Source organism: Atractosteus spatula, chromosome 18 (genome assembly GCF_055471065.1).
Source record: "Atractosteus spatula isolate fAtrSpa1 chromosome 18, fAtrSpa1.hap1, whole genome shotgun sequence".
Lineage (NCBI taxonomy): Eukaryota > Metazoa > Chordata > Actinopteri > Semionotiformes > Lepisosteidae > Atractosteus > Atractosteus spatula.
Window position 1 is genome coordinate 18175240 of NC_142723.1, and position 117160 is coordinate 18292399.

The window sequence follows — 117160 nt, forward strand, 5'->3', positions numbered from 1 at the left end:
GCATGGCCAGAAATCACTATGCAATGATAAGACCAGGAGTGGACAGATGGAATCAAGCAATTATCAATTAAAAAATAATCTATGCGTGAGTATGCATGATGGAGCTCAGACCATCACGGGTGTCAAAGTCTGAGTGAAATGTCTGAATATCAGAAGCAGTTTAGGAAGGCAAAGCCAGCCTCTAAGAGCAGCAATCCATTCCTTTGTGTAAACAATGATTGAACTCACCTGCATAATGAGATGATCTGTATTTATGTTTGGGAGGGAAGAGAAAAATGTATTTAAAAAGTACTATCTCCCCATTAGGTGCATATACATTAGCTAGCATTACAGGAGAATGGTGCAGTTTGCCTGAGACAACAACAAAACAACCATCCTTATCTGAAATAACATCGGAGGGCATAAATGGCATAACATTTACTGTAGCAAGCCAAACTGCCATTCAGAGATACTTAAATTCACTCTCCACCACTGATCATTTGATATGATTTATAATCTTAGGCCACATGACATACTGACTTTCTATTCATGTTAGGAGCTCTCTAAAGATAAAAAGCACAAACACTACAGTTTATAAAAATATATTTTAGGGAATACATTATGCTATCATAGACTTTCAAATTTCAAAAAGAAGAAAAATAACTACATAAATCCTGGAAGAGATAAATGCTCTGAAAACATTGCTATGTTGAGGTTCAGTTCAGTTTAAATAAAACTGGTGATTCACCCCTTAAAAGGTCAGTAGCTGTGACCTGTGTTGCACAGCAATACTTGAGAGCAGGAGATGAAAAGACACATGAATGCTCTCAATCCATCGCTCCTTCTGAGTTTGTGTAGGATGATAAAGACTTCTATATGAGCCTGATAGAGGACACATAGAGGTGTCTGAGAAGTCAAATGTGAAAGATTGTAGAAAGACGCTATTAGAACTATATTATAATTTTAAAAATATCACATGTAAGGTTATGAAAACAAAAGGATCATCTAAATGGTAGCAGTAGTCTAGTGGATAGTCAGCATGATTTCTGAAAAAGCATGTGCTGGAAGTAGGCTTTCAAAGCAATAAATAACACCACACAGACAGGACAATAATGCTCAGAATGAGATGATGTCATTAGTTATTAGAGTAATTGTTAGGACCACTGCTATGTCTAATTTATATTAAAAACTGGGATTCTAATACAGTTAGTAAGGTACTCAGGTTTGGAGACAATATCAAAATAGGAATGTTAGCAAGTACCGTAGTAAATTTAAAAGGATTTGCACAAAAAATCAAGACAGATCAAAAGCTTGGACGAAGTACTAAATATACTAGAAGAAGTTAATATGCACAATGCAACATGGAGGCTGAAAAAAAAACAAACCAATGTAAGATGAGAATAACTGAACCAGAAGAAGTTACTCATGAGGTAGGTTTGGAGGCATATGATCATCTTCATTTACATATTTTATACAATTTAGCAAATGTAAATTCAACTGCAAAAAGTGCTATTACAAAGGCTAACATGTCGAGATGGCTAAGATGTCAAGACGTCTCAAAAATGTTTTACATTGGAGGTACAGTAACAAATTAGATGCTGAGAGAACCAGTTTCTCAACATCTGGATGGAACAGGATAGGTTGCTAAAGGCATCCAATTTTTCAGTTTGGCCCCAGAGGCACCACTTCTGTCTTGTCACTACTGAGCCGCAAGAAATATTGTCACATTCAGGTTTTAATACTTGATGAGCAGCTAGCAATGGCAGTGACAACTAGATCTGTGTCTTGTGATTGCATGAGTAAAAGTGTTGAAGGCAGAAATGCGATTGAGCAGAACTAGCAGGGCCAATGTACCCGAGTCTGAGGGCACGAGGAGGTCATTAGCCACCTTCACCAGAAATGTACTGTACCGGTGGTGTGAAACTGCCAGAAGCCTGAATGAAAAGGTCTGGAGACCTTGTTTCTCATTAAATGATCTTGCAGTTGGGAAATTACCACTTGCTGTAGGACATTGGCTAGGAAGAGAAGATTTAAATGGCAGATAAGATTCAAGGGTCTCTTTAGTACAGGTGTAAGTCCAACATGTTTAAGTGAAGATGGCAAAATACCCAGATACAATTTGTTGATCATCACTGTGATAATGGGGCCAAAGGCTAAAAACCTAGTACACAGTGAGCTAAGAAAGGGATCAAGATAACAGAATTTATGTAGACAGAATTAGACAGAATTTTATGCACCATGCCAATCACAATGGAGAAGAATCCTGTTGAAAATTTACCACAAAATTACTCTAAGTCAGTGAGGAAGGTAATTTGTGATTGCTGTTGATTTTAATTGGCAATATACTTGATTTTTATATTGTTTACTGTTATACTTTATCACTCCCCCATTATGTCATAATCTATTTTTACTTTTACAATACTGTATGTATACTGAGAAATAATTGCATAATTTTTTGCCTCTCTTATAATAATCTTTTCCATCTCCCTCTTTGGCAATTTTACTCCACCTTTACCAGTTGTTCTTTTTTTCTACCTTAGAAAATGGTCATGATTTCCCAATAGTTCTATCACTTTTTCTTTAATTGTATCCTGGTCCTTTGAAAATTAAAGTCAATACAAGTCCCCTAGATAGTGCTTTTAAAAAACATGTTAAGAAGAAATCAATAACAATTTCAACCATATTAACATAATATAACATTATGTTCACTGCAGATCTTGCTGATCTCATCATACTTGCACTGATGTGTGCATTAGGAGGTTTGCTTTATACATCTAGTGTTGTCCTTGGACAATGACTGGAAAAATAAGATATTTTTGAAGGTTTAGTTGAAGTTAGTGGTGTTGCAGCTCTCTATACCAAAATACCCACTGGTAACTACACAAGGCATAAAATAACACTGCACTGCCGCACTGTTATACAGTGTAATCCATGCCATGGAGATGGCACTTAAAACAACTGTATCAGATGACCCTGATTAGGTTTGCTTGAGTGCTAGTGCAGTGAACATGCACCCAATTCTAGTGATAATTGTATGCACCATAACCCTTTTGTGGCACATTCTGTAGATTTAAGGCACTTGGAAGATGACCAGCGAAAAGCTGTCAAACAAGTGTTATATGAAGAGCCTACAGTTTTTGCACATGAAAAGGATGACATAGGTTGTATTCCGAGCTTACAGATGGGAATTACTTTAAAAGATGACTGTGACAGGCAGTCAGCACGAATCACCGCCTAAGAGGAACCAGCTGTCAGCCACTGTACTTCTTATACCTCCCTGTTTAAGCTCCTTGCCTCTGGATGGAGCAGCTGTGTGAGGTAGAAGGGGAGAGGGCTCCATGCACCAGAGCTCTGCGGGAGAGACGTAGTGAGAAAGAGACCGAGGATCTGATTGCCAGACAGACTGTCGGTCCAAGACGATCAAACCTCCGAAATAATCTACTAATTCTAAATCTAATAATTTCTTTTTCGCTTTGGAGTAAAAGAAACCTGAAGCTCCTATTTATTTTGAAACCTGAACTTGTGCCATTGCTTTTATCTACCCTGAGACAATGACATCCCTGTTCAGAGAACCCATGTATAAGTGCCAAAACTACACTACCGAGTGCTGAGACAATACATTCAAGACCTGTTGGCCAGAAGATGGATAGTAAAGTCAAAACCCTTTTACTCATCCCCAGTAGAGTGTGTCCATAAGAAGGATTGGACTTTATGGCTATATGTCAATTACAGGCTACGTAAATACCCGACAGCCAAACCAACACCCACTGCCACAGATCCAAGACCTGACAGATATTTTGGATGGTTCTTACGTGTTGATCAGCGCAAGGCTTACCACCAAGGATTCCAGGAAAGGGATCTTGACATCTGACAGCATTTAATACGCCTTGGGGATTATAGGAGTGGGTGCAAATCCCTCTGGGGCTAAACAATGCACCTGCAGCCATGCAGCGAGCGTAATTCTACCACACCAATATACAAGACCACTCAAGGATCGCCAAGCCAGTCTAGGAATTATTCCAGGATGACTAGCACAACAGGAACATCCTCAAAAGCTTTTCCAAAAGGAAGTACGGTATGCCCTGCTGTCATCCAGGACTCATTAAATGGACTGAAGGGCACAAGAGTATACTTCTGGGACTAATATATCTGTTCACTGGTCCCCCTGTGCCAGCCTATCCCAGCTTCAACTTACTATTCATACGGCACACCAATGTATTTAAAAGGACTAGGGGCAGTCCTTTATCACTGTGACAGGGTGCCTGTTTTTTTTTTCAAATGAATGTTAAATACTCCAAGACCTTTCCTGTATGTTCGTAATTGTGTATGTGATATGTACGAAGTGTGAATGGTACTTACCCCCCCCCTTTCCCTCAGATCACTGCAGTGTTCTCCATTGTGTTGTGTTGTGTTGTGTTGGGCCACCCTTCACCTGTTTGTGGTTGGTTCCTAGACTGCCACACCACCAGTACTAAAAAAAAAAATTGATGATCTTAAAGGGAAAGGTTACTGGTAAGTCATCCATAATCAACTGATGTGTGTCTCTTTTCCTTGCTTAAACAAATTAAAAGCCTCACGTGACTTGGTTAAAGTTTGTAAGTTATCTTTGGAACTATATTAAATTATTTTATTTGTTTACAAATGGTCCACCACTATGAGAAATATGAGTAAGTCCCTTTAAGGGGGGGAGGCCCATGGAAGGAGGAGCTATAAAGGGACTGGGAGAGCTCAGCAGGTGTATGGTCTCTTGGAGGGAAGGTGGGCTGAGAGGAGTTTCTGTGAGTTTTGGATTCTACTTGATCCTTGTTTTAAGGAAATTAATCCAGGTTTGCCTGCATTTGAGGACTGCTGTTTGTTAATGAAATCAAACCCAGTTGCTTGCTTAGTGACTATCAGGCACAGAATGGGGAAAATGAGGCCCACTGGGTCTTGAACACTAACACTGGCTGAAAGGAGCTCCGTGCAGAAAAGCTTGAATTTCTGTTAACAGTCTAATGCCATTCTGTACTCTACACATGGCTGGTCTTCTTTCACTTGTTTTGTTTAAAGCATTAACAGACAACCAGAATTATCTGACTCCTATACCATCTGTGTACTGCCTGTTTTCATTAAGTATGCTTAAAGTAAAGCTTTCTAGCTTGTGGGCTTTTTTCCCCATTATTAAAACAGTTGTGCCTACTTTTTCAGCTTGTAGCAGATTTCACAGTGGTGAAGTCCTGCCATGTCAAAACACATGAATTCTGAAAAAATACACAAACAAGGCAAATGGGAAAACTGCTCATGACCTTCTCTTTGTATTGGTTCCAATATTTCTTTTTTGCTAATGGTGAGATTTATATTTTAACTCAAAGTGAAAGGCCCTGAATGTGAAAATGCTTGCAGTGCTGTGGGTTTTCACTAGGGGCCTCAGTAATGTGCACCTGTTTGGCATGTTTCATGTGGATATCCCAATTGAGCTGTCTGGTCCTCTGGTTAATCTGTGCCTTCATGGACAACCTTTATATTAAAGTAATTCTATTAAGGATTGGGTGTTTAAATTCTATAGTTATATTCAACTATTGCTGATGTCTTAAAAATGAATAAGAAATTGTTCCACCTTGTGCCTTCCTAAGGTTTGCTGCATTTAATCTGGTCAGCATAAATATTTAAACAAGATGGTCTTTTTTTTTGTAGATGTAAAACAGCTAAAGCTATTTCCATCACAAGTACTAAAAGCTGTTGCAGATTTGTGCCTTACTACAGAGGAAACAAATTTAGCAAAACAAGATTTGCATTAAAGCAGTTTCATCCATTATATGATTGGTTTTGTAAATATGATCCCAAGAAACAAGCTGTTGATGTGATTTAAACTACTCATGGTACACAAAACCTATGTACCCAGCAGCTCTTGACGAAATTATAGCCTGTTGCTCACAAAACCTTAAATGGATCACACTGGTAAGTCATGAGTCTTTTTCATTCATGTAAAAATCGGGCATGAGTTCTGAAATGATTCCAAAACCTATTTTCCCAATCTAGCGGTCGAGTTTGTATCGTCTCCCGAATTGCCCATATTTTTTTAAAAGAGAACACAGAAATAGATTAATGTAATAACACTTACACGTTTTTTTTTTGAGGCTATGGTATTTAGTCGCGCTTTGTCATTAAAAACCGTTTTTTTCTTTAAATCGAAGAGAATGTTTTCGGCTCACATTGCATAGTTGTAAAAATACTATTACACTTTATAGCGGGATTGTCGCAAGATGTGCTGATAAATATTTATAATAAGTGGTGCAACATTTATATAGAACGTAAACCACCTCTAGGATGTTTTAAGTTGAGAAAGTCGCAATATTTAATTATAATAAAGTAACAGGTTGATTAAACAGTTTCTGTTCTGCGCTTGTGCGCTATTTCCCACATGTGATAGTGACTTGCACCGGAGCAGAAGTCTTCAGTTTTTTTCAGCTCCCCTGACCGTGTGCATATTTCAAGATTTCCGTAGGATTTTTTGCATATATTTGGCCGAACGTAAGCAGAAGGTAAGATGCGGTTTTTGTACCTTTAAATTCTCACGAACCCTTAATCGAGCCTGGCTGTAGCATCCTTCGTGGCCCGCTGCACTGGGAGTTGGTGGAAGCCCCGAGCTCTCGTAGTTCACTCGCCGAGCGAAGTGGAGGGGTCGGCTGGATCGAACTGGTTTCGGTAGCGCTGTTAACTGCGAGCCGTCCAAACAGAAACGCTAGAAAGGTAATTCCATATTTCCTTAAAATGAGATATGGACACTGATTTTTTCCAAATAAAATGCATTTTGGAACATTTTAAGAAACCCCAGTGTAAGTACTGGGTATAAAATACCGTCAAAAACGCTTCGTTTCGGGGTTTTTTCCAGTTTGGGGCAAAAGGATCAAATGATTTTAATTGAAGGTCGACCTTAAAGGATATTTATCGAAAGTGTAAATATAAAAACCTAAGACTGTGCAAGGTACTTTAAGGTACAAATCACAATCTGTCTTTAAAAATATAAACTATAATTTAAATTTTAGTCTCCTTACCGTCGTCTAGCTAGAGTTTGAAATTTAAGTATCGTCTTTTTCCGCAGAAATTAGGTGAACAGCAGTAGTAAACCCTTCAATATGTATGGACTTAAAACTCATTTGAGTTAACAAGACAAACGGGATACCAAAAGTTAACTTGAGTGTTTAGTCCTGTAACTTATGGATAATGTGAATATAGTCTTTAAAATGTTCAGTTAAAACAATTTTTAACTGATCTGATTCTTCGAGAACTGCTGAAGAGCATTAAGTTGTTTCTGTCAAAACCTTCTAAATATTGTATCATTTAAAGGGGAACTGCAAGGCCATTTTATGCATTTTGGGGTTGGAAAGAATCGGCAAGGATGAGTGCATTTCAAACCTGAACGAAAGTAAGAGGTACACACACAGTAACTTGTAAAACCACCAATTTACACCACAAAATTGACGAAATGTCCAGGGGTGCGCAGCACCATATTCTGCGAGTCAATAAACCTTCGGGTGACGTGATGCAGCCTTGTTGCATCTTATTGCATCTCTTTAATCCAATGGACATACTGCTCTCGACTTCGGGATGGTTTTGCCGACAAATGGAACTCACTTGTTTACTCTGCAAGCAGATCAGGTTGGGAACGTGCGCGGTGAGAGAGCTGCGGCACAACCTGCACTGACATCAGTCAGGACGGTGACGAGCGAGCGGACAGGGCCGTACCGCGTCACGGCTCTCGCAAACTCTCGCTCTCGCCCATGGCGAGACCAGTGGTTTGCCACACCATGGGGACTCAGTGGTTTCACAAAGCTCACGATTGTGCTTAATTTGGGTTTTGTAATTTTTTACACTGTTAATTTGTTACCAACATTTAATAACCAGTTTGAGAAATTGGGACTGCAGTTCCTCTTTAATTCCTTTGTTCTCACCATTTGTTTTTTTAAATCTTGAGTATACACTTCTCTATAAAAGAGATGCTCAGATAGACTTGAACTGCTGTATGAAATAGTGGAATGTGTCATTGAGCATGAAGTTATCATGGTCCATTGTATTTAATTTTTCAGACCTATCTAAAAGGTGACTATGGCAGCTGAACCTATCATCAGATCCAAGCAGAGAGAACAGATGGTCAACGGCATCTCCACTCAGGTTGTGTGCACAGAGTTCAGCAACTACATATTTGTAGTCCTCACACAATATGGGAAGATGGGGACATTAATTTCCCTTACGCCGGATACCACATGTGGTGATATTAACAAGCCCATGTACACCACAAAGATCCTCCTAGGAAAAGATGAGGTAAACCTTTTTCTGTCTCAACATACTACTGCAATACTATCTTATTAAATCCTTTATATTAAGATTCAAAATGCAAACAAATTGGATGTTTTTGGTGCTTTTACAGGCTCTGACACATGTCTTTGCAAAAAATCTTGTGACGTTTGTTTCACAAGAGGCTGGAAACAAACCTGTTCTGCTTGGACTGGCCCTTAAAGATGGTACCATTGAAGGGATAAAAGTCATGAAGGAGATGATCAAAAGCTGCCAGGTCTGGTAAAACCGTTCATCACACAGGAAGCAGCACTGTGGACTGAGCCCAGGAACTGATCAAAGGAGAAACAAGAGTGAGCCTCCTGGTTGTTGACAAGGCAGAGTTCAAGCATCATTGGAGAAATTCAGAAGTAACTGTTCAGACTTTAAGGGGGGGGGGGGGGACTGAACTGCTACCTTTTTTGCATTTTGTGTACATGAAAGAAGGTGAGAAGTAAAACTTTTTGTACCGCTTTCCTCTTCTCTGTCAATCATTCTCTCCTTCTATAAATCCTTGCCAAGCTGGGAATCTCTGGTACCACTCACAACTGGTTCTCGTCTTAAGTGTCGATGGCAGTTAACTTGTCTCCTGGAGCTCCTTGTCCCCCAGCTATCTGAGCCCCATTTCTTGCCTTCCTCATCTGTCAGTTTCTCTTTCTATCCTCCAAGTAACAGGTACAAGGCAGGACCCTCAGTGGGATGCCTGCCCAGTGCATGGCTCACACAGCTAGGAAGACAGTTGCACCAGCAGAAACTAACCTACCAGCGTGGCTTGGGGCTGGGGGAGGAAACGGGAGGAAATCCACGGGGGGGGAGAACATGCACGCTCCAGACAGACAGCACTCCATGTTCCCAGGGCCCCAGTGCTGTGAGGCAGCCATACTAACCACTGTGGCATGGAGCTTCCCCACTATATAAATGCATGTGCATATTATCGTAACCTGTTCCATGAATTATTTAATTGTAAAGAGGTATTCTCTCCTTCCAAACTGGGGAGTTTTTTTGTACGTGTCAGGATGTTTGAAATAAGATGAATGACAAAGCACACAGAGCTTGATGTGCACACGAAAAGTGTTGAACGCTGCTGGTACTTCCAAAGGAGGAGCCAACATTAATTTGCACTCATTAAGGCATTTGGTCATTCTTATACATTGCACTAAATGTCTGTAATTAACAATCAGTTTCTCCTAACTCATTTTGGAGTACTTCTTTGAAATCATACTTGGTAAAGAAATGAAGTCTTATGAAACCATCACTAAGTCATAACTGATATCTTGATTCTTATGTGTAAAATTTTATATTTAATTTACATTATTTTTATTTGAATCAGTGGTTGGCTCAATTGGTATAGAATTGCAGGTCATTAGCTGAAAAGGAATCTACAGAACCAGGTGGCCTATGGCCGCCATCCAGGTACCAGGTGTGACTATACCTTTGTAAATTAAAATCACGTGTCACTGTGAAGCAGGATTCTACAAGCGCAGTTTACAGGACACCTGTAGCTGAGGCGTTGTCCTCTTATCTGAACTGTAAAGTCTAGAAAACGCGACGGGATCCTGTGTCAGCGCTGTGGAAGGTGTGTTCTTCCTGTGCAAACTGCGAGCGACACGTGATGGTGTGCTGAGGTGGGCCACGTGACCTGTTCTGTCATATGGGAAGGGTGCGATACTGGAGCACCTGTTGTCGAGCCAGGTGTCATTTTGTCCAGCCGCTCAACAGGTAAATCAGGCAGAACTTGGCGAGTGAGTGAGCCAATCTTAAAGCTAAACGTTTTTTTTTAAGGATGCATATATTTTTTTTAATAAAGGTGCCGAAATCGTTGCTTTAGTGACAACCACGTAATGCTTTGTGGACTTTGACCTTCTGAAGTAGTTGACTGTCAAATAAGGAAGTATTAAACTTTTTTTTTTTTAGTTACAGGAGAGCTGACAGCTCTACCTGGCCAGGAAGCCATTTAAAACTTACGATGTTTCGCACTCGGTGATTCCGGAAATCGAGTGTTTAAAGTCTGTTTTTTATCTTTGGAGATGTAGCCCTTGGAAAATAACGCAGTTTAGCTGACGTCGGAGTTGAACAGATTTATTAACCTCGTTAAGTAAAACGCCGGTATAGCTCCTGAAAGCTTGCAGTGCCTGTTTTGCAAAGGTAGAAAAGACGCAGTGACAGCAATTACTTTTCGCCGGGACTCAGTTACTTGGTAACAACAGACACTAATACACAACGCTGAGATTGAATTTGGTGCTGGCGGAGCTCTGTCTAAGGTAAGTAACGTAAGGGAGAAGGAACAACAAAGTATTCAGTTGTTGGTTTTTTTTTAATAAAGTAATATATCATGCTTAATAAGGAGCCGCTCACTTTAATTTACACTCTCTTCAGTGAAACGATATTGCTAATAGAGAAATATAAATGGTTCTTCTAGTTTAAGAAATACAGCCCTTTAAAACGGAGTGTAGCCAGTAACTGCACCCATCAGTGGTCAGCAGACGAGGTAACACGTGATTGTGCAGCCAAGTTCCACAATTTAAATGCTGCCACCTGCAAAAACGAGCAGTAAACGTTGTTATTCAAGACTTCACCTCACTTAAAAAAAAAGACGTAATTTGGTATGAAAATGTGATAATGAAGGGAGGGTCACATCTTCTGTTAGCCTTTTGCAATACCCATAAAATTTGAAAAGGCCTTGGAATACTTACATTCCTTAATTAACACTATCCCTGGAGCAGTGCTGTCATGGTCAATTAACTGCATGGTCTATTTCAATTTTGCATTTAAGGATTAATGGTTTTAATTTCATTGTCCCTATTAAATGGCTTGGCGTGAGAAATAAGTTAAAGAAAAATATGATTCTAGCAATTCAGCTTTCAATAGTTTTGCCATTTTTTCATATTGTATTTCTGTTCTTCCTCGCTTACTCCTTTATTACAGTAGTGTGGCCATGTAATATTTTTGAAGATTTAGTGATCTGTCACTCTGTCCAGAGCAACAAACTTGCCCACAGCGAAAGAGGTTGCGGTGATGGCCTTAGACTGTACAGTACAGCAGCCACAGAGAGCTCAATTGCTTCATGCCTTCATGCCTTTGAATTCAGCTCAGCCCCTCTCACTCCAAAGTTCTGTTTGATCAGTCATTTCTGTGTAATTATCCATATTTTATTGTAGTTTCAGACTGTACATTTCTCATGAATCAATTGATCTACGTTGACATCTGCTTCATTTGTGAACGGGTTAAAGCCTGTGAAATGCTGTAGAGCCATGGCTACAAATTATTATTTTCCTTAATTCCTTATTTTCTCTGCAGATGAACAGCTCCGGAGAGGAAATGCCAGCTGGCTTCTTGACGGCAAATTTGTCATATGCAAAGGATTCGAGATCTCAGCCGCTGTCTTCTGTGTTGTCAGACAACACAGACCGTCGAAATGGAACAGTTTTGATTTCCAAAAACTCAACCATCAGCGAAGATCAGCTGTTCCTGAACACAGCAGCGGCACAAGTGCTGTCCGGGATCTTTGTCTGGTCTGCTCTCTTACTGACCTGCCACCAGGTAAGTGGAAATTCACCCAGTGTTATGTTTATATTGCTTGAAAATAAGCCGGCCTATTTCCTGCTTATGTTTCTAGGGTAATATCAGTATCAGTGATCTCAGTATTTGGTGGTGGTGTTTTTTTCCTCCACTTTTTTAATGTTCATTCTGTATTTGGCAGGGCAGCTTTTATTTTGTTTCTTATCTCTCTGCCTCACTACCTGGTGATGTAAACTTTTGACGTCTCACTCTTGGCGATAAAGGATGACGTCGGTAAGGCTCAACAGGCCTTTGAGGAATGAGATTTGAGAAGCACAATTCTGCATGAGCATATTGCCCAGCAGTGGGGGACATGTTGCTGCACAGGGAGGTGCAAGAGCATTCTGACCACAGGAATGGTGATCCTGCTAGGTGCCCTTTTCCAGCCAAGGGAAGCCTATGTTTGGGGCATTTTCTTTCCAAAGTATTGCCCCAAGTGTATCTAAGAGGACTGTGCACCCAGAACAGGAAGCAGATACCAAAGAATTTGCAATGGCGCACACACACACACCGCCTGTGTCCGGAGTCTTCGTTATGGTCCTCCAGGTATCACAGTCGCAAGGTGACAAACCTGTGAGAGAATGTTCCCTGTCCTAAACACAGAAATATTAGGTCTAATCTTTGTTTTTGCTGTGCTCCGCATTTGTTGATAGTTTAAGAATTGAATTACAATTTAAGAAATGAACTGTGCCATCCAGTAAAAAAATAAAACATCACCCAGGCAAGAGAAACATGGGATTTTCTTGTAAATTAAAGTGTCATGACTTTTTCTAATCACTTTTGAACACTTTTTAGCGTTGCTGCTCAAAGGATGAGAGTTCCTGATACTTGCACTTTACCATTAGACCTGCTGGAGTGCATGTGAAGACAGTCATTGTATAAATGTGGGGAAAAACAGAAGGAATTTTAGAAAACAGCCGAGTATCCCTCAAGTATAAAAATTCAAGTCTGTCTGCATGAGTATGTCAGTAATCATGTGGGTAACAAAGTTAGTTTGTTGATGACATTGTCACTCATAAACAGTTGCTTTTGTCCCTGGAGAGATGGGATAAATAACGAATACCAAGCTCTTTTACACAAGTGTGTGTATTTAAGGAAGATAAAAAATAGCAGTGTTCTTGACTTTTTCTAACCAAGCTGCTTTCTTTCTTATTGGCTTTTTATTTCACTACATTTGTTGTTTTGGTTACAGGAACAGATGTTCTTTTCTTAATGTTGTTCTGAAAGAGTAATGCAGCAGTCAGGATTAACCCCAACCCTTTCATGCATGACAGTGCTGGCAATGTGTATGAAAAAGAGACACTCTGTTACCATTTATTATCCTCCCTTGAAATGTATTTTTCTCTTTGTCACTGTAGAATGATAAGTAAAAACATTACCTGCTGGGTGTATCATGGCCACCGGCTGGCAATTTTAAATACTGTAAGCACATTGAATTTTCAACTCAATTGTAACCCAGGCAAAAACAGCAGCTATTTCAAGTTTCCATCTGCCATGATTTACAGAGGCCTCTGAGATTAGATCTGTGGGAGCACAGAGATGACAGCAGTCAGAAAACAGATCTACAAGGTAGTGGGGTAAGGCTTTCCTGCCTTTTGCGAAACCTGAATACTGATTTTCGAATATGATAGCAAACATCTTGCACTTTTTATCTTGTGTGTATGTTTTAACAAACATATCAGCATGTTTTTTTTTCCCAACATCACATCTTGCATTGAGAGAGAGAGAGAGTTGTGCGGTGTTTTTAGTAGTCGTGTGTGACGGTTTTCTTCCTCAATCTCTGTGGGGAGAACGCTGGTATTGGAAATGGGCAGATGGACAGATGTTCTGTCCTTGGCCAGAGTTTACAGTGCTGTAAAGATAAGAGCACACAATAAAAGACCAAATATTGACTTACAGGAGCTTGAGCCTTCATATAAGGAAACCGATTGTTTTAAAGTTAGATAGCTCTTATTTTGTGTCCGTATTAGACATGTTCTATTACCTTTGGTAATTTCTCATTTATTTGGTAATGTATGTGGTATGGCAATTTCAGTAGTCATTCTTATCAGAATGACTGTCATACCATGTTTATAACTTTAGCACCCCCAGAAATGTTTCAGTCATTGTATATCTCCTCCGATTCTCGGTGTTGCCTTCAGTCAGTTTTAAAGCTGTGGTAGGATTGACCAGCAAATGAGGAAGATTTTACATCTACAGGAACAAGACCAGATTCCAGGAGCTCATTGGTGAGTTTAGGAACAAATGGAGATTGAGCATAGAAGCTTTATTTGTGTAGTGGCACAGAAATAGGATCCAAAACCCAAGTTATAGGGTCATAGTTAATTGTGAGTTGATTCTTCAAAATCAATAGTGAAACATTAGTTTCACAATCGCTATTCACAATCAATAGTGAAACCATGGGAAACAAGAGAACACAAAGAAATTTCTTTCACGAGGAGGAGCTACTTGTAACAAAATACCAAGATGTTAGTGGTAACAGGTGAGTTGTCATGAGAGCTGGTGTTAAGGTGTGTTGGCAGTCCTCCGGCCCTCAAGGAGTAAGTGTTGTTCTCCACAGAAGTAGTTCAATTTGCCAAACGCAGTCTGTGAAAGGGAATAATAATAATCCAGAGCAGCTCAGCAGGAGTGTGCCATCCATTCCTAAAATAATCTGTTCTTTTTCATTTTCATTTAAATTTAAGTGAATTAATTCAACCTACTTAATGCAATTTATAATCCTGAGTGTCTCCTTGTGCTTGGGAATGCCTTTATAATATAAGAGAAGCATAGTGGCGAAGGGGTTAGTATTGCTTCCTTGTAGCACTGAGGTCCTGGGTGCAGTTCCTGGGGTGCTGTCTGTGCGGAGCTTGCATGTTTTCCTTGTCTGTGTGGGTTTCCTCCAGGTATTCTGGTTTCTTCTCAGAGTCCAAAGACATACGGGCAGGTTAATTGGATTAAGGGAGAATTGGCCCTGGTCTGAGTGTGTGCATGTTTGTGTCTGTCTGTGCGTGTCCTGTGATGGACTGGCGTCCTGTCCAGGGTGTATCCTGTCTTGCGCCCGTTGCTTGCTGGGATAGAGTCTGGCTCCTCCGCAGCACTGAATTGGATAAAGTGGTTAAAAAATGGGTGAATGATCTTGTACAGTATTTTAAAACACTTGTATAGGCTAGACAAAGCAGAGGTAGCTCCCAAAGCACGATTAAAGATTTACAGAGAGGGTCATGTTTGACAGTAATATGGATAGGTATAAACCTCTGTTTTGCAATACATTTTCACAAGAAGAATTTACAGAAAATGTATTTTAGATTTCTATATAAAGGGGTCCTTTTTAATATCCCTTTGACAAAGAATAGCTGTTCAGCCCATACCTGAACATTGTAGATCATTCAGAAGCGTTTCATTATGGTTCAGCCAGCAATGGAAAAATCTGTAATTGTAATTCTGGGCTTTTATCTCAGCCTTCCTGTAGAGACACTTGGTGTGAGTCTCAAGAGTTATTACAGCTCTTAGTCCCCGTTGCAACCAGTTGTTTATCATGATTGTTGAGCTTTCCACATTTCTTTCATTCTGCTGACAGACAGGGCAAGGTAAATCATGCAGTTCTGAGGTGCTGCACTCCATTTACTGGATTTCTGCGAAGCAGCTGTTAGACGAGATCCACTGAAGTTACAGGCTGACAGAACGGGGCCTTGTTAGACATTGTGTAGCACTCTCAAACAGGTGTAAAAAAACAGCATACTGTATATTCAATGCCGTGTGCATTGCTTATCCAAAATACTCTGATAAATCTTTTTTTAGCTGTATGATGTGTGTAATTTAAGATCCAGTATGTGGAGGAAGGATTTTGCTTGAAAGTGTAACCTAAAAGTATTTTTCTGATGTGCAGTGTAAATTACTACTATAAAATAAGTCAACATTTTTATCAGTCTGTGCATGATTTCACTTTAAGCCATGTTTCATCAGTATTGTTCATTCCTAAGTTCCAGGAGACCCTCAGGATTATAAATTGCAGTAAGTATAATGCATGAAGTCCACTTAATTTTAAATGAAAATTAAAAATAAAAGATTTAAGAATGAAGGGCAGATTTACTTTTTATATCTAAATTAATCATTACTTTGGTAATCCTCGTGTGTTAATGCAAGTTCAACATTGCATTGCTGGTCATTGGGACACATGCTTTGTGACAGATGGTGGAATTTAGTGCCCACAAGTGCTAAAGCACTAGTACTAGTTAATGATATACCACATCTCATTTCTGGCTGAAGTTAAATGAAAATAAAATATTAAACTGATCCGTTTTAGTGAAAGACTTTAGTTTTCCTCATGTAGGCTGGGAATATGCAATAGGATTGTCGGCTCTAGAAAACATTACTGTGATCATGCTTTGTAGTAAATATTGAGACTGTAAATGGAGAGTTGAAATTAAAGGTTTACCATTTCAGGAAAACGACTATAACGGAAGAGAAATAGAATGGAATATGATGGGTAAAAAAAGAAGAGAATGGAGGGGGACAATTTAGATCTTTTGTTTGAAGCACAAAAGATAGTATTCATTGACAGTAAAATCGGTAATGTAGTGCTAATTTAAAGAATTTAAGATCTAAAGAGAGGTTTTTGGCTGTCTCGATAATCCGTTTATAATTTTATTCATTCGTTGCCTTTAGGAAAGTGCTTCTAAAAAGGGTATTTTATTTAGTCACCTAAAGCATCTGATGTGTCCTGTTTAAATGCAGTATATATTACCAGGTGAGATCTGAGAAGTGTAAAGAGGTGAATTTCATCCCTGCTGAATTGCCTTCATTTCTACACTCTGCAAAATAGCCTTCAGAATCTATTTGGAAATCTCTAAAGCCGTTCCTTCCCAGAGAAAAGCGAGCGTGAGCACATACAGTACTTGGAACTCTGGGAAGCAGGTGGATGAAATTGGGTTAGTTAATAGTGCCTGGAGATGAGTGGCCCAAAATAATGACCCTCTTCTTCCTGTCATATTCTCTTCTAGCCATTAAAAGGAGTTGGTGTCTATCTACTAGTTGCTATCTATGATCTAGGAATATAATGATTTTATAAGTATGCTAAGTAGCAGGGTAGCCCCAACAATCATGGTGCACGAAAGGAAATGATTGAAGATGCAAAACGGAAGCAATACCGATTCTCCGTTCTGTTGATAAAGATAATGCATGTCATCTTTATTTAATCATGCCATTATACCAGAGGGTCTTACCCTGAGCTGCAGGCAAGATGCCCTTTCTTGGAATGCAAGACATGAAAGATTTTTTTTTCCAGAAGGAAAATGCAAATTATTTATAGGCACATAAGTAGAACAGCTTTGTTTCATCAGACCTTGCTATTTTAAGGTAAACTTGACAAAATGCGTAGTTTTTCATATATTCTTAATTAAAATAAATAATTCTATAGTTATGATGCATCCTAGGCTCAAAGAACTGACCTGCTCCAACCATACTGGTGTGAGAACACACCCTGAGACCCAGAGGATTGCGGGCTCCAGGAAGGGGCCATGGATTGAGCATACATGGAGAGGCAGATGGAGCAAGGTGGCTCAGAATGTGATGGTTCGCTGTCCTCTTCTGTAATTAGATGCTGATTGTTTTTTGCTACGAACTCTGCTGCCGCACACGGGAGAATGAGGGAGGAGCAGATTCCTCCCACCCATCCACTTTTGAGCCACTTATTTAGTAAGATGTTACCAGCTGTGTGGATCTGTGCAGGAGGGTCAGATTGGAGATTGGAAGGGAGGTGTGTCCCTTACCTACAGCATTGCTGTGGCATGTGCAAGTAACCAGGGAACCACTTGGGTCACTTGAATGAGTCCCAGTCACATTCAGCTAGTAACATGACCCAGGCTTGAACATGTAGCACCTACACCAGAGTGCTTAACATGCCTGCCACAGCACCTTTACCAGTTGACCCTCTCAGAAGCCATCTCATTCCTTTTTCTTAAATGCACTATAGAAACAGAAGAGCTCCTTTCGGAAGTCGGCATACACAGCTGAAATGGGTCGAAGGCTGACCTGCACCTCCTGAAACTTTCATCTGTTTCCCTGCGCATTGGAGGGGTGTCTTAGTGCCCTGCTGATGCCTTTCAGCCTGAACAGTGGGCTTTGTTGCAGTGGAGTGGCATGCATTTCATATACGACATGGGGAAAAAGGAGTCTTGCGCCGTCATGGAGTTGAGAGTCAAATCCCAGGTGGAATGGATGAAGCTAATCGGGCTTATTAGAGTTAAATAAGCAAAACGGCAGTAGCTGTTATTAGCCATGCCTGGGTGAGTGTGCAGCTTGTGTGATATTGAGTAACGGGAGAGTCCTCCTCCAGGGCAAGAGCTCTGCTTCTTGGGAAGGTTAGTGTGATGAAGCTTCACGTACGGAGGCCTTGTCTGCTCTCAGGGTAAATAAAGGATGAGAGCCTCCCTGCTTCGGTTTCCAGAGTGCCAAATTCATCACGCTTCTCCCCGGTAAGCGTCTGCACTCTAATGGGCGTTTAATCACATGGCGTTCCATGTGTGAAAGGTAAGGTACTGAGGAGAAAATGAGTGCAAGGATATGTCATCTTCACTCTAAATTGACAGATGGAAAATACATATAAATTGCCGGATTACGACATTACTGCTATTGGATGAGCAGGTATAAAAATGAGCTGTCTCATTCAATTTACATTTTCATTCTCTAGTGAATTCCCAGACTCCTTAAAAGTCGGCCTTCATAAACTTTCATAACTGGGCTTAAGTGATTAAAGGTGTGCTGAACTTTTTTTCACCTCTTAATGGAAATCACAAAGTCAGAAGAATCTTTGGTATAAATGAGTATGGTACTGTATATGCACTACATGCATATACATGCACTACACTAAATTGTATTTATTGTAAGGAACCAGCAGCAGCTTTGGTCAGATACAGTGCTTGTTTTCTCAACTTGGTTTCCCCTGGTTGTCATTTTTTTTCTACTTGTTACATTTATATCGATGAACTCAAAAGCCTGATATAGCATCTTATTCATTTTGCTGTCATTTATAATCTTCTAATCCATGATGTTTTGCTTTTTAAAACTGTGCTTTAATATTACTCTTAGTGAAGCCTTTTTTAAAATATTGATTCTCTAAAACTACAGATCACCTTCTTGAAGACTACATTCATGTATTGTTTTTTGTTTCATTTTATATTAAAAATAATCTTACTTATTTTTCAGATCTATATGCACCTGCGGTCTTACACTGTACCAAATGAGCAACGCTACATCATCCGTATCCTCTTTATCGTTCCGATCTATGCCTTCGACTCTTGGCTCAGCCTGCTGTTCATCAGCAATGGCCAATACTATGTTTACTTTGACTCCGTGCGGGACTGCTATGAAGGTAAATGTGACACACCCTGCTCACTTCTCTGGTTTTATTTTTTTAGTGGATCAAGAGATAGACTGGCATTTACAAATTCACTTCTCTTTAGAACGTTCACCTTTCCTGTCCTGCTCACCAGACCAGGATATAAGTAACAAGCACGGGACTAGGGTGAACGTCTGAAAAAGAAATATTGGAACTAAGTGTTTGGAATGTAGGCAATGAAGAGAGACTGCATTTAATTACCAGTGAAACTGGTTTCATTGACAGAGGTGTGATATGAGCAAATAGTGTCCTAGTTACTGTATGTTTATCATTACCAGAGGAACATTTAGCACACATCTTTCTGCCAGTCTGTAATTGAAAGAGGGTTTTTAACCTTTATTAATGACTTGATTCTCCTAGTATTGGTAGTCTTTCTGGGCTTATAATTACAGTCTGATCAAATTCAAAGTATACCACTGAAAAGCTAGGCTGAATTTTCATTTTTACAAGGTATATTGACATGAAATAAAGTGCAATGTGCTGTAATGGCACTCTCTTAAAATAATTCTTATTCTAATTTCAAGTAGCAAAGTGACCAATTTTTTCAGCTGTTGAGGAGATAGTGGTTGTACTGTATTCTTGTGGCATTTTTAACCCTACCACAAGAAATGTCTTCTCATTATATTAATTAGAACTGTACTTCATTCCAGCTGGATATATAAAATGGTACATGTAAATATTCTTGCCTTTTCATGTGATCCTCAAAAACAGAATGAAAGGGGACGTACTGAATTTCCATGGATTGTTTATATGAAACAAGCATACAGACATTTTTAATTTGATAGTTAAATCTAGAATGTAATTTCATTCAGTTTTTCCTTTAGGTTTTAAATGTAATGACGTTGTATTGCATCACAATTACTGCTCTTGCCTGATCTTCAGTTTGTTTTCTACAATTGCAAAATTAGACCTATAATCCGCAAGAGGTGTGCACTCCCTTTATAATTAAAAAGGTGGCTCAAAAGCAGCAAGGATTAGCTGTAATTTGAAAAGAAGCCTTATGAAATTGATAATGCAATACACACTATTTGCTTTTTTGCATAAGGATTAAATCAGGAGACTAGAAACATGTGAAATGTAATTATGTATGTAATAACTTTAAAATATTGCCAAATTTCTAATTACACATGAAACATCTGCCCAAACAAATGAGAATAACACATGTGGCAGTATCAATTTCTCTGAGATACCTTCTCAGACTGTATTAATCTCAGCATTAGGTTTCTTAAGACCACTTGAAATAGCAACAAGAGATTAGAGAGGATTTTTAGGACAGACAAACCTAACACCTTTGGCCTGTATACTCTGTCTAATGAAATGAGTAAGGAGAAACCTTGATTTGTTCTTCCTGTTCCATATAGTTAGCAGTGTACAATATCTGCTTTTGGTAATATTTGGATTATTACAGTTTCCAACCATGTTTTAATTACAGTAAGTCATGAAACTTACAGATTGTTGACGTGGTACCTCAAAGACATGCATATAAATGAAAGGAAATGTATTATCTTAATTATTATTCTTGTATTTTTATTATTAATCTTGTATTTTTATTTTGTCTTGGCTCTACAGCATTTGTCATTTACAACTTTCTCAGTCTGTCTTTTGAGTATCTGGGAGGTGAAAGTGGAATCATGTCAGAAATCCGAGGAAAACCCATTCAGTAAGTGCTTTCACCTCTTCTGTTTTACCACTACAATTCACCCAATGTGAAACTGCATCAAAATCCCAACAGTGTGTCTCTGTAGTAGATCACATCCTTCTAATTAAAGGCTGGCCCTGTGGTCTGTGTTGTTTATCTGTATATCGTCAATAAATCGGTTAAAATGATTGGACAACTGATTGTTGCAGCAAGGATCCCCTCTTTTACACGAGACCTTACAGCTTCAGGCCCCAGTATGGGGTCACTGTTTGTGTTAGGCCAATTATAATGTCTGTTTAGATTCAGTCATGCCGTGGAGTACTCAGGTGGGACAAACGCAGGCAGGCGTGTGGGTTCACAGGCCCGGGACTGGGAAACTCGGTCTTGGAGGTTTCTACACCAGTCCTGACCAGGCCCAGCACTCCTTGGCTTTTGAAATCCCCTGTGACCAGCCTGGAAGATGGCAGTGTAGCCTGCTGCGTTTCAAGATGGGAGTTCCCCGAGAAGCATAGAAATACCTTTGTCTTTCTATGACAGCTGTGTGGTTTTAAGGTTGTTGAGTTTTTTTTTGTGGGGAGTGGCTTGGTGTGCATAGCACTTCATAACTCCTGTCTGTGGTTTTAGCAGTTGAGATTTTGGATGACTGTTGTAGGCTTTTGTAATTCCCCTTGTTTCGGAATACTGACGGAAGTAGGCTGCTATGAAGGAGAACCTTTAGGGGAAATGCGTATGTACATTGTGTTGTTGATATGCAGGGAATAAAATAAGCTAGAAGCGTTTCTAAACAGAGTTTATCCAAACTAGTTAGAACGCCAGTATTTAACGACATCTATACATGCAGACAGGAATTTATATCAGGGCTGTATACAGAGTTTAAAGATCTTTCCTGAAACTGTAGTTTCCTCTTAAAGAGTATTTGCCAGTGAAGGTAACAGAATTGTTTCTTCAGGGTCAATGTGTATTAAAGGGAAACTGCAGTCCCGATTTCTCAGACTGGATATTACATCTTATTAAATCTCTGTAATAAACTAATTTACAGTATCGTAACGTTTAAAAAATTCTGAATTAAAGCACAAAATCTGGAAATTTGTGGAAGTCTCCATGTTCTCAAAAACCCCTGGTCTCGTCACAGGCGAGTGCAAGACTTTCCAAAAATTGTGACTTAAACCGTCCCTTCCTGTTCACTAGTTACTGTAATGATGAATGTAATGTGATCTGCATACCAAGTTCACAAGTGAGTCTTTCAGACAAATATAACTGTCTCGGCGTCGAGAGCAATATTTCTATTGGATTAAAACGGATGTATTCACAAGCCTGCTTGTCTACAGTGGGATAAGGCTCCATCACGTCGCCCGATGTTTTGCTGCCGATCTGAATCGCAGACAATGATGGCAATATAGCGCTGTGCAGACCTGGAAATGCATTCTATTTTGTGATGTAAACTGGGCATTTAACACGTTACTGTGTAGATAGATAGATACTTTATTGATCACATGAGGGAAATTGCAGGTGTCCATCTTGCTTTTAAGATTAAGGTTTGAATGGCACTCATCAGTGCAGATTCTTTCTAACCCCGAAATATAAACAATAGTGTTGCAGTTCCCTTTTAAGGTGGGATCTCTGTAGGGGTCCCACACACTGAAGGAGGAGAGCAGTTATGCTGGGTGGGGGGGGTGACTGGGTTTGGGGGGATGGATGTAACTAGAGAGAAGAAAGGAATTGAAGCTTAGAGATTGCTTTGTGTCTGTGTTGTTATAATCTTGTATTACTATTTCCTTTCGTGGTGGTTTTTTTTTGTAATTGAGTTCCCTTGATTTTAGGGTACTTCAGCGATGCATAGTGTGTGAACCGTGTTGGAAATCAATAAAGAAAAAGTGTCGTAGGCCTTTTCATTGCCGTTGTGTGTTTTGGCAGTGTTTGAGAATGTTCTTGTAGCCACAGTGCCTGAAAAATGGGGGGGAAGGATTTTCTTTCTTTTAATCTGCTTTCAAGGATCCATTCTTTTCCAATGACCTGGAGAAAGATCTCATTGGAGAACACTGACCGCGTATCTTGACTCTATTTCTTAATATTTGGGGAATACAAATTGCATGCTGCAAAGGGGTGTTTCAGTGCTGCTCTGATGTACTGATGTTCTATTTTATAACATACCTTTGTACAGTATTTGATTAGTACATGCAAACCTGGCCTGTTAAAATGTGTTTGTACACACGTACAATTGATACTAATGACCATGTCCCTGCATGCTGTTAATTGAGGATATTCATACCACTTGGCATATACTGCTGGTCAGTTTGTGGAAGATAGATGTTCTTGTGAATGGAAATGTCTTTAATCTGCTTTTGCCTGGAATCAATCAAATAGAAATTCACTTAAATATGATTAAAAACACTGTTTAATATTTCTCTAAGAACATCAGGGTTTTACTCCTGAGACAGCACTGAATGTGAGTCTAATGAATATAATACTCTTATTATGTCTTATTATGCAAACTGGTCAATCTCAACTCGGATTATATAGACCTCATGAATGTTTAATGCTGAAGAATATATTTACAGCTAGATAGGCAAGATGAATTTATAATGGAATTCTTTTTAACCTTGTCCAGTCCGGTATCCAAAATTACCCCCTGGCTGAAAATCAAACTGGAAAGATGCATCAGCGATTGTATTTAATCACAAGAAAAGAACAAGAACAAGAACTCATTATTTTCTTTCTTCTGTGTGTAGGTCAAGCTGCTTGTATGGCACCTGCTGTTTGGGAGGAATGAGCTATTCCATCGGATTTTTGCGATTCTGCAAACAGGTCTGTTAAAGTGAAAACTCTTAAGCTTAGTTAAAGAACATATCTAAAAGATAGAAGAAGGCTCCACGGCCGGAACGTTGTGTTCTCTTTTCATGCTCTTCTCATCAAGGCATAAACCTGTTACTTGTTCCTTTGCAGCCTACGCGTGCTGACGCAGCCGCCCACCTGAAATATCTAAAAGATAGTTCAAGCAGGGAACTGCATCACCATGCGTAGGCTGCAAAGGAACAAGTAACAGGTTTATGCCTTGATGAGAAGAAAAGAAACGCAACGTTTCGGCTGTGGAGCCTTCTTCAGGTGTCTTCGCACCCAAAGAAGGTTCCACAGCCGGCACCTTGTTTATTTTCTTCTCTTTTCATCATGGAATAAACCTTGACTTGTTCCTTTGCAAACCTAAAAGAATATGCAGTTATTATTAACATTAGCAGTTCATGGATTTTATAAATTATTAAATAACTTTGTCAATTTCTAGTGAATACCATGTTATCTTTTTTTTTAGTCCTTTCTTCTTTTGTCAGACACCCAGGGTGTCTCTGTCCTTTGTTGTCTCTGCTGAAAATGATGACCTCTATCATTTCATTCGCTCGTGTACTGTGAAAACAAATTGAGCCTCCATGGCAGTATACAAAGTAAGGTAATGTGAGTTGTCAGGTTTACACTCTTCAAAAGGTGCATTGGGATTCTGCTGGGGGTGAGTCTCTAGCACTGATGTAAATTATACTTGAAGGGTATGTCTTAAAAAATTGACCAGAATATGAAAATGAATATTTTATGGATAAATGGGAACAGATAAACACATGAGTAGATATGATACGCTGAAGACGTGCAGTGTTTTCAAAGCACTGCTTTGTGTTCCTTGAATTAAATAGGTGGCAGAGGAGTTGCTCCATTTTCTGTAGACAAATTTGAAACAAAAACAGGAAAACGTGCTTTAATACTCCCCACCAGATCTATATAATGTCTATGGAGAGGCAAATGCAGATCTGCTGCTGGTTTGTAAATACTGCTTTTTGCTATAGCTTTTGTGGAATGTTCAATGCATGGTGAGAATCCATTGCTTCCTTAAGTGCGTTAGATTTTGTTACATTTCTGATTTTTTTTTTTCTCCTTCAGTTGTTAAATCCTGATTATTTATATAAACCCTGCCTGATTTTAAATACTCTTTGCATCCCTTTCGCTGCTGTGCGCCATTGTTTGTTAGGCAAATAGATCTTAAAGTCAAAAAGGCTTAGAGTTTACATGTATGTAAAGGTGATTGCACTTTGAAAATTTACAGTTTTGTGTGTTTTTTTTGTGGCTTCTAGGCAACTCTGCAGTTCTGTGTTATAAAGCCCATTATGGCTGTCATCACCATTCTGTTGCAAGCGTTCGGCAAATATCATGATGGAGACTTCAAGTGAGCTGCAGTTTTTGCTTTCTTTTAATCAGTTTGTTTTCTCTGTGTGTAATTTGTTTTCTTTTGGAGCTTTACACTAAGGAATTCTCAAAACAATCAAAGGAGGAAGAGTGGGAGGAAATACAGAATTTTTTTTTTTACTAAGTTTCGGATTGCACTTTCTCAGAAAATGAAAAAGAGAAAATATTTGACGAGCAGTTGGCTTTTTGGAGTCTGTCATAGCAGTCTGTTAACGAGCTGTGCGGAATAACTAAAATTTGTATTTTTATAATCTGTGTTGAGTCTGTACAGTTCTACAGACAGTCCTAGAATACGCTCAAAGAATAATTATTCTCCTTATTCATTGAACTCTGTACATGTATGTTACTATTCTGATGCAGTTTGGAAATCTTGTCATTCTAATTTGCAATTCTGGTGAAGATAAAATGAAAAGGCCTTAACAATCCATTAATTTACTCTTCAAAACCAGATGACGTTTGCTGTATGTAATTAATTATATTACTGTAGGAAAATAAATAGAAAAATAAATCTTTACAGGAATATAAATTGGAAATGTTTGGTTTACAGCTATTCTAATTGACCATGTTTCTCTCCGTTCCCCAGTGTGAACAGTGGATACCTCTATATTACCATCATCTACAATTTCTCAGTCAGCCTGGCTCTCTACGCACTCTTTCTCTTCTACTTCGCCACCAGCGACCTGCTCCGCCCTTATGAACCCGTTCTCAAATTCCTCACCATCAAGTCCGTAATTTTCCTCTCGTTCTGGCAAGGTGGGTGGGCGCTCTTCGCTTGCAAACATTCCCCGTCGTTGGGAGTAAAATAAGGAGCACAAAACCTGACTCGCATGTTAAACCGTCATGACCTGCTCGGTGCCTTCAAATTCACATTTGTGAAATGAAAGTGGAAAATTAAATTAGTGGTAAAATCCTATCAAGGCATCAGGCCTTTCTTTTGAAAGATTACAATGTCCGACTCAAAACGGAGAATATCTTTGATAGTAGCTACAGTATCATCATGTCCAAAACTGAGATAATCTAGATCATGCTTGTCATGGCTGGCGTACCATTAACATACAGTATCTGTGGTATCTTTTCTGCCTATGTACCTTTGGATGCATATATTGATACTGTATCTTGCCAAATCTTTCTTTTCAGTCAAGGTGTATTATGTTTGGGAAAAAAAAAGATGAGTGATCATGACAGAATCCTTTTGAACCCCAGGAAGGGATGTGGAAAACACTGAGCAGAAAGAAAGAATAAAATACAGTGCATCTTTCTTTCTTGCAAGACGTAGAGCAGGTGCTGCGGTTTGGTGCTGAGTTTTCCTGTGGTATCGGCTAATTAACATTTCCTTCAGCGGCGGTGTACTCTTACTATTCCATTCGACACAGCAGTTTGGGAAGTGCTGTGTCATTTCAAAGAAAAGCAAAGTGGCTATTAAAATTGTGTTGTGAAATCTGTCGGATGAGGTCAAGTCCTGATGTTTCTGCTGCTTTTTCTTTCCCTAAGGTATGCTGCTGGCCATCTTGGAGCGATGCGATGTGATCCCCAAGGCCCTGTATATCGATGGCCATAAGGTGGGAGCCGGGACAGTGGCCGCAGGCTGGCAGAACTTCATCATCTGTATCGAGATGTTCTTCGCCGCCATAGCGCTGCGCTACGCCTTCACGTGCAGAGTGTACCAGGAGAAGAAGAGCGACACGCCAGGCACGTACCGCCATCGGAGACGTGACGTTTGTTCTGTGCACAATCGCGACGCAGCTCTGCAACATGGCCATTGTTCAGGCTGAGTTAACACAGCCAAGCGGTTTGCCCGCTCATATGCGAGATGGTTTTACATTCAGAAGGGAGGCTCTATTGCTCGGCAAATGGTTTTTGTGTCATTGTAGGGTTATTTACCAAAGTTAAATGACCGATACAGCCACTAGAGTAATTACTGATGGTGTTAAATGCCCAGTTTTATGAGAGCATTTTGCTAACCCAATAATAATGGAACGCCATTGTAAATTCACAAGTGGGCTCATATACCTTTTCACATTCTTAAGGGTCATAAACGCAGGAAAGCCCAAGTATAATTTACTTTAAAATGTCAGGGTGGCACATCTTATGCTTGAACTTGCTATAAAATCGGCAAAACTGCAGTTTAGTTAAGCATGCAACTATATGAAAGTGTAGTTAAAAAACTTTAATTAGAAATGCTATAGGCAAATGTCCATTTAAAACGTAATACTTTTGAAAAATTGTTGTAAAGATGGGTCACATTCCTAGGACTTTATTGGTGAGAGATCTGGTCACAACAAAGTAACATTTGCAAGCTTGAGACTTCAAGCTGTTGTTGCACTGCTGAAATTAAGCCCTTAATGGAAGCTAGTGTTAGTTTTGATCCTGTGTTTTCATTTGAAGTTCATGTTAGGAATATCGCAATAATATCTTTTTTACATTGGCATAACATTGGTTTTTTAATGCTGTAGTTCTGTCTGATGCTTCAATATTAATGCATTAATGAGGGACTTAATGAACCTTAAGTGGTTCTCCTGCTCTCGTAAACAACAACAGAAAAGTCTAACTCCAGGTTATTTTAAAGACTTTTGCATGAGTATAATCTAACTCATGGTGTGGGATCCGCAGAACACCTGGATCCACACTCTAAGCTGGACAATAAACCATTCTTGTGTGCAGTACCACATCTGTGGAACTCCGTGCCCAATGCTCAGTCCAGACCTGGCAGCTGCCAACATTTCTAAAACATGACTAAAACTTGAAAAGACCTGTCTTTGTATTAATATATAATGTAATTCTTTTGAATTAATTTGGTGTGCTTGTTTTTTTCCATTCTTTTTAGTTATTAGCTTGTGCTTTTGTACATCGCTTTCAGTTTTTTGAAAAGCACGTATAAATAGTTTTTTTTGTAGATTAACAAAAAAAATCATTGTAAACGGTTTCTAAATTATTCCAGGTTTTTCTAGCATATGAATTAATAGCACAGCGTGATGAAATGACTCATATAATTACACTGTTTTTTGTTTTTCCCCATAACTGAATTTGTGATTTTTAAAGAAATATTAAGTCATTGCTATATAATGGGAACATTGTCCATTAAATGGCTACATTATTTATTTTCTCAGTAGTAGACCAGAAATTAAATGTGCGTTCTGTCAACAAAGAGACTCTTTAGAAGACCAGAAGACACATGCCATACTTAATAGACTTCTACTGATTTGTATGCAGACAAGGCACAAAAATATCATAGGCAGTGCACAATTTTTAAAAACTTTCCTTTGCATGGCTTTGATTTATGTTTCTCTTGGTAGAGAGGACAAGTTCAGGCTGGTTTTTTGAAAGATTAATAAGTTCTTACGCCCTTGTGCCTCTCTGATCTTACTAAAGCTTTGAGCAGAGAATATCCAAGCACGGACGTCGGCGTTTTCTCACGCAGAAGCACAACAAGACGTGTTGTTCAGGGGAGAGCCCTGTTCTTCAGTTATTAGTCCTCAAAAGCCTTTCTTTTTCCTTGAAAGGAGTAGGACTGTTCTGGGTCTTAACAAAAATTGAAAAGGAATATTGCTTTGATACATAAAATGTTCGTCATTTTATTTGTCCATTTATGTACTGTGCTTTGCAAAGTTAGTATTTTAGTTCTAAAAAACAATTTATTATTTCTAAAAGTGGGAGTTTTAAATGTGTCCTGGCTGAGTCTGCTGTTGGGCTACTGAATTTTACTTTGTTAAATCAGTATGATATACAACTATATAAAGCTTGTCCCTTTGTCATTTCTGATGGTTAGAAATGGAAAGTGCCAAAATATTTCAATCTTAATTTATTATTATATTGACTTTCCAGTCTTCTCATATCTCAAGAATTTGTGTAGCTTGATTGTTTTTCAAAAGATACTTTCTGGATATGAAGTACAGATGTCAAGGAACATTTTGAAACATAACATCGCTCCGTTTTTAAGAGCAGAAACATTATTTGATTGCTAACTTGGATTCCCCAAGCACCCAGAAATTCTTTAAAAAAGAACTCAAACACACCTTGTAATCTTTCTCTTTTTAATTCAGAGCAAACGTCTGCATAGCACCAACAACATTTCTGTACATCCATCGTATGTCTACAGTGTGCAGGAATACGATTTGTGAAAGGCTCAAAACCTTGCAATGCCTCTTGGCAGTTCTTCTGAAGTGATAATATTGCTGTAGTTTCAAGTTAGCCAGCTGTGGCCTGAAGCCTATGACAGCATACCTAACTAGACCCTAACTAACTTCAACCCTGCAGCACATTAGTGCACCTGACCCCAGAGGCAAGGCTAAGGTGGCTCTTGGAGTGATCTGAAACAAAATAATTTAATCTTGTCTGCAGTGGTGCACTTGGAGAATTGGTACCTAGGTGATTGTTCAGACATTCCAACTTTAAAGAATGAAGCAACGCCTGTCCCTCAAGCAGCTTAGCAGAAATTCAGTAGGCAATCCTGGCCTCTGTGGGGGGGTGGGGGGGAGTGTATCGTTCAAGCTTTACTGCGGCTTTCTCGTCATCTCTGCTCATGCTCTTATCCATCAAGTGCGAGAGTGACTGAATGCATAAGAGCATTAACTGCAGGTCTTCCTACAGGAGGCCAGAAGGCATCTTTAATTATTACCAATGTCTTCGTGCATCCGAAACCGAATTCCAAAAGGAACTCTAGAGTTGTCGAAGGTTTTTCTGAATTGTCTCTATCAGATGGTCCACTGCAACAATTGGCAAACTGGGCCTGGCTACAGATTTACATAAATAACCCCTACATCTGCTGCTTATAAGATCTTGTTTTTCATGTTTTAATGCCTTATCCATCAAAGGGAATTGGGCAGAGCAGGTTATTTGCAGCGAAGCGTTGGGAAGGCAGTGTGACAAAGCTCTTTCAATGATCCTGCATACTGTTTTTAATGCTGTCTGTCTAGTGCACATCATTATTGTGCAGGAATCCATTAAATTAATTGAAAAACAGACAGCCATACATGCTGAAGAGAATGCACACTCTGTGCCATTAAACAGAGCTTTTGCTGCACCTTGCATTTTGTACCAGGGCCGTGTACAAGTAAAATTGTCTCCTTGCACTGGCATATGTTGAACATGTCATCTGAGCGTACAGTATGTATAAGCTCCTTGCATTATTTATTTCTTTATGCCACTTGTAAATGTATGTCAGTTTGATGGGTGCTTTTATCCTGAGGAAAACAGAGCTAAAGATATACTGGTTAGCTGTCTTTTCCAGATTTTCTCTTTCAGCCTCATTTGTTCTTCTTATTCCCAAAGAGCAGCCACTGTACACATCTGCAAAGGTTGTAAAGATGTATTCCTTCTTCTAGGATCTGCTGTCTTGGCATGACTGAGTAGTTTTTTGCGAGATTCTGCCAGATCTAGGCAAGTAGGGTATAATTGCCACAGCTGGTTGTGTATATCCCATTTCACTGATCTTATTGGCTCATCTGAACCATTTCCTATGAACTGTGTATGTAGGACAACTTGTATGTTGCGATGTTTCTCTTACAAATGTGGGTCAAGTATTTTCAGGGGGTCCAGTATATTAAAATGATTTGCTTCCTTGGCAGAGGATATACATAAATGCAATCTAAAGTTAGAAATCTGTATGTAAATGTGAATGGAGTTTAGTTTCTCATATGTGAATGTTTAAACTGGAAATATTAGCTGAGAAGGAAGCAGACACTTAAAAATTTGTTTAATTATACCATGGCATGGGGTTCTCAGCTCCATCTAATGAAAATGTCATGGTTCATTAAAATACATTATTCAGTGTTTGGGGGGGAAAAAATGATTGCATTCACAGCAAGTGATTTTAAACACAAATGATTGATTTTCACATTTGGCGCATCAGTTTGAATAAATCATTGTTTGTGCTTGTTTAAATTCAAATAAATATTAAATATTTAAATATTAAAATTTCTTTTTGTAGTACTTATACAACACAGTGGAACATGCTTTGCATTGTGATAGCGCTCTTAAATTACTGCAAAGGTCAAAGTATCTGTTGCAATTAACTCACTAAATGAGTCTCGTTGTGTTGTTAACTGTTCATAAGGTTGGCATAAGATGATTACACACATATATGAAGTTTTCATATATAACATTCCTCTACATTAGAGCAGAAATGTTATTAAACCCATTTAAACAGAGACTGTCAAATTGGTCCAGTATTCAGTATTTCTCTCACAGTGTATTGCCTACAAACAACAATCAGAGTTGTGGTTTCTTACAGATAGATTTCCGTTAAGAATGGTATGATCAGGCGATTTGGCTCTCCTCTGATATTTTTACCTTCATGGTTTCTGGAGCTGTGAAGGGCAGTGACAAGGGTCTGGGCCACAGCATGTATATCTTATACAATCTTCAGTATAAGTGCACACTGCCTCCTGCAGTCGTCTTTCTTTCTTTTGTCCTTTACATCTGTCTAAGCTGGATTTGAGCTGTGCGTCGGCTGTAGTACATGTCCCACCACAAAAATGATTAACCTCCACGGATCTTGGAGAGTTATAAGATTAATAGATGAAGCATATTCAAGTCTCATGAATTTATATGTCAAATGGTTTGAGGCCAAGAAAGCAACAAAGTGAATATTAGTTCAGCCAGTTATTTTTTATTGAGTGCAGAGTTTACGTACTATGTTACGCTATGTAAATTTGCTGAATGACCTGAATTGAAGTATGTAATAAATTCACAATGTGAATTAAACTGTACTGCTTATGGTACTTTCATGCAGAAGTCAGTTTTCATCTTAAATCTGTGTACCAGCATTCAGTGTACTGTACAGCTTGGTTTCGAAGTTTTCTTTCTACCAATGCTATTTAGAATATGAGAGTGATTTTTAGAGATGCATCTGTCTCTTTTTCAGAATGCAATGTATTTCTCACTTGATTTGCATACTTCTAGTTTCATTAACTATTAATGGAAAAGCATTCAGTTCCAAAAAAATTCAGATTTCTGGTGCATTGATATCCAAAGTCTTAAATTGAGCTGCTGGTTCTTCAGGGCTAGATGGGTCGCCTTCTTCAATATAAGCTAGGAGACAAAGAACCAGTGGGGCTAAACCAGATTTTAACTGTTGTCCAACACCGTCTCTTTGCAGATAACATTGCCCCAATGCAGAGCATCTCCAGTGGCTTGAAGGAGACGATAAACCCCAACGACATGGTCCAGGATGCCATCCACAACTTCTCCCCCGCCTACCAGCAGTACACCCAGCAGTCCACACAGGAGGTGGATCAGCCCCATCAGAACGGGAAGACAGGCTCTGGCGGTGGGGTTAAACGGCCAAAAAGAAACGACAAGATGATGCTGATCACCTCGGATGACGAATTTTAGATCCTGGGGACAGCACACAATCTAGGGTCATTCTGCACTATAGCTGCTGCCCCCGGAGGACCCTCCCTATCCCAGCCAAAGAATATAAGCATGTGCCGGACTTCAGAGGCAAGCCGGGCGTGTCGGTCACCAGTTTCGTTTCGTTCGCGGTGTGCCGAGACTGAGACTCCGGTGGGTTTCTGAGCATATCTTATCCTGCAAAATGTTTACTAAAAAAATACAGAAATGAAAATGTGTGTTGGTATGAACAATCGGGCAGAAGCCGTTGTTTTAAAAAGGGAGAAAGCACCAAATGTACTTTTTGAGTTCCTGTGTCATGGAAGAGGAAGCTGTGCAATACATCAAGTTTACAGATTGCCGTCTCGGGGCCTGGGCGACTTGATAAATCATTGTTGATATACGAGTAAGTGACAGACAAACCACAGAAAGCTACCACTTTATTTGATTCATGTCAGTTTTAAGAAGAGGCTTATGAGTTTCGTGAATGGGGAATAGAGAAGACGGGCTGTAACTGCAGGCTGTCGTTGAGATGCTTATCTCTGCTGTTAGGAAAACGGAAACAAAAAGCCCACTGAAGCTTTTGAGCTCATTAATAAAAATGCTGTGGAACTGTCAGCTGCGCAGAAGACTTCACGTCAGCCTTCAGACAACAGACACTGCTGGAGTGTTCACAGAGCAGGAGAAGGGGCCTTAGGAGCAAAGCTGTTGATGAGTCTGTTTCTTGTTTCCTCTGCTGTATTATGACATGCCATGCACAAACCAAGGAACGTGCATTCTACACCCCCATTGGAAGAACAGGACTGGCTGAACAAGTGAATTCACATAAGCATCTGTAAAGTATTGTAGGTAGCATCAACACTGTCAAGAATGTGTGTTCTAAAATACATGGTTCTGTAATTAGGCAATGATTGTACAGTATGTTCTTGTTGCAATTTCTGAAAACCAATAAATACACCTGTAAGAAAGTAGACGTTGGTATACGTATCATAGCTGTTGTAGTGTCTGGGTGTGAAAATGCTTACAGTATATACTCGCTTGCTGGGGTTTGATCTTCTCCTAAACTTAACATTTCTTTGTAATGTTTTGATAATGGCATACAAAATCATTAATCGAGCATGCCTTCTATTTTTACTTTACATTGTGATGGTAATGCGCTAGCAGAAAGAAGAACACTCCTTTACATTGTCTACATATCTCCATGTTAATAACATCGGTCTTTGCAATTAAATATTTGCATTTTTACAATCTTTCTTTTCTTAGTGTCCTTTCTCCTGTTGGAAAGATTTTTAAAAAAATGAACATGGTCTTTGGACTATTTTCTCACACAGTTCCTGCGTCTGATGATAATCTTTTTACAGTTGCTCTACCTTGTCACCATATTAACAGTTTGCACAAAATTGAAGACGTTCAACGTTTCCTGTCACTCATTTCAATTTTGTCAAATCCAGTCTTGCTGTGTTTTGCTAATATAGTATATTTCTTAAATACGTGTGCATACAGTACATGAATACTGTCCTTTGGTTCTTATCAAGAATGATCTGGTTGACTGCTGTGTGCTTTTAGAGGTTGAAGATGTATTATGTATAACAGTGTTATTCTGTTTCCCCAGTAACTACCAAGACTTCTGGTAGATGGCAACTTGTATGAAAAAGCACTTCTGCTGAAGTAGAAATGGTGGTTATCTTATATCCTGGAGGTAGGAAGCTATCAGATGCCTTGTAGTGTGATAAAGATCAATTTCTATTCAAATGTAGTTTTCACCTGTGCCAATCGCCTACCCCATGTTTAATCAAGCTACGAAAATAGAGATTCCTGCAATTTTTCTGCATTACAAAAAAATATTTTTTTGGCATACTTGTTTTTCTTTAAATGTGTTGTGCATCTGTCCTACTTCAGCCTGTGGCCAGGGAATGATTCTGCTCAAATACAATTATACAGTACTTTGTATTTCACAACTTCTCTGACTGTTTAGTAATAAAGCTACAGTACTGCTGTATACATTTGAAATAAAACCATTATCCATAGAAAGGTTTTGTAATATTTTTCAGGGAAGGGTTGATCTGGGTCATTTTGCTGCAAAAAATAATCATTACAGCTTTTTGTAAAAGTGTTTTCTTTTAGCGTTTTATCCCGGTAAGCATGCAGTGTATGCAGTGAAACTTAAACGGTCTGATTTCTTTCTTCATAGGAACAGTGTTTGTTTAAGCACTCAGTTGATTGATCAATTAGTTAACTTGGTAATGTTTTATTGGGAAAGTATCTGAGGGGTACACTTTTTACAAGATTTTATTGATCCATTCAGCAAGTCAGTCCAACTTAAACTATTATTCCTTTCCTTTGGGAACCAAGGAAAATATATTTTTAAAATGTAGTGTACATCACTGCTTGTATGGTTACATGAACCAGCCATTCCTTTTGCTTCTTTGAGAAGGTTTTCTTGACTCCAAGGTTTGTATTCCTGCTCAGAAATGCCCTGAATAATCAGAAAGTGGGAAGCCCAGTTCTATTGCTGGGTCTTTACTTCTGTTTTATGATATTCAAAGTGATATACAAAGAAAACAGTTTGTAACTATTTCAGCCTTTTTTCCCCATGACAAAAATGCTTTATTGGAAAGTACAAAACGGGCACAGCAGACTCTTATATACAGCAATAAATTACTTCCTTATTTTCGGTCAGATCTTGAAAAAGAGAAAACGTTCTATATGTACATGAGGGTACAGTCATTACTATCCAAAATTAATGTAAATAAAATCCAATAATTTATATTAAAAAAATAAAACAGAACAGGAACAATAAATACTGAAGTACAAATAAAATACATATAAACAGAGTAACTGAAGTAAAAAAAAAATCTGATTACAATGTTTTGTCTTGTATTCTGCAAGTGTTCAATGTCATTAACCTCTTAAATGTTATTACCGCTCATAATGCTGTTAGAGTCCACTACTGTCTGGAATTGGCATTTGGACAGCTAAAATCTCTGGAATTTTTTATGTGACATTTGTAATTTTTCAGACCTGTATATTGATCTTCGAAATATATCTTTGAAAAATTTAGTGATAAAAATCACTTTCCTATTATCTTCTGTCTTGAACTCATTACTCTTCAGATGTCTAGTATTTATACACGGTAAAAATAGGGCTCAATTGCTCAACTTTTTTTTTTACTTAAAATGTATAAACGTTTGGAAAATAGTGTAACATGTTTGGGTTGAGAATTAGTCTGGATTCAGACTGTTTATTCATTTCAGAAGCAGTGACACTGAAGTTAGGTTAAAATTCTCCTGCAGGAGGAAAATAACTTGCCAGGAGAGGAAGCATAATTTGTGAAAGATAATTGCAGACTTTTATCAAGCTTACAAAGACATGGTTTTTGCATCTTTTAATATGAACAATTAATCAGATATACATATGTATATACACCTCAAATACAACCCCTTGCAACATAATTTGCAGGAAATATTTCAATTATAGTGTTTTCACCCAATGTGAGATTTTTTTCCGTAATATTATCCAAGAGAATTAGGTCCTATACTTCATAGCTCTTAGAGTTCAGAAGTAAAGTTTTTGTAAATATTTGTGAAGAATTACTCCCAGTTGAGTTTTTTAGAACATTACTGTGTAAAGTGAGTATATAAAAAATACTTGAGAGCTGGTTATACCTTAATATAAGAAACTGAGTAACTCGCATCAGCCCAAATGGTCAAATTCAGGACCAAGAATTTTAAAATGTGATTTTTATGGTATGTAACAAATGATATTTTCTTTAACAGTACCAATTTTGACAGATACACATTCAACCAAATAACTTTCTTTTTGCTTATTCCATAACAAATGAAACAAGTCTAGGTAGCACCACACAAAGGAAACATTGCCTACATACACACATACTTAAAACATAGATACTGTATGCAACAGAGTAGAAATGTCCTATTCTATTTCTACCTTTTCCACTGTTTTCTGCCATTCCGTTTCCAGTTCCGTCTTTTTCTCCGTGGACTCAAACAACTCAAAGGTCCATTCTGGGTTATTTCTCAGTTGTGCACGCTCTTTTTGAGATTAACACGCCAGTGAATTGTGGTGCGTGTGGCACTCTGCATTATATTACTGGATGCAAATGCAAAAAAACTGTACAAGTACACTACCTCAAGTCCCCATGATTAATATACACAGAACAATATATCTGGTAATGGGCTGAGGGTACTTTTTGTCCATGTAACCTTTCAAAATGATACCACTGTCAATTAAAAGAGTGCATGTGCCCTCAAGCTTTGCGTTTTAAAACTGTTCTGGAACATCATTACAACTAGTGCACATTTGTACAGCTGAAATTATCCACTACAAGACTACAGTTCTCATCACTGAACATCGCAACCTAAAACTTAGCAGAAAAGGTGGCTTTCTATGGCACGATAGCTTCTTTTCTTTTTTTAACGTCATGTTAAGTTCTGTCGCCATCTTATCTGAATCTATTCACTAACTTGGTCTTAGTCAAAATGTAGTACGCACCCGGTGATTTCAATGTTGAGTTTTGAATTTTTCAAGCAGTAAAAGAAACTATTTAATATTACCACTTGGTGTCAGTAATGTCTAGAAAAAGGGATACTTAATTACAAGATTTGTTTTTGTTTGCTGAGGTTAAGAGCCGGCTAAACATGTAGAATTATGTACAGTATGCAATTGTGGCACACAGCCATGCCATTTAGAGAATTCTAACAAAATATAAAATGTCCTACCATGAATTTTACAATATGAAAAAACAATCAGGAGACCATAAGAGGTACAAATACACCTGCTTCGTCGAATGATAACATGTAATCATTTGTCAATATTAATAAGTTACAATGTTACACTTTGCGTGTTCATACAAAACAAATCTTCTCTTAGGGTCACTGTGGGTTTAATTCTCTACAAAACAAGCGAGTGGGAACGGCTTTTACGAAAGTCCTAGGTTTTAAAAAAAGAGATTGTAAATGCCCGACTGTCCTCAAATAACTATAACAAATCCCTTTAACCTATTTTTTAAGAAGCCAAAAAAGCGCAGAATTATTTGCACCAGATTACTTCTTTATATACTGCCATCGGTGTGCTGAGCTGCCATTTCATTTCTGATGCTAGAAAAATTACACCACACATTACTAATTGACGTTAAGATTTTTTAAAGTGATTACACTCTACAGACGCAAATCATTTTACTCCAAAATACATGTCCCTTTTTTCCCAGCCTTACAGTATAATACAGCCATAATCCTTAGCACTAACTATAAAAAGGAATATAAAAAAGGATTTAAAAGTATTTCTTCAAAGTGTTGTCATTAAAAAAATAAATTTGTATTGAAGTATTGGTATATTTTATCTGAAAACAGTTATCCACTAACTTCTAAGTGTAATAATAAATACTATATATTAACCTAATTTGCCAGTAATACCTTTTTTCAGTGTATTAGCCGGTATTTGTTTAGAAGTTTAAGTTTAACTCATTTAAATTACAGAATGCTGATGCTTCTGTAAGTCTGTACACACACTACCATTTGGAAATTTCCATCAACCTTTAGGACCTAATCACTTAATTGATTAAGCAAAAGTGTCATCAGCTTCTGGGAGTATAGTATATTTACATGTCTGAGTGAAAACTACACTGGTGCTTTATTTGTGATGAACACCTTCAGCAGAATGGGCTCACATAGTACACAGCAGTGATTCCCACCAAGAAACACATGACAAATAACTAGCCTTAAAAAAAACTGTTAAACAAGAATCTCTGTAATTACTTGTGGAGCTAACATCAAGATCTGACCACTCCCACGCTATTCATGCCCCGGAGCACGTTAAACATAACTATAAACTAAATACAAAAATGAATATGAGAATGTAAAATAATAACAAGAGCACAGCAATGACCTTACTTAGTTACACAATTGGCCATACAGCAGCAAAGTCTCCCCACACTAAAGCAGAGAAGGGTCTTGTGATGGGGAAAGTCGTGTCCACTGGGTAAGAAAGAACTCCTCATCGGGCCAACTCCAGTTCTCATTCCTGCGCCCTGCAGTTAATCCGCAGAGGTGGCGCCTGTACATGACCCAGGTTCTCAGATGGTGGCAGATTTTTGGATTATGCAAAATTGCTTTTGAATGCATAGGTTTTGTGGACTATTTCAAATGTCTACTAAAGGGGCCAGTTTACCAGCCAGTATGCCTTCGGACTGCGAGAGGAAACCCCCACAAACAGAGGGAGAACATGCAGACTCCACACAGACAGCACCTCAGGAACTGAACCCAGGGCCCCAGTGCTGCAAGGCCGCCATGCTAGACACTGCACCACCACGCTGCCCCTGTTACTTCATTAAACCCCTATATTAAATATAAATTCATTAAGACTGAAACGGACTGAGTCAGAACATTTCTTAAATAGACGTTCTGCATCATTTTCAGCTACAGTAAGCAGCACTCGAAGTCATTTGCAGACTAGGAGCTTAAAGCAAAATATATCGTTCTAAGTCATCAAATTATAAGTTCAATTAAGTAATGAAGAGCTCCGCTGGATGCAAAACCAGCTGACACACTAGTATCATGGGAACCTGGACTAGTGGCAAAACTAAGCTGTGTTTGCTCCTGCAATGCTCAGTTGTCTAAATGGACCACGCAGACAGAGGGCATGTAATTGTCATGAATATTTGAAAAGAATATTTTGTTATTCACAGAGACCATTTCCCGTTTAAATTCCTGCGCACTGGAGTTCACCCTTAAGGATCTTCCTTACCCTAATGTTCGTGTCAAAATATGAAAGTATGACCATACAAAATGCATCGTATGAAGTGTACCGACGCCGGCAGCGTCACTTCAAGGTAACAAAGCAGTAGGAATGGAGGACAGAATTTTTCACACTTAGGGAGAAAACTGCATTTAGGATTTTTTTTTCCTGTTGAAACTTGAAAGGAAGTATTTAAAATCTGTAATATACAGGAAATAATCACATTGCATTTTTTGTCAAGGCATCTCCCTTTATCTCATATCCAATATGGATTACCTACCATTAAATATGGTATCGATAGCAAAAAGGCTTCAGGAAAACAATCAGGATCATACAAAACCATGTGCTTAAGATAAAGTACAGCAAACGAAGCATTCCATAGCCCATCATTATCTGTAAAAATGATCTGAACATATAAAAATACATTATATTGAATTATAATCATCATCATCTAGACATTAATTCTGATTAGAAACTCAGATCCTGAATAGGTCTAGTTAAACTCATGAGTTGCGAAAGGCATCCTCTTGGTATCGGTTTTTATCTACAAGCTATATTAAAAAATAAGTTCTACACAAGTGCTAATTTTTAATTTCTACTATGGCATTTTACAGTAAGACAGTGAGAGCCTTTCAAAGAATAATAACTTATCATTTTAATCATCCAGCAGCAACCAGGCATCAGATAATAAAGCTTTAATGAAGCCCAGCTTTTTTTCCTCAACTTTACTTGGGTGACACAAAGCTCTGTAGACCTCAGGCTATCCAACTTTAATATACCGAGGGGCATTAAAAATGCAACAAATGAGCATTTGTTGTGTTTTTAATGAGTCTCAGTATAAATTACACTTTGCAATTTCATGGCTGTTAGGATAAATTATACGACTGCTGTTCTTACAGTCTTTGAATAACATGTTTCCCGGTTTCATCAGATACAATTTTTCTATTGTCAGGACAGGGCCTCATTTATTGGCATTTTTGCCTACTGTAATCTCACAAAGAACCCCACCCCGGGTCTCCAAACAATAGCTGCGTTTTCAGCTTGCAAGAGTGAAGATGCCAAAAGAAGTGGAGTTTGTTCGACCAGTCTTTTTGCCGGTTTAATTTTTAATTTTTAATTTTCCGTAAGTGCTTTGCTAGGTCTCCATCGAGGGCTGAGGCACATGGGGGTTTCTGTGAGAGCCTGGAGATCTGAGGACAGAGCGGCACACAGTGACACAGCTCGTGGGCTGGCCCCCCCCTGCCGGCACTAGGAGGGGGCGGAGAAGGGGGCCGAGTTTGCACTGTGGTTGCTCGACTTCACGATGGTGATGACGCTGGTGGTGGCCACCTTGGCGGGGGACAGAGGCCCTCGGGTGACGGTCCGGGCGAAGTTCTGCAGCGCCTCGTACTTGGAGCGCAGGGCGTCCAGCTCCAGCTTCATGCTGGCGTTCTCCCGCGCCAGCTTGTCCACCTCCTGCTGCAGCTCCGACTTCTGGCGCTCCAGCTCCTCCTTCTGGGTCACCCGCTTGATTCGGCAGCTGGCGGCGTAGCCCCGGTTCTTCAGGGTGCGCCGCCGCTGCTTCAGCCGGACGACGTCCTCCTTGGTCAGGCCGCGCAGGTGCTGGTTGAGCTCGCGCACCGACATCGAGACCAGGTCGTCGTCGCTGAGCGTCGGGGCATTCTCACCCGCCTCCTTCTTTACCTGTGGGGGCGAGAGAGCCAGGTGGGCCAGGGGTACGCGTTCGTCCGCTCACTGAACACGGACACGAGCCTCATTCATCTGGAGCTGCTCCGTCACGCGCAGTGACAGGGCCCAGACTTATGTTCTGCGAATCGTAAAAAGGCGGGCGAGAAAACGTTCGCAAAACCACTGCCACCGTGCTGTGCTAAACAGAGCGGCATAACACAGTGGGTAACACGAAAATGTTAGCAACAGTCTTCTTTAAAAGTCACAGAGCAGCTCGAAGGATACAATGTATGTTGACACAAACACGTCTGTTTTTTTCCCCCGTCTTGTATCGTGTAATAGCTTTTGTGCAACACAGGGTTCTCGGGTTCTAATTTTGAAGACTTTCTCAAGAACTAAATTAAGGCACCTTACCGCTGAGAAATCTGCAGTAAAAAGATTGGTGCCACCTTTGTTCTGGTGCCAGAATAATGCACTGTAACACCGCAAAGCAGGGTGGGCCTGATGCCAGGGCTACACGACCGCTCCACTTCCTTCAGAACTACTGCACATCCCAGAAAAGTGTTAAACAAAAGAGACATGGGATATAATCAAGCATGCAAAACTGAAAATTAATCATTGTGTTAAAATTCTAAGGCTGCAAAGTGGCTCAACAAGTAACATGTTGAGTCCAGAGAGCAGGCCATATGATCCAAAAGCTGCTAGTTCATGCCAGGGTTATACCATAACCAGCAGTGACCACATATCCTAATTATTCATCATCATAATGTCACAGTAGACAAGCACAAAAACAAGCTCACCTTTAAAGCTTTGCTCGCTTTGAAATTAGTCGTCATACCCTGTACGACTTCAACTGGATCCCACCGAAATGCTACTGAAAAAAGAAACAGGAGAATTTCAATGTCAAATAATAATATAATGTCACCGATACGCTGTAATCACATTTCATGACCATGAATGCCAAACACACTTTAGCTTTTGAATATGTGAACTATTTTGAAAGGAACTAGTCTTTTAAAAAAAAATCGACACTGTAAAAATGTAGCCTTTATGTTCAAAATAACAGTCACTGTTTATGTATATAATAATACATATAATTAGACAACAGGAAAGATGAGTTAGGTCAGTGCAAAATTAAACATGAGCTGTCAGTGTTCTTTCTTTCAAATAGGAAATGAAATTAACTTTAAAATGTGTACCATAGACAGTGCCAGCAGAGGTCAGTAACACACAGTAAATTATATACACAGCAATTTTGCTCTTTAACTACCGTGCACTGAATAATGTGTTTCACCAGACTGTTCCCAAGAAGAAATCTGTTAGCAGAACATGAGGTCAGACACTGGGACATGTTTTTCTGTTTGATGTTCTCTCATTCTGACCTTTACTGTACAATATATCACCTAAACAGAGCTACGGCAACAGTTCCTCCACTTCTCTGTTCCACCCTACTTGCTGTGAACACAGCTGGTATCTTTAAAATGCTAAACTATCCCCACCTTTTGCTTTAGGGCCCATTCACCACTGAGAATCCAAGAATGCATTCAGCCTTTTACAGAGACCGTTGCCATAGAAATACTCAGAATCCCCTAGTAACAGCAAATGGGTGTGGGAGTATCAAGTCACATGGCCAGCCTAACAGTAAACAAGCCTCATTCATAACACAGTTGCACACATGGTATAAATTACAAGTCTGCAGCAGTAAAGACTTGAGGAATGATCCAAAAGGGCAAATCACCAGCAGGCAGACTGATCGGAAAACATCAACAACACAGACTACATAAGAAAAAAAAGTACAAGATGTTTATTCTGTCATGCTGATGAAAGCGTAAATGACAGACTTATAAACTGCTCAAGGCATATCAAAATATACATCTGTTGTACATTGGTATACAACATTTCTGGTAAATCTGTTTTCACTGACATATATTAAAGTGATCAATTCCTAATTAACACTGTTACCAATAAGGACACTTATAATTTACCAGTCAGCTGTCTTACCAAGAGTACTGACAACAAAGAACTGATAAAACATTAACACTTGCAAACACTAAACAGTCTGGATAATTGAATTCATATTCGTTTATTTATAAATATGTATCAGGCTATCCCTGGTATGATGAAGAGCTACGATCTAATAGGTTTTAAGAGTAACCTTTAAATCAAATGGACAATAGTTTAGTTTGATGCTCAGTATAGTGACAAAATGTGGGTCAGGGTCAGGGGAGTGTACCATGGCTATCCCTAAGAAATTTCTAGTTTCCTCTGTGCAGAGGACATGAAGAAACTACACGTCCCAAGATGCTTTGGGGGAAATGGACTGCTCATTTCCTGTCTAAACCATCTCAGCTGTGAGGGATTAGTTGCCTTCTTCCTGGCTTTAAAAGGGTGTGGCAAAAAAGTGAGGGTCTTTTGTTTGAGAAGGACTTGAAAGCTAGTCTGGTTTTGGTGATGGCTTACTTTGGACTCTAAAAAGGACAAAGTGAGTAATATTGGTGTTTGGTGTTTTGGTTCCATTTGCTTGTATTCTTCCTAAAAGAGGGAGCTTGGTTGTGTCTTTGAGACTGTTTTTTGGTAAAAGACTTGAGGATGAAGTACTTTACAGGCTTTTGTCGGGGAGTACAATGTTGAGATCCTGGTCAGTTGTGACCTGACAATTCCTGAAAATGTCACAGTACGTATACATACATATCACTTGCACCTGTCACAAAGTTACTATGAGGAAAAATTGTTTTGTTGCAGGTTCACTGACATTCTTTTGAACAGGCATAACACGAGGGAAATTCATTAGGTTGAACAACAGAGCATCTACAATGAATGTTACAGGACATCTTTTACATTCCTACCTCATGAGGGAGTCATTGTTGTACGAGAAGCATGAGGACATGCTTTTTCCTGCTGGACTATTGTCACGTCAGCAACTCACAGGCAGGACAGAAGTCCCATGAATGTAGCACTGTGGCAGACGGGTTGCCAGCAATCGCTACTTCTAGAGTTCTGAAGCAGTCAGACACTCTTATCCAGGCTATCGCACATCTGGCCTGTTGAACAACAATTTGTGTGATTCTGCAGTCCTGCCACACTCCCTGAAATCCATCAGGGTGGTCTACACTCGACTCGCTGCTAGAGAGTCCCCCCGAGGTGAAGTAGTGTGGCGTCCAACATACCGATGGCATGAATGTGTTCTCTTGATAAGAGTGCATGTTGGTTCATTTCTTTTTCACCAGGCTTGCCAATTCTCTCGCTAATGACTTCACTAGGGTGAAGTCATTCGAGCTGTGAATAAACAATGAAAATAGCACAAAAAATACTTATCTGTAAAATCTGTGTACTTCATGCTTTTAAAAACAAATGCACAGTGAGAGGTTTCTTTAAAGCTTTCAGTATACGTATGTACAGGATCCAGCCATTTGATGAGGTCTTTGCATTGATTGCCAACGAGTGTTTGAGGAGATTGCAAGGTAACAACTGTAACGTATAAAGCTCTTCAAGGGTCACCTTCAAGAGCTACTTAGTGCCTATGCAGCAGATTGTCCATTGAGATCTAAGAGTACAAATTTACTGCTGGCATCCAAGCACCAGTTGCACTCAGACATTGTCATGAAACATTTCTTTTTACACATACTTTATGGAGTTCATGTTCACTTGATTTGTTTTGAGATATACCATGTTTTTATTTGTGCAAAAAAAAGGTGCTCTGGGATACCTGTACATATCGCATTAGGTGAAACAACCACTTATCCAATTCAGGGTCATGGTGGCCTGGAGCCTATTTCTATTGTTGGCTCAAGAAGTTCACCATCACCCTTCACCCAGGTGATTGTCCTATAAAGTGACAGTATGCAGGTGTACTCTAATGAATCAAGTGGAACCAATTTGGTTCACAATAATTGATAGTTAAGGTAGACAATGGGTAAAAAAAGCAAATCACTTTTGACTTTTGATGCTTTTAAATCCTAACTTCAGAATTCGAATCTCAAACAAACATACTGTGCTCTGATTTCAAGTGCCAGTTTTGGAGAAAATGCTGGATGGTAAAGTGTTAATGGAAAGTAGTTTTGAAGTTGTTTATTCTGTGAGAGAATGTTCTTTATCAGGACTGAGGTTTGTGCCCTGCAGGCTGGATCCCATTACGCTGGACTTTCCTGGACCGCTTTAGATTTCCTTATTTAACTCTTGTAGTTATATTTGATCCAGCGATGCTGCAGTCAGTTCTGAGAGACGGACAGTTTGTGTGGAAAAAGCCAACAGATTGTAGGATAGGTCAGGGATTGCTTTATGTGCAGTCCTTGGATAGCATTGTGAACGTTTTGAAAGTGCTGTTTGGATGAACATGCTACGGTTTATTAGCATGGATGGTGCACAAAAGCGTACAAAATTCACTAACTGGGAAAAATCTTGGATTCTTATTGATTACACTCAAACTACTTAATTTAAGACTAATATGTACAGCACCACTTAAAAACAGCAATATCTTTAACTTATTTAAGGCAACAGTCTCGAAGATCTCATCTGTGTGTAAGGTGAAGATATGGATGTGCTGTATACAAACTGTAGACAAAAGATTCAAAGACATTTTCAGCTAAGAAAAACATCTAACACATCTGTCAACTGGAGCAAAATTCATTAGACATTGGAAAACTAATATATCATTGTAGATCAAAAGGCAAAGGGGTTTGGTAAAAGGTCCAGAATTTCTTGACTGGATCTTGCTTGATTTTGGGTACAATGGACTGGGTTATCTTTCAGACGAACTGGTTATTCAGTGTACCATAGACAAAGCCAAAAGAATGTGGTGTTTATGTACACATTCATGTGAAACCAAGGTCTAATTTCAGGATTGAGAGCACCCATCTGTTCTACATTTTGTGCATTGTACTAGTAGTTTGTTTTGAACTTGTATTCCTACCAATGTTGCTGCCAGAATAGTTAAACTTGACCAGACTTCAAACAAAATGTGTGTAATAATTATGTAGTGGAAATTTAGTCACGCTTCTTAGGAACAATATTAATACAGTAAAGTACAGCTTTTCGGCGGATACATAAATATCTAACAAAAAACTGGAATTTTGGTTCCTAATATAAATCTGTCTTTTACACTAGAGTATTTTTGCTTTTCGATGGAAAGGGTTGGAATACTGAAGTTAAGATCTGGATGGTCAGCCAGTGAAATCATTGCAACGCAGACGCAGACAGGAAGAAAAAAAAACCTCGACAGCGACTTGGCTCGATCTGCTTCACAAAAATGGGCTGCGTCATGAGAAGACCCTGCATTCCTGTCCAGGCGATACAGGGAAATAACTCGTTCAGCACTGGGACTGTTAGAGATGAATTCTGAAATCTAGGCGTTTTCCCAACGTCTTAAAGGACCGCTTAAAATTATTTTACACCTTTTGCGAAACGTGCAAGACCACCACTGACAGATAAAAGGTTACATTTTCAGGTAAGGAGACTCGGTTAGAAAAGAACACCTTTTTGGATTAGAACCTTGAGAAATACTTGACATAAGTATTTGTTAGTGTTCAGTCACATTTTCTTTTCCTGGCCGACCAGCTTTCAGTGGTATTTGGCGGAAAAAAAAATATTCAAGTGAGCATAAGCAAACCACAGAAGGTGTTTGATAAATATCTGTGGGTCATAGACGCACATCCTCTGTAAAAGCTTACATACAGAAGTATGAGGGTTTTTTTTCCCCACTGAGGGCAAATTTGTTACGAGCCAATATTGGAAATAAGTCCAAAATGCCAACATGCAAATTTTATGAAACTCTAAAAAAAAATTTAGTTTACTAAAGTACTGAACTGTGAGCACTTGAGTCAAATCAAGCACAGACCCTCTCTTTGAAGGACATGGAAATACTGTCACAATGTTAGGAAACAAGTTTCATCGCTGGCATTCGATAATCAATCAGTTCAATCAAGGAGCCTTGCCTGGCGTTGATTAAAGTAGAGAACTCAGAGGTTCAAAAGAAATATTTCTTTAAAGACCCAATTAAACTCAGCTCAGTTTCAATACGGGAAGATAAATGATTGGGGGGGGAGAGCGCCTGCGAGTCATGAGTCGTGATGACTGTGTCACGGTGTTATCATGTGGCACTGAGTCAGGATGCTGAAGCCCTTGTACTATGCAGTGGGCTTTGGAAAAATAAGCATTTCAAGGCCCAACTTAGAGGTCATAAGACTCATTTTACTCTGTTTTTCCATAGGTACCAAACGATTAGATTTGTTTCATTGCATGTATGTTTTCTAATGGCATCCACTTGAAACTTACTAAAACTAGCAACTGGAGGACATTACAGATGTTCCCTCAACAGTTTCAATACCAGAGTCAGAATATGCTTTTTTTCCTGATGCGTTAAAAACAGTGACTTATAAAAACTTTACTGCAAATAGATTCTCTCAAGAAGCTAAGCAGAATACCAGGTGTGCTTAAAGGAAAGGAAATAATACTGTTCATTTTTTTTTACCCCCAACAAGTTGTACTTGTCAGGTACAGAAATAACAGGATAGGGAGTTTTTCTTTTCCCTTTAAAAATGTGGAGAATATAATTGGGAAAACAAGTGCAGATTTATTCTTAAAACTGTGTGCTATCTCAGTTTTTGAAGTCGTATCGGATTACTGAAGGTGAAAGAAAGAAAGAAAGAATGGGGACAATAAGGACAACTTACACCCACACTGCTGCCCTTTAGGCAATAACATTTACTCAGGCGTGAGCCCCTGCACTTGAAAACCACAGCGGCACAAACCCCTCAGAGTAGCTCTGCGAGTTACAATGGCTCTTGCGTCCAAAAACATGTGCAAGCAAGTCTGCGAATAGCAGAGTGCAAACCGCCCACACGCTGCACTTTAGACCACATGGCTCTGAACTCGAACAATGTGCCATAGCATTCCAGTGAGTCAAGGGCCGCTAACCTTTATGAGGAAACTCCAACAAGAAGTACTCTCCGATCAAAGAGCACTTTCACTCGCAGTATAAAGTGCTAGAAACTGGTGTTACTTATAAAAGTCCACATCTGGACTCTAAGTTTTGACAAACCTTCAGATAAAGATTACAACAGGCTATAAGGATATACAATAACATTTTTAAAGTGAATAATATGTTTCAGTATATTTTGATGAAACATCATCATTTCCCTTATCTTCCAGTCTCTAATATAGCACAAGACTCACACCAAGGTCCATCGCGCTTTAATCAATCAAGCGAAATAAACGGACATGAGCCAAAATTTAGGGAAAAGACAGAGAAAATTCTCACAAATATGGTCAGAGGAAACCTGCCAGTCACTTTCTGTTTAATATAATTGCCTTGTTGTAAGTTTAGTATATTTAGCACTTCACCCTAATGTCTACATCCACAAAAAATCCGATGGAAAATTAAAAAAAAACAACCAACTTGTATATATAGATTTTGTGGGCTATACAGGAAAAGTAAAGCCAAAAGCAGTGCTTCCAAAAAGAGCAAACCAATGTTAGCAGCATGACTAAAAAGCTGGCATGAAACACATGTTCCATGTACATTTTTTTTTAAACAAGACTTATGCTTAATATTGTGGTACATCGAATTCCAGAGGTGTTAAACTCTTAACTATTCCTTGGGACATTTAAAAGAGCAACGTTACCATTATAGCTGGAAGAGAAGATTTAAGATACTCAAGACAACTCAAGTGATTCAAATGCTGACTGTTTTTTCTATTTTAATGAACATTATTAGCTCAAAGAACACCACGATATTTTATAGCACGGGTTTAAAACCAGCACGTATCTGGGAAGCTTAAGTTATGATTGCTTGAAAGGCAATATCAACAGAACAACTTCTCCAGCATCAAATAAAATAGTGGCCTGCAGCAACACTGTAAAAGCAGATTCCAGATTGTTTTTTCGATCATAGGAAAGGACATGTATCCAGACTGATACGTAGTAAAAGTTATAAAAGGAATAAAACCTGACAACCTACTGAAAAAAACAAGAACAGAGGGAATTACGTGCATCTGGAATGCATATATGGGCTTACCTCAAAGATCTGTTACGAATCAGTTGCTTGTTTAGCACCACCCCCTCTCTCCCCAAAAACAGCCATTCAACAGACATTCAAAATATTGCCCGTGTTTTAGTGAATTAAGACTTCTAAGTAACTTCATTTTGGGTGTTAGCCAACTGCTTTTAAAGCCAGTTTTTTATTTCACATCCTTAACAGGAGGTACAAAGGCATTTTCGACTGAGTACTGCTTTTCTTTGCTGTAACCTGGCAGATTCAAAGAAGCATTATGTAAAGGGAAAGCATAGCTGAGATGTGAATCATGCTGTTTACTGGTAAGAGCAAAAGGCAGGGGCATGAAATCACACCCATGCAGCTGACATTTCCTGAAAAATCCAGTTGTTTTATTACCGGACGGAAGTAAAAGTCCAGGAATCTGTGGGAATGGTCCACGGGAACTCCAAGACGGAGAGAGGCAGAAAAAACGGTCTTACTGCAGGTCTGTTTTCCAAGTGAACATGCAGGAATTTAAAGGAATGCGATGTACCCACGAGGAAAACATTCCATATTTTACAATGAGACAAACATGGAATGCAGTGTTGAAAGTGCACACGGGCCACCTAGCTCGCTGCAGAAATACCACTTGCTCTTTTATTCTTAACCACATGTTGCCCAATCGCACTGACAAATCCTACTTTACACTCTGACCACAAGTGGTAAAGCAACTGGTCTCAAATCCAGTAAATCAATGGCTCAGGAGGGAAATTCACAATGCAAATATAGCTGTCTACACACGCCACTGTGAGCCATTACAAGATAATATAGGATACTGGGTAGGGCATGTTGCAACATGATGCTGTCAACAAAACCTAATGTTATTTTTACACGCAGAACACAAGGACAGATTGTAAAAAAACATAGTAAGCACAAATTGACAAATTGTGAATATATTAATGATAGCTTGTGTTATGTATTTCAACAGGGTGGTTATTTTTTATACAAGAACAAATTTAGGATTTTTCTTAGATATTTCTCATTAGATTCACGGCAGATGGGTACAGAAATCATCTTGTTATTCCTACACAAGACTAGACTGCACACCACAGCAGAATTCCCAATAAAATATCTATGTACTAGTACACAATTAGACAAATTTAGTTTTAGAAATGTGAATGCTGAGAAGTAGTTACAATGGCTTTCTTGAGCTACAATATGACATCACAGAACTGTAAAAACTGAAGTTTTAAATGGACTGGATGAAGAAAATAGCTACACCAGTAGGAAGTTATTATGAAAATTACAGCTATTCTGTCTTCAATATTTTGTGTTGCTTTTTTTCATCTAGCGCTTAACAACTGTCCTTTCCGAATCACTATGAGTTTTTCAATCCCCGTCAAACCACAAGACTGCTGCATATGCTTGTTATGAGTTTCTCTGTTAACCAAAGCAGTGCTTTCACCTCGCACTGGAGTTTCATTATGACCTGTATAAACTCAGATGGTATAAAAGTGTAATCCCTTCATAAATCACACTTTTGTCTTGGGACTTGCATACGTATATATACTTCCTGAAGCTGATCTCTAAAAGTCTGTTTGGCCCTGAATGATCTATTTAAGGGGCATTAAAATACTGTGGGTAATGGAGCTTGAAATTGGAAAAATTGTGGTTTAATGTCAGTTTCTTGGGAGAAACATTAAGAAAATATACAGTAAACACAACAGACCCATGGGCAGATAGTTATAGAAAAGGTACATCTTGTTCTTTCTACACAATATTAGACTACTACACAACATGACAGAATTCCTGTGGAATTCCGAAGTGGTTAGAAGTCGATGCATTTTCAGCAGGAGGGTATCCCAGCCGATATACCTCAGGTGATGACTTCAACATTCGCCGCATGGAAAAAAAACCTGGCCAAGGGCCAGATTTGAAATAAAATTCAAAACGGTTACCCTAGGAAAAGAGTTTACATAATACCCACGTGTCTCCTTCGACAGGAGCTTTATTGCTTGCCGTTTTGAAACGGACAGAGTTCCAAGCTGTAATTTGAAATCATAAATACTAGCATGCCCGGTCTCGGGAAGCACAATCAACACCATTGTCTCTGAGAGACACCAATGGAACACTCTACATTATTCCTGAGCAGGATGTCCTGACTGGTGCTCATGTAAGTGGCCAGAGAAATGGAGATCAGAGAAGAAGTGCTGTAAAACATTCTACTGATGCTTTCAAGTAGCAGTTTGCTTGAGGGTAGCTCTCGAGACAAATGCACTGGCATATTTGCAAATCATGCACAACTGTAACTTAAAACGCAATGTGCTTTAGCAAAATAGATGGAGATTACATAAATGTATTTAAAAGTTGTTTTTTTCATTGGGAAACTGTGGTCATGTGCCAAATGTTTGCTATACAACTACGAAAGACTGCAAAGGCCATTTAAAAGGATGACTTCAAGCCACAGATATTGTACGCAACCTAAACTTGAAAATACTCCTGTGTCATTTTTCCATCGGTTACTGCAAAAACACTCCAACATAACATGATTTGAGCATCTAAACAGAAATTAACTTTGCCAACAGATGTTTTGACTTGTGCCTGCTGAATTTCAACATTGATGCTGAAAATCCAAGGCTTTGTTTCTTCCAGCACTCTGTCAAAACCACTTCCATCTTCCCACTCCAAGAGATACAAGACTATGACAGAAAGATACTCCTCCTGCCTGGATTCCAGTTCATATACAATTCCATCCAATTATACGAGGGGTAAATAATCAGAGTGCCCTCTGCTTTTAGGAACAGATGTTTTTGTATGTAAATGGTATTTTAAAGATAATATCTGACTGGTCATTTATAATGTATCCAAGAAACGGAGACCGATGCTACCGAACCACATTTCAATCCTGGCCACAGCCAACATTAATTCTATATGTACTTTTTTTTTTTACAGCTTACAACATAGCCATAATGATGTGATTAATTTACTTATTAATGCTGTTTGAGAAAATCCGAGTTGTGTACAGCAGCACATAAATAGTTACAACGAAAAAAGAACAGCAAATGGGCTTAGTGAGTAAAACTAAATTATCCATTCGCAACTCCAGTGAAAGGATGTCAGCTGCTTGAGACTCGAATGGATCCAGAGACATGATGTTACACATGAACCTCCCCTGGGTGGAGACTGCTCTTCGGCAGCTCTCAGATTAAGAGATTATACAATCAATTATTTAAATATATTTTTTTAATAACACTAGCCCTTTTCTTGATGAATAATGGCATGGATCATTAGTCCACAATTAAATGAGCAGAGGGTCCCAACCTGACTCCTTTTGATCCATCTTGAATAGGAGGAGGACCTGGCCACCTTCAGGCCATCTTTGTCAGGCTTGTAGATGTTGCTTATTTGCCTGGAAATGAACAGTCTGTTCCATTTTCCTCCTCCATAATCCCTCACGATTTCATCATACTACCCTCACAGACAGCAGTTCCCCTAAATCGATCATTAACAAGGCTCAGAGCCATATCTCATTTTCTAGCCCTACCCTTTACTGCACACTACGCGAGTGCCAGGCAGAGGAATCAAGACAGGTTATCATAGGAGCTCATCGATGACCATCCTGCGTTAGTGTGTGCGACAAGCAGCAGAATCCACAAACAAACCAGACTGAACTACGTTACGTGGGGGTTTTCCGATCTCTCTCGCCAAACAAGTTGAATTCACCAAATGCTGTCTGTGGCTGATTCTTATTTATTCCCTATTTGTAGGATCAGAAGGACTCCAAAATCCCATGATGGCTCACCTAAACACAGCCTTGTCAGCAGAAAGGGCCAATTCATATTCTTGTAGGCAGGATAAGGTAAAATTAAAATTAATTCCAAAATGCATGCCAGAAATGCACCAGAAACTGGAATACCTCCTTTCAAAGGTGTGTGCGCCCAGTACTGAGTGGCTCCAAAGCTCCCTCTAACATAATTGTGATCTTAACTATCCTGAGCCTTCCTTGTTTGTTAGATCTTTCTGACGACAGTACCAAAGAGCTCAACCTCGGCACCTATCTTTAATTACTAACAGGGTAAGGGTATGAGGTGATGTATTTTTAGAGAACGTGGCGTCTTTATTTTTTTTTAAGGAATAACCAAAGTCAGATCTGTTATCTGCCAAAGTGGAAGTGATTCACAATAACCAGTTATGACTCACCTTTCCTAAACAGCAGGGTGTAACCCCTTGCGCTGGTATAGAGAAGCTCAGTACTGTACTGCATAGCAAGAACAGCCTATTCTTGGGAGCACATGCGTGGGATTCCCCATTAACAAGCAGAAGGGCCACAGGCATGGTCTTTGAAATACTTATGTGAAAGACTGATTTTTAAATGTCTTTACTTCCAGGGCAGGTGAATATATTTTAATTGTTTTATTTGTGTTTTCAGCTTCAGAGGAAGCTTTGATTATCCAGTACACCCCCTTCAAACTGCAATACCCCTGCAGACACAGTACCCCTCCTCACACTGAACACTGCTCCAGGTACTGTGGTCTGCGGTCACACTGGGTGTCATTCGCCTTGTCCCCGCTATCGGCAAAGTAGGATCGGCATTAAAAGCTTCGTTTTACGATATAACCATAAACATAAAAAATAGTTGCAAGGTGGCGTCGGAAGTTTTACAAAGAATTTAAAGCTCTGTAATTTCATATACACGACGCCCATCTCAAGGCTATCAAATCTTCGCGTGGCTGGAGTTGCTCCAATATGTGGCTCATCCAACAGGTTACTTTGCTGAACGCCGTTTCCCCCAGGAATGGCGCGATCTGGGCTTGAACCTGAAGTTGTCGGGCTTTCAAATTCAGACGCCGCACACGCTTAGTCTGCGTCGTCCCATCATCTCCGTATGGGGGTGGGGGACGTCTTTAAAAACGACCAGCAACAGGTCTGAAATCCTTTTCATTCGTGGTATAAAAGCAACAAAAAATGCTCATATTCGGATTCGTATAAAAACGTGTTTACTCATCATCTGTTGCCAAGGTGAAACTACTTCGATTCTACACTGTGTGAAGCTTAACGTGTCTGACAGCTCCGCCCGTGCAGCATCTAAGTGCGTCGGAGTGATCTGTGATCGGGGCGTTTCAAAGTTACAGCACATGCATCATCATTATCATCTTCATCGGTTACCGGGCTCAGAAGGGAGGCTAGCTGTCAGGAACATGACTAGGGGATCGGAACAAATTATGAACTGAACGGGAAAAGATTCATCACCGAGCTGCGGTTCTTTTTCGGGTACCGTAGGCTCCTGCGTAACAAGACAAGCAAGCCAAAGGCGCAGCGAGCCCCGGGGTCGGATGCTCTCCTGTAGAGGCGCCGTCCACTCGCTTTTGTCCCAAATATAGTTCACGGGGGCGAAAATCCTGCACTCGACCCCCCAGCCGAATCCGTAACCAGACGGCGGTCCGGACCCACGGCGCGCGCCGCCCTGCCCTTTGTGCCAGCAGCCGCTCCGCGCGGGCGCACGTGCTCTTCTCTCGCGACCGCACGGGCATCGGTCTCGCACCACCTTCACAGCAGCGACCACTAGTATCTCCGACACTGTGTGCGTGTGTGTATTATAATCGCAGCATGTGAGAATAGTGTTCTAGTAGATGGCAAACTCCCATGCGTATTATTAGCTATTATTTAAAAATACTTCTGGAGCTAAATACAAGCAGTAGGCTATTTATGAAGTATAGAATATCAGATTGTTTCAAACAGCAGATAGACTCACTTACAACATTTAGCTTTAGGAATTAATACTGAACTCGCCTTGTTGCTAACACGTGTTCAGACTGACGGGTGAGTCACCACTAGAGTATGAAATGTTTTCCCAATCTTTGAGAAATACACACACATTTCGTTACTTTACACATCCTTTCAATAGCAAATGCTGGGTGATTTGAAAGATTCGGTCCCGTTTTGCTGAAGACGCACCAGGACCCTCAGCGGCTCTCCGCCGGAGCGCAAGTCCGTCACCATGTAAACAGAAGCGATTTAAAGAGGAATTTCAAAACATCTCGCCCCCCCTCCCGTCCCCTCACCTTGTGAGCGCGGGCCGTCTGTGTCGGGGTCGCGCAGGGATGCCTCGCGGTGTCCGCGGACGAGCTGGGGTTCGTTCCACCGGGACAGACCTGCCAGCGCTCGGCCGAGCCGTCTCAGAACTCCCGATCGGCTACAAAACAACAACAATGTATCGACATTCCACTCGCTGCTTCCGCAAGCGCTCACGTCACCGATTCCTCGTGACCGCCCCCTCCATTCATGAAAATAACTTTGCACTGACGTCATCCAGGCGGGAAACTAGAGGAAGCCAGAAATAGCCCGGAGCGCTGAAGATGCAGTTACAGAATACTTCAGAGTATTTGCAGTTATGCAAAATGTAGAGCCCCCTTTTATTTGCTGATTTTCTTTCTGTAGCGCACCAGTGATCCAAGAAAATATGGTGCGGTTTAATTCCACGTGTTGTTTTGGAGACGTTTGAAATGGATCCATTTATAAACCATTTATAAACGATGTTATATTTGATTTTCGTGCTTGAACAGATTGACCGTTTAAAGTCATCACATCAATTTAAGATGTGAAATGGGGGGAAACAAGTGAAGCCGCTTCAGGAAGTGACTTTATTGAACTGGATTGCTGCCTACAGCTGTGTCAGTGAGTCACGGTGATCCAGTAAGTTGTGCTGAAGAGGACTGGCTTGCTCAAAAGGGCAAAGACGAGAGAAATGAATCCTGAAATAATGGAACAAGGTACAAATAGATATGCCACCAAATGAAGCTTGTTTTGTGAGTGCCCTGCTTTTCTTTAACATTTCCTTTCCCTTAGGTCCCTATCTCCCCATTTTATCAGTGTTTGTCAAGCTAGAAGTGGCCAGTGCAGACCACTGATTGGGCCAGACTTGTGTCCTGTTTTGCCCTCAGTTCCGTGTTTTAATGGAGTCTATTCTTAGAGTCTATATAGCCAGCAGGACCTTGTCTGTAGAGCGATAGTCACCAGCAGGTGAGGAATACAGCAGTGACAGAAGAAACAGATGCCTCACATTCAGGGAACTTCAAGAAATTAATTTACTTCGTTTACAATTTAGGTATTCTAAATAAAATTCTTGGCACTGTAAGTTATAAGGTTGCTGGAGTAACTCCATGTGAATGAACACCCACATGTTAAAGGCAGTGTGTCTCAATAATTAATATATCTATATCATTATATATCTTACAAGAAAAAAACCCAGAAATACACAGGAGCACTGAAGATGTTTCAGAATATTTGCCGTTATGCAAAATGTCGAACCCCTTGATCCATAAAGGACATTTTATCATGTCGAATTGAATAATAAAGTTGATTAATTTGATCAACTATTAGCAGCAAACAAGCCACCACCAGCAAACAAACCAGAACAGGCAGATGTGCACAGGTCAGAGGTCAGAAGGTTCTAAGAAGCCTTAAAGAAGAATAGGGGAGAGGAGATTATTGAAGTCTGTTAGAAGCTGCTAGAATTTGTAGATTTCTAGTTGTAATTTTGCAGATGTTTACTTATTCTACAAAAAAAATCTCCATCATTCCTGCAACCATTCTGCTGCCCTAAATGTCTTTCATTGTCCAGACTCACAGCAGCCTGGGGCATGTGGTGGTACGAGTGTGAGCCTGTGGCTTGCATAGTTTTGATGCAATCTGCTATAGCTCCGTACTCCATATGTTGTTGGATAAAACATTCATTTCATAAGTCTACGATTACCAACAAACAGCACATGCCCCATAAACCTCAAGCCCCAAATCTCTGTGACTGTCAAAAGAGGGTGGGTAAAAGAAGGTCAATGCCCAAACTCTATTTTGCAGTTAATGGGCTTTTAACAGTTTTCAACCCTTCTTATATCTGTTTATGTAAAACACGTTTACATCCAGTTTAAAGGGAAGAATATTTGGATGTCACAATCGCGAAAACTCTGTTCATCAGCTGACAGGCATTTGTGCTTTTCACAAACACTGTCTAACAAACCTGAAGAGAGTTTCTGATAACCTCCATTGACTGTAGCCCTCATAAGCCCTGGGGGGTGTCTAGGAGTACATTGATTTTTTTCCCCAAGATGAAACAGGGAGTTGCTATAAGAACGAGGAAGAGCTGTATCCTGTGTATGACAGAACGCAGTGCCAGTGCAAGCGGGCAGCACCCCCAGAGCCCACGTCTTCGAAACATCTGCCTGCTGCCTGAGCCATGATGTCTGCACGAGTGGGAGCAGGCCGTCTCGGGGACTCTTTTGGTCACACATGGTGGAAGCAAACCACACAAATGAACAGCGGCCATGAAGAACACAACACAGAGCAAATGACTTCTTGCTTTTCCGTACCTCTCCCTAAACCTTTAGAGGTGTTTGGCCCTTTTTGTTGATTCTGCCACTCAAATAAGCATCCTAGGGGCTTCTGAGTGCCACAGTGTTAAGCGATTCCACTGAGTGAACTACAGAAAAACCCCACTGACAAGAGGGACACAGCAGCCCACTGTTCCACTGACTCTGACTACATACAGTTTACTGCATGCGAAAGAAACATGTCGCTTTTGATTGCTCTGTTTCATAACACTGGTCAAAGCAAATTAATATTTGTATATCCAATAACCAATTCATATTAAAAATGTACTAAACATGTCACAAATCTAGCAGCAATTAGGACCCTAGTTATACTTAGAATATTCAAATAGTGAGAATGTGTTATATTCAGTCACAACTGCAAATTGAAAGTATTACACAAATACCCTCTCTCTATAGCAGCCATCTGGCATGTATACATTTAAAAAATCTTTTAGAGCCTAGCAGAAAATTCTACTTTTAAACTCAATCTCACATTCCAATACTTCTATTTTATAGCTAGTATAAAAATAAAATGAAATATATCCATCTTTACCTGAATACTTAAACTCCTTTTGCTTTGCGCCAGGTTAATATGGATACCTGAGAACTGAATTTAATCATCTCAGGGTAGTTAATGACTAGCTAAATGGGGCCAGTGGAGGAACTGGTTTGTGAAATAGTGTGATGCTTTGTTTCCTTTTCCTTAACCAGTTCTTAATTCATGTGCATATAGAGCCTCAGCGTCAGTTAAAATGAAGTTATTTAGTACTGACAGAGCTCATTCTGTAGCACGAGGCTTGTTACTGACATTTTATACTACAGAAACCCAGGTTTACATTAAATGTTTACTACAGTTTATCTTTTTAAACTAGAGTTAATTATCCTATATTAACTCATAGACTACTGTTTTGCTTTTCCAGTTTTTGTTGTTGTTGCAGTATTGAAAAAATACTTTGTTCAATGTTTGCTTCTGTACAGTATTCTTTTCTGTCTCCCTCATGTAAATTGTAATGTTTTTCTTCATCTGCTCTTGGAGCTTTGACTTGTCCTTATCTATCTTTCAATCTCGAGCCCTTGAGCAGTGTGTGTAAAATCTCTTCAATATGAGTGTTTTTAAGATCATTAATCCATTTCGACTTCCTAGAATTGGACTTCATTGACTACGGAAGAATGTGTTCTGAGTCTTTAATATTGTGTTTTTGAATTGTGATCATTCTTCTTTTATTGACTTTATATCCATTTGTTTTCAGTTCTCTGCTTGTAAACTCGACTGTGTTCCTTCATTCTGCTCTAAAATAATACAGTAAGCCATAATATCTGATGTCACGTGTTAAAAATTAAAATTTGCGTTATATTGCTGTATACTGATTGAAAAGAGTCAGTCAGTAAGAACACCTTCTGGGTTCTCGGGACCTGTGACTCCTCCTCCTCTCTTCCTGTCTGTAAGGGCTGGAATCATGAGGACACAGCAAGCTCAGGGAATGCTGGCTCATGCTGATGTCATAGTGCACATACCATGTTGTTGTTCCTGTTTTTTTGCATTGTTTAATATCTAACATTTTACCAAATAAGTGACAATTCAGTTTTTTGTCATTTCTTGACATAATTTTCTTTTTTATATTTAAATTTTTTACAGATAAGAAAGAGGTGTTTTTGCTTGCTTACTGTATTGGCTTATTACAACCAATGGCAAAAGAAAGTGAACTGAATTAATAATTTGTTGTAATTTTGCTATCTCATTTTTTTTTCAACAGAAAGGTGGGATAGTACAAAAGTTTGGTATTTGTGAAACACAGTGGTGTAAAGGTAACTTCCTACACGGTGAAGTACTGAAAACAAAGAGTTCCAATTATTCCTATTATTGGGTCATCTAATAGTACCTTCCTAGCCCAGATAAGATAAAAAACAGCAGGTGTGCTATCCAGGGCTGGGCACTGCAGATACAAAGCAACACCCCTGTTGATTGCCTCTGAAATAATCTCGCCGGAACTTCATAATGCTTTTCGCTTCCCCTACCAAGATGGCGAGTCCACAGTGACGTAAGCCTCTTGTTTTCTACTTCTATGGTCACAGATGGGACTTCCTCTTTTGTCGCAGCATAAACAAGACTTTTGTAGTTGCAAATGTAAGCAAGGTCAGTTTTAAATAACGGTGTGGAACTGCGGCTGGAATATTTTGCTAGGATATGTGTGCCTAGGTAAGTAAATGTTGTCAAGAAACCATGTTTTGAATAAACCCGAACTCTTACCGCGCTGTCTTCCCATGCTTAACATGTCCTGATCTTTATATATGTACACATCCATTCCTTTCGCTGCAGTGTAATGCGGCTGTTGGTTTGAGTAGCGCGAACCGTTTTAGTTTGTAGCGGCAAAACAGTAGAAAACTGCGTTGCATTCCGTTATCAAAGACGACTGTAAAGTACCGAATCACAGGTAGAGATGCATTTATTGTCGCCCCAATAATGTGAGCGTTGCATGCCTTTAACTGTCCTCGGCATTGTGTTTGATTCACCCTGACAGTAAAATAGTCCGTAAAAATCATACCGGGTAAGCAGAATCAGCGTCATTATCAATCATTTTTAGTTTTCATAGTTTATATGTTTTGGCATTTCACGTTTCCTTCATGGGTCTCATTGCTTAGTAAATGTCCAAACCCAGCACTTGAGTTGCATCTTTTTGTTCGGCTTATACATTAACAGTTGTATAATGTAATAGTTGTGCTGCAGTACCTCTCAGCTCTTGATTCCAGAGTGGGACACCATCTGTTTTTCTGTGTCTATGTGGGGTTTCTTCAGGACGCCACAGGCCAAAGACGTGCTGTCCTCTGTACTTCAGCGTCTCTGCATTGCTCCCTGAGTAGTGTCTTGTCTTGTGACCTGAACTTCCCCATGTTAGGCTCCAGCTCAAAGTGGCTGGAATTGCGACAGTACAGTCAGGTATAATGATTATAAACTGAAGTGTGATTTCAGTTTTGGAATCTGGAGCCCTGATTGAGAGGAATTTCTTGAAATAAAAAGTGGTTCCTTGAAGTAGAAAACATTGAAAGCTCTGGTTGTGGCCTTTTAACCCAATACCAGTTACCAGGAAGATGGCTGTGACTGGCTCCACTGTCCCCATGTGACTGAAACATCTGAACAGGTTTTAAATCGAACTAATATGCTTCTCAGGTTCCTGCTCCGCCAGAATGGTCTCCTACAAGCTGCTGACCCCGGAAGACGTGTACTTGACTGCCCCTGCCCCTGCTGAGGCCAGGAGGGGGGAGACACCCCCAGAGAGCCCGGGCAGCCAGAAGAGAGGCGTGTGCTCCACGTCCAAAGCCTTCGTAGGCCTCGGCACGTTTCTCTTTGCTCTGGGCTGCTCGTGGCTCGTCGGCACCATTTTCTGGCTGAAGTATCCTGGCAGTGAGCTTCCTGCTCGGGCCCCATCCCCTTCCCCGGCTGCGGGCGCAGCGAGTGGGGAGGCGGACCCCGATACTTGCCGGGCGATCCCCGAGAGCCACCGGTTTGATTGCTACCCAGAAAGGGGCGTGGTGGTGACGAGGGAGCTCTGTGAAGCCAGGAACTGCTGTTTCATACAGGTCTCTGCTGAGCCCCCTCCCGCCAAGAATGGCGTTCCTTGGTGTTTTTACCCTCCCAGTTTCCCCACTTACACTCTGGATAGTTTAAACGACACCACACTAGGGTATATAGGGCAACTGACAAAGAAGGAGAAGACCTATTATCCACGAGATATTGAGACCCTCCAGCTCGATGTCATGTACGAGACGGATTCCAGACTGCACGTAAAAGTAAGAGCTTTTTCTAAAATTATTTTTCATTCAGTGTTTTCATATTGGAATAAGTTGTGTGGCAACTCATTGGTCATAAGTATGGAAAATAAATTCATATCACAACTTCAAATACTGAACTATCCCAGGTTTGCGAAAGTTCATGTTGAGAAATATCTGAAGGTTGGTTTCAGGCCAGTTTCTCTTCCTGTAAAGCAGTGTCATACTGCAGAATTAAAGCGACAGTTGAATTTTCATTTTGAAGAAACAGGTGAGCAAGTAGCTCAATAGCTTCCCTTTGCTACTCAGTCTTTATTCACAACCTGTGCACAGAAGTACTGCATTCTTGTAGTCATTCATATCAAGAAACATCATTCACCAGGAATTGAAATGGGACTGTGACTCAGCCTACAAGTACAAGATAATTTTTTTCTCTTTTCTATGCTTTAGCTTTTACATGTGAGATTTGTGTCAGATTAAAAAGATTTATGATATGTTTATTACTAAAAAACTATGGTGAGTCACTAACTTTCATCATGTTTTTTATTCTAGATTACAGACAAATCTGGTCCTCGCTTTGAAGTTCCTCTCTCTGTGCCTCTGGCCACACGAAAGGCCTCAAACCCTGCTTATACAGTGCTGTTCTCCAGGACGCCTTTTGGCCTGATAGTAACAAGGACATCAACAGGAACAGTGCTGTATGGTTTTTCTTTTCTTTTCTTTCAATTTCAGCATGAACTTGGACTGACAAATATACTCTACTAGTGTGCACTTTTATGAATTCATCAAAGTCATCTGGGCAGATGTTGACATTAGCAGCAGAAAATACCCTTGACAAAAATATTTAGACCATTAAGCTAACACATAAATGATTTGAACCTACAGCAATTAAGAAAGTTATCCAAGAAATTCCAGTCTTTTTAGCAGGTGCTCTGACCTTTTCTCAGCAACATGAGTAATTTTGTTGTGCTGATTGACAGTAAACCGTCTGCTGAGGATAAAATCGCAGTCTAGAAGTGTTTCTAGTTCCTGTTAGGAGTGATATAACCTATATACTGTATATGTGCGGTTGCAGATGCTGCATCTGTCAAGTGTAGCTCCTGGAGCACGGACAAGCTCTGTGGGTTCTGTGCACTTTTACATGAGCAGAGTGAGGACATGTCCTGCTGGGATGTTACGATGAGCCCACAGGAAGCAGAGCAAACTTGGCTCTAGGTCTTGATTAATGTAGATTAATCCAAACAGATATGGATCTCTTTGACGGACTGTTCTGCAGTCTTCTGAAGGTTAGAAATTATTGGCCGTGAACACCCCAAACAGCAACCAACATTTTCCTTTAATAGTCTAGCCTCAAATGTATCGATGGCATGAAGGTGGAGTATATTAGCATATGCTTCCTTAGTATATTTTTCTTGATTTTCACCAGACTTGACATGACACAGGTTAAATCACCTAATTTGTGATGCCCAGTCAATCCTTTCACTAACCAGGTGATTTATTGTTCATGCAACCTCTCAGGTGCTTCACCCTTATGGGTAGTCAATTCATTTAAATCATGCCAAAAACTTGTAATTTTCCTCAAGGCGTACGCAAAGATGCAGTATCTGTTTGTTCAGTGGGTGTTTTGACTTTTCTCTTACTGTGACAATAGGTATGCTTGACTAAACGGCAGTGCTTATGAGAGGTTGGATGTACAGATTTTGACGTTTCTGAACCCAAGATATTTGAAGTCGTTGAGTATTTCCCGGCCTTACTTTGACTGGTTGAAAGTAATTTGGCATGATTAGGATGAGTTCAAGGCCGCGCTGTCTTATTTCTGTCTGCTTCCTGCAGAATAAACACAACGGTGGCCCCATTGTTCTTCGCGGAGCAGTTCCTGCAGATGTCCACGGCTCTGGCCTCGCGGTACGTGTATGGCCTTGGAGAGCATCGCGCTGGCTTCCTCCAGAGCGTCGAGTGGAATACCCTGACGCTGTGGGCTCGGGACGTGCCTCCCATGGTAAGCCTTCACATTTCCCTGAGGGAGACGGGTTTTGTTTTAGTTCAGACATCTGAATTGATTTAAATGGGCTACTTTATAGGGCAAGGGCTTAAATATGTGTAATATGTCTAATAAACATATTCCACAACAGGAACAGGTTTGTTCCATTATTGCTGAAAGGGAAAGAAAAGAGATAATGTTTCGGCTGTGGAGCCTTCTTAAAGTGTTGATACTTTTCCTTTCAGCAGGGAATAAACCTTTGCCTGTTCCTCTGCAGCCTACGCATGCTGACACAGCTTCCTATTCGAACATGTTCTGCAATAATTCTTAGTCTCAAAACTTTGTATCATTTCCTTCGTTTCTGAACCATGAAGTGTTTTAATACTTGACTATGGAAAATTCATTGAGAATGCTTCTGTGTTATGCTGCATTCTGATTTCTGTGACTTGAAAATGTGCTTTTCCAGTCCAAACATTAGAGAGCAGAGTTCATCTTGTGCATTCTGCATGACCCGCATTGTCCCCTGGGGAATTTTTTAAATGAAGTTAGATGCAAAAACAAAAGTATATTGAGAGACTTTAATAATATGACAGATTATTATTCAAACCTTAGCATTTATTGTGACCTTAATGCCTGTCCATGCATATAGAGCTCATTGTGTGTAATAAACTGGTTGTAAAAGCTCCTTTAATGGAAAGGAATTTAATATTAATTAATAATTTAATATTATCTGATGTGTACTTTGTATCTGCAGCTGTCCTCCCCCACTGTAGTTATTGCAATTTGTGAAATAGTTTAATTGAGCATTATTCTCTCCTTGCTAATATCCTTCTGAAGGAACTGACTAACTTATATGGAGTTCATCCATTCTACCTGGGCATCGAGCCAGGCGGATCTGCACATGGAGTTTTCCTCTTGAACAGCAATGCCATGGGTGAGTCATAGCGCAAGACTGTACGGTCCCCTTTGCTTATTGTATGACTGAAGTAATGCATAAAAATGTTAATTAAGAAGTAGTTGAGCTGCCTCCTCACAGCTGAAGTGCCAGTGAGTGGGATGTGTGCCCTGGTGTTTCTGATGCACTGCAAGAACAATCGCAAAGGTGGAGCATGATGATGGAGTCTGTCTTCTCTAGACAGATGATGAGCAACAGTGAGCAGACTTAATCCTACCTCCAACATACTGATGGCTTGAAGGCATTCTGATAAGCAAGAAACAGTATTTTTCTTTGTTCTTCTTTTCTCTAGGCTTCACAGTCAGCAGGTTAAATAATCTCATCAACTCGCTTACTAACGAGGTGGTTAGTCAGGTAAAGTCACTGGAGTTATAATGGCTCAGTAAAAAAAAAAGCAAAAACATCTAATCGCTGTTCCAAATCTGTATACTTTTCATAAGGCACGCATGCCAAAACAGAAATGTTTCCTTTGATGTTCAGTATATCGGCATGTTTCCAGCCCACACACCACTGTACTTGTCACTTGTTTAAAAATGCAGAGGGAAATTGTCTTTCCAGATGTTGCACTTCAGCCTGCTCCAGCTCTGACCTGGCGGACCATCGGAGGAATCTTGGATATTTATATCTTCTTGGGTCCTGATCCCAACTCTGTTGTTCAGCAGTACTTGGAAGTTGTAGGTAAGTGCAGAATGCATGGAGGGATCGCGGATTAATCTTAAAATCATTCCAGAGCAAAAGCAAACGTCGATGTTGTCCTTCTCGTTCCTTGCAGGGGTCCCTGCGATGCCAGTCTACTGGGCGTTAGGCTTTCACCTCTGTCGCTGGGGATACAAGACGAGCAATGGCACCTGGGACGTAGTCAAAGCAATGAGGAACTATGGGATACCCCAGGTACCTCACGGCTGTGTGTGTCTTGAACATGTCCTAAACCTTGTGCTGTAGTATTTAAGGGGGAGGCTTTTGCTCTGTCAGTCTTCCAGTTATGGCTGTACATGAGTTTTTATACCAATGGGCTTTTTTTCTTTAAACATTAAAAAAATCTATATTTGATGTCCAAGGACTGCATTGTCCCTTGTAAACTTTTATTTCTTTATCTCTTATATGGATATTTTAAAGTTTGGAGCTGTGTTGGGGTGCAAATCACAGAGGAACACGTAACAGATTCATTCCACACTGAGAAGTAAAAAAAAAAAGATGAAAAGCAACCCTTTGGCTTTTCAACCTGTTGTACACATCTGACAAAGTTGAAATGTTTTTTTAATCTTCAACATTAGATTTACTTCTACAAGCTCATATTGATCTATGAGATTATCTGTATTTACAATTGCCAAAAAGTGATTTTTTCCACATTGCTTTACATCACACTCTTTTGCATTGGCGTGTTTCAGGATGTACAGTGGAATGACATTGATTACATGAATGGTTCGCGGGATTTCACCTTTGACCCTGAGCGATTTTCCACTCTCCCAGAAATGGTGAAGGACCTGCATAAAAAAGGGCAACACTATGTCATGATCCTGGTATTTCCTCTTTTCATTTACAAGAAAAAAACCAATCTCTTTTATATGTAGAGGTGTTTTATTCCCTGTTTATCGTGTCTAGAAAACTTATGTTTTTTATTTGTGGGAATTGTAGACGCCTTTGGAGATTGGGCACCTTTCTTCTTCCTCAATCAATAACTAATAAACTAATTGTGAAGCACAGAAGCTAAGCATGAAATAAATGTTTTCAAATGCTGAGATGGCTTTTTGTGTGATATCACCATTTGCTAGAACTTCATTACATTTTCTCACCCTTCTCCATGAAATCCATTTTGCAGGACCCTGGTATCAGTAGCACCCAGCCCCCAGAATCCTACTGGCCTTACGATGAAGGACTGAGGCGGGGAGTCTTTATCAATGACTCGGATGGGAACACGTTAATTGGGAAGGTGTGGTATACTCCAGTTAGTTTTCATGCAAGCTATTTAAGAGGTATACAGTATAATCCATCTTTTTGGTCAGTAAGGTTCCAAAGTAAACCTCATTTATACATTTTTAAAGTTAATATGTAACTGAAAACAGATTTTCTGTTGCACTGTACGAAAGGCATGTCTGAGAGGTTAAAAAAATCGAGAAGGATTTAAATAGTTATTAAAAATGAAACTTCTGACCTGATGTCTCATACTTCAATCTAAATTTTGAGTACAGAATGCTTCCTCAGTTCTTAATTCTGATCTTCACTTCTTTATGTGAGTAACTCTTTTTTTAGGTAGAAAACAGAAGACTCAGCTGACTAATTATTTCCTCTTTTCTAAGCGTGGAAAGACTTCATATTAAAGAAGGTTGGAAAAAAAAAGTCGGGGCCCATTATTTCCATTGTAAATGCTGCGTAACTTCCATCGTCTCAGGAGTGTGTTTCCGAGTGCAGTAAATTAATTCTTGACAAGGATGTGTGCTGCGCTTGCCGCTGGATTATTCAGCGTAATTAAAGACATAAGGTCTCTTTTGAAAAAAGATCTCTCCATGCGAGGCTCACAGTGTTAGGGAATTCACAAATTCTTAAAGCTGGTGCATAAATATAACAAATTACTTCCTTTTTCAGATGATGCAGAGTTTATCAAAGCAGCCAAGATGTGTCAAAACGTTGGTTTCCATCATTATGACCCGTTTCCTTTTCTCACTTTGCTTTGGTTAGGTTTGGCCAGGGCTCACAGCTTTCCCTGACTTCTCGAACCCAGATACACACCAGTGGTGGTACGAAAATCTCCAGAAGTTCTACACCCAAGTCCCTTTCGATGGGCTTTGGATTGTAAGTTACTGCCTAAGCCTTTCCCAGTGTATCTGACAATGGAGCAACAGAATAATTTTTTTCCCTTTTCCACGGCAGGATATGAATGAGCCATCAAACTTCTTTGATGGGTCACTTAACGGCTGCCCCTCTAATGATTTGGAAAACCCACCTTACACCCCTGGTAAGAAGTGTGCAAAATTGGGATTTTAGGAAGCGTCAGACCTAAGGATATGAAAAGATATAACAGAAGCGATCTTCCTTAAGAGCTTGAAGAGCCTTTTAAATGTGTGTTTATGCAAGACCTTAAAATGAAGAGTGTTTGAATCTACATGGTTTGTGTGCCTTGTGGCTTTTTGATCCTTTAATGGTTAATAATTGTGCGGCTGTCCTGCTGTTATGACCTATTGTAATGGGATTCAATTGAAGACTTTTTGAAAGGAGCACAGCATGAAAAGACATGCCACAACATCCTGCTGAATAAAAGGTGATTATGGAGTTCCTTACCACAGGACATATTTTAAAAAGGGAAACTTTTCTTTCTTTGATTTTCAGGGATTCTTGGAGGTACACTCCGGGCAAAGACGGTCTGTGCCTCTGCCGTTCAGAAGTTGTCAGTCCATTATAACTTGCACAGCTTATACGGTTTGATGGAGGCTATGGCTTCTGCCAGGCGAGTATCTGACTTGAATCGTGTCTTATTATGAAAACTCTCTATTTTGGCATGTTGATTGTTAGAAAACGAATAACGGATAGGAGGTAGTAACTGCTATCACCTGTAGGATTTGCGAAGCTGGTTTGGGGGCGTAATGCTTGCCTTCCGAAGGCGTTGTGTTTTGCGGTCTGTCGTGTGGGGTGATTTCAAAAGGCACGCTGCCGTGATTCTGAGAAGTGACACCGGAGGTGACGGCGAATTTCCCGTTTTTTCTCAGCGCCTTGAGGAAGATCGTGGGGAAGCGCCCCTTTGTGATCTCGCGCTCCACGTTCCCCAGCCAGGGGCGCTATTCCGGACACTGGCTGGGGGACAACGGGAGCAAGTGGAAGGACCTGTCCATGTCCATCCCAGGTACGGTGGACACTGCGGCGGTGCTTTCCCTGGGGCCCGAATATCCGCTACCAACGCGTTCGTGTTCGTCTCCAGAATGTGAAAGCGACCAGTAAAGTCTTGAGGTTTTCCATATTCGGGTGTTTTCTTTCCATTTCGTTCAGAGGAGGATCATTTTAACTCTTTTTTTTTTTCCCCGTTTCCCTCGGGGGCAGGCATCCTGAATTTTAATCTTCTGGGCATCCCCCTGGTTGGTGCGGACATCTGTGGGTTCAGCGGCAGTACGACAGAAGAGCTGTGTGTTCGCTGGATGCAGCTAGGGGCGTTCTACCCCTTCTCCCGCAACCACAACTCCATCGACCAGCAGGTACCTGCGCAGCCACTTTCGCCCAACGGGACTGAGCCTCGGTTTTTCTGCTGCTCAGAAACGCATTTTTCGGGACAGGCTGGACAATTTCTCCTTGAAATCTGAAGGTTGTTTTTTTTTTTCCAATTTCCACAGCCGCAGGATCCAGCGGCCTTCAGTCCCCTGGCCCGGACCGCAATGAAGGAGGCTCTGCTGCTCCGCTACAGCCTGTTCCCCTTCCTCTACACCCTGTTTCATCATGCCCACGTCGAGGGCCGGACGGTGGCGCGCGCTCTTCTGTTCGAGTGAGTGCTTACTGATGAATCATCGCGGTTTCCCTCTTTCCTTGGTTTAGAAAAGAAAATACCACTCGGTGCGTTCATTATTCAAAACATAAGCATTTCCTTTTTTAGTACATGCATGGAGGGTGTTATTTGAAGGAAACAATGCTGTGTTGTGTGATATAGTTGGAAACAGGTTTTTCCATCACGAATTCCATTTCCATTATCTTTTCTAATTTCATTATTACTTTTCCGATGTGTCTTCAGCTAGTTAGTATGTAGTAAGTCAACATCTTGCGGTTTGTATCAAGATAATACAGTTAAATTTCACGGTAGGATTTATAGAATAGTATTTTGTTATGATGGGGATTCATTAATGCCAAGTGCAACTAGGACAGGAGTTAATTATAACTTTGTAATATATTACATTGTTCCGACCTTCATTACTACTACAGCTGCTATCCCTTTAGCAAATGAATGTAGATTAACCAATAATTTGAAGGAGCTAGTATCTGAGAACATCAACATGCCATCACTTACCACAGAATTCAGGGGCCAATGAAGACATCGGTATTAGGAAGGTGCGGCTGTGCCTTATTTGATCTGAAAGCTATAGACAACTGTCCGTTTTATTTAACACTTGCATATACTGTAATGGTAGAAGGTATAGTATTCTGATTTGTTTTTAACTGAATAAATTGGCAGCAGTCTAAAAGAGGTTGAAAGCGGTGTAGTCAATCATGATGCCATGCTAAAGAGAGATGCTCAACTTGGTTTGTTTCCTTTGTGTTGTAGCAATTACAGTTCCTTTCATTTACACAGCAGCTTTTAACCTTGAGGATCCCCAAGTTCTTTACACTTAGTAGGTGACCCCCTTCTTTCCCCACTGACGTGAAGCCCCTGCCCGAGAGACCTGAACATCCAACCATTCAGGGTACAAATTGGTTGTTGCCGAAGGTAGTGTCTTTGCTTGTTGATGCAGAGATAAAGAAGAGTCGTTCAATTTCAGGTTTCCTGATGATGTGAAGACCTATGCCATTGACAGACAATTCCTGTGGGGACGAAGCCTCCTTGTGACCCCCGTGTTAGATCCTGGAGTTGATTACGTTGTTGGATATTTTCCCAAAGGGCTGTGGTATGATTACTACACGGTAAGAAATCGTAGGAAGTCCAGCATACTGTAGGTGTCGTCATTAAAAGCAAGTTTCAATATATGTTATCAGAAGAATATTTTAGAGAAGTAAAATCCCCTTTTCATGTCTTTAAAATATGTATTCTAGATGTCTAAGAGCAATGCGATGCTGCACTCTGGTGTTGTAAATGACGAACTGCACTCCAGTTGCCTTCTAAAGGGACAGATATTTTTATTTCTTGATAGATGCATATTTTGGAATGCAACAGAAAGGCGTGTTTTTACCAAGATGACAGCTGCCTCATTATATAGCGGAGAATTTCCTAAATTGAGAATATCTGAATCCTTTTTTATTTGGTCTAAGTTCTAAATTAAAATGAAGTATTTTCGTTATTTTCAGTTAGAAATAAATTGGTGGAAGTGACAGTGAGTAAAATAACAGGATTTGCTGTCACAGGGTGACTCATTAAGAAGCGCTGGGGAAGAGGTGAAGCTACAGGCCCCGTTGGACAAAATAAACCTTCACGTCCGGGAGGGCTCTGTGATACCCACTCAGGTGTGCCCATCTGGATTCGCAACACAGTTAGGCATCTGGACAGCAGTGAGGGGTGGAGTGCCAGCATCTCCACAGAGAAACAATTCAGCACTTTTTAACTGCAATGACATCATTTAAGGTTCTGTACGAATCTGGAAGGATCAGGTTTTATTGACTTAAAGTCTTACAGTAAACGGCTTGAAGTGATACGTACGTAACAATAAGTTCCTGCTCTTCACTCTGTGCTGTTGACATTTATGTATATGAATAGTTCTTTTGCTATAGTGTTTTTCAGGGCAGTTCACGTTTCTGAACTCATTTGCTTGAGAAACAGCTTAGATATTTTGCATATTCTGTACTCAGGAGATAATGGACTGAAGCAGTTACATAACATCTTCACTTGAAATTTTCACTCATGCATAACTTTTAACCACCCATAACACTTTTTACACTTAACCAAATATTATTTACAGTGGAATCGAAGATGTAAAGCTCTACTATGCTAGGTAACGTTTGGGATTTTCTGTCCCCCAGACCCCCAATACCACATTATGGATCAGCACTGGCAACCCTCTCCACCTGGTTGTAGCTCTGTCGGATGACAGCACAGCCGAAGGAGACCTGTTCTGGGATGATGGAGAAAGCATCGACACCTACGAAATGGACCAGTATGCCTACATCGTCTTCAATGCCTCACAGGTAAGGAGACAACAGAAGGCTTTTGTTGTGAGCAAAAGACGTGCTGAGGTAAAGGTCTCGTTTTTGAAACGGGCTTTCCTAAACATTCTATAGCGCTAGTTTTTTTTTAATATAAAACGAGCTGTTTATTCTAAAACATGCTGCTGCATGAGGTGAGATGACAGGTTCTCTCAGCAGGCCTTTTACACTGTTACTTATTTTGCATTCATGTATAAGCTTAAGCAATTTGACCTTATGGAAATTTGTTGTATATTTTGCAGAGGTGAACATTTGTATGTATATACAATGTGTTTTTCATATGCATCAGAATATTCAGTATTATTTAATCAGTTTCATGTATATATTGCAAATTACAATGATGGGAAATACACATTCCTTTTAATTTACTGTGATTAACGGACACCACAGCAGTCCTCAATTCACTCTTCTCGTCGCAAGTGAGTCCCCAAGACCCAGTTCAATTAGTACAGCTCAACCGAGAATGAGAATAGTGGACGACTTTCTGTGACTGAACTTTTCAGTTTGCTTTTAAAAAGTAAAGTACTGATTGTTTTGTGGAACCCCAAACATCCTTGAGTGTTACCTCAGCATGAGAGAAAAGAGTAGAGAAATGTTAAGTGTGCTCAGGAGACATGATACATGTGTCTGCTGCAATTGGCTTCATTAAGCTTTCTCCATTTTCCTTTAAGTAATAAAACACCTTTTTCTCTGCTGATCAGTATAACCCATTGGATTATGTACAATCCCAAATCCCCTAGTGCCTCTTCAACTCCAGCCTTTTACAAGCAGAGAAATTAGTACCATCCCATAATTTGAAAGAAACAGTGTAGGTTATCTACATTTAACATGTAATCAATTTGTAATTTCTGAGCTAGATTTGTTGTCATCGATGGGATGGGAATTAGTTATTTCAGTTAACAATACCATAGACTTTAAACAGTTAGGTTTGGAATGTGCTATTAAATAGAATTAAATATCCTTTCACAAATTTCTAACTCGCAAGACAGAGAATTGTAGCTCTAAACGAAAGGCTTTAATTTAAAATGCCATGCAGGAGTCATCTATTGTATAACTAAAGAACTTGGATCCCAGCAGAAACAGAGACTTACTTTCCAGGTTCTTTAATTGTAGCTAATTGTATGATCACAGTTAAGGCAGTGAAATGTCTTCTTGAATCCAAAGTACAGACCTGGAGTGAAAACGTATTTCAGCAAGCGATATGATACCTTGGGCTTTTTCTGCTAAGACATTCTATTCAGCATTACCTTTGAATGGCTGCTGGGTAAAAAGCTAACTTTGTGAAGAAAATGCAGACCTTTGCATTGTGGTTTGTTGCTTATATTTGGGACACTGGTTAGGCACTTTGCTGATTTCATTAAAAAAAAAACGCATTGTGTAACTACTTTGGTTGGGCAAAACCAACCAAAAAAGGTGTGGTCTTGGTTTGTCTCCTCTTGTTCTGAAAATACACTGTAGGCATTACACTTTCATCAAGATGCACATTCTTTAGGTCTGTCAAAGCATCTTGGCTGTCCAGATGTTTGGGGTTTCAGAAATACAGTTTCAAATACATGCTATTAAACATTTAAAAGCACTTCCAACTACGAAATACATAATGTCAGTATTCTGATGGATTTGTACATGCACAGAGAAAACTTTTGTTTCTCTGACCAGAAGAGCAGTTCATTATGACTAATTACTTATGTCCATGTCTTACTCACTGCAAAAGCTGTATATTTGCATATTTTTTCCATGTGTGCTTTGTGGTTTTCTTGTCTGGCAAAGCGATTTTCTTTTAATCCTGGCTTACTCACTGCTGTATATTTCCAGAACTTGCATCATTCTTAGCACAAACTTGGCATGTCTTCTGGAAATCGTATCTCTTCAAGTAAAATGAAAAATGTTTTGCATTGTAGAGGCTAAAGCTCTGCCCTTTTGTTCTATTGAGTTGAAATAATCTTTGTTATTCAAAGGTTTTTGTCTTTGTCTTCCTAGAATATGTTCACTTCCATAGTGCTCCATGAGAATATAGAGGCGACCTACATTACGGTGGAAACTGTGTCGTTTTTTGGAGTCAAACAGATGCCGTCAAATGTTACTGTGAATTCAAAAGAAACTCCATTCACCTACAAAACCAACCAGGTGCAAAATATTATCTTGAACTATTCTTACTCTTGCAAATCAATGAGTCTTTTTGCTTATGCCTGTTTTTATAAACGCAGATTCATCTTTAGTGCCCTTTTTTCCTCGGAGTGTTTTTTTTTCTGGAATAACTTCATTATTACAATGTAGCTGGACACAGATGTCTAGGTACAAAATTGTTTTATAGATACTTCTGAAATAATTATCTACCCTTTTGTGTTATAAGAACTGTACAGAGAAATAACGGCTTTTTATTGATGATCTGAACATGAAAATGTATTTGATTGTTATTCTTTCTATCTGTTTTACAGGTTTTAACTGTGACTAACCTTGTTCTCAATCTTGGCCAAGAGTTTACAATCAGCTGGATCTAAAACATTAAGACCCACGTGGGATGTCTGCTCTCGTCTGTTCATGACACTGGATCTTTTGCTGCTACTTTTTTTGATTTTCCTGATTATGGCTTTTTATTTTAAAAAGGCTGACAAGTGTAAGGATTGTTTACTTAGCAAATGTATCTTATCATACAGAAAATGAAACCGTAAGCACTAGTATTTAGCAGTGGGAATATTTTAAAAAAAATTCTATCCTTAGAGTCTCAGGGGATAGCACATGGTATCATAGGGCAGCAGGTCTGTTTATGTGGTAAAAATAGATACATTAATCAAAATGATTTAAAGTGTTACGTTTTCCATTCAATAGCACCATTTAGGTTCCTATTTTGACATTCACTTTCTTTTCTGAGAATTTTTAATTGCACTAAAACACCTGTCTGATGGTTTAACAATTCATTTTCAATTGAATGTAAAAATGGTCAGTATTTTCAGGACCATGTGTTGCTTGAGTAAGCCTTTGCTTTAATTCGGAGAGGATTGCTGTTAGAGTTTGAAAACAAAAATGGTACCAGAGATCACAGGAGCTATATTTTCTGTACATTAGACCTTAGATTATGGTAACTGCATAGTGCCTTGAAGTCATCCAAGTGTTAAAGCTAATCTAAATCAGATTATATATCTAGGTATTGTTGATTTCTAGATGCAAACTAAGAAATTGCATTCAATAGAGCCATTTCAGTCTCAATTTTTGCAATATATTTTAATTGTGCAAGATTTAAAGTGTTACCAAAATGAGTCTAATATGATTTATTAATAAAATGTTGTTTATTTAAAGACGGTGTATGAAGAGCACAACTGCTTGATTATGTGGTTTCAGTAACCTCCAGATTTCTTTTAATCAATCCGGCAAGACAACGCTAAGAAAAAGCCATTTGTTTTTGAAATTACATTTTTTTTATGTAAAAGTCTAAAATGAATTTATTGCAAATGAATTGTCATTCTTAATTCGTTTTAATGGGCCAATGAGCATAGATATTAAATACAACTAAAAAACTTTATGCAGTGTGGTGAACTTTTAGCGACAAACCAAATAATTACCAATGTAACCCCTTTCCCTCAAATAACTCTTCTTTTGTGCTCCTGTGCAATCTTGGATGAAAGTTGTTTTGAGAGATGTAGATGGATAAATAATATTACACTGCAGCAAATGTCTGGTTAATGCAGCATGTCCTGATAGTTATTTAATAATTATGTGGTGGAATTTGTTTCTTCTTTTTTCAGTTTTATAAAATGTCTGGGGCTGCGTGGTGGCACAGTGGTGGGCATCGCTGCCTCGCAGCGCCGGGGCCCCGGGTTCAGTTCCAGACCTGGGGTTCTGTCTGTGTGGAGTTTGCATGTTCTCCACGTGTTGGCGTGGGTGCTCCAGGCTCCTCTCGTGGTCAAATATGAGACTGCCTTGCACCTGTAGCTTGCCAGGATAGGCTGTGGCTCCCCTGCAACCCTGGATGAGGAAAGCAGTTGGATGGATAGGTTAAAATATCTCCATCTAGCATGATGAGCACCATCCTGTGAAAAGATAACTGATTTGAATTTACAGCATCAGTGAAATAAAGGTTAATTGAAGAACTTTGCACAGCTAAATGTTAGGAGTACCTTTATTAGGGATGAGCCTTATATTAACCCTTCATGCTGCACAGTGGCCTGCAAATATCTTTATCTGCTGTAAAAATCACAGTTCTTCCCCTTGATTGTCAAAGTTTTCTTTTCTTGAGTCCATGCAGATGAATGAGAACTTTTGTGTTTATATTTAAATAAAGGTTTGCTTTGTTAAACATTGATTTGAGCGGTTTAAGTAATGCGAAAGCTTATGTACATTTATTGGATCTTTACAAAATAAAATCCATAGTTTGCCAACCGTTTTGTATTTGTTTCTTAAGCTAAAAGGAGAAAAAAGTTAAAAACCCAAAAGTTCTAGTGGCAGAATACGTATGGATTCAGCTTAGGCACTCGCCACTACTGAAACGGAAACAAAACTTACTGATAAGAATGTTAAAATCCGAGTCTAGAGCCCACTAACGTCTAAGCAGGCTATTAATTCTTAAAAAAATATTTTATAAAATGTAAGGCCTGAAGGATTTATTACAATGCAGTTCCAAAAAATGCATTGTCAAAAAAAGATTAAGCTGAATTTTGTTTTAATTTAATAACTATAAGGTTATCTTTTTCGGTTATATAAAAACCTAATAATTTAACACCTTACTATTTCTAATCATAAAAGAGAAATTCCACCTCTGAAGGTGGCCTGTGTTAGTGATTTTGGACAGGGAACAGATGCAAACACGTTTTAAACTGCCCGCTCTGCTTTATTTTCGTTCCGGGTGACCCCGCAGTCGCTGCAGTTCAGTTCCGCTCCTCTCCGGAGGGGGAAGGTTTCCGTTTCCGGTTCCCTTGGGTTCGGCCGTGCTGCACGGCTGCTGCACCGTCTTCTCAAGGTTTCAGTTCCGGAGTTAAACAATGGCCATGGGAATCAGATAAATCTCAAATATAAAGGTGATTCTCCCTGCCCCTTCCATATTCGCTCTCTATTTGTGATGAGTAGAAGATAGCGCATTGGTTTAAAGTGTTTTGCATTGGTCTGATAACCTGACGTGCGACGGGAAAGAATGATGCGTACCCGGACGTGTGCCCCTTAGGAGGTATTTCATGTGTAAATGTTAACTTTGCTCAGAGTTAACCATTAAGTGACGCATTTGTTACTAACCTACTGCATTATATGTGTACGAGATCATCTATTTGCAGCGTATGTGCGAATGCATAATTATCAAAGTAGAAAAAAGCGTTTAATATCGTGTGGGTCTGTGAAACTCTGGGGCAATCTGGGGCAGACATATCCATCGCCTTTTTGCACAATTATTTGAGTTTACTGTAATAAAATGATTAAATCAAAATATTTGTTTTTAAAATAGACTATGCCACTTAAATAGTTTTGAAACATACTGTTATTAGCTTTAGTTGGTCTGTTTTTATGGTTTTGCCTGCTTAAAAATGACGTTTTGGGCTTGTTTTCATGGCAATTGTTTTCTCCCCTTATCGGGACAGAATTTCTACATCTGATGTGAGACATTGAAATTTCCAGCAGAATGAATCGACCAAAGCCTGCTACAATCAGGCGCCCCAGCAGTGCAGCCAAACCTTCAGGTAAATCATAATCCTTCACATGCTAGAAATGTGATAGCAGGTATTTGTTCATGAAACTATTCAAACAGTTCAGTACCCCCAGTCTTCAGTTAACTGAGATGTTTCTGATGTTTTGACGTGAGAATAATTTTCTTTCTGTACAAATCTCTACATAGGAACAAGTAATAGGTTTATTCCATGCTGAAAAGAGAAGAAAGAAAACAAAACGTTTTGGCTGTGGAGCCTTGTTCAGGTGTGAAACGTTGTGTTTTTTTCTCTTTTCAGCATGGAATAAACCTATTACTTGTTCCTTAGCAGCCTACGCATGCTGACGCAGCTCCCCACCTAATCTCTACGTGACGTCTTTGAATTTGTGCGCGTTGGCGATTGAGTTTTGTTAGTGCTGTAATTTAAATTGAATTGCATAGGTACTGTGAAGTCTGTATTGCGCTCCTAGGTCACCCTCCACCTGGAGATTTTATTGCTTTGGGCTCAAAGAGTCAGGCAAGTGAACCCAAGGCGCCGGCTGTGTTACTGAAGCCGGCTTCCACCAGCTTGCCTTCCGATCGCAAGAGGGAGGCCGCGTCCACTCTGCCCTCTCCCTCAAGCCTTTCGGGTCTCACCAAGCGCCCCAAGCTTTCTTCCACCCCTCCCCTCAGTGCTCTGGGGCGCCTGGCGGACGTGGCCTCTGTGGACAAGAGGGCTATATCACCTTCCATCAAGGAGCCTTCCGTTGTGCCTATTGAAGGTGAGAAATGATATCAGTCAATATCAATCTAAGAACAAGAACACTCAAGAAAATAAATTAGTAGCTTTGATTTGGTTTATATCTAGAAACACGCATTATCGTATAAGAAAAGTAATGTGCTTCTGTTTGTGTTACCAATGTATGTTTCTTTTGTCAGCATTTTCCACTGAAATCTGAATTTTCTGCACAGTCGTTTTAAGAAGGATTTGTCTTCCCTGCTAACTCTCGTCTGGTGCCCCTGCAGTCCCACCTGCTGTGCTGCTTGATGAGATCGAGGCCGCAGAGGCCGAGGGGAACGATGATCGCATTGAGGGCATCCTCTGCGGTGCAGTGAAACAGCTGAAAATCAACCGCGCAAAACCCGACATCACTCTTTACCTCAGCCTCATGTTCCTCGCCAAGATCAAGCCCAATGTCTTTGCCACAGAAGGAGTCATCGAGGTTGGCGGCATTCCAGTGATTTTTTTTTTTGGGATGTGGGAAAAGAAATGTAATTTATTATTGCAACTCCCGCCTTGCCTGCCTTCAGCTTTCCCCCCTGTCACCAGCAACTTGTCTTTTCTTTTGACAGGCTCTGTGCAGCTTGCTGCGCCGTGATGCCTCCATCAATTTCAAGGCCAAAGGGAACAGCCTTGTCTCGGTGCTGGCCTGTAATCTGCTAATGGCTGCCTATGAGGAGGATGAAAACTGGCCTGAAATATTTGTGAAAGTGAGGGCCAGCTGCTGTTTTCTCCACTTTTTGTGATATTTATATATATATAATATTTATTGTCACATTTGAGGGGAAAAAAAGAAAAATGTTGTCCATTGTACATGTCAGATCATTTTTGAAGTCAAGTTTTTGTTTTAAGATCTCATGATCAAGTCATTAAATTGATTTTTTTCTTCTTTAGGTGTATATTGAAGATTCTTTGGGAGAACGGATCTGGGTAGACAGTCCACATTGTAAAACCTTTGTTGACAACATCCAAACTGCTTTCACCACGAAGATGCCCCCGAAGAGCATGCTGCTGCAGACTGATGCTGGGCGCTCGGGAGGGGATCTCAGTGCAGGTAGAGACTTTTACAGTGTCTTTGGACTGTGGATCTGTGGAAGGTTTGAAGAGAACAGATTGAAGAAAAATCAGAACTAATTAAAAATCATCTTTGTAAATATCTGCAATATCATAACAGACATCATAAAGCAGACGTGGTATGGTACACAAATCAATAAATGAGTTCTTAAAATATCCTTACAGTTACTGGGAGCCATGCATATTCTGTCCATCTAAAGCTGACACCTGTGGCACAAAGTGTTGGTTTTTTAATGGAAAAAATATACGAGTAGATGAGCTACAAAGTTCAGGAACCTTAAAGAATAAATTTACCTTTTGAAGGCTTCACTCCAGCTGTGTGCCTGTGCAACACACTAACGCCGACAACATGGAAAGCACTGCTTGCATCTCGAAGACTGGAAACTGGTGCTCTGAAACAGAAATGGCAGTTCTGGTTTTTCCTTCTGTAGGCAGCAGCCCTCACCCGTCCACCCCAGATGAGGACGACAGTCAGACAGAGCTGCTGATCGCTGAAGAGAAGCTGAGTCCAGAAGATGAGGGACAGGTTATGCCCAGGTACCTCTTACACTAGCAGTGGTTTCGCAATCTTAATCCTGACTCCAGTGCTTAGCTTCCTGTTTCGCGTGGGCTCACGCTGGCCTGGGGTCCCTGATCACCAGGTGTGGTTCCCTCTTTTTGTAAAGAAAAAAGAGCAGGCTGATCATTCTGGCCTTGCAGGTATGATGAGCTGGCCGAGAGCGTGGAGGATTACGTCCTGGACGTCCTGCGGGACCAGCTGAACCGTCGCCAGCCCATGGACAACGTGTCCAGAAACCTGCTGCGGCTGCTGACGGCCACCTGCGGCTACAAGGAGGTGCGGCTCATGGCAGTGCAGCGGCTGGAGATGTGGCTCCAGAACCCCAAGGTGAGATTTGAGGAAGTACGAGCGCCGTGCTGGTTTTGTAAGCAGTACAGGCAGGACACGTCGTGGTCGGGGACCAGACTGTCACGACCTACAGAGGAAGGGTGTATGAAGGGGAATTTTCTTCCATGAGAGCCCTGTAAGTATGGAGATGCAGGGGGTCTTTCTACAAGAATTCATGGAATAGAGTAGGGTTTGGCATCTTAAATCAGTTTGTGTATTTCACTTCTAGTTAACCAAGTCCTGTTACAAGTATAGGTTACACTTTTAATGTAACTAATAACAAAGTGACTTGCAAACAAAATGACCAGTTTGATTAGCTTGAGATATGTTCCCAACATAAAGTTTAAAATATTTATATGGGGTACGTATATATGCACTTTATATATAGAGATATATAGGATATATTAATTTAATGTATCTGTAACCCATAAATAAATACCAATAAATACAAATGGATAAATAGCATCACCAAGTCCTTTTGAATAGTAGGATTGATGTATTGTAGGATTGTGTTTTAACATAATGCTTTGACGTGTCTCAGATCCTTCGGTTGATTTGATTTAATGTGTGGAAGAGTTTCACCTGATGATCGAGCTGGATTTCTTCTGTTGCAGCTGACCCGTCCAGCTCAGGACCTGCTCATGTCGCTGTGTATGAACTGCAGCACCCACGGGGCCGAAGACATGGAGGTCGTATCCAACCTGATAAAAATCCGCCTCAAGCCCAAAGTCCTGCTCAATCACTACATGCTTTGTGTCAGGTGAGAAACTGATTTTGTCTGCTTTTCTTCTCATCATTCATGGGCTTTCAGTCTCTTAATTTCGTGCTTTTTTTGACATGAATATAAAAATCTGACTGGATTGTATCTCGCTTGGCATTTTTACCACAGGGAGCTTCTGAATGCTCATAGAGATAACCTAGGTACAATGGTGAAACTTGTGATTTTTAATGAACTATCAAACGCCAGAAATCCCAACAACATGCAAGTTCTCCACACTGTGCTTCAGCACAGCCCTGAGCAAGCCCCAAAGGTGAGTGCAGAGTAATACATAGATTTAATAATCTTGGATGTTAGTGCAGCCAGTAAGTTAGAAAAATATATTAAGGATACTAAAATATTACTGTCTGCTTTAACTTTTTAGTTAACCGTTTAGTAACCGTTTTCTAATGATGTGGTTTATAGCAGTTTACTACTAAACACCGCTGTGCTTTAGATTTTTGAAAAATCTATGAAGATATTTAGAGATAGAAGAAGATAAAGGAGTGTTTTCCTTGGACTGTGTGTGTAAGTGTTTGGTCTAAACCTTATAGAACTAATCAGGGCTTTGCAATAATCATTTAATCGGTCTTTCTCTGTCCTTCCTAGTTTCTGGCCATGGTCTTCCAGGATCTGCTGACCAATAAAGATGATTACTTACGTGCTTCCAGGGCCTTGCTTCGAGAGATCATCAAACAGACAAAGCATGAGATCAACTTCCAGTCCTTCTGTCTGGGACTGATGCAGGAGAGGAAAGAGGCAACCTATGTGGATATGGAATTCAAAGTGAGTGGGTCAGAGCATGCAAGGGACGTGCAGCAATCAGTAAACTTTTTTGTTTATAGTATGGCTTAATATAATTATTTTTTTTCCAGCATGGGCAACCATTTTGATAGTTGAGACTAGATCATGATTTAAAATTGGCTGTTTTTGTTTAATTAACGGCTTGTTCTCTTTCTCCAGGAGCGTTTTGTTATCCAAGTGACAGATCTGTTGACAGTGTCCATGATGCTGGGAATCACAGCTCAGGTCAAGGAGTCTGGCATTGCCTGGGACAAAGGAGAGAAGAAGAGTAAATGTCAAACGCATTATTGTTCGTTCCAGTCTTGGCTTTATTCAGGGAGCATTGAAATTTTTTAAATGTACACTTACGCTTCTAATTATTCTCCTCATTGCTTGATTACTTTTTGAAATTGCAGTTTAAAAGCGAGTATATACCAGTACTTAGGCCTTATTTTGCAGCAGTTCATTTTTGAAGAACAGTATATAAGCATAGCTTTAGGTCTATCTTTAAGTATTTTATTGTGCTAGTACTTGCGTTTCACGAAGTGCATCGTTGAAGCGTCATTTTTTTACATTTTAGATCTGGAAGTCTTGCGTGCTTTTCAAAATCAGATTGCTGCAATTCAGCGGGATGCAGTTTGGTGGCTTCATACTGTTGTTCCAACCATCAGCAAAGTGGGACCAAAGGATTATGTTCACTGGTAGGTCTTCATTACAGATTGTGTCTCAGTCAGTAGCAACTGTAGGTGCCAGGAATCAGCTTTCAAAACATTGCTTGTGTTTATAGTGTTCAGAGAATTCCCCCGTATTTTCCACTGCTTAACTTCTATGTAAAGAGTCTCCACACAGCAGTTTTAAGCTAATAATAGCCAGATAATTTCATATGAGTCTGTATTTGGCCATAACCATAGTTTCAAATTTGACAAAACAACAGGAAATTCTTGAGAACAGTGGAATTTACAAGTTGCTTCTTTTAAGATGGTTTTTACATTAAATGTTTTTATGTGTTTGGTGCTTTTGAATGTAAAAAAAAACCCTCTCTGTTTTCTGTTTCTTAAGCCTGCACAAGGTACTGTTTACCGAGCAGCCCGAGACCTACTACAAGTGGGATAACTGGCCGCCCGAGACTGACCGGAAGTAAGAATTTAAAAAAAATGAGGTCCTCTTTTTCATGTTACACAAAAACCTGTAAGGATAGCCGTCAGGATTGTTCTGTTTCTGGCCTTAACTGTGCCATTTTTTTCAGTGTATTATTTGATAATTTTATTTAACCTCCTGAGTGCCCCATATCAAGCATAAATCTGAGCTCTTACTATAAGCGATGAGTCGTTCACCCCATATCTCTGAGTTGCTTTCGACAGAAGCAAAACGGTGCTATTAGCAGTTGACGGAGTTCTAATATTTTAAATATAGATAGATAAGACTTTATTGTTCCCGAAGGGAAATTGATTAAATGTGTTGCCGACGTTGTTTTGGATTCTTGATTGAGATGCTTTCTGGGTGGAATCTGCATGCTCTTCCCTTGCTTCTGTGACGTCCCGTCCCAGGTGTTGTCCCGCCATGCGCCTCGTGATTCCGAGTCTTGCAGTAGTTCTGATTACGGGTGGGCAGATGAGTTAAAGATTGCCTGTGCTAACGTTCGCGCCTCCCGCCTGTCTCAGTTTCTTCCTGCGCCTCTGCTCGGAGGTGCCTCTGCTGGAGGACACACTGATGCGCATCCTGGTCATCGGGCTGTCCAGGGACCTGCCGCTGGGCCCCGCGGACGCCATGGAGCTGGCCGACCACCTGGTGAAGAGGGCGGCCGGAGTCCAGTCGGACGGTAACAAAAACGCGGCCCTACTGATTTACCGCACCGCGACACCGCAGGGCTGACCAGTGAGACCAGTGTAGAGATCAGTCTGGCCCTGAAGAACATGGCTTCATTCCCAGAGCAGATCTCACAGTCGGATGTCCCTCTCTATACTTAGGCTTATCTGCAGTTTTTGAGTTATGCTGGATTCTGGTGAGACCTAAAGTCGTATACTTTGAGTGCCACAGTCTTTCAAAGTTTTTAAATTACTTACGTTCCATATGTACTTTTCTCAATAATGGTTTAATGTTATAAAATGACTTATGTTTTATACCAAATGTTTGCATTTGAGATTATTTAGGGTCTAGATTAGAATAACAAACAGGTTACAGTACATTTTGTAAACTGAGCATTAGTTCTTACAAATGTTGCAGCGGCGGTATACAGACATTTTTTATCTTGATTTAGAAATTACTTTATTGTTGTGGTAAAATTGGCCGGTTAATTTTATTTTTCCAATGCGTACAAATGAGATATTTTCCTCTTTTTTTGTGCAGATCTTGAAGTGTTGAGAGTGGAAAGAATTCAGCTGATTGATGCTGTTCTTAACCTGTGCACTTACCATCATCCTGAGAATATACAGCTTCCTCCGGGGTACATCTTAGACTGACAATTTGATTTCTTTCATTTTAAATAGCAGGGACATTTATTTTTTAAACTATTATTTAAGTAGAGTATTATGTAAGCATCTGTTCTTTTTTGACTCGTTTTTATTACATGAAGAACTATCGTTGTTCTGTAAGGCATTTTTTGGAGAGGGGTTTCTTCTAACACTAGAAAGCTTACGTAAATTGTGTGTCCTTTCTACATTTCTCTGCAAAATGCCGTTTATGAAAAAAGACCCGATTTAGTTATCGAGATTTAATACATTACTTAAAAAGAAATCTTAAGTCTTAAGAAATCTTCGAGTAGGATCTTGATGTTCGTAAGGGTACCATTGTTGGAAACTACAGTGGAAGGTGTATCTGGAATCTGCCCATTAAAACAGAGATTGCAGAAAAAAATGGTGTTTACAACAGTGGAAGTGTTAGTGTTAAACTGTTTTTTGGATGAAACAAAACATGGAAAGAAAGAGATATTAAACGGAACATTAACAGTGGCATTGTCTAGGATTAACAGAACCTTGTAGGCTGAAGTCTTTGAGCTCCCGTATCTCTCCACTGGTGCACAAAGCAGTCCTTAAACCGGCCCTTGAACGACTGTGCAGTCACACAAGCCCTTTTACGACTTTTCCAGTACACTGGCAAATGATTTTTATGTTTTCCTTTCAAGGCACCAACCTACAAGGTGCTGTAAATCAGCGCTGGCTTGACCCTGAATCCTTCCAGGGCATTTTAACAAAACAACAGCAATCGGAGCAAAAAAGCACCTGCTCTTTTGTGCTTTAATCCAGGTGTCTTTCTTTCGCACTTGGACATGAGTTTTGTTCTGCTTTATGTAACTTGTTTTCAAAGGGTTTCTGTAAGTACTTCAGAATCTCTGTAGCAGGTTCGCCACCTCACCAGCCATTTTTATACTGTCGTGGCTGAAGAAGTTTTAAAAGTTGTTGAGCCAGCTTCTGCTGTCTCCATATTTAATAGCAGAGAGCATCAGACTTGTGCTGCGGTCAGCTGCAAATTGTCAAAATAACTCGTGATCAGTAAAACAGCTCTCCGAAAGTTCACCCGCCAAAACAAGTGAATAAGTGAACCTCAGAAGTCTACTGTGTATTAAAAAAACATCGGGGGTTTTAAAATTGCAGCGCTCTTGATCATTTTTGTTGTTGAAGGTATCAGCCCCCGAACCTGGCTATCTCCACGTTGTACTGGAAGGCCTGGTTGCTGCTCCTAGTCGTAGCCGCATTTAACCCACAGAAAATCGGTAAGAGTTTGACACTCGGTGTTAGTGCTCTTTTTATTTTGTACATTTCACTCTTGATTGACAGCAGTGATCGTTGTTTCTTCTAATGCCGTGCAGGTTTGGCAGCCTGGGATGGTTACCCCACTCTGAAGATGCTCATGGAGATGGTCATGACCAAGTAAGGTCCAGTTACATTGTGTCCCATGTATCTGGTATTGATAAAACAAACCAATGCAAATCTTTAACTTGACTGTGATACATTGTGGGGAAATATCTCATTTTATATTAATTTACCTCCTTATGTTTTCTTGGCGCCCCGGCTAGCTCTGTTGGTAGAGCACGAGACTCATTATCTCAGGGTAGTGGGTTCGTGTCTGACGTTGGGCGCCAGGTCCTCCATGTTGGAGGTTGGGCATAAAAACCCAGTATTATGGTAACAGCAATGCCAGAAGGCATAAACAGACAAACATCCATCCATCCTTATGTTTTCTTTTGTTTTCTTGTGACATGGAGTAGTTTTTTCAAAAACTTGTAATTCATTACTTTGCATTTACATACTGATCCTCTTCATTATTGAAATTGAAATAGTTCCTGGTAGTCTTGCAGAAAATTATGGTGGTCTTCATAGTGTTTGCTTTAAGAATCTTCAAAGATAAAAATCCTTATTACCCACAGAACAGAAACTATACTGATGAGTTCAATGATTGTTGCAGGATGTAATTGTGTGTCAGTCTGGATGATTCTAGTATGACCTGTTTGACTTTTTCCCTGCTCCTCTCACCTTTTTTGTTGCTGTTGTGCAGTAATTACTCGTTCCCCCCCTGCACCGTGGCTGATGAAGAAACTAAAAACGAGATGATCAGCCGTGAGCTGCAGATTTCGCAGCGCGAGAAGCAGGAGATCTTGGCTTTTGAGAGTCATCTTGCTGCAGCATCAACAAAGCAGACAATCACAGAGAACAACAGTCTCCTGCTGTCACAGCTGACCAGTCTTGACCCTCAGTAAATACTGTTTGTAGCTCTCTTGTTATGTATGTTATTATACAGGCAGTGAAACAGCGTTTGACATGTCTTTCTGGTTAAAAGCACTTCTTTGATGCTGTTACTCTTAAGTGCTATTGTATTATGCGGAGTCTGTCCTCTAACATGAAGTGTATTTCAGATCTGTTCTCCTGGAGTTATTTGATTAGAGAATTATAATTATGGTAATTGCAGTACTTCAGTAGGAATCAGGAGTTACCTTTGCTCCTGTGCCAGAGATTGAACAGACAATGTGGAAAATGCATGCAAATTATACAGAAAAAATGTATACATAGAAAATCTACAAGAAAATAATTAGTATGTAAAAAATGATTAATTTTAATCTGAAGTTCAGAATTTGGGTTTCAGGTGCCGCAGAGCCCTGCAGAGGGAATGTGTGTAGTGAAAGTAAATAAGCATAATGCAACAAGTGTATTTTCCTCTTGAACCCAGGGGTCCACCTCGCAGGCCTCCGCCTCATATCCAGGAACAGGTGAAAAGTCTCAACCAGTCTCTGCGGCTCGGACACCTGCTCTGTCGCAGCCGCAGCCCCGACTTCCTTCTCAATATCATCCAGAGACAGGTAAGCCGCCTGCTTCCACATTCCTCAAGACTAGGAGATGTCCTGAACATCAGCGGCTGTCTGATGAAGGGAACCTCAGTCCTGCCCCGCCGGGACTGCAGGCTTGTCGTTTCTTTCTACACCTGTTTAAGTCATGAACGGTTTAAGAGTTTTAAGATCTGTGGAGGAGCAGTAATTGGACCAATGCAGCCCTGTTTTTTTGAGCTATTATCTTTTTAGAGATCTAGAAAATGAGATTGTGGTCAGATGTTAAGGGTTTGGAACCCTGATCTTACTAATTGATACTACTTTGGTGAAAAATACAACTAAGAAATAACTCAGGTCAATGTGCAGGTCTAGGGCAACATCATAAAGGCCTTTTCTCAGAATGCAACTGACACCTTTTTGCCTTGCAATGTCTTTGGGTATGCTTATTTGCGGCTCCATAAGCAAGATAGACGTTAGGCATAGTTAAAGAAAAAATCAAATCAACTTCACACTAATAAGTAATCCATCATGCATGAATATATATCTATACACAATGCCCTCGAGTTTTATTCATACACCATCTCATAGTGGATAATGTGTCTTAGTTAAAAACATGCTGTACTGCATTCTTAATTACACAGAGCAAAGTCCATGAATAAATCTAGAGGGCACATCCTATGTGCTGACATATCATATAAGCACTATTCCTGAACTAATGGTGTTATGTCGCATAGACGAGCCCAAGAGTATTGCACCCCTTGAGTTTTGGTTCGGGGTTTTAAATATCTCGCTGTCGTGTCCCTTAGGCCTCTTCTCAGTCGATGCCCTGGCTGGCAGATCTCGTCCAGTCCAGCGAAGGGTCCTTGGACGTGTTGCCTGTGCAGTGCCTGTGTGAATTCCTGCTGCATGATGCTGCTGATGACTCCTCCTCAGCCGAGGATGATGAAGAAGGAGAAAGCAAGGAACAGAAGGCTAAGAAACGACAGGTAGAGATTGAGATTTTGTTTGCTGCAATTCAAAATCGATTTATTAACGTTTTAGGCATCTCTCAGCAAGGGAACAAGGAAAGGTTTGTTCAAAGCTGAAAGGAAAAGAAAAGAGACACAACATTTTCGGCTGAGGAGCCTTCTTCTGTGTGGTGACTTCTGAAACCTAAAGAACGTTGTGTCTCTTTTCTTTTCTGTCTCTTTCTCTTTTGTGTTCCTTTGCAGCCTACGCATGCTGATGCAGCTACCTGCTTGAACTTCTTTAAACACAAGTGAATCTGTACTGCAATCATCTTGTAATACTGCATTAAACAGAAATATAAATTTGAAATGGCCTTGTTAGTTCCTGACCTGTGGAAACCTGTGGAACGTTGAAAGGTGTATTTGTACACACAGAGATTTATGTTTCCCAATTCAGAGGCTGCAAAAACAGAGGCAGCTCCTTGGGCGTCTGCAGGACCTGCTTTTGGGTCCCAAGGCCGACGAGCAGACGACCTGCGAGGTCCTGGACTACTTCCTGCGGCGCCTCAGTTCCTCTCAAGTCGCGTCACGGGTTCTGGCGATGAAGGTACGTGTTTCATTTCCGTTCAGGAATAATCCAAATTCTGAACCAGTAATGGACCAAGGGTCTAGTAAATTACCTTTCCAGAACACGGGCTTGCAGTACTAATTTACAACATATATCTATGCAGCTTGCCCAGAGCTTATCTTTCTACTGTACTAACTAAAGAGGGATTTAGATGTGTATTTCCAGTAACTGGAATTACTAAGCATTTATGAAAAAATGCTTTTTTCATAAAAGCATTTAGTAGTAGAGAAGTAGAGCCAATGCTTGAGTGTGTTTTGTACCAGAGTTCAGTGTTTCTCCTACACACAGTGCAGGAACGGCTTTGTGGATCTTCTGTCTGTCTGATCCGTTAAGCCATAGTTTGCTCTAAGCGGCAGTGGCCCCCAGCCGCCGGGGTTCTTGTCCGGAGCGACGGTGGCTCACGGTGTGACTGTCCGGCAGGGCCTGTCTCTGGTGCTGACGGAGGGGGGCCTGCGCGACGGCGAGGAGCGGGAGCAGCCCATGGACGAAGACTCCCGGGACGCCGAGCTGCTGCCCGCCTACCAGTGGCTCCTGCAGGACCTGCCCAGGCTGCCTCTGTTCGAGAGCGTGCGGAGCATGACGTCGGCCGCACTGCAGCAGGTGGGCTCCGACGGGCTCGCTCATCCATGTGATCTGCTTCCGCGCACTCGGAAGTTATTTTAATATCGTGTTCCATTTGTGTGTTAATATACTTTTTCCTCTTAAGGCTGTTCACATGGAGACAGATCCCCAGACCATCAGTGCCTACCTGATCTACCTTTCCGAGCATGCCCCTGTAGACGAGCAGGCACTGCACAATGACCTCGCTCTGGTATGTGAGGGAGACTGTTGTTGTTGTTGTTGTTGTTGTTGTTGTTGTTGTTGTTGTTATTTCCTCTTTTTTCTTAGTTAAATGAAGGGATTACATATTCACTTTGATTATTTTATCTGCCTTTATTGTTATTTCAGTTCAGATTCAGATTGTCAGGTTCTAAATTTCGGTGTCAAAAATGGTTAATGTTCAGTGATTTGTCATGAGTTTAAAAATGTGTTATTTCAATGTATGCAAATAAAGCAACAGGGTAGAGAATTACAAACTCAACTGATGTGCCGTATGTTTCAACCTCGGATATCTGTATTGTTTCGAGGTGCTTTTGTTATATATTGTTCCTACAGTTGCGTGAATAAAGGCCCTTTTTTGTGCATTTTCCCTTCTCTCTAGGATGTTGCACGGCTGATAGTAGAGCGTTCCACAATCATGAACAACCTCTTCTCTAGGCATTTGTACAGGCCTGAGTCCGATGCTGTGTTATCAGCCCTCATATCCATCTTCTCAAAATACATCAGGAGGATGAGGAAGACCAAGGAGGGGGAGGATCTGTACAGCTGGGTAAGTTGGAATTGGACTGACTGTCTCTGGCAGGACATTGAGAATAGATTCCTGAAAAATGAGTTGATCAGCATTTACTGAATTGTGATCTGTTAAATCTTCATTGTTATTGATTGTTTCCATGTTGTTAAGCAGACAAACACACGTTTTAAACTTTGTTCAAACTTTCATATTTGTAAGTATCATATTTGATCATTCTTTTAGTGGTAAAGCAACGCAAATGTTAATAAAAGGTTATTGTCCATTGTATTTTTATTATTTAGTCTGAGTCCCAGGACCAAGTTTTCCTTCGGTGGACAACTGGAGAGACGGCCACCATGCATATTCTGGTTGTCCACGCCATGGTCATCTTACTTACTCTGGGGCCTCCTAAAGGTGATCAGATTTTTTTTTCTCTTTTAGCCAGTGTAGCATAGTTCTTTTGTGAGCATCCTATATTGGATGCTCATACTCACAGTACTGGGACACAAAAGTGAAATGCGGTGTAGTCAGGGCTTCAAATGTGAAAACAACTCTGTCTTGTAAGGAGATGTCTTATCCTTTATCACGCCCGTAACGATTAGCCGTTAGGGTTAGTTTCAGCCGATTCACAAAATGTGTACGGTCATTTCTCAAGTGTCACGTGCGGCGTAAAGCAGGGTGCGAACAGGCTTGTGCTCTGATGGGCAGGAGACGGTGATTTCTACACCCTGCTGGACGTCTGGTTCCCTGAGAAGAAGCCCCTCCCCACTGCTTTCCTCGTGGACACTTCCGAAGAGGCTCTGCTGCTGCCGGATTGGCTGAAACTGCGGATGATTCGCTCCGAAGTCTCCCGGCTGGTTGATGCAGGTCAGCGGCAGGTTTGAGTACCACTGAAGATTTTGTAATGATCGCCCAACAAATGCATTGCAAACTGTTGTGTAAGCTGGGGGTGCATTGCACCACACGGTGTAGTAAAAACCTACCGTAGATTTACAGGGATTTGTTGTCTTTCATTTGTGGATTGTGTGACCGTTCGAGAGACTGATTTGCAGAGGCTGGAAAAACTGAACCTACAAATCAGCTGCAGGAGGTTGTGTGTAAACCTTCAAACTCTTTCCTCTCAACGATCTCGTGAATGAGCATTGGTTCACAGCTGTACTTGTCCTGGTCACGCGCCTCGCATGCCAGCTGAATGTTAAAATGGAGCGTGCATCACCGAGAACTGCAAAGCACATGTATCAGTGAAGCCGCGCTTGTAACTCCGACAGTTCTCCCCAGTTTAAAGGAAGTCAACGTTGTCGGTCATTTTCTCTTCCAGCGTTGCAGGACCTTGAGCCTCAGCAGCTGCTGCTTTTTGTCCAGTCTTTCGGGATCCCAGTGTCTAGTATGAGTAAACTGCTGCAGTATCTGGACCAGGCGGTGTCCCATGACCCACAGACTCTGGAGCAGAACATCATGGATAAGAGTAAGAGTCTTTCTCAGCTTCGCCCTCTAACCCAGTCCTGGCTGATTCTGATTTGGTGAAGTTTGTCTCTGACTTTGTCAACCAGCGTCCCGTGTTTGATTTTTAATTAACTCTTTGAGGCACTGTATTTTCTAAAAATTGAAATGCATGAGCCCCCGTCGCGGCCTTCACCTCCGACATCCCAAGGTTACATTTGTGGGTCTTAATATTCGTGTAGATTTTCTATACACTTTTAAAAATTGCAAGATGCATTTAATTAAGGAACCCGTTAAAAGAACAAAAGGTGGATATAGGTGAGAGGAGGCCGTGTGGCCCATCAAGCATGTTTGATGAACAGGCTCGCTGTCCTGAGGACGTCTCCCAGCCTTCTCTTAAATGATATCGGATGAGTGAATCGGTAGTAATGTAACTGCTGTCTGACAGAGAAAAAACGCAGGTTCGCGCAGTGAATTTGAATTTGCGGTTGTTTCCTCTTGGCTCAGACTACATGGCCCACCTCGTGGAAGTGCAGCATGAGAGAGGAGCCACTGGGGGGCACACATTCCACACCCTGCTGAGTGCCTCCCTGCCCCCTCGAAGAGGTGAGTCCCACTGTACCATCCCACCCGCTTCCTTCCAGTGCCACGCTAGAAATCCACCCTGTGCACCGCAGGGCACTCGGACACGCACACGCTCGCGCCAGGAGTGAGAGACCCGCACGAACACTGGGAGGGAACATACGAACTCCACGCAGATAGCGGCAGTCCCGACGCCACCATGCCGCTGGCTTTGACCAAGCCGTCACTTAGAAGTATTCGTTCGACACAGTAAAGGACCCCTTACAACGTGGTCCTTGAATCTGATGTCAGCGTGCTGAAGCAGTGTGATGTAGCCAGCCTTGGACCTGTAATTTCAGACAGCGCCGATTCGAACCACGCCAAAGTGACCGGGGAGACTCCCCATGGGGCCCTGAGGATCCGGCCGGCCAGCCAGATACCGGTTATTGGGCCCGATGACGACCTGGCTGGGATGTTCCTTCAGGTACCGTGTCTTTAGCTTCAGGTCTGCTGATAAACCTGATTCAGGTTCGCTTGCAGCGTTTGTGGTGACATGATGCAAGCATCTGCAAAGATCCTGAGAGGTTGCCTTATCCCCAGGAGACAAAAAAAGTGTTGGAGAGAATGTTTACCCCTGCATTGGCACTTTTACATGAAAAATGTATTACGATTTTTTTGGGGGAATGAAGATCAAGCACCTTGTATGTGTACAGACAAAAGCGTAAAGGTTTAAAAAATGTGTTGTAGTTGAATTGTATGTACTGTAAGCGGGTAATGGGAAAATTCGTTTTTTTTTTCAGTTTTTCTTTGTTGAAGAAAGATTTATTCTGTGTAAGATTTATTCATTCTTGTGTTGTGCCGCTTAAATGCTGAAGTTAATTGTCACAAATGCCTTGGTATTGTGACCGATTAAAAATGGTTGCCAAAATGTGAAGACTGGTTCGCTTGAGCCGCTGGGTGTGTTGGGTTCCGCCGTGAATGCGCGACTTTGTGATGGACCTGCCGGCCTGCTCTGTCCGCAGCTCTTCCCCTTGAACGTGGACATGCGCTGGCAGAGCTCGAACCCGCAGCAGGTGTCCCTGGCCTTGCAGCAGGCGCTGGCACAGGAGCTGGCCAGGGTCCGGCAGGGCCACCCCCAGGTGACTGGCGTCGCGCTGCGCCTCCTGCAGGCCGTGGCCGCGCTGCTGACCTCGGCGCACAGCGGGGCTCTGGTCTTGGCCATGCACCGTGGCCACGCCGTGTCCTGCCCGCTGCTGCGCCAGCTCCACCTGTATCAGGTAAGATGAGGAGCGGGTGTGGCGTTGGGACACGCAGTTCCCCTGTAGGAGTTCAGTATCCAGACGGTTCGTCCAAAACAGTGTTAAATGTCGTCGTCTGTTTCTGTGGTAGAGGAAATCTTAAGAAAAATTAAAAAAAAATCCTGTTTACTCTAAATATTGATTTTAATTAGTCTGTAGTTTCAGACATAACAGACGTGACAGAATTGGTTTAATAAACTCTGCGTTACGTTAAGTAAATTTGTGTAATCTTTTACAAATAAAGGGTAACATCTCTCATAACTGCTTACTTATTTCTTCAAGAATGATCAATTTAGCTGAAACAGTGACTCAGATGTAATGGACTGTGATTCACGTGTTATTTTGACTTGGTTCCTGGGTTATGCCTTCTTCCTTCAATAACCGCAAATACAGAGTGGCTGGTTGCCACTTCTGTGTCTGAGCCCTGTCTCTCGTTGGGTTTCTCAGCGCTGCGTGCCCCAGGATGTGGCTTTCTCCTCCCTGTTCTTCAAGGCAGTCATGCAGATGTTGACGTGGCTGGAGAATCCCGCTGTGGAGCCTGGCCCCCTCCACGCCCTGCTCAAGTCATTCGCCGCACAGTTCTCCATCAAACACCGCCTGAGCGACGGTATGTTGTCCAGACTGGTTGAGGGGTTTATTGCCCTGCGTACGTGTCCATTGGGACGCTTATTCATGCCCGTCTCTCAGGACACGAGCAGTACAGCAGACAACACAGTACAAAAGATAACACCACACAGTGTAGACGGTACGTTACAAAATGGGTCATAATAAAAAGTAACAAACATCATCATGCAAACGATTCAATCCTCTCTTGCATTTGGTTGGTTTTCCTTCTCTTTTTGTTTCTTGTCCAGGATACCGGATTCATCTAGCTGTTAGCAAAGATAAAAAAAACAAACAAAAAGGATCTCGGGTTTTACAGTGCATATTGAAAACAATAGTTTAAAATGTGACCTGCAGTTTAATGTCTTGTAAAAAATGTGTGTGTTGTTAGATCATTTTAGTAAATTAATTTTGGAGTGGGCAGCACAGTTTCTGAGGTGCCGTGGAGTTAGTATGTTCTTCCTGTATTGCTCTGGGTGCTCTCCTTCCACAGTCAAGAGACATGCTGGTAGGTTGATTAGTTTCTGGGGAAATTAGCCGCTAGGTGTGAGTGTGTGCATGTCGGTGTTTGTGTCTGTGTGTGCCCTGCGATGGACTGGTCTCCCATGACCCTGTATGGGGTGAAAGAGATAGAAGATGGATGGGTGTGTGGAGCTTTAATCGTGCTTGTAAAATAACGGTTACATTTTCATTTTTATTTCGCATCTCCCTCAGTCCGGACGGGTTTTGTTCATCTGGCTGAGGCTCTTGCGTACCATCGAGACTCGGAGGTTGCTGTCCGTGCCGTTATTGCAACACTGAAGGCTGGTGAAAAGTGCAACGCGGAACCAGAACTGATGGGCAAAGGTGAGCTTAGAGAGCAAGATTTGTCTCCGTGTCCCTCTGCATGTTCGTGTGGAGAGGTTTGTAATGCTACTCTTATTGCCTTCTCTCTGCTCTGTTTTATACGCTGCACCAGAAGCGGACCTGTTTGTTATGTCTTGAATTATGAGACTGTGAGAGAAAAACAGTCATTTTCCAAGAGGGGGTCTTGGAATTCTGCCACATAGTTATAACCATCGCCATTTCCTTGAAGAATAATAACTCAGTATATTGTTTTTTTATGGTGGCAGCTCTGCTTTTAATGAGGTTTAAATTAAAAAGCTGAAATCTCTTTTTCGTGATTATAATTTTTCAGTCAGGATGAAAAATTGTACATAGTTATTACACAAGAAATAATAAATGTCCTTAGGCAACTATTCCAGATTTTGTTTTGAGCCATAAGTTTTAGCTTGTTGATTCAGTTGCTGTCTCCAAATCTGTGTTTTTGCCATCTGTTTCTTTTTTTTTACAAGTTTGGCAATGCTTGTCTGCCTCCCTGAGAAAAAAAAAGAATGTTTCTTGGAGATATAAAATGAATAGCATACCCCCTGCTGTGTATCTTCTAGTTATGTTGGATCACAGATGATTAGAAGCTGCTTTTCTTGTTCAGAGCAGACTGTGGTAAAGCAAAAATGCATCCTAGTCAACAACACAACGGTGGCTTCTTCAGTTATTTTGAGCTTGTCGATTTTGGCTTACACAACACTTTCCCTTGTGCATATGTGGCTTGCTTTTTTGCTTGGAAAGCTGGCTGTGCCCTCTACCATTTTAGTGCTAGTTTCCCCTCTTCCTAGCTCAGCGTTGCAGTTCCCAGTTTTTGCTAGCCCAATTTTTATTTTATTAATTTATCTTGTACTTAACATCATTGTTTCTTGTACCTGCCTAATGTAAATATATATATAGCAAGACACTCAGGGTGTCTGCTTAGCATAAGAAAATAGTCATTTATTTTAAACTGTAAGCTGATCTGAAAAACTTTTCTCATGCTAGTTGCAACTATATAATGGCCAGTTCTTCTTAATTTGCTTGTATATACTAATACTATCAATACCTTAGAAAAGGTAGGTCCTCCTGTCCAGGGTGTATCCTGCCTTGCGACAGGGTAGGCTCGGGCTTCCCCGTGGCTCTGTACTGGATACCGCACCTTGTCCTACATGAACAGTTAATTGGAAATAAAACATCAGTGGGATTCAAGAAATACAAATAAACATTGTTTAATCGCTTTGTTTTCAGTGATTAAGGGACTGATAGAGGTCAAGTCCCCTTACCTGGAGGAACTGCTGGCGTTGCTCATGACAGTTGGCATGGAGACGGGCGCTGCCAATCCGGGCACGGGACCTGTTGCCATGGTGAATTCTCTGCTCCTTCAGGAATGTGAAGAGGCGTCAGTCAAAGCAGAATCTGATTCAAGCACGTAAGGAGATCCTGAAAAAGAAGTGTGCTGTTGTGTATTCATTCTGCAGTTGTGGTACAGAGTAATAAAATGGTCCTTTTCCAGTGTGGTTCTCATTTTCTCTGGCCACTAAGGGCCAGCTGCATATATCTGTGAACATACTGACAGTTTACTTTTTTCAAAACTTGTTCCTGAAGTTATTTGTTTCAATGTTTATGCTCCATCATCACTGTGGTCTAGTACAAAAGTCCACAGTCGCCACAATCAGTAAAATGTGTTTCACAGGCTTGTCTATAAAATAAGAATCTTTTTTCCAACAATAAAAGCCTAAACAGAACAGGAAGCGAAGAAATAAACATACATAAAAACATACAAGTATGAAAATTAATGCTTTTAATATCCCGATTGTATTACCACATAAGCGATTTGTACTTTGCTCATTTCTCAGCTTGGATGTCTTGACAAAGACTGTCAACTCCTCTGGGCTCCTGATAGACTGGCTTGAACTGCTTGACCCTGAAGTGATCTCTGTGCTCCCAGACCTTCAGCAAAGACTGCTGTTTTCATGGAACAAGGTAATTTCTGTGACGCTGTGAAGGATGTAAGGGAGTAGGAGTATAAAGAACCTATTATTTTAGAGGCAGTGGAGGAGTGATTGGTGCTCTGGACTCTGGATTAAGAGGTTATAGATTAAAATCTTGGGTTTGGCTGTTGTACCCTTGAGCAAGGTATTGTCTTTACATTGCTTTGGTAAAGTGCCCAGCTATATAGATGAATACGAGGGTAAAAAGTTTTGAAATTGAGAGCAAGTGAATTAATCATATTAATGATTTATTTTTGGTTTTAGTGTCCTTAAATCTAAAATGGCTGAAGTAAACTATTATTGCCATTTCATTTTGTGACCCAGGTGCGGGTATTTTGTATGCTTACTGTATATATAAAATCATAAAAGTATAAAAAATATTTCTAACATCACATAACAAATGCAGAAATTGATGTCAGTATTTCGGTGCAAAAAATATCAATGTATACTTCATGACAAATAGTACAGGTGACCTTAATCCAGGCTGTTAATATTATAAATCCCAGCTGCATAGTATGTGCTATATAGCACTGTTGTTTTTTTCAGAGTAAAGGAAATGCAGGAGCCCAGATACCTTCCTACAGACCATATCTTCTGGCATTGTTGACACATCAGTCAAACTGGACAACCCTGCACCACTGCATAAGCTTCCTCCTCAGCAAACACAAGGAACTGAGGTGAGTGGTTAGAGTAGCCCTTGCAGTTGTCCCTTTTTGGACATTTTTCACAATTGCTTTTCTTTTGTATTCTATTTGTGTTTCTATTGTTGCCTTTACGGTTCTTGTTTTAGAAACTGTAATACATTTTTAAAAATACTGATTGCGTTTTTTTTATAGCTGTACGATGCAGATCTAAGACTTTGGATGCTTTTTCAGAGTGAATTTATGAATTAGTAATAACCTGAACTGAACTGAAATTAATTCAAATGCATTGTGCTGTAAGTCTGCTTTGAAATGCGTCTCCCTTAGACTGGAGCCGTCCTCCTCTCTGGATTTCCTCTGGGCCTGCATTCACATTCCCCGCATCTGGCAGGGCCGTGACCAGAAGACCCCACAGGTGAGCACACAGCACAGCAGCGTCTGACAGACAAGTGCTTCTTCAGTCGCTGTGCCCCACCCACCTCTTTTAATACGCGCAGCGACAGCACAGCTGGGTCAGGAGGTGTAGTAACATGGCAGGCAGGATGACAGGAGTGTCCTGCGTTCATTTCTGGACCTATTCCCCTGCGTATCTGGGACGGGCTCCAGGGTCCTGTGTTCCTTACCAGGAATCAGTGGCTTTCTGATAATGCATATATGGATTGGTGTTACAGTGAACCTGTTACGGCAAAGACAGCCAAAATGTTGAGGTCTTGTTATGCAGCTGCCGTGAGTCACCAATCTCAGTCGTTTGTAAAGAACTGGTATTTCTATGAATATAAAACAGTATTAATAATGAAGAATTAATGAGCCTCGTTTATCATTTTGACAGCAAAATCTATATCATGATGACAGACTTAAATCAACTTACTTTCTTATCTAGCAACTTTGAGATTGTTGGATTAAATTGTAGAACAGTGTTAAATACGTATTAGTTTGTTACGTTATCAATATTGAACTGTTGTTTGTTAAATTATCATATTGTGACAATTTTATCATTTAAATGTTTTTGCTCTAGGTCAGTGTGAAAGTAGAGGCACTTAAAAAGAATTTTTCTTCAGTTATTTTATTTTAAATCTGTGAAAAATTATCAAGTAAAGGGTGTGGTATTAGAGGACCAGTAAAACTAAAAGCTTTATTTCAAAATGCATCCTCTAAAAAAACTATTGATGTATCTGATTAATTATTTTCTTTTTTCCCCAGAAACGTACCGAAAACTTTGTGTTGCGGTTAAAGGCTCCAGAGTTGATCAGCTTGGTGGACCTGATCCTCTCGGAGTCGGAAATGAACAGCCGCAGCCCCCCCCAGAGCAGAAGGAATCTGGACGAGGCCTCCTGCTCTCTCATCCAATCACGGCTGCCCTTACTCCACAGCTGTTGTCATGGAGACCTCGAGAGTGTTAAGAAAGTGTCTGAATACCTGATTAACTGCATCAAGAAGTGGGGAGAGAGGTACAGTCGCCATTTGCCTTTAAATACCTGTTTCAGTTTTGGTGAGATTTGAGCACATTATACCTGTTTTAAGGAAATGTATTGTACTGTAAAATCCTTTGCATTTCTGGTGCATATCAGTACTCAGAAATTGTAGGTTTGCCTTTTTATTATACCACAATTAATATGTTGGAACAATGACAGATTAAGGTGAGGCCCAGACAAATTCAAGTTTTCAATCCACTCAACATCTTTAGATTATAAACCCTGTAACTGAATGGAGTCCCATTGGACAGTGGGAAATGTCTCAAGAGTATCTACTAAGTTCTGGTTTCTAATATACAGTTGACAGGAGGGTTGATAGTTTGCTATAATCTAGCTCCTTGTTTAGTTACATCTTAATGATGGCAGCAGGAAGTTTAAATTTTGACACTCAGGGTCTTCGTAATTGCCAGTTTGTGAGTTGATGGTTGGTTTTTGTTTTCTTTTCATAGATAAAAACATTCAACTTACACTGTGATTGAAAGTGAAAAGTCATTTTAACTGCATCTAGTACCTTTCAAAAGAGATTCCCTGAATCAAATGATAAATGCATGTTTTCTGTGAGGTAGATGCTGCATTCAGGGCGATGTAATATTCCTTCAATTACTGGTGAATTGGAAACTAGCAAAAGTCTCATATCTTATAATCTGTTTGATAGTCTAGTGCATTGAAATAAACACCAAGCGAGAGGATCAAGGGAGGCATTCTACACAAACCCACATTATTCCAGATGTTGTGGAAACCTTGCTCTTTGAAGGATCTAGCTTTTCGTTATTGACCTTGACCTTGACCTTGGCTTTAAAACACGGCTTAACGGATGACGTTTGTGATTTTAAGTGACATCTGCGTGGTGATGCCGGATGTTCGTTGTGATCGCTGTGTGAAGGGGATGAAACGCCCTGAATGGAGAAGGATATTTCCCCATCACTGTCTCATGAGGACATGTTCTCTCTTGGTCTCTCTCCGTTTCCGTAGCGTGATGAGCAAAAGATGTCAGAACCTGCTGCTTCAGATCTACCTGCAGGTGCCAGAGGTGATTCAGCACGTGACTCTGCCTGGCGTCACTCTGAGCAGTGAGGGAGCAGCCGCGGGCAGCACCTGTAAGGTACGAGCCGCGACTTTTCTTTCAGCAGTAGTTCAAGGGGAACTGCAGTCCCGATGTCTCGGCCCTCGGTAAATCTCAGTGACCAAATAAATTCACTGACGGCATAGAAAAAAAATGACAAATTCTGAACAACGCACAAAATTGTGAGCTTTGTGAAAGTACTGGAATCACCGTGGTGTTGCAAACTCGCATGGTGATGTGAACATACGCTTCCAGCTCACAAGTCACTGTACTGACTAATGTTAATGCGATGTAGGAGCGAATAAGTGCAGGGTGTGCTGCAGACATTTCACTGCACAAATGTTCCAACGTGCCCTGCATGCAGAGTTAACGAGTAAGCGGTATTTGTCAGCAAAACCATCTCGAAATCGCGAGTAATATGTCTGCTGGATTAAAAGAGCCGTATTCACAAGCCTGCTTGTTTGCAGTGTCGTAGAGTCAGTTCAGATCCCCGGAAGTTTTGTTGCTTCGCTCTGAATCGCAGAACATGGCGCTGCGCATACCTGGACATTTTGTCTAGTTTGTGGTGTAAATTGGAGGTTTTACATGTAACTGTGTACATTTTACTTTCGTTGTGGTTTGAAATGCACTCATCAGTGCTGACTCTATCTAACCCCAAAATATAACTAAGTTGCAGTTTCCGTTTTAAGAAAACTGCAGAATTACTTTAATTGCAAGTGACTACAAAGTGGACAAATCCTTTTTTGAGAAAATGAGTATCATTTGTCTTGCTGCTACTCTTGCATGTGAGCTGCTCCCGGTGAAGTACGTAATATGGTGCTTTCCCCTTTCTTCCCCTGTGTCGTCTAGCTGGATGTCCTGGTTCACCGTCTCATCACTCTGCTGGCAGACACAGGCGAATCCAAATCCGCAGAGAGCCGCATGTCTGATGCCAACATGGCCTGCAGGAAGCTAGCTGTCGCTCACCCGGTCCTCCTCCTCCGGTAACTCAGCTGGGCCTGTTGGTTTACAATGAATGAGAAAATACACTGGTGTTCTCTATACCGCACTTTATGCCTCCCTTGTTTTCATGTACTGTATGTAATAGAGAATAAGCACAAATAAAAACTCCAGCACAGAGATGTTTCAAATAGCACAAATAGTGACAATATTTTCATTCCATTGGTGAATATTGTCTTCCTACTTAGCTGCTTCTTACAGCCTTAAGAAGTCTCTGCTTTAATGTAGTCATTTGATTAAATATGCCGACTAAATCCTGTAATTTAATATTTATCTAACGAAATGTCTTTTCTGTTTTGCATGATCAGACACGCTCGTCCTGTCTGGGCTTTCACGGTTAAGGAGTCCTTCGAAAGTTAATTCAGAAAGCTTTCTCTTCCAGACATTTACCTATGATTGCGGCTCTTCTGCATGGACGCATCCATTTAAAGTTTCAGGAATTCCGCCAACAAAATCACCTGACATTCTTCACTCATGTCCTGTCCATTCTGGAACTCCTGCAGCCCCTTGTGTTCCACAGTGAGCACCAGAGGGCGCTCCAGGACTCACTCTTAACCTTCATCCAGGTCCTTCAGGTACAGAAAAGCTTAAACTGATTGTTTCAGACCAGTTCAATCCATGTGGATTGTTATCTTCCCGGGCTACTGGTACTTTAATGTAAGATCTGTAAAAAGAAACTATTCACAGCCTTCAGATAAGCTATGTGCAATTAAATTATTTATTCAACAAGCATAGAAGAACTCTGAAGAAGCTTTCCCTCTTTTAGTTAGAATGCATTTGCAGTTCAAATATTTAATCATTTTTTTAAAAGATTCAAAATGCACTGGATGAATTTGGATAAATTGCACTTTTTCTAAAAGGTATCAATCTTCGAGGTTAAATGAATGAATGTGGACAGCTAGCCCAAGCAATAAAAAGTATTTTTTTTGGTTTATTTTGTAATTAATTTTGGGCAGTATGACGATATGTCAGTCGACACTGCTGCCTCACAGCTGTTGGGTGCTGAGTTCCATTCCAGATGGGGACAACATTTTGTAAGCTGTTTGTATGTTCTCCCCATATTTATATCGGGGTTTGTCTTGTACTCAAGTGTTTCTCTTGACTTCTATTGACTTCGGTTAATTGGTTTTTCTAAATTTACCCTTTGTTTGCCTGTCCTGTGATGGACTACTGTCCCTTTCAAGATGTAGTCCTGCCTTGAGACCTGTGGTTCCAAATTAGGCTCTGGATTTCTGTGATCCTTAAAAGCGGTATACGGCTTTTTAATAATTAATGTTTAATTTATCTGGCATTTTTAGGTATCCGTGCATTTACACACACTGGGATTGGTATTATCAATCATTTAAAAGGTTTGCACTCATATTCCCTGTGGATTTTGGAGCACAGACGTACTATATAGGTATGATGTTTCACCACAGTGGGGGAGAATAAGACCAAGCATTATTTCTTAGAAAAACTGGGAACCTGATAAGTACTGCCTCGCTTCATTAAAAATGTTTATCTTGTCACTTGGGTTTAACTGTGCTCTAATTAGTGTTTGGCCATCACAGATCCATTGTCACTTTCCTTGTGAAAAGAAGTCAATAAGTCACTTTGACTTGAAATGTAACCTGACCTCTTTTCCTTCTTGCAACACTAGCTTTGTTTTCCTGTCTGCAGAATTTCAGGAAGTCGTCAAGACAGCTTTCAACCTTCATCAGTAAATTTGTCCAGTTTATTCAGAAATACATTACCCATGATGCCAACGCTGCCGTTCCTTTCCTTCAGAAGCATTCTGATATCTTGCAGTGAGTAGTCCCACAAGAAATATTGTCTTTAATTCTTTAATTTTTCAAAAATTATAAACACATTTTCTTCAATGTAGAGTTTGTAGAATCGGACAAGGTATTGGAGGGTTAGTCAGGATATTAACTCCAGTAATTTTAGCTGTGGGAGTAGATGGTGAAGGGTTTAATTTGTCTGCTTGTTGTCTGTAGAAACAACCTGTTCACTTAGTGGCCAAAAAGTAAGTTTATGTTTAACTTTATTTTTTAATATGATTATGTGAGTACTTTTAGCTTCTTAACATCCTGACAATGTTATCATTCTTAAGATGAACATTTTACAAAGCTGACTGAGTCTGAGACTAAAAACTGCAATAATAAAATATTTTTTTTAATCTTTCCTAGGGGCCTTTCTTCAGAAAACCCTGACTTGGTGCAGCTCAAGTCTCTGCTGGCTGGACTGACTCTGCCTGTGAGGAGTGGCGCGTCAGAGACTGTAACTGAAGACAGAGAAGGTGTGTGTGCTGTTGCCCTACTTCTTCCACTGGATACATGGCCCCTCAGCACCTAGGCACTTGGTTCTGCTGTTACCTGCATAACTAATCACTTTTTACAAATATTTGGCAAGTGTACATATTCAGTAGAATATAAAAATAAACCACCACTAGCTTAGGCAGTGGTTCAAGTGTCAGCAGCAAGCAGCCTCTGCAGGACAACCACTAAGGAAATGAGCAACAGAACAGCTACAAATGGGAGATGGCTGTTCAGCCCATCTAGAGCTCTTGATTTTCTCAGTGCTGTCAGCTTTGACAACATGGCTGGGCAGCTTGCTCCGTGCTACAAAACCTCTTCCTTCCACCTCTACATGGTTTCAGCTGGTGTCCTCCAGAGTCAGCAATAAAAGACAAACTAAAGATTGAAACCATAGGACTGATTACTTGAATCGGGTTCCTTTTTAGTCTTCTCTGTTCGTGATTAAAAAGGTTAAATTATTTTCGCCTGTGTGGGACACTCCTTTGAGCCCAGGAATGTTGCTGTTTGATCTTCTCTGAACTGATTCTAGTGCTGAAATATCTTTTTTTGACTTGACAGCCAAAGAGGTACACAGTATTCTAAATGAGGTGCTGCTAGTGTAAGCAGCTTTAACATATCTTAACAGTTCTTTTACATTAACTATATACCCCCTCCACAAGTCTTTACTTAAGTTGTAAGCGACTGTTTCTGAGCCATTGCATGGAGAATTGCTATTCATGATATTACAGAGATTCTCTCTTATCTTCCCTGGCTGTGTGGGAGAGAGCAGGAGGGACAGCAGAGCAGAATTGCAGGGTTGTTGCCTTTGAATGGTTACCAGGTGCGTGTGCTGATCACAGCAGGGGTAGAGCAAGCAGCAAGCAGGCCGTGGGGCAGAGAGAGAAAGCAAACTTCACCTCCTTCTATGGGGGAAAGAAAGTAAATAAAGATGGGAAAAACATTTTAAAATAATAAACTTAGAATAATTAAACACCAAGTATAATATTGTTTAGTGATCAAACACAACTTACTGAGTCAATAATAAAATAACTTGAAAGAAGCTATGGTCTTGGCTTCAAAATTATGGCTCAGTAGCTTGTTCCACACTCCCACCACACTTTTCGTAAAAAAAAAGAGCCTGCGTTTTATTTTTGTATTTTATTTAGTACGTTATGTCTGTTGTTGTGCTACCACAACACAAGAAAGGTACATTATTGATACGACGGCTCTGGTATCGGTGTAGAAAATAGCATCCAATAACATTTCCTAGTGCAAGTAAATATTCTGTTGTAATAGGCTGAGTCTTTTAGTCTTGAACAGAGGAGTCGATGTGGAGATCTGATTCAGGTGATCTAAATCCTCAGAGGTATTGACCCAGTCTGTGCTGAGTACTACATGAGAATCAACAGTGAACCATTAACCTCTGGCTTCTTGTAAGGGGCTGTTGGATGAGATCTCTTGAGCAGTTAAATCCTATTTCTTATGTTCTTAGCTTATGGCAGCTCATCGAGGGTTGTAAATATTCGTGTGTCTCATGCTGCGCTGTCCTTTCTCTCCGACAATGTAAGGCAGCTTTTGCAAAAGAAGGAATATTTTTGATATCTCATGAATATATGTGAAGGGGAGGGAAAACTCTAGTAGAAGGAGATTGAAATTGTTTTTGTAGAAGTGGAGGTTGTTAATGAGCATTAAAGTCATTGCTCTTGATTTCTCTCAGCAGAAGAGTCTTCAGCGGGATCTCTTCCTCTCGTCAGTATCTCAGCCTCTGCTCCACTGACCGCGTCTGACATGGCCAAGTACCTCAAGAACATCGCCAGAGGAGAGGCCATTGAAGGTGACTTAGCCGTATGAAAATGTTTGCAACACATGCTGTAACAAATCAACGCATTGTACTTTAAAATGTGAAAAAACGATTGTATACTTATTTTCATTAAGACTAAAAAAGTTCTGTGGTGCTTGGAAAAAGTCACAGCCTTTAATTAACTGTATAGTTAAAAGCTGTTCTGTGCATACGTGAGCTGTTTTGTTTTCATGGAATCCCCCTAAATAGTCTTTGTTTTAATTGCAGATATCTTGGAGGTCTTAAGTGAAGTGGACGAAAAATCAAAGCGAAGCCCTGAAATAATTCCCTACTTCACTGTAAGTGCAAATGATGTTAGAGTCTGTTGTCCAGGAGGGGGCAGTGTACTGTAGTTGGTAAGTCTTTGCTCTCATAACTGGTGGGTTATGAGATCGAGACCCCGCTGCTGAGCCGCACCAGTCCTCCCAGTTGTGTGAAGCTGATCCGCATTGCTGGGGGCAGTCCCTGCAGTGCACTGGTATCCTGTCCAGGAGTGGGGTCTCCCCATATCTCATCCGCCTAATGTTGTGGGAACATTATCCGCCTCCCTTTTATCAAGGATAACTTGAGAACACATGGAGGCTTTTAAATAATTACAGCCGTGTGGTTGGCTGAATGCTGTTTTGATTCATCACTACACTGAGGAGGTGAGTGATGGTGCAGTCTATGGGACAAATAAAAATAACTTTTCTATTCTATTTTTTTAGAATAGTGGAGTTGGATTTTGTCTCTGCTTCACAAGTGGTTATGATTCAAAAAGCATAGGTAAAACTCACCTCTTATTTCTTTTGCCTTTCAGAGTGATTTGCAAAGGCTGATGAGCTCTTCTGAAGAGCTGTGCCGTAATATGGCCTTCAGCCTGGCTCTCCGCTGTATTCAGAACAACCCCAGGTATGACATGGAGTATATGCAGTTCCTGCCCCGCATGTCTCAAAGTTCATTCATGGGACTGCTTTTCTTGTCCATCCACTGCGGCAGCCATGTGGAGTGGCATTTAGAGACTTGTAACTGGGAATTTGTGGATTCATATCCTGTGTTGGACACTGCTGTTGTGCCTTTTAGCAAGGTACTTCACTGAGATTGCCCCAGTAAAGTGTCCTTGCTCTATAAAATGTGTGCACTTCAGGTGGTCAATGAGACTTTGTTCTGAGTTTACTTATTTACTTAAATGAAAATTGTTATTGTTTTTGTGAAGGTACATATTTGTGTCTTGGTTTAACCTAAGAGATCAGTATGTACTTATTAAGGTTGTAATTTTCCATACCATACATGTACATTTCTTAAACATGTCAAATGAGCCACCTGCTTTATGTGTCTGGGGGTCTGCTGATGCTTTAATACAGCTCTTACAGTATGTGTTGATCTTCATGGCACTTAGGACACCAAGTGAATTGATGTAAAGCAGTTATTATAGTTTTGTGAGTTAGTAGTTTCTAAAGCCAACATTGTTTTACTCATCATACTAGGTTATATGTTTCTACAAAATATGTGTGGTTATGGTTGTGCATTATATTGTAAATGTACCATTTCATAACATGAAATGTTTTTTTCTCTCATACAGTATGGCAGCTGATTTCTTACCAACGTTTATGTACTGCCTGGGGAGTGGGAACTTTGACGTGGTTCAGACAGCTCTGAGGAACCTACCAGAATATGTACTGCTGTGTCAGGGTAAGGCCGACATCACCTGGATCTGGATAAAAAAGCACAAAATTCTGGATAAAAAGCACATATCAGTGTAGCATTACGGCTTAATACATTTGACCACAACCAGACATGAAGATGCAGTTTTTTGTTTTGCGTAGATTTAGTTTTTGAGCAGCTTTTGTACATATTAATAGGCTTCCAAGTGGTCAGATTTTAATAGTGTATTGTAATTTACAAATTCATTTTAAGTTTACAGTCTTTGCAACCAGAATGCAGTCAGACTATTGGCAAGTTGTTATTATTGATAAAGACCATCCAGACTTTACAAGAATGATTAAGATCAGTGTTGTGTCAGCAATAAGGCTGTAATATCTCCTACTCAGATTGGAGCTAACTTTTTAATCCAGTAGTCTTTAGTTTTCAACAACTTCTCTTACTTCATAATTATAGTTTGCTGCTTCCTGGTTGGATTGGTTGTAATCCATCTCAAACACCAAGACTGTTTTTGTTATATTGTATGAAACAGTGGATTTCCCTGGGTGTTGCATTACTGTAAGAAACTGACAGCAATTCACAATCCCCAGATAACAGTGGCGCAGTGAGATGGCAGAGCAATGAGGAAGCACAAGCTGTGCTTGGTGTGTGCTGTAAGGAAATAATCTTCCTCAAAATGTATACAACTGAGCCTTTTGCCCCTAGATGTACTTCTCCTCAGGCCTTAGAAACACCTGGCATATTTCAGTTCTCTAAGAGTAGGTCCATTTGCTGGTGCTTTTCATCTGTAGGATGGTGGAATTCACTCACATGGTCTTGTTTTATTGTCTGTCAAGGAGGAGTGAATGACCCTACTGTTAATATACTTAGCTGGTCTTCCTGGACTAGCCATTCATCTGCTTGCTATTTACTTACCATTTTAGTCATATTTCCGAGATGTTTCTACCTTTATATTCTGCCTCCCCTGTACTAGTTATTCTAATGCCCCGTGTCTGCCTTAGCAACAGCTTATGGTTGGTGGATAATTGCAGAGGAAACATGAAACATCTCCCCAGTCTGACCATCTGCAAATTGCATAGCTCTCCAGAGATAGTGTAGCCAGTCAGCAGGGGGCTTGAATGAGCCATCTGCATGCCCTCATTATTTACTGACCTATATTAGCTAAATAGTACAATGTTAAATGACTATGCCATAATGCATATTGATATAACTAGTCTACCCCCACCAGAACACAACAGCATGTTTTCAAATACAAAATACATTATAGCCAATAATTTCACTGGAGCACTTAGAATGGAGTGTTTTGTAGATCTCATTAACTTGTAACTAGACAACTTGCATATTCCCGCAGTTCATTTAAATTGAAGCGGCAGTCTTGGTACCTGGCCATTTGAGTCATATCTGATGCAGCTACCCTTTTCTTTAACAAAAACAACTTTTTTTAATCGTTTCCCAAAGTATTATAAAATCAAGTGATCTCCAGTTTCCTCTTAATACAACCATTAAGTTTTTCCCAGCAGAATATCAGAAACAGGCCAAGCTTTTTAATCAGTAATTAAAATAAATGATCATAACCCCCAACTTGTTAAGATATTGTGAATGATATATCCCTGGTGTTGGTATAATTGGAGGCACCTGAGATTGTCTTTGTTCTCTGGTGCAGTTTTGGTGAAAAGATTAACTTTTCTGGCACAATGGGTTAAATATTTACTAAAAATGACAATACACACACTAAAACAACACAACAAACAAACAGCACACAATGTACACTATGTACAAACTTTCTAGAAAGGCGTTTCAGAGCCCTATATCTAAAACGTTTCACTTTATCACTTTGACTTTTGTAGCTTCTGCATCATTTGCCAGACCTTGTGTTTTGGTATCATGTGAATTTGACCAGGTAATAACAATGCCACTGTCTAGATTGCCGATTTAAATGGGGAAGCAGTTTTTGTTTCTTAATTCCTGAATCACACTAAAAACAGCTCCAGACCTCGCGTGTTGCACTGGCACTCACCCTCATAATAATTCACTTCTTTCTTGGTAAAACAGCCCAAACCCCCACTCTTCAGTAAACTCCAAACTTGGTAGGTATTGTGATTTACTCACAGGATAGTCACACCATTAACAGTATGTGGGTAATGTCTTGCTTGGAAGCTTTCTTGCTGTTTTCTGTTTTTCAACTATATAGTTTATTGTTCTGATTTTAGGTGTATTGGATGTTTTATTATTAATAAGTATTATAATGTTAGGAACAAGTAAAGGTTAATTCCATGTTCAAAAGAGAAGAAAAGAAACGCAACGTTTCGGCTGTAGAACCTTCTTCGGGTGTCAGTTATATAATAATATTATTACAGTACATCCCATGTTAGATGTTTTAGGTTGTGCGTGATCTATTGTAATTAATGCACCACAAACACTTTGCCTGAAGGGAGGAATCCATGACACCCAGACCACGAGAGGTTTGTTCTCTCCCACTGGGAGTTGTTGTTTTCCTCTCCTCTGTGCCAGTGTGGTCTTTTGTTGCTGCACAGTGCTGTCAGAGGCTCTATAATTCTGTAAACCTCTCTGTGGCAAACTGTTGCAAGGGTTGCCAGGGCAGATAAGGGATTGGGTGGCCGCTGACATCCTCTTGTTTGTCCTCTACAGAGCATGCAGACATCCTCTTGCACAAAGCCTTCTTGGTGGGAATTTATGGTCAGATTGACACCAGTTCAATAATTGCCGAATCCATGAAGATCCTGCGCATGGAAGCGACAACCTAAATCCCAAAGTGGACAACCTGACTCATTCTTCACTTACGAAAGCCTCACATATTCCCTCAGCTATCCCTCCACAGGATAACAGATGAAATTATATTCATTGAGAAAGCAGGTTACTGACGAGAAACCTCCTGGCTAAGCTTCTATAAAGCAGTTAATACTTTTTCTAAGGAAATAAGGGTTGATGTAAATATTGTTTAGTGTTTAAAGTCCTGTATTATATCATATGCACTGAGCCGGGTGGACAGTGAGGAGTACAGGAAAAAATCTGAGTTCTCAGACACTGGAGACGAATCATGTGACAAAATGTGTTAAGCAGTTCATTTCTGTCACATTTCTGTATATTCCATTGTTTCCTGGTTCCAGTTTAATACCATCCCTTTGCTGTTATAGAGCAAGTAGTTTGGTTCACAGATTTGAGGGTGGCTGTAAACACAAGTCTTTTATTTGGTATTGAACTTTCTTAGACTGATCCTACAAGAAGCTCATTTGCTGCTTTCTGTGAGGACAAGAAGTATTTTCCAAAAGCTTCCTTTTTTAACATTTCATTATTCATTAAAAATTAAATTAAAACCTGGCTTACTTGTTCATGTGTGTGTTTTGGTTTTGCTATATGTTTCATTTGGCAGATGACACAGAAAATAGTTTGACCTTTTTGTCAAAAGGTATGAAAAATAACTTTCTACTTTTTGTAGTTAGATACATACTCTTAAATTTAAAGGGTTGACAATCATTCCTCTTTCTGTTTACAAACAATACTGCCATGCTGTGGTATTCTGATGTTTGATAAAGCTACAAATTCCAACTTGACAACTTGTTCTGTAGCTTACCAATTAAATTTACACCTTTTAATGTATATTTGCATTTGACATTTTTCTCAGTATTCCAAACTGTATTTCAATGCCTATAAAGGAAAAAAAAAGAATCACTTTAAGAAAAAACAAAGTGTTGTTGGTTAGACACGCTGAAAAGCTTTGCCTTGCAAATAAAACCGAGTGTTAAAACCCAGAAAAGGAATTCACAATTTAAGGTAGTTCATATAAGTTTGATCATTTATCTCTCTGGTTGTACTTTGTAAACAGCTGTTTAAAAATATTAACAGTTAACAGCCTGTTTTGAGCTTCAGCTATGGTTGTGACATTTCTTTTGTGGTCACCACATCTCCTTACACTTTGTGTCTAGAGTCTTAACACCTGGCTATAATGTTTAATTGCAAAGAATGTTAACTCCCGCTGGGTTTGCAGGTAATTTCTGTGTGAAGTCATTGGCTATTGTTTTGCATTTTACCTGCAAAGACACTAAAGAAGCTGTCTTCTGTACCATGCAAGACTATAATGGAAAAGTTGATCCAAGTTTGAAACCTCAGTGTGGATTCCTTAGCAGTCTATACAGTACATATTTTTGATCTATGAAAAGCTTTTTATTACATCTAAGCATTAATTACATTTCGTATTCTACATATCACATGCATTTCCATTTTTTAAAAGTATTAATTTAAAAACTATCTTACACAATGGGAAATTAACTGTTGGCATGTCAGAAGCCAATTTGTTTCTTAAAGGTTTATACCTAAATTTTAAGATTCTTGATTATACTAAATTGAATTTCCATTGGAAAATGTATTTTAAGATGTATTTGAGCAGAAATGCATCCTAAAAGTCACAGCTAATTTTCCATGTAGAATACTAATGTGACGAGCTGTTAAGCCGCTCTTATCAGCTCTCTCACTAATGAGCTGGTTTAATGCTTGTGCTGCAGTCATTAGCTCCGCAGTAATTAATGATCATTTAATCAAAATGATACAATGACAAAAAATTAAATGATGCAAAATCAATACTTTACACTTAAAAAACATACTTGCATTTTTTTCTGATGCTTACTGTACATTAATATTGAAAAATAGTTGATAATAGCTTTACTGTTTTTTATTAGAAATAGATGAAAGCTGTGGCAAAAGCAAATTTGTAATAAAATCAAGTTATTTAATATCTTGTTACTAATATCGGTTGATGTCCTTTTGATAGAAAGAGGAAATGAAAGGCCAGCCATGCAAGGTGATGTGACTTCAAACTGTAACAAATTGACCAAATCTGTACTTGTTTAATCACACAAATCACAACATTTTAAGATGATGCAGACAACTGTTTTTCCTAACCTGAAAGCTCATTCTGTTCATGCCAGTGTGTGGATCATTTTTCAGTGAAGGTAGCTGTTGGGAAGTTTTGTTATTTCAAGAGTGAAATAATATTATCTCTGGGTGAGATAAGCCCACATTGAGGGTAGAGAAGGTGCTGTCAAACACAAAGATTGACAGGCACTCTAAAAAAATGCACACAATAGCAGTGATGAAAGCTAGCTCCTCTGTAGTGCTTTCTTCTGTTGGTTAGTCACACCAAGTTCAGCGTTATGCACTGCTTTTAAGATTTTATAAATGCTGAGAGCAGTGTGGAAGAAATTCGGAGACGTTTTTCACCACATCCGTTCAAGTGGCTGTTTTGTTTTCATCGTGGTGACTTTTGTAAAATGTAAACACTCTGCATTCCTACACATTTACAAGACTTACGTCATAGTTTGAAAGTTTTATGTATTTAAATTCCAGATTTTGAAGTTTATTGAGAATTTCTGGGGAAGGCAGTATAAATATGCATTCTCTTTTCACATTTTTGGGGGAAAACAAAAAAGATTTGGGAGGATCTATACCAGTGTGCAGAATACCGCGGGGGAAAAAAATTCCTTCAGGCTTTTTGATTGTAGTCAGAAATTTACAGACTGATGGACACAAAGAAAACTTAGTGCTGCTTTTAATGCTTGTAACATTTCATTATCTTAGAAAGAACACTGTTCTAGGTTTCGGCCTTAAAGACCAAGAATGATGGGTATGAATCATAATTAATTATGGGTATGGATTTTAATTATACTGTTTTGAAATCAGCTTGCCAAAAGGGTTTTTAATTCAAAACTCGTATTGTTTGCCTTCAGTTTCAAAACATCGAGCTTTTGTCTGATTTATACTGCACATCTCACATAATAATTATTTGTTTTCCATTGAGGGTTTTTCAATTGCTTGAATGTAATTCAAGCCTTGTTCACATATTCAAGACAGCTAGCACAAACCTAAGAGAAGCCTTTTCTGGGGGTGAACCACAAAATGAGTTGGTTAGATGAAACGAAAATTGAGCTTTTCGGACATGCTCCAAAAAGAACACGCTCTGTGTTATGTAATGTAAAGAAAAGATGAAGTTCATCTTCCAAAAACACTCCTGCACACTGTGAAATATTGTGGGGGTCTATTATGTTTTTGGGGTTGTTTTGCATTTTTTGGAGTCATTTTGTGGATCCTAGAGCCCTTTTTTAAGATTGGGGAAATTATGAACCCCAAAATATTCCAGGAAACTTTGTCCAGCCACCTGGTTCTTTTGCCAAGAAGTCCAAGCTTTGGCAGAAACATACTCCTGCATGAAAGTGTTCAAAAGCATAGATACACATAGAGGATAATTAACAATACACAAAATAAATGTTCTTGACTGAACATCTCGGTCTTCAGACCGCAATCCAATCGAACATTTGTGAATTTAACTTAAGATAGTGGTTCACTCACAGTAAGGGGTCTGAAGGACTTAAAGCGTTTCTACATGGAAGAATGTTCAGAAATTTTCTTTCTGAAGTGCTGGATCTGCACAGCACACTACAGGGGGCATCTAGTCAGTGTCTTCCCTGCCAGAGGAGAATTTACAAAACACTTGCTACAGGAGTGTAAACAAATGTGACCCTCGTGTTTTCTGGACTTAAATCATTTCAGACGAATATGACTTTGCTCTGTGCAATGCTATTGTGATTGATGTGTAGCATATTTGAGAAATTTGAAAGCAAGAAACATTATCCAGTCAGTGAATCTGTCTCTTATTTGATGTTTGTAGTTCTATTGCTCTAGTCAGGGATATGAGTAAATTTGTGGGGCGACTGTGTCGTTAGCAAAGTTCTGTAATCAGCTGCAGAATATATACGTTTCAAAATCAAGCGCACCAAAACATTCTTGAGCAAATGAAATGTTCTCTTTATCGGTATTTGTACAATGGCACTCTAAATTCTACAATCACAAAAATGACGTTGTCGGTCCAAATTGTTCTCAAATTCCGTGGTCAACTTCATAATATAATGATTACTGTTATTGTCATCTTTTAAACTACTATGTTCAGGTGGGAGCTGCGTCGGCATGCATAGTCTGCAAAGGAACAAGTAATAGGTTTATTCCATGCTGAAAAGAGAAGAGAGAAAACACAACTTTTCGGCTGTGAAGCCTTCTTCAGGTGTGAGGGAGAGTTGCTCACACCTGAAGTAGGCTTCACAGCCGAAACGTTGCAAATAAGCATTCGTGCATATGACAAATAAACTGAACTTATCATTTAGAAAACTTAGTTTTTTACTACCTGTGTGTTAAATCCTGCACTTAGCCCTGTTGAACTTAATCTACCAAGTGCATTACCAGTCTTGGATTTTATTTTACAGTACATTACATCTTTTTGAATTTTGTTTGCTGCTACTGTGGTGTTTGCTATCTCCTTCTGTTTTGGTATCATCAGCAAACTTGACTAGTTTACTTACTGATATCCAAATGTATTGACTATTGATATAAATTGGAACGAGTGGTGTTCTCAGTACAAATCCCTAAGTTACAACACTTATTACATCTCACCAATTTGAGCATACATGTCCTAACTGTACTCTGTTTTTTTTTGTTTATTGACCAAATCTAACTTGAAACACATGAACTACCCTGCATACCTACCATCTGTATTATTATAGCCATATTGGCAGTACTCTAGTTTGGTTTTAATAATTGTTTCCATAACCTCACGTTTAATAGAAGTCAAGTCATACTTGTACTATTGTGTTGCCTATAATAGAATTAATGTAATGGAAGATGGTAACACTGCACGTTTCAGCAATTTGGCCATTTGCTTATCATATGATGTGCCTTATTACAGTTAATGGTTTCTGAGATTAAATACCATAGGGATTTGCAGGGTTAACCAGCTACATTTTTATTTTTTTGGCGCTTTTGTCTTTTCAACAGCTTGCGGCAGATATATGTACGGTCTGAGATCCGGGCTTGGAGCCAGCATTCAATACACTGGCTGCCACTGGTGTGGAACAGAGACGAATGACAGCTTGCAAGAAGCTGTCCTTTTTATCAGAACGCAGAAAAAGTGGCAAAGTTTAAGAGCGTTAGTGATGAACCTGATGGGCTGCTGACACATTGACAGCCTCTAGCTTTTTAATCACCGCCTTGCTTATTAACTAAAAACATTTGATCTTCCTCCCCCATCTCTGCGATGATCACGATGACATGGGTAACAGCATGATGTCTGCACAGGAATTGTGCAAGTGCATTTTCAACAGACAGCTACAAGTCTTCATATGCCGATATGTTGTATTCTGTTTCTACAGCCTTTAGTGCGCTCTTAACGACAAGTCTACTGTAGCTTCTCCACTATTTCCATGGCACTTGAAGTAATCCACAAATACTGCAATAAACAGTCATAGATAACTTTATTATAGATATAGATAGATAACTCTTTTTTTTTTGCTTAAGCTTGAGCTAGAATGTTGTAAAAAATAATGTTAGTGTAGCATTCACTGGGATCAATATCTAACAGTGATGAAGATGTCAATACCACAGGCCTAATAGCCTGTGCCCTTCCTTAAGCGGTCAGGAAATGGGTGGATGGTCAAGCCTCCTTTGTGGAGCACCTGGAATATTGTTGGCCCATGGACATCTTGTCCCATCTCAGCCACCGATCTCCAAAGCTCCTTCAAAGTCACCACCGTCCTCATCGTGGCCTCCATCACCAGATTCCTGTTCAGTAAGGAAGTACGGACTAATCTAGGGAGTGTCTGGGCTTCTTTCGCTTCTTAATGATCGTCTCCACCAAGCTCAACGAGAGATTAAGAGTCTTTGAAATGTTTTATACCCTTCTCCTGATCTGTGCATTTATACAACTTCATCCCTGAGTTGTTCAGAAAGAGTTGCAAAATGGTGTGAATACTGTATATTTGCCATCCCAAACTCTTTCATATTATACATCTACTTTTCTTTTTGTTTGTTTTTGTATCGAATATGAGTAGGTTGTGTATATAACATATATGCATTGCTACTTCAAAGTGTGATGTCTGCAAACTTTAAAGCAACAAACTGTGAAAACTGCAATACTTTTGCATAAAACTCGTTGAGCATTTAACTACCTAAGTGTTTTGAACAAAGGGGCCAAGGGCTATCAAAAAAAAAGTGTATACTCTACGAATATTGAAAATATTCTCTTTAACTGTAGTCAGGTCATAAACATTGTAATATTTTATTTATTGTAAACGTTGCCAGTAACAAACAAAGTCAGATTCATTTGACTGTAGAATCTGGAAGAACCAGGCGTTGAAAACCCAGGAAGGCCCAGCCTCATTGTTTGCCAACACGACAGGGTTACAGTCGATGGTAAAACCAGCTGGCAGCTCTCATGGAAAAAAACCTTCTACTTCTGAAGAGAACAGAGTGAAGGGATGCACCACTTGCATTTCCTGTTTGCCGAGATTTTTTTATGAAAGACATTTAGAGTATTAGAGTAGACCTGTTTTGAACTTAGCCCATTTGTATGTTTGGTTGTCGTTACGTTTTCCACTTGCATGACGTAACATTGTGAATCCCTCTGGATATTTACTACAGACAACATGAGGAACACTGTGGTTGAATGATTTTAAATTTTCTTTAATTTGAAGGATACAAGCGCAGCAAACGTCAGAGGTGTTGCCTCGTTTAAAAAAGAATGACATCCTTTCTGTAAAAAAAAAGAAGTGGATTATCTCTGACCTTTTTTTTTGGCATCCTTTCTATATAGTGTGTGCTGGAGGTCAGACAGTTTCCAAAGTGTATAAAAATATTTTAGCCAAAATACTTCTGAAGCTCGGTCACAAATTACAATAGAATAACAATAATCAAAATTAGTGCTCTGGATTGGACATCACTGCCTCTGAATATTTATGGCATGAGCTGAAGAAGGAAGATCAAAAGCACTACAGCCTGGAGAGACTAGAAAGGTTCTACACAGGACAGCGTTCATATGTTAAATATGAAAAACTACAGGAAGTGTCTTCTTCCTTTAAAGCACAAAGGGCTTCATCACAAAATACCATTAGCAGGTGTATGAATACATTTGAACATTACACATTTAGATATGTTCCATTGCGACATACGATTTTGAAAGGTCTTTTGTTATTCGTGTTTTAGGTTTTGATCAGAAAATAAATATTTTGTACTGAATACTGAATGTACACCCAGATATTCACATCATACCAAATATTAGTTATAGCTCTTGACTGTGGGGACTACAGAAGGTGTTTGATATTTTGTGCTGTAGTGTAGAATTTTTCTTTTTAATAGGCAGTCAATAATTTCAATAATTGTACAATAATGATTGAATGAACTATTTTTGTTTCTGTAAGCCATGGTTGGACAATGCTTGGATTAGTACTTTACCTTTAAATATCATTGTAGTCTTAATTAGAAAGTACAATTTAATTTAAGGTTACAAATGTGATTGTAATTGTAGAAACCACATGTCTATCTGTGTTATTATACCAGAAATGGTGAAGGTACACATGGAATTAATTGTAGAATTTAAGATAACATTGAAAACCTTCCAGATATATGATATGTTTTATCACCTAAACCACAATACTAAGAAGAAACTTTGAAAGAGCTTAAACAGCAGAAGATGTAAAAAACCATGAAGTGCAAGCCGTCTGGAATTGGAATTAAGTGACCCTATTTACACATTACATGTTAAATGTATTCTAAAAGGCTTGTTGGAGCATAAGAGAATTTTAATTTAATACTGTTAAATAAACATGATCCTTTATTAATTGTGATCACCCTTGTTAAAAACATGACCTGTCTACATGTATGTATGGACACATATATATGCATCTACAGTATGACTGCCCTTCCCAAATATATGTAGTCTTCTGTGGTATCTGAATAATAGAAATGCTACAGCAGCATTACTGTGCCAATGCCCGGCTTTGTGAAAGCCAGGACGTTTTGAAAGATTAAGTCATTAATTTATAACATCTCTGACTGCTTCTCCAGTCGCCTGACTCACCCTGTCAGATGGGATGTGTCAGTACCTGCAGCTGCACACCTGTCTGATTTGCCTCTTTAACTCAAAGCCATTTTCTTGTTAGATCATCTTAATTCTTCTCTTTCCATGCATGAGTTATGCTTGGCTAGTGCGGAAAAAATGTAAACTGCTTTTCACAACCCGTTTTCCCACTTTGAAGTTTAAAGTGTGATTGCTTTTGGATTCAGGCCGGTTTCTCTTGAAGGTTTTGACATGAAAAGCAGCTTCAGCTCTCAGGTTTAGCTCATCGCCAGTGATCCAGGACTAAACCAATCAGCCTGCTGACTGCAGGATACAATTACAGAACAGAGAGAGAAGTGGGGTAGAAACAGCACTCTGAAACAAAGGCACTTCTCTTTCGTTTGTCACTTAACTGAATTTTATTTGTACTGCAGCTGTTTAGAAAAAAACGTCTCAAACATAGAAGTTTCTATAAGTTAACATTTGATATTAACTATTAATAAGCTGCTTTAGTTAAAAAATTGTTTTAACTCATCTGTGACTTAAAATGTCCATGATCAAATATAAAAAATGAAGTTATTGCAGTGAATTGGAGATGTATGTTTTGTACAAAGTAATACAAATAATTAATGAAATAGGCTACAATGGAATTAAAGCTAATCAAGCTTTCCTATGCAGTGTGCTTTGAAGGGATTATTTCTTGTGTTGCAATTGTTGTCTGCACTGCTTGAGACTGTGTTAGCATCAACAATATTACAATGCATAAATCATTTCCTGCTGGTGCTGAAAGCAATTAGGCCCAATAAATTATGATCCAGCAGCAGAAATGGATTGAAACCAAGCGTGCAGTGTGTGTC

The 117160-nt window shown here is 40.0% G+C and overlaps 5 protein-coding genes across 10 annotated transcripts; 4 read left to right on the forward strand and 1 right to left on the reverse strand.

The window, feature by feature from the left end:
- The first annotated feature begins 4709 nt into the window (after window positions 1-4709).
- Window positions 4710-8765, forward strand: psmg3 (proteasome (prosome, macropain) assembly chaperone 3). 3 transcript variants are annotated; one of them, XM_088936724.1, is made up of 3 exons: window positions 4710-4757; window positions 8046-8280; window positions 8387-8765. In XM_088936724.1, the coding sequence occupies exons 2-3, from the start codon at window positions 8065-8067 to the stop codon at window positions 8537-8539; spliced, it is 369 nt and encodes a 122-aa protein (XP_088792850.1). In that variant the 5' UTR covers window positions 4710-4757; window positions 8046-8064; the 3' UTR covers window positions 8540-8765. The 3 variants fall into 3 exon arrangements, with proteins under 3 accessions (XP_088792850.1, XP_088792852.1, XP_088792849.1); XM_088936726.1 differs by lacking the exon at window positions 4710-4757 and adding an exon at window positions 5795-5916; XM_088936723.1 differs by lacking the exon at window positions 4710-4757 and adding an exon at window positions 6384-6500.
- A 1177-nt stretch (window positions 8766-9942) lies between these two features.
- tmem184a (transmembrane protein 184a) lies at window positions 9943-33388 on the forward strand. The gene is made up of 9 exons (XM_088936722.1): window positions 9943-10553; window positions 11590-11832; window positions 19036-19201; window positions 20798-20888; window positions 23597-23672; window positions 24977-25068; window positions 25672-25841; window positions 26580-26777; window positions 32185-33388. Exons 2-9 carry the CDS (start codon window positions 11590-11592, stop codon window positions 32418-32420), a joined length of 1272 nt encoding a protein of 423 aa, XP_088792848.1. The 5' UTR covers window positions 9943-10553; the 3' UTR covers window positions 32421-33388.
- A 6885-nt stretch (window positions 33389-40273) lies between these two features.
- Window positions 40274-55035, reverse strand: mafk (MAF bZIP transcription factor K). 2 transcript variants are annotated; one of them, XM_088937012.1, is made up of 3 exons: window positions 54870-55035; window positions 41639-41709; window positions 40274-40853 (listed from the first exon to the last, which is right to left on the reverse strand). In XM_088937012.1, exons 2-3 carry the CDS (start codon window positions 41672-41674, stop codon window positions 40419-40421), a joined length of 471 nt encoding a protein of 156 aa, XP_088793138.1. In that variant the 5' UTR covers window positions 41675-41709; window positions 54870-55035; the 3' UTR covers window positions 40274-40418. The 2 variants fall into 2 exon arrangements, with proteins under 2 accessions (XP_088793138.1, XP_088793139.1); XM_088937013.1 differs by having other exon boundaries at window positions 41639-41712; window positions 54870-55003.
- A 4198-nt stretch (window positions 55036-59233) lies between these two features.
- gaa2 (alpha glucosidase 2) lies at window positions 59234-75069 on the forward strand. The gene is made up of 20 exons (XM_088936547.1): window positions 59234-59367; window positions 60337-60956; window positions 61488-61633; window positions 62769-62934; window positions 63754-63850; window positions 64430-64549; window positions 64644-64762; window positions 65260-65391; window positions 65691-65801; window positions 66548-66661; window positions 66740-66824; window positions 67196-67313; window positions 67573-67706; window positions 67901-68052; window positions 68188-68336; window positions 69322-69463; window positions 69902-70000; window positions 70514-70678; window positions 72674-72820; window positions 73132-75069. The coding sequence occupies exons 2-20, from the start codon at window positions 60354-60356 to the stop codon at window positions 73192-73194; spliced, it is 2862 nt and encodes a 953-aa protein (XP_088792673.1). The 5' UTR covers window positions 59234-59367; window positions 60337-60353; the 3' UTR covers window positions 73195-75069.
- A 544-nt stretch (window positions 75070-75613) lies between these two features.
- ints1 (integrator complex subunit 1) lies at window positions 75614-108756 on the forward strand. 3 transcript variants are annotated; one of them, XM_088936719.1, is made up of 48 exons: window positions 75614-75705; window positions 76255-76353; window positions 76790-77080; window positions 77325-77521; window positions 77652-77789; window positions 77974-78133; window positions 78585-78690; window positions 78853-79039; window positions 79654-79799; window positions 79929-80070; window positions 80406-80582; window positions 80760-80868; window positions 81160-81280; window positions 81639-81716; window positions 82241-82398; window positions 82926-83022; window positions 84197-84288; window positions 84385-84445; window positions 85071-85268; window positions 85740-85869; window positions 86643-86822; window positions 87241-87390; window positions 87832-88011; window positions 88118-88222; window positions 88613-88780; window positions 89044-89155; window positions 89450-89608; window positions 90060-90206; window positions 90689-90787; window positions 91102-91226; window positions 91765-92019; window positions 92488-92647; window positions 93358-93489; window positions 94738-94918; window positions 95346-95472; window positions 96027-96157; window positions 96449-96536; window positions 97322-97569; window positions 98566-98695; window positions 99506-99639; window positions 100038-100230; window positions 101315-101442; window positions 101824-101933; window positions 103649-103765; window positions 104000-104070; window positions 104571-104662; window positions 105333-105442; window positions 108062-108756. In XM_088936719.1, the coding sequence occupies exons 2-48, from the start codon at window positions 76296-76298 to the stop codon at window positions 108175-108177; spliced, it is 6594 nt and encodes a 2197-aa protein (XP_088792845.1). In that variant the 5' UTR covers window positions 75614-75705; window positions 76255-76295; the 3' UTR covers window positions 108178-108756. The 3 variants fall into 3 exon arrangements, with proteins under 3 accessions (XP_088792845.1, XP_088792847.1, XP_088792846.1); XM_088936721.1 differs by having other exon boundaries at window positions 103652-103765; XM_088936720.1 differs by having other exon boundaries at window positions 75653-75851.
- The last annotated feature ends 8404 nt before the right edge of the window (window positions 108757-117160 follow it).

Excerpts from the sequence above, each read along its gene's own strand:
- psmg3 (XM_088936724.1), top strand. The coding sequence starts at position 8,065 with ATGGCAGCTGAACCTATCATCAGATCCAAGCAGAGAGAACAGATGGTC. Across the intron at positions 8,281-8,386 it reads TCCTCCTAGGAAAAGATGAG|GCTCTGACACATGTCTTTGC; the intron begins GTAAACCTTTTT and ends GTGCTTTTACAG.
- tmem184a (XM_088936722.1), top strand. The coding sequence starts at position 11,590 with ATGAACAGCTCCGGAGAGGAAATGCCAGCTGGCTTCTTGACGGCAAAT. Across the intron at positions 19,202-20,797 it reads CGTGCGGGACTGCTATGAAG|CATTTGTCATTTACAACTTT; the intron begins GTAAATGTGACA and ends TTGGCTCTACAG. Across the intron at positions 25,069-25,671 it reads TATCATGATGGAGACTTCAA|TGTGAACAGTGGATACCTCT; the intron begins GTGAGCTGCAGT and ends TCCGTTCCCCAG.
- mafk (XM_088937012.1), bottom strand. The coding sequence starts at position 41,674 with ATGACGACTAATTTCAAAGCGAGCAAAGCTTTAAAG. Across the intron at positions 40,854-41,638 it reads AAGCGAGCAAAGCTTTAAAG|GTAAAGAAGGAGGCGGGTGA; the intron begins GTGAGCTTGTTT and ends TCGCCCCCACAG.
- gaa2 (XM_088936547.1), top strand. The coding sequence starts at position 60,354 with ATGGTCTCCTACAAGCTGCTGACCCCGGAAGACGTGTACTTGACTGCC. Across the intron at positions 69,464-69,901 it reads TGTGGTATGATTACTACACG|GGTGACTCATTAAGAAGCGC; the intron begins GTAAGAAATCGT and ends TTGCTGTCACAG. Across the intron at positions 70,679-72,673 it reads TCGTCTTCAATGCCTCACAG|AATATGTTCACTTCCATAGT; the intron begins GTAAGGAGACAA and ends TTGTCTTCCTAG.
- ints1 (XM_088936719.1), top strand. The coding sequence starts at position 76,296 with ATGAATCGACCAAAGCCTGCTACAATCAGGCGCCCCAGCAGTGCAGCC. Across the intron at positions 79,800-79,928 it reads CACTACATGCTTTGTGTCAG|GGAGCTTCTGAATGCTCATA; the intron begins GTGAGAAACTGA and ends TTTTTACCACAG. Across the intron at positions 96,158-96,448 it reads AGCAAACACAAGGAACTGAG|ACTGGAGCCGTCCTCCTCTC; the intron begins GTGAGTGGTTAG and ends CGTCTCCCTTAG.